The sequence below is a fragment of the Oncorhynchus mykiss genome, chromosome 1 (assembly GCF_057628025.1).
Source record: "Oncorhynchus mykiss isolate SJ-2025 chromosome 1, ASM5762802v1, whole genome shotgun sequence".
NCBI classification, from domain to species: domain Eukaryota; kingdom Metazoa; phylum Chordata; class Actinopteri; order Salmoniformes; family Salmonidae; genus Oncorhynchus; species Oncorhynchus mykiss.
The window spans coordinates 28489291-28607765 of record NC_143022.1 but is presented as its reverse complement, the minus strand read 5'-3'; the positions used below and the strand labels follow the sequence as shown (position 1 = coordinate 28607765).

The following is a 118475-nucleotide window of genomic DNA, read 5'->3' as shown; positions in this document are numbered from 1 at the left end:
GGACCTGCCTAGTTGTAGCAGCGACCAGTGGGTTTGTGTACAATCCACTTAACAAAGTTGGCTTGCTAACCTTAGCTAGCTACAGTAGTCTAACTTAGCTAAAGCTAAATAGTTATGGTTTTGTTTGTAGTCAATGTTGACTAGCTAACTATCGTCAACAGATGACGAAATGCTTTTCTTGCAAATGTGTGTGCAGTATCAACGACGATCATTACTTTGTTGCATTATGAGAGCTGAGGTCTCTAGCCAATTGATACCCTTTCATATAAAAGCTACGTTGCTAGTTATGTTTTAACACTTCCAACAATGCTAAACTTTTTTTGTGTGCAACAATTTACTAATCCTTTCTCCCACAGCTGTGGCCTATTTCACCTGCACCTGAAGGTTGAGAAACAGCCACTGTTTCTGTATAACCTGACCCTGCTTCTGGCGTCACCCACGCAACTTCTCAGGTACATACACATCATATACAAAAGTATGTGGACACCCTTTCGGCTACTTCAGCCGCACCCATTGCTGACAGGTGTATAAAATCGAGCACACAGCCATGCAATTTCCATAGACAAATATTGTCAGTATAATGGTTTTACTTAAGAGCTCAGTGACTTTCAAACCATGGCACCTTTCCAACAAGTCAGTTCTGTTATTGTGAAGTGGAAATGTCTATGAGCAGTGATGGGCTACACAAACTCACAGAATGGGACCGCAGAGTGCTGTAGCACTTAAAAAATCGTCTGTCCTTGGTTGCAACACTCACTACCGAGTTCCAAAACTGCCTCTGGAAGCAACGTCAGCACAATAACTGTTCTTCGAGAGCTTCATGAAATGAATTTCCATTCCCGAGCAGCTGCAACACAAGCCCAAGATCACCATGCCCAGTTTGGGGAAGGCCCTTTCTTATTTCAGCATAACAATGCCACTGTGCACAAAGCAAGGTCCATACAGAAATGGTTTATCGAGATCAGTGTGGAAGAACTTGACTGGCCTGGACATATTCTTGACCTCAACCCCATTAAACTCCTTTGGGATGAATTGGATCACCGACTGCAAGCCAGGCCTAATCGCCCAACATCAGTACCCGACCTCACTAATGCTCTTGTGGCTGACTGGAAGCAAGTCCCTGCAGCAATGTTCCAACATCTAGTGGAAAGCCTTCCCAGAAGAGTGGAGGCTGTTATCGCAGCAAAGGGGGGACCAACTTCATATTAATGGGCAGGTGTCCACATACTTTTGGGCAGTTGGTGTAACATCCCCTCTTGTGCTCGCTCATCCCTGAGTGTTTATATGGGGTGAAAGTAAGCCGAAACAGTAACGGCAGAATAAATAGTGTAGCTACACCATACCGGTTGACCATGAGCCTATCACAATTAAAACATATATGCCAAGAACTGGAAGCTTTCACACTATCATTACTGCATGTCAGTCACATGGAAAATGAGTGAATGGACTTGAACGTGCAGTTTATGCAGCAATTCAGGTTGCAAGTGTATGCTTGATGAAAGGCCATCACTGAATGTCATTCATGAACCTTCTTGGTGTTTTGTAAGATATGTTTTTGTTTGCATTTCTAAAATGGTAGGTGAACAGTGCACTGTATGGATGCTGGAATTTTTTTAGTGTACACAAGTGGGTAGGTAGCCAGGCTTACAGGTGCCTTTTGAAATTATTGTTTGACAATCAGATGAAAACATCACAACTGGTTTTTGGTAATGCCACATTTAAAGGTAATACATGTTTGAATTAAATGACTAATCTTTACTATTAGGCCCACAGAGATCCTATTAAATTCATATGGATTCTATATGTAATGCTATGTTTAGAATGAAACACAGAAAAGTACAAGCGTGTGCACACTGAAGAGTACCAGGAAGAAATCTACTTTCACCCTGAGTATATACTGTATAAAATTGATGTCACCTATGATGATTTTTGGGAATATTTATTGACTTGCCTTGCGGGAACCAAGATTCAGGAGATAGTTGTTTCTGGGGGGGAAGATCATTGAGCTCCTGCGTCCAGATGCCAACACAGGGAAGGTTCATACCCTCCTCACCATGGAGGTGTTTGGCAATATCCGCTCCTTTATGGCCTTCAGGCTGACTGGAGGAACTAAAGGTGTGTGTTATGTATGTATGTGTGTCTGCCTGTACACCTGAGATTGCATTTTGGTATATAGATATGACTCAATCTTGGCGTCAAAAGAGTAGTTGCTGTGTGTAATGTAGATTCATATTTTCTATGTATGTGGTTGAAAAGCTCTGATTTTGAAATCTCTTTTGAGACATTTGTGCTTTTCATCCCTAGACTACATTGTGGTGGGCAGTGACTCGGGCCTCATCGTGATCCTGGAGTACCACCCCTCCAATAACACGTTTGAGAAGATCCATCAGGAGACCTATGGCAAGAGTGGCTGTCGTCGCATCATCCCTGGACAGTTCCTTGCCGTTGACCCCAAGGGCAGGGCAGTCATGATGGGTAAATAAGCTCCGAGAACTGAGAGAGATTGTTTTGGAAAGTGTTGATAACGGTAATTTTTTGTTGTTGACATCTGTGACTTGATGGACGGTTTTCATCTCCGAGTTGTAGTTTACTGATTTACATATTTGTTTCCAGGTGTTGTAGTTTACTGATTACCTCTGTGTTTCCAAGTGCCATTGAGAAGCAGAAGCTGGTATACATCCTGAACAGAGATGCAGCAGCACGTCTCACCATCTCCTCGCCCCTGGAGGCTCACAAGGCCAACCTGCAGGTGTACCACGTGGTAGGAGTGGACGAGTGCTTTGAGAACCCAATGTTTGCCTGTCTAGAGACTGACTATGAGGTGAGAGCCCAGCACTGACCCCTATGATATGTGAATTGGCTCATGCACTCTTGTTACGTTCGACATACCTGGACTTCTTTACACAGACTCAGATGTGCTGCTACTTTATTCGCTCTCTACCCACCCAAGTGTTGTTGAAATGATGAGTCTTCATGTCTCTTCTCTGACAAACCACTGGAGAGAGCTTAGACACCTCTGATCCCCAGCTGCTCTGCTACTACAGCTGTCCTGTAAATCCTCATCCCGTCCTCTTTGTTTCCACTGACCCACAGCATGTGACCTATTACTTCTACCTCTGTCCAGGAAGCTGACAATGACCCCACTGGAGAGGCTGCATCCAATACCCAGCAGACACTGACCTTCTATGAGTTGGACCTCGGTCTGAACCACGTGGTGCGCAAGTACAGCGAGGCCCAGGAGGAGCATGGCAACTTCCTCATCACAGGTAGCTACTTATTATTTCCAGTAGAGGGTGGTCAGAGCCAAGTTATGAGTTGTTTGCAGCCTTTCCTCTTGTGTTCTACTGATGAGTGAGGTCTGCCCTTGCGCATTGCTCCTCACTTCTTCCTGCTGGGGTGAAGATTAGTCCTCATTGTTTGGATGACTGCACACCCACTGGCTGGGAAATGGACACAGTGCCACTATATAGAGAGAATCTGTGCAGAAAATTTGGGTTGACATGTGATTATCATGTCTCTTCCCTGACTATCCACTGGAGAGAGCTTCTGATTTCAACCCAAAAAAGCTCACTGTTGTAGCTGTTCTGTTAGTGTCTTCAAAGCCTGGATTGTTTTTTGTAACACTACAGTGTAAACCAGGTATGTTAATCGGTTAGCTGCCGAAAATACATTTGACTGGTCGTGCTTATCGGTCTCTAGGGTCATTTGCATAATTGTGTGGAATTAAATTGGCGCATGTATTTTTGTTAGTCGTCATGCATCTTATTTATTGCATTTGGAGCCTAGTTTGAGTAGCTGAATAGCGCGAGAGCTCGTCAAAAAGCATGTCATGGAGTGAAACCTGCTTCTGTAAGCCCAGTCATTGAGCAACAAATAACAATTCTAAATGCAATCGCATGTTGAACTTTGATAGCTACAATGTAAATTGTGAGCTTGAGGCAGTAATTGTTTGAAAGCTAAACCTTTTACTTAATGTCAAATAATGAGGCATGTCTTGCTTCAAAGTAGCCTTGCGAAAATCTAGCCATAAATGTTGAGGAAATTATTTTATCAAGACTTCCTCATGCCATTAACCAGCATTTCTCTCCTGTTCTATTTGGTTTCATATAAGAAGCCAAAGGCACAGTCCTAGTCATATTAGCAACTAGGGTTGGGCAGTTTCCAGATTTTCATATCGTCACAAAAACACAAAATAGACCATTAAGCATATGTGACCAGAATGCTAACACATTAGCACAAATAATAGAACATTTCCAAGGAGGCTGCTAGCTAAATATGCTAATGAGCGCAAACGAAAATAAAACAATTGCGACGACGAGCAATCCAGCTCATGAAGTTGTACACATGTGGTGCATTCGGAAAGTATTCAGAGCCCTTGACTTTTTCCACATTTTGTTACGTTATAGCCTTGTAATAAAATATATTAATTAAAACATTTTCCCTCAATCTACACACAATACCCGATAATGACAAAGCAAACAGTTTTTTAATATTTTTTGCACATTTATTAAAAATAAAAACAGATACCGTATTTGCATAAGTATTCAGACCCTTTGCTATGAGACTCGAATTTGAACTCAGGTGCACCCTGCAGCACTCTACCAATCAGACCTTTACGGTAGAATGGCCAGAAGGAAGTCTCTCCTCAGTAAAAGGCACATGACAGCCAACTTGGAGTTTGCCAAAAGGCACCTAAAGGACTCTGACCATGAGAAACAAGATTCCCTGGTCTGATGAAATCCTGCTTGAACTCATTGGCCTGAAGTGTCATGTCTGGAGGAAACCTGCCACCAACTCTAAGGTGAAGCATGGTGGCAGCATGCTATGGGGATGTTTTATAGTGGCAGGGACTGGGAGACTAGTCAGGATCAAAGGAAAGAGATCCTTGATGAAAACCTGCTCCAGAGCGCTCAGGACCTCAGACTGGGGTGAATGTTCACCTTCCAACAGGACAACAACCCTAAGCACACAGCCAAGACAACGCAGGAGTGGCTTCGGGACAAGTCTCTGAAAGTTCTTGAGTAACCCAGCCAGAGCCCACATTTTAACCTGATCGAATTTCTCCGAAGAGACTTGAAAATAACTGTGCATTGACGCTCCCCATCCAACCTGACAGCTTGAGAGGATATGCAGAGAAGAATGGGAGGAGCTCCACCAAATATAGGTGTGCCAAGTTTGTAGCGTCATACCCAAGAAGACTGGTGATTCAGCAAAGTACTGAGTAAAGGGTCTGAATACTTATGTAAATGTAATATTTCCATATACTTTTTAAAAAAAAAACTGTTTTTGCTTTGTCATTATGGGGTATGGCATGTATATTGGCGGGGGACGATTTAATCTATTTTTTGTTACGTTACAGCCGTATTCTAATGTGGGGAAGTCAAGGGGTCTGAATACTTTCCGAATCCTAGTTACTATTAAATTCCCCTCTTTCTAAATTTCTAACTGAGATTTGTTACATGTGCTGTTTAGAACTGTTTTCCCATGAATTGCTTTTTGGTAATGTTTGAAAATGATGTTTTAGTAGCTGCTTCATTACAGCAGTTGCTTCATTACAGCAGTTGCATGTTTAGTAATAGGCTGTAGTCTTTTGACTGGAGGACTATAGGTTTTCTATTGTTGCATGTTTCTGTTAAACTCTTAAATGGATAAAGTTGTATGTGTGCTTGGTATCGGAGAGGAAGAGGCGAAGCGAGAGGTTTCGCTCTCGACCAAAATTGGTCCCAAATAATCCCAATGTTTCTGTGGTCTTTATTTTGGGCCTAAACTTGTCGCCTGCCTCCCCACCTTGGAATAACTCTTATTGTTAGGGCGGAGACAAGCATCTCATCATTATATACAGGTCTCTGATAGTATTTTACTGTTTGGAAAAAAAAGTTTGTTGACCGGTTAATGAGGAGGGTCAGTTAGTCGGCAGCATAATTTACCGAAATTTGCATCCCTAGTGTAAACATTGTGTCATCATGACCCCCTCTTTTGTCCAGTTCCTGGAGGCTCTCATGGTCCCAGTGGAGTTTTCATCTGTTCAGAGCACTACATTACCTACAAAAACTTTGGCAATCAGCCTGACATTCGCTGTCCCATCCCACGCAGGAGGGTGAGTTTCTGTAAAGTTTAGTAAAAAATGTACTAACAAAGGACTTGGCTAACCAGACCAGTCACGTTGAATTTGTGAATGTTTGTATGGATCAGTTTTAAGTTATTAGTACTATCCACACAGTGCCCTCATTCTTTATTTTGCCCTAAACACAGAATGACCTGGATGATTCTGAGAGAGGCATGATCTTCGTCTGCTCAGCCACCTACAAGACCAAGTCCATGTTCTTCTTCCTGGCCCAAACGGAGCAGGGGGACATCTTCAAGGTCACCCTGGAGACGGATGAGGAGATGGTGAGGGCAGCAGTGTGCAGTCTGAGATAGAAACTGGGGGAGGGCAGCAAAGAGTGCTGTTGAAGTGATGAGTCTTCATGTCTCTTCTCTGACAACATGAATATAGCATAAACACCTGATCTCAGCACACACACAGGTCTGTGTTCACATGATGGGATTCCTTCTCATTCAAAAATATTTACAGAGATGAGGATGAAGTACTTTGACACCATCCCTGTAGCCACAGCTGAAGACCGGCTTTTTATTTGTCTCTTCAGAGTTCGGCAACCAGTAAGTCATTCATTTCGCTAGAATCCCCCTCAATACCACACATTACTGAGACATCCATCTTTATCATCTTGCTCTTCTGTGTGAATCGGTGAGTTCATAGTCTCCTCCCTTCTCTCTCTGCTAGTTACCTTTACCAGATAGCCCATCTTGGAGATGATGATGAAGAGCCAGAATTGTCCTCTGCCATGCCCCTGGAGGGAGATTTCTTCTCCCAGCCACGCCCCCTCAAGAACCTGGTGCTGGTGGACGAGCAGGAGAACCTCTCCCCCATCTCCTGCCAGGTGTGTGTATTTAGGATGGAGCTCCGTTGGCAGCAGATAGTCTTCCTGGGGTCCAGTCAAACGAAGGCACTTGTACAATTTTAAAAACATTACAATACATTCACAGCAGAATGCCCTCAGGCTCCTACTCTATTACCACATATCTACAACACAGAATCTATGTCTGAATGGTGTGTATGTTACCGTGTGTATATATACATGTCTGTGCCTATGTTTGAGTTGCTTCACAGTCCCTGCTGTTCCGTAAGGTGTATTTTCATCGTTTTTTTGCATGAGTTACTTGATGTGGAATATAGTTCCATGTATTCATGGCTCTATGTAGTACTGTGCTTCTCCCATAGTCTGCTCTGGACTTGGACTTTTAAGAGACCTCTGGTGGCATGTCTTGTGGGGTCTGCATGGGTGTCTGAGCTGTGTGCCAATAGTTTAAACAGACCGCTCGGTGCATTCAACATGTCAATACCTCTCACAAATACAAGTAGTGATTAAGTCACTCTCTCCTCCACTTTGAGCCATGAGGGATCGACATGCATGTTATTAATGTGTACGTCCAAGGGCTAGCCGTGCTGCCCTGTTTTGAGCCAATTGCAATTTTCCTAAGTCCCTCTTTGTGGCACCTGACCTCACGACTGAACAGTAGTACACGTGCGACAACTAGGGCCTGTAGGACCTGTCTTTTTGATAGTGTTGTTAAGAAGGTAGAGCAGCGCTTTATTATAGACCAACTTCTCCCCATCTTAGCTACTGTTATATCAATATGATTTGACCATGACAGTTTACAATCTAGGGTAACTCACGACTGAACAGTAGTACACGTGCGACAACTAGGGCCTGCAGGACCTGTCTTTTTGATAGTGTTGTTAAGAAGGTAGAGCAGCGCTTTATTATAGACCAACTTCTCCCCATCTTAGCTACTGTTATATCAATATGATTTGACCATGACAGTTTACAATCTAGGGTAACTCCAAGCAGTTTCGTCACCTCAACTTCTATTTCCACATTGTTTAGTTGAGGTTTAGGATTTAGCGAATGATTTGTCCCAAATAACGCTTTTAGTTTTTCAATTATTTAGGAGTAACTTATTCCTTGCCAGCCATTCTGAAACGAACTGCAACTCTTAAGTGTTGCAGTCATTTAAGTCGCTGTAGAAGTTGACATGTATAGTGTTGAGTCGTCCGCATAGGGGCGGCAGGTAACCTAGTGGTTGGGCCAGTAACCGGAAGGTTACCGAATCCCCGCGCTGACAAGGTAAAAATCTGTCGTTCTGCCCCTGAGCCAGACAGTTAACCCACTTCCCCGGGTGCCGACGACGTGATGTCGATTATGGCAGCCCCTCGCACCTCTCTGATTCAGAGGGGTTGGGTTAAATGCGGAAGACACATTTCAGTTGAATATGTTCAGCTGTACAACTGATTAGGTATCCTCCCCTTTCCCTTACATAGACACACTGACTTTATGCTTGTCGTTAGTAAAGATTTTTTTAAAGTAGACAGCTCCCCTGGGGAATTCCTAATTCTACCTGGATTATGTCGAAGAGGCTTCCATTTAATTACACCCTCTGTGCTCTGTTAGACAGGTAACTTTATATCCACAGTATAGAAGGGGTGTAAAGCCATAACATGTACATTTTTCCAGCAGCAGACTATGGTTGATGATGTCAAAAGCCGCACTGAAGTCTAACAAAACAGCCCCCACAATGTTTTTATCATCTCTTTCTCTCAGCCAATCATCAGTCATTTGTGTAAGTGCTGATCTTGTTGAATGTCCTTCACTATAAGTGTGATGAAAGTCTTGTTAATTTGTTTACTGTAAAATAGCATTCCATCTGGTCAAACAATTGTTTCCAAAAGTTGACTAAGGTAATGGGCGGATTGGTTACCTATTTGAGCTAGTAAAGGGGGCTTTACTATTCTTAGGTAGCGGAATGACTTGTTTCCCTCCAAGCCTGGGGGCACACACATTCTAGTAGGCTTAAATTGGAAATATGGCAAATAGGAGTGACAATATCGTCCTCTATTGTCCTCAGTAATTTTCCACCCAAGTAGTCAGACCCCGTGGCTTGTCATTGATGATAAACAATACTTTTCACCTCTTCCACACTATCTTTACAGAATGAAAAATTACAATGCTTGTCTATAATAGTTTGGTCAGATACAGTGCCTTGCGAAAGTATTCGGCCCCCTTGAACTTTGCGACCTTTTGCCACATTTCAGGCTTCAAACATAAAGATATAAAAGTGTATTTTTTTGTGAAGAATCAACAACAAGTGGGACACAATCATGAAGTGGAATGACATTTATTGGATATTTCAAACTTTTTTAACAAATCAAAAACTGAAACATTGGGCGTGCAAAATTATTCAGCCCCCTTAAGTTAATACTTTGTAGCGCCACCTTTTGCTGCGATTACAGCTGTAAGTCGCTTGGGGTATGTCTCTATCAGTTTTGCACATCGAGAGACTGAACATTTTTCCCATTCCTCCTTGCAAAACAGCTCGAGCTCAGTGAGGTTGGATGGAGAGCATTTGTGAACAGCAGTTTTCAGTTCTTTCCACAGATTCACGATTGAATTCAGGTCTGGACTTTGACTTGGCCATTCTAACACCTGGATATGTTTATTTTTGAACCATTCCATTGTAGATTTTGCTTTATGTTTTGGATCATTGTCTTGTTGGAAGACAAATCTCCGTCCCAGTCTCATTCTTCCAGAATGATCCTGTATTTGGCTCCATCCATCTTCCCATCAATTTTAACCATCTTCCCTGTCCCTGCTGAAGAAAAGCAGGCCCAAACCATGATGCTGCCACCACCATGTTTGACAGTGGGGATGGTGTGTTCAGGGTGATGAGATGTGTTGCTTTTACGCCAAACATAACGTTTTGCATTGTTGCCAAAAAGTTCAATTTTGGTTTCATCTGACCAGAGCACCTTCTTCCACATGTTTGGTGTGTCTCCCAGGTGGCTTGTGGCAAACTTTAAACAACACTTTTTATGGATATCTTTAAGAAATGGCTTTCTTCTTGCCACTCTTCCATAAAGGCCAGATTTGTGCAATATACAACTGATTGTTGTCCTATGGACAGAGTCTCCCACCTCAGCTGTAGATCTCTGCAGTTCATCCAGAGTGATCATGGGCCTCTTGGCTGCATCTCTGATCAGTCTTCTCCTTGTATGAGCTGAAAGTTTAGAGGGACGGCCAGGTCTTGGTAGATTTGCAGTGGTCTGATACTCCTTCCATTTCAATATTATTGCTTGCACAGTGCTCCTTGGGATGTTTAAAGCTTGGGAAATCTTTTTGTATCCAAATCCGGCTTTACACTTCTTCACAACAGTATCTCGGACCTGCCTGGTGTGTCCCTTGTTCTTCATGATGCTCTCTGCGCTTTTAACGGACCTCTGAGACTATCACAGTGCAGGTGCATTTATACGGAGACTTGATTACACACAGGTGGATTGTATTTATCATCATTAGTCATTTAGGTCAACATTGGATCATTCAGAGATCCTCACTGAACTTCTGGAGAGAGTTTGCTGCACTGAAAGTAAAGGGGCTGAATAATTTTGCACGCCCAATTTTTCAGTTTTTGATTTGTTAAAAAAGTTTGAAATATCCAATAAATGTCGTTCCACTTCATGATTGTGTCCCACTTGTTGTTGATTCTTCACAAAAAAAATACAGTTTTATATCTTTATGTTTGAAGCCTGAAATGTGGCAAAAGGTCGCAAAGTTCAAGGGGGCCGAATACTTTCGCAAGGCACTGTATAGTTGGATGTATAGTGTCAGTATTTATTACTGGCATGTCATGCCTATGTTTGCTAATCTTGCCAATTAAAAAATAATTGAAGTAGTGGACATTATCAGTTGGTGTTGTGATGAATTGATCCATCTGATTCAATGAATGATGGAGTTTGCCTTTTTTCCCAAAATGTAATTTAAGGTGCTCCAAAGCTTTTTACTATCATTCTTTATTTAATGTCTTTGTTTCATAGTGTAGTTAATTATTTTTATTCAGTTTAACCACATGATTTCTCAATTTGCAATAAGTCTGCCAATCGGTTGTGCCGTCATTTTTGCCTCATCCTTCTCAACCATACCATTTTTCAATTCCTCATCAATCCACAGGGATTTAAGTTTTCAGTCATTTTCTTAATGCTTATTATCAACTGGAATAAGCAATTTCATAATTGTGTCAAGTACAGTATCTGTTTGCTCCTCATTACACACCACAGACCAACAGATATTCTTTACATCAATAACATAAGAATCAATACAAAATACACTTACTTATACACTATATTAGGCCCAGCCTTTGGAACTTAAGTTTTCCTAGATATGGCTACTATATTGTGATCACTATATCTGATGGATCTGGATACTGCTTTCAAGCTCATTTCTGCAGCATTAGTAAAGATGTGATTAATACATGTTGATTTATTTCCTGTATTGTTTGTAACTACCATGGTAGGTTGACTGATAACCTGAACCAGGTTGCAGGCACTGGTTACAGTTTGAAGCTTTTTCTTGATTGACAGGATGGCATTGTCTCCCTCAATCCGTGCAATGGCTACTGCTATAGGTTTCAGGCTGCTTACCACTCTCTCCCAAAATACATCATCCTGGAGGATCCTCTTGATGGGGCTGTCCCTATTGGCAAGTTTCCTCCAGGAAACTGTCAAACATGATGACCACACCACCCTAACGGGTGTTGCTGGGCAGCTTCAATGTGGTGCTCTTGTTCTTCTCACTTTGCTTGGTGAGGTAGCTTGCTGCTATAACTTGATGACCCTGCACATGTGATGGAAGTATGCACTGTGCATGCAGAGGGTTGCAATTCCACTGATTTGGGGATAGTTTAACCAAAATATACCACAAGACCTGTAATTGCCTTGTGTATCCCACAAAAAAGGGTTGCTGTGATAAGCTAACCTTGTTTCTTAATTAAGCTACATTTGTTAACATGGGCTATTTTGAGCACTTTTCTTCTGGGATGCTTACTTGCTTTCATTGCTTTACTGGGAATCTTAGCAGCAGCTGTGCTCATGTTCTTTGTTAGTGCAGGGTGAGCTGCTCAGTGGACTTCCTCCTAGGGCACACAGACTTAATGCTAACAGTATAAATCTGGTTCATAGGTACATGATTACTGCATACAATAGCTGTAGGATCAGTAGAGGCATTCCAGGGCAGTTAAAGGGACAAATTAGGTTACTTATATTGTCTATTGACGGCCCCTGGTGTAATGTATATTTGCTGAAGTGTTATGACAATTCAACGTCACAATGGTAGGGATTAGCTAAGCTAGGCTTACGTCATTGTCTCAACTAGAGGTCGACCCACTATGATTTTACACCGCCGATACCGATTGGAGGACCAAAAAAACAAAGCCTGTGTGCGTGTATACTGTATATACACACACACACGTTTTTATATATGTCTGAGATGACAATTACAACAATACTGAATGAACACTTATTTTAACTTAATATAACACATAAATAAAATCAATTTAGTCTCAAATAAATAATGAAACATGTTCAATTTGGTTTAAATAATCCAAAAATAGTGTTGGAGAAGAAAGTAAAGTGCAATATGTGCCATGTAAAAAAGCTAACGTTTAAGTTCCTTGCTCAGAACATGAGATCATATGAAAGCTGGTGGTTCCTTTTAACATGAGTCTTCAATATTCCCAGGTAAGACGTTTTAGGTTGTAGTTATTATAATACTATTTCTCTCTATACCATTTGTATCTCTCATACCTTTGACTATTGGATGTTCTTATAGGCATTATAGTATTACCAGCCTTATCTTGGGAGTTGATAGGCTTGAAGTCATAAAGCGCTGCGCTTCAAGCATTGCGAAGAGCTGCTGGCAAACACAGGAAAGTGCTGTTTGAATGCTTACGAGCCTGCTGCTGCCTACCACCGCTCAGACTGCTCTATCAAATCATACATTTAATTAGAATATAACACACAGAAATACGAGCCTTAGGTCATTAATATGGTCAAATCCGTAAACTATCATTTTGAAAACAAAACGTTTATTCTTTCAGTGAAATACGGAACTCTTCCATATTTTATCAAACCAGTGGCAACCCTAAGTCTAAATATTGCTGTTACGTTGCACAACCTTCAATGTTATGTCATAATTCTGGCAAATGAATTAGTCATTGTTAGGAAGAAATGGTCTTCACACAGTTCGCAACGAGCCAGGTGGCCCAAACTGTTGCATATACCCTGACTCTGCTTGCACTGAACGCAAGAGGTGACAATTCCCCTAGTTAATATTGCCTGCTAACATGAATTTCTTTTAACTAAAAAATATATATATTTGTGTATTGATTTTAAGAAAGGCATTGATGTTTGTGGTTAGGTTCATTGGTGCAACAATTATGCTTTTCGCAAATGCGCTTTTGTGAAATTCTCACCCGTTTGTCAAAGTAGACTGTGATTCGCTGATAAATTAACAGGCACCGCATTGACTATATGCAACCCAGGTAGTTAAACCATGTGCAGTTAACTAGTGATAAGATAAGTTTAATGCTAGCTAGCAACGTACCTTGGCTCCTTGCTGCACAGTTTCCTCGTGGATTGCAATGTAATCGGCATCCAAAAATGCAGATTAATCAGTCGACCTCTAGTCTCAATGCAACCTTATAGTGCTGTGAAAGGAAACTGGATCCCATATGATTTTAGTAGATCCCATCCTCCTTATAAAACGTATTTTGTTTCCAAAAAGGTATCGCAATTGTCAACAAAAGTTACACATTGAGCTGCAATTATCACGTAGCCAGTTGTGAAGAGAGAATCCTGCTAAAGCGTACAATGCCGCGATTCAGAGATGGCAGAGGGCCAGATATGATGAGTCTTATTGGTGTTTAACAGAGGAGTCAATCAACTCTTTAAAATCCAGTTTCAACTTTTCAAAATTGCCCTTCATAATGTCATTAAATCTATTTCCATGTCCTGAAGTAGTACATTTGGGAGCAGCTTAGTAAGGTAATTTACTCGAGCTCTGGGATAAGGCATTGTTTTTGTACCAGGAACGGTCACATCTCTTATTATGGAGCTGCCCAGAATCACGGCTGATGAGAAGGACAAGGAAATCCGCCCACTTCCACGCTTCTCATGTTAACGTGGGCCATTTCTTTAGCACTTTTCTGGGATACTTTAAAATTTTTATTGCTTTATTGGGAAGCTTAGCAGAGGTGTGTGTGTGTGTGTGTGTGTGTATATATATTTCTGTGTTGTGTATTTGGTGTGCGTGTAGGATTGCAAAAGGTCGGAAACTTCATGGTAAATATCCAGAATTTTGGGGGAAATTTTCCATGGGAAGTTCATTTAGCTTAAATTCATCAAACATTTTAGCTTTTAACTGAACTTTTTTGTGGCAAATCTAGATCTTGTGGCATATTTTAGTTAAACTTTCCCCAATTCAGTGGATTTGCAACCCTCTGCATGCACAGTGCATTCTTCCATCACATGTACAGCTGATTCTCAAGAGCTTGCACACTGAGTTGCTATTGATCCCACACTACTACACTGTCTGAGCCAAGGACCACATGCTTTCTGGTAAGTTTTGATTACAATACTGGGTGGGGTGAATATTTTACATGATATACATTATATTTTGTTAACTAGTAAATGGTTGCCTACAGCAAAGTGTTTAAATCATTTCTAACTTAACAATTTCTGCTAGTTAGTTTTTGCTACCATGTGGGATTTCGCTTGCTTGAGCCTGCTAACTGAGTGTTAATTCACCTATTTCCATGTTTCATTTTAAACATTTATTTTATGAAGGAGGAGTTTAATCGAACTGCTTAACTATTTATCTGTACATGGAATTGTATTTTTTTTAATTTTTTACATTTTTTTTTACCCCTCATCTTTACAGGAAAATGCCATCTGATGTGTGGAGACATTTCACTGCAGCTAATGTAGAAGGAAAAGCTGTGTACATTTGCAAATACTGTGCCAAATCATATGTGAAGAATGCAACAGATGCAGAATCATCTGGCCAAGTGCATAAAGTTCCTTTAGTGCTCACAACAAGCAACCTCTGACAAAAGTCCCTTTACTTCTATTCGAGGTGAAAATGATGAATCAGATAGCAACAGCTCATATTCCTTCTTGAATCAGAAGTTGTTTTGACTCAATGGAGGAATGTGGTCAGAGAAATGATCAATGTTTTGTTCGAGCTGTGTGTGCAACTGGTTCACCTCTGATACTCACAGGTAATGTGTATTGGAAGAGATTTCTGAATGTTCTTCGCCCAGCATACGCCCCTCCAACCAGACATGCTTTATCTACTCATTTGCTAGATGCAAAGTTCAACAGAGTTCAAGTGAAGGTCAAGCAAATCATAGAGAAAGCAGACTGTATTGCAGTTATCTCTGATGGGTGGTTGAATGTTCGTGGGCAAGGAATAATTAACTACATCTCCACCCCTCAACCAGTAATTCTACAAGAGCACAGACACAAGGGACAACAGACACACCAGTCTCGACATTGTAGATGAGCTGAAGGCAGTCAGCAATGACCTTGGACCACATAAGGTATTTGCACTGGTGACAGACAATGCTGCGTACATGAAGGCTGCTTGGTCTAAAGTGGAGGAGTCCTACCCTCACATCACTCCCATTGGCTGTGCTGCTCATGCATTGAATCTGCTCCTCAAGGACGTCATGGTACTGAAAACAATGGATACACTCTGCAAGAGAGCCAAGGAAATGGTTAGGTATGTAAAGGGTCATCAAGTTATAGCAGAAATCTACCTCACCAAGCAAAGTGAGAAGAATAAGAGCACCACATTGAAGCTGGCCAGCAACAGGGTGGCGGTGTTGTCATCATGTTTGACAGTTTCCTGGAGGGGAAGGAGTCTCTCCAAGAAATGTCCATATCACAGTTTGCTGATATGGACAGCCCCATCAAGAGGAGCCTCCTGGATTATGTATTTTGAGAGAGAGTGGTAAGCGTCCTCAACTCCTGAAACATATAGCAGTAGCCATTGCATGGATTGAAGGAGACAATGCCATCCTGTCTGATGTTCAGACTCTGCTTGCAGATGTAAGGGAAGAAATCCGCCCTGCCCACTTTACTGTTGCTCCAAGCAGAGGAGACTGCAGTTCTGAAATGCATCAAAAAGCATGAAGAATTCTGCCTGAAGCCCATACACGCCGTAGCGTACATGTTGGACCCCAAGTATGCTGGCAAGAGCATCCTGTCTGGTGCAGAGATCAACAAGGCCTATGGTGTCATCACTACCGTGTCTCGCCACCTTGGCCTGGATGAGGGCAAGGTTCTTGGCAGTCTGGCAAAGTACACTTCCAAGCAAGTCCTTTGGGATGGAGATGCAATATGGCAGTCGTGCCAACATATCATCAGCCACCTGGTGGAAGAGACTTTGTGGATTTGAGGCTCTTTACCCTGTTGCCTCCATTCTCCAAATCCCACCAACATCAGCCGCCTCAGAGCGCAACTGGTTTTGCATTTGTGAATTCAATTCCCTTGTTTGGGAACACACACCAAAGCACGCAACAGGCTACAGACCAATATAAGGGTTGAAAAATTGGTGGCCATCCAGGCAAATTTGAGGCTTTTTGAGCCTGACAACGAGCCATCCTCAAGGTTGGACAGTGACGATGAGGCCTCAGTCTGCTGTTCAAGAAATGGACATTGAGGAGGTCCAGAAGACATGGAAGCCTGAGAGGAAGACAGTTTCTAGGCTAAAGCTTTGGCTATCATTTTACAGATGTACAGAATATCACAAGTACACCCCTCACATGTTTGTAAATATTTGAGTATATCTTTTCATGTGACAACACTAAAGAAATGGCACTTTGCTACAATGTAAAGTAGTGCGTGTACAGCTTGTATAACAGTGTAAATTTGCTGTACCCTCAAAATAACTCAACACACAGCCATTAATGTCTAAAACGCTGGCAACAAAAGTGAGTGAAAATAAGTGAAAATATTGAAAACCTTTTGGGAGATGCGATGGATCATTCAATATTTCCTTTTGTTGTTCAGTGAAATCATCCCATGTGAAGAGTCGACTCATTTAATTAAAGTTCAGATTGTAACTAAATTGTTTTATTTCTATAGGAAGGAGTTAATCATTGCAATTATGTCTACTTATGATAAGGTTTGTTAGTCTCCATATGGTAAATATAAACAATGCAAAAAACATCTACATTTAAATCGTATTAGTATTAATTTGCATATTCCTGTTATTCCTGTTCCATAAAGTTTCCACGACTGAATATTCCCCAAAATGTGCAACCCTATGTGCGTGTCAATAGTTTTCGATTCCCATAGATTTTTGTATTTAAGGTAGGTTATGCACCTTTTCCTCTTGTACTCAACCGAGGTGTTTTCCCATTTTTGGATACGGTGTGGCTCACCACATGCCGGCAGAGGCCAGACAGCCTCACAATGAAACTGATTTTTGCTTGCTTGCCGTGCGGGTTAGTAGGAGGACAAATGGGGCAGGGTTTGAGGAGAGGGATGTTATGCTGTTGCAGTGATGAGTCATGTCTCTTCTCTGACTAAATGGTTTTCAATAAAACTTCACAAGGTTTAGAGTGTTAGATTTGGCTGCTGGGGAGCAAGGAGACCCACAGCTCTGCTAAAACCACTTAACTGTGTGCTGTTTTCAAGGAATTTAACGAAATGCCAACTATTTGGTCTTTAAGAGCGTAGTCAGACCTACACATTCCTGATTATTCCATGCAAAACAATTGTGCCCATTTTAGCTTTGTTATACTGCATGATCATGTCATTTCAGATGCGTAGGGTAGCCTCACGTTATCTCTCAATATTAGGCGCCATTGGATAATTGCGTGATATAAAATTTACCAACTATACCTGACGAGTATGAGTGGTTTAGGTTAATTTCCAATCTTTTGTGGGCACTGCCTATCACGCAGCAGTAGGGCGCATTTGCCGTGGTACTGTTAGATGTTTACTTTGCAAGCACCAGTCTTTGTACAGTTGGCTGAACATACTGTATAGTGAGTGGTAAGTAAAGTAAATTAACATGATCCTCTTTTAAACATTTTTTTAACTACTTTTGCACCTGACAGACATTTGGGCTATTGATTTATGGACCACATCAAATTGACTAGCATCAATATGGCAAGTTAACAAACTTTCAGGGGATAAACTAGATGGCAAACAAATCAAATAATATAGTCATCTATAGTGATGTTGACCGTAGTCCAACTGACAACTTCTCCAGGACGAGGACAATTTGCCCCCCAGCAGCCAAATTGAATGTATTGTGACATTTAATTGTAAACTACCTGTAATAATAGAGAGTTTAAGAACCTCTGATCTCCGCATTATACACAGACACTGTCAGAGACTGTGCCTGTTTTACTTGATATTCTAACTCACACATCTCTCTTACTCTTTGTCCGTCTCTAGATTGCTGACCTGACAGCTGGGGGGTGACCTCATTAGCATGTGGCAGGGGACCCAAATCCGTCCTCAGACATGGACTGGAGGTATGTGTTCTGCTATTCCACCTCCCAGAAAGTGCTCCTACACACACATTCACACTGTGTGTGACATACCACAGTAGTATTTGAGCAATGACTACATTTGAACAAACTTATGCAGATACTCACTCACATGCACACCAGAAACCAGATTTGGACAGAGTTTGGTTTCCATTAGAAGCTGTAAAAGTGATGATATCCAGCCGTACAGCGCGCATCCAACCTGGAAGCCAGCCGCACCAATGTGGAGGCTACACCGTGCACCTGGCAACCTTGGCTAGCGCGCACTGCGCCCGGCCCGCCACAGGAGTCGCTGGTGCGCGATGAGACAAGGAGATCCCTACCGACCTCCCTAACCCAGACGACGCTAGGCCAATTGTGCGTCGCCCCACGGACCTCCCGGTCGCGGCCGGTTACGACAGAGCCTGGGCGCGAACCCAGGGACTCTGATGGTACAGCTGGCGCTGCAGTACAGCGCCCTTAACCACTGCGCCACCCGGGAGGCCCCTAATTGAGACAAACTTAACAAGTTCCACAGACATGTGACTAACAGAAATGGAATAATGTGTCACTGAACAAAGGGGGAGGTCAAAATCAAAAGTATCAAAAGTTTTAAAAAAAATCTAAAGTATTTTGGTATGGCCACCACCAGCTGCATTAAGTATTGCAGTGCATCTCCTCCTCATGGACTGCACCAGATGTTCCAATTCTTGCTGTGAGATGTTATCCCACTCTTCCACCAAGGTTCCCAGACATTTCTGGGGGGAATGGCCCTCACCCTCTGATCCAACAGGTCCCAGACGTGCTCTATGGGATTGAGATCCGGGCCCTTCGCTGGCCATGGCAGAACACGGATTTTCCCGTCTTGCAGGAAATCACGCACAGAACGAGCAGTATGGCTGGTGGCATTGTCATGCTGGAGGGTCATGTCAGGATGATCCTGCAGGAAGGGTACCACATCAGGGAGGAGGATGGCATTGTCATGCTGGAGGGTCATGTCAGGATGAGCCTGCAGGAAGGGTACCACATCAGGGAGGAGGATGTCTTCCCTGTAACGCACAGCCTTGAGATTGCCTGCAATGACAACAAGCTCAGTCTGATCATGCTGTGACACACCGCCCCAGACCATGATGGCCCCTCCACCTCAAATTGATCCCGCTCCAGAGTACAGGCCGTAAAGCTCATTCCTTCGACGAAAAACGCGAATCTGACCATCACCCCTGGTGAGACAAAACCGCGACTCGTCAGTGAAGAGCACTTTTTGCCCGTCCTGTCTGGTCCAGCGACGGTGGGTTTGTGCCCATAAGTGACGTTGTTGCTGGTGATGTTTGGTGAGGACCTGCCTTACAACAGGCCTACAAGCCCTCAGTTCAGCCTCTCTCAGCCTATTGCGGACAGTCTGAGCACTGATAAGAAATCAGTGCCCAAGTAATCCCATGCATAATAGAGAGACACGTGATCATATACAAATGGTAAGCAAGATTTTAAAATTGTTTGTCTTAACATCTGTTTGGGCTTCTTGCGGTCAATTTCCAGTCTACAAATTGTAAGTATGTTCCGGCCCCCCGACCATCCACTCCGAAATCGGCCCGCTGCTGAATCTAGTTGATGATCGCTGGTCTAGGCTAAATGTTAATTAGCGTAATACAGTGGAATTAAATTGCCTTGTGTATTTTCATTAGTCATCATATAGCCGATCTTATTTATCCAACACAACTATCACACACAACATACTGCAGCACCTCAGCTGGTTGCTGCTGAAGTACAATGCTATTTTATAAGCCCATTCATTGCGCAACAATTCTAAATGTGATCACATGTTGGTGCATGATTTTAAAGAGCTACTATTATTATTTCTTAACTGGCAATTGAAGCGCATCTCACATTCAAGTGCAGGCAACAGGCTGTCAGCGCATTATAACCACTTTACAATGTGAGCTAGAGGCAGTATACAATTTGAAAACATACTCAATTATTTTGAAACCTGAATGTTTTACTTCATGAGGCATGTTTTACCTTGCTTCAAAGTAGCCTATAGGCAAATTCCAACCATGGAAACGGAGAGACATTTCTTATGTAAAGACTTCATAGGCGGCGAGTACGTTTCAAGTTTAGGGAAGCTTACAATTCATCTTGACATTTCTACCGATCTGTGTGCCAGTTATAAGTTCCATATGTGCATTTTCAATAAGCTAGGCTTATTGGCACACTCTCTGCTCAAATTGTGGTCTTCCCAAATAGAGGCCTAATCTTATGATTTGAAAGAATCCACAGCTACAGTGCCTTCAAAGTATTCATACCCCTTGACTTATTCCACATTTAGTTGTATTACAGCCTGAATGAAAAATGTATTAAATATTTCTCACCCATCTACACCAATACTGCATAATGACCAAGGGAAAACCATGTTTTTAGTCATTTGCAAATTTATAAAAAATTAAATGCTGAAATATTTCATTTGCCTAAGCCCCTTTGGTAGCGATTACAGCTGTGAGTCTTTCTGGGTACTTCTGTAAGCGCTTTATACACCTAGATTCTGCAACATTTGTACATTTATCTTCATGTCCTGTCAAATTGGTGGTTGACCATTAAACCAAAACTGTAGCTCGGCCACTCAGGAGCATTCTCTGTCTTCTTGATAACCAACTCCAGTGTAGATTTGGCCTTGTGTTCTAGGTTATTGATTTGAATTTGTCTCCCAGTGTCTGGTAGAAAGCAGACTGAACCAGGTTTTCATATAGGATTTTGCCTATGCTTAGCTCCATTCAGTTTATTTTTTATTCAGAAAAATTCCCCGGTCATGCTGTGGGATGTTTTTTTGGGAGCAGGGACTGGGAGACTAGTCAGGATTGAGGGAAATATGAATGACGCAAAGTACAGATCCTTAATGAGAACCTGCTCCAGAACGCTCAGGACCTCAGACTGGGGCAAAAGTTCACCTTCTAACAGGACAACGACCCTAAGCATACAGCCAAGACAACGCAGGAGTGTCTCCTGAATGTCGTTGAGTGGCCCAGCCAGAGTTTTTATTTTTAATACATTTGCTAACATTTCTAAAAACCTGTTTTTAATTTGTCATTATGGGGTTTTGTGTGTAGATTGAGACTGACAATTGAATCCATTTTAGAATAAGGTTCTAATGTAACAACATTTGGAATTTCCGAATGCACTGTAGATGTAGAGGATAGTTCATGTACACTACCTGTCAAAAGTTTTAGAACACCTACTCATTCAAGGGTTTTTCTTTATTTTTACTATTTTCTACATTGTAGAATAATACTGAACTATGAAATAACACACATGGAATCATGTAGTAACCAAATAAGTGTTAAAAATATCAAAATATGAGATTCTTCAAATAGCCACCCTTTGCATTGACTGCTTTGCACACTTGGCATTCTCTGAACCAGCTTCATGAGGTAGTCACCTGGAATGGATTTCTATTAAAAGTAAATTTGTGGAATTTAGTTCCTCAATGTGTTTGAGCCCATCAGTTGTGTTGTGACAAGGTAGTGGTGGTACACAGAAGATAGCCCTATTTGGTAAAAGACCAGGTCCATATTATGGCAAGGACAGATCAAATAAAATAATCGACAGTCCATCATTACTTTAAGACATGAAGGTCAGTCAATACAGAACATTTCAAGAACTTTGAAAGATTCTTCAAGTGCAGTCGCAAAAACCATCAAGCGCTATGAGGAACTGGCTCTCATGAGGAATGCCACAGGAAAGGAAGATCCAGAGTTACCTCTGCTGCAGAGGATACGTTCATTTGAATTACCAGCCTCAGAAATTGCACCCCAAATAAATGATTCAGAGTTCAAGCAAAACAGACACATCTCAACATCAACTGTTCAGAGGAGACTGCGAATCAGGCCTTCATGCTCAAATTGCTGTAAAGAACCCACTACTAGAGGACAGCAAAAAGAAGAAGAAAATTGTTTGGGCCAAGAAACACGAGCAATGGACATGACGGGTGGAAATTTGTCCTTTGGTCTGGATTCCAAATGGGAGATTTTTGGTTCCAACCGCCGTGTCTTTGTGAGACACGGTGTGGGTGAACGGATGATCTCTGAATGTGTATTTCCCACCGTATAGCATGGTGGAAGAGGTGTTATTGTGTGGGGGTGCTTTGCTGGTGACACTGTCTGATTTTTATTTAGAATTCACACTTAACCATTATGGCTACCACAGCATTCTGCAGCGATACTCCATCTGGTTTGGGCTTAGTCCCACTATCATTTTGTTTTTCAACAGGACAATGACCCAACACACCTCCAGGATTTGTAAGGGCTATTTTACCAAGAATGAGTGATGGAGTGCTGCATGAGATGACCTGGCCTCCACAATCCCCAGACCTCAACCAAATTGAGATGGTTTGGGATGAGTCGGACTGCAGAGACAAGGAAAAGCAGCCAACAAGTGCTCAGCATATGTGGGAACTCCTTCAAGACTGTTGGAAAAGCATTCCAGGTGAAGCTGGTTGAGAGAATGACAAGTGTGTAAAGCTGTCGTTGGCTATTTGAAGAATCTCAAATATAACATGTTTTGATTTGTTTAACACTTTCTTGGTTACTACACGATTCCATACGTGTTATTTCACGGTTTTTATGTCTCCACTATTATTCTACAATGTAGAAAATAGTCAAATAAAGAAAAACCCTTGAATGAGTAGGTGTTCTAGAACTTTTGACCAGTAGGAGGTTTGCGGAAGTAAGATTTATCTGGCCATCAATGGTCGAAGAGCGCTCTCAAATTATTTGGATTTATTAGTAATCAAGTTAGAAAAATGAGCCTGTTTGGCGTTTTCTAATTGATCTGAGCAGCATAATGGACCTGCAATATTGACTTTCTCCACTTCCACTCTGCCTGTCTTTTTAAAATGGATTTATTTCCTCATTCGAAAGAGCTCTGTTTTTAAATGTGTTTTTTTTCAACATTAGTGGAGCTGTAGCGTTAATGGTTGCTCTTAATTTGCTATTAAAGTTATCAACTACATCATCACTAATGGAAGGCAATGGATTATGCACCCAATGCATATAGGGCCAGTACATTTACTGGACCCATTTAGTCAAGTTGTCTGTCACCACATTTCCCTAATGGAAACACTGCTCTGCCAGTATATTCCAAGAAATCATGTGATTTCGGAGCTTTAGCCTGTCAGTGTAGTGCAGTGGCCTGGCTCACTTTCACTCTGACTTTCATCCTTGACTTGGCTCATACAGCTGGTTAGCCTGCATAAGTCAGGCATTGTATCTTCTACACACTGGTTTACAGAAGTAGATTTCAAGATTGTTATGCAATGCACTGGGTTAGTAAAGAATACAAATACAGCTATGGGACTGATAGTAATTGCTTCATGTACCAAATTAGGAGAGATTCTGCCGTAGTCTCAGGGCACAGTTTGAGAGGGAATGTTGTGATTAATTTCTCATGTCTCTCTTACAAGTGACATCAGTAAGGGATCATAACTTTCATCTGGTCAGTCTACGTCTGTTTTGTACACTCTGTTGTCACGAACCGGCTCGAAGTTCGTATCAAAAAGGGAGACAACGTGGAGATAAGGAATAGCAAAATATTATTATTGATGTCACTTGTTAAATCCACTTCAATCGGTGTAGATGAAGGGGAGGAGACTGGTTAAACAAGGATTTTTAAGGCTTGAGATGTGGATTGTGTATGCGTGCCATTCAGGGGGTGAATGGGCAAGACAAAAGATTTGAACGGGGTAGGGTAATAACTGCCAGGCACACCGTGTGTATCAACAATGGCCCACCAGGCCTCCCGGGTGGCGCAGTGGTTAAGGGCGCTGTACTGCAGCGCCAGCTGCGCCACCAGAGACTCTGGGTTCGTGCCCAGGCTCTGTCGTAACCGGCCGCGACCGGGAGGTCCGTGGGGCGACGCACAATTGGCCTAGCGTCGCCCGGGTTAGGGAGGGTTTGGCCGGTAGGGAAATCCTTGTCTCATCGCGCACCAGCGACTCCTGTGGCGGGCTGGGCGCAGTGGTGCGGCTGGCTTCCAGGTTGGATGGCGCTGTGTTAAGAAGCAATGCGGCTTGGTTGGGTTGTGTATCGGAGGACGCATGACTTTCAACCTTCGTCTCTCCCGAGCCCGTACGGGAGTTGTAGCGATGAGACAAGAGAGTAGCTACTAAAAACAATGGGATACCATGAAATTGGGGAGAAAAAGGGGTAAAACAAAACAATAAAAACAACAACAATGGCCCACCACCCATAGAACATCCAGCCAACATGATACAACTGTTGGGAAGCATTGGAGTCAACATGGGCCAGAATCCCTGTGGAACGCTTTCAACACCTTGTCCGTACCCTGACAAATTGAGGCTGTTCTGAGAGCGAAAGGGGATGCAACTCAATATTAGGAAGGTGGATATTCTTAATGTTTTGTACACTGTGTACATACAGACACAATTTATAAATAAATACATATAGGATATGATATTATGCTTCATGTATCAGATGAATACTGAACAAATTATTCACTTCATGATACTGTTGAACACTCACTGTCCAGATATTCCCTTGGTGTGAAACTCTTGCTCATTTAAACACCTCTCTTCCAGATGAGTTTGACGCCTACATCATTGTGTCCTTTGTCAACGCCACCCTGGTTCTGTCTTATTGGAGAGACTGTAGAGGAAGTGACAGACTGGTTTCCTGGGGACCACCCTCTCCTGCTCTCTGCTTGGGGAGGATGCTCTGGTGCAGGTCAGTATAACACCCACTCTACATACGCCTATGAAGGGTCCTGAACATGCTCCTTATGTTCTGGAGGGAATACAATGCTGATGGTGAAAGTGGTATAAAGCTGAAGGGAGATTAAGTGCATGGGAGATGTAATATTGCTGTTGAAGTGATGAGTCTTCATGTCTCTTCTCTGACAGAATGATGGAGAGAGCTTAAACACATCTGACCTCAGCATTATGCACAGACATGGACACCCTGGCCAGGCCCCTTCCCCAGCCCTGTGTAAACTATGAATGTTCTTGTACAGGTGTATCCTGATGGTATTCGTCACATCCGTGCTGATAAGCGTGTGACTGAGTGGAAGACTGAGTGGAAGACTCCAGGGAAGAAGACCATTATTCGCCGTGTAGTCAACCAGAGGCAGGTGGTCATTGCTCTGACCGGAGGAGAGCTGGTTTACTTTGAGATGGACACGGAGAGTAGTGAAACCTCCTCCCCTGGGTGTTTTATTTAGTCACCCAGGTACTGTCTTTTAGTTTGACCCTGTTTTTATCATCTTTTTCAGGATATCCAGAAGAATCTCCTGCTCAGTGAAAAGTTAATATTTCATCGGACTGTAGATGTTTGATAACCTTTCTCCTCTCACTCTCTCCCCCTCCCCAGTCTGGCCAGCTGAATGAGTACACAGAAAGGAAGGAGATGTCCGCTGATGTGGTGTGTATGAGCTTGGCCGGCGTCCCGTCTGGCGAGCAGCACTCCTGTTTCCTGGCTGCGGGGCTGGTCGACAACACAGTCCACATCATCTCTTTGGATTCCTCGGTATGACTCTTCTCAGGCTACAGTATTTCTTTCCCTCTCTCTTTAAAAGCCAAACTCATCCAGAGCTCGGTTGCTCTGCTGCGTTTTCCAATCAATTACAATTTAAGTCAAGTGTTGTGGGGGGGGGGGGTTCCAAAATATTTATTGTTGATTTTGCCCACTTTTGTAGGTGTTTGTACCATCTCTCTAAACTGTATGTAGCCCTAACCCTGCTGTGTTTGTCTGGTGCAGAACTGTCTTCAGCCCCTCAGTATGCAGGCCCTGCCAGCCCAGCCTGAGTCTCTGTGTATAGTGGAGAAGGAAGATGAGCTAGGAGCGAAGGGCACTGTTGGTTTCCTCTTCGCTCCATCTCAACATCGGACTGCAGGTAAGCTATCTGTCCTGTGATGTCTTGAGGCAGGGTTTGAAGAGAGGGATGTTATGTATCTCATGAAGTGATGAGTTTCTCTTGTCTCTTCACTGACTAAATAATAATGGAGAATGTTAAAAAGCCTCTGTCAACATACATACATATATATACATACATACATACATACATACATACACTGTGTGATTGACTGCCTGTTTACTTCTGGCACTGTATTACTTGCGTCTGTGCTCTATTAGAAAACATTCTAGAGGTAACATGCGCACTTGTGACTCATAAAGGGGCCATATCTGTAGCATAGTACATCTCCCCCTCCGGGCTAATGTGATGGGCTGTCACTGTTATGGAAGCCCAACACAGGGATCATTGGCCATTTTCATTGAACTCTTTGGTTTGGTTATATAAAACGGGTACTAGCTGTTTGCTGAAATGGGTGCATGAGGGAAGTTCGTAACGTGGCTCGAGCACTGTCACGAGATGCTAAAATCCCCTATTCTCAAACACAGAGAATAGGCAGATATCCACGGTTATAAACCAAAGACTATAAATATAGCCGACCTATCGCTCTTGTTTCTTTGGCCCAGGTAGAATCAGCTGCTTGAATGCAGAGGGGAGACTGTGTTGTTTCTTTGGCCCAGGTAGAATCAGCTGCTTGAATGCAGAGGGGAGACTGTGTTGTATCTTTGCGTTTCCTTGCTCTGGAAGACTGGGGCGATGTCAACATATTTGAGGTGTTGACAGCTGCATAGGCTATTCTTGTTGAGTGTGGTGACATACTGTTAACATTTTATCCACAACTCTGTCTATCGCCGTTGTAATCTACTAGGAAGTCAAACTGTTCCCAAACTGGAGATTTAAACGATGATGGAGGATCCTCCTGGTTTATCCTCCCCACCGCTGCGCCTCACAAAAGGACAGTTTGAAATGTGCCAGTTAGGATTAGAATTTTGATTACAATTGGCACATAGGCTCTAGCCAGCTATGCCTCAACAGGCATAGCCTACAATGCAGTGTTTATTTATGTATTAATTCAGGTTCACAGTGCGGACTACACCGGGATTCCCATACCGTTATGCACGAATACGTGTACAGTTACATCCTTACTCTCCGACCATTGATCTCCTCTGTGTTGGCCATGTCTAGCCACTCCTGGCTGAGCTACTCTTACCAGTCCCGCTGACGCCCCTGTCCTATGAGACTCTGGAGTACGCCTCAGGCTTTGCCTCTGAACAGTGTCCTGAGGGCATTGTGGCCATCTCCACCAACACCCTGAGGTAGACAGACACACCCTTGCACTCATACTCACTAAAAACCTCAATTCCATTTGTATTCATCCATAATGAGGATGTCTTCATTGGCAAGATTTGAAGAAAGGGAAGTTATGCTGTTGAAATTAGTCTTCATGTCCCTTCTGACAAACCAATGGAGAGAGCGTAAACATCTCTGATCTCAGCATTTACGGAGATCACATCTCGTTTTGTCATTCCCCCTGAAGCATAGTAATTCTCAATTATAGCACTGATATTTAACTTATATGTCCCATTACTTTTTCTCAAGTTATTCATGTTCCCGTTAATGCCTTTAATATCTTGTTATACTGCCTTTGTCTCCCTCTTAGGATTCTGGCCTTGGAGAAGCTGGGTGCTGTTTTCAACCAGGTGGCCTTCCCCCTGCAGTACACACCTCCAAGTTTGTCATCCACCCAGAGACCAACAACTTGATCCTCATAGAGACGGATCACAATGCCTACACAGAGGCCACCAAGGCCCAGGGTAAGCAGAGGCAGAGGTATGGTTCTGACCAACAGGGTTTTATGGACTGAGAGGGTGGGAACAGGGTGACTGACTGAGGCTACATGTTGTACACCCAGGCTTTGTAGCTTGTGTAGGCTGATATTATGGAAGTGGTGTTATAAGATACGTAGGGCTGGCACAATTACTGTGTAACCAACAGTTATGGATGAAGACTGTAAAATAACCGTTTTTGTGTGTTTGAGTCCTGTTTCTGCTGTAACATGGACTACAGTAACGTGGACTCTACAACGTGATGAAACTTTGTTGCGCCTTACTGAAACAAGCAAGGTCTTGTAGCAAACAAGTATTTGGTTGCCTAGACCACGCCCCCATGCCTGCAGCATATGCAGTCAAGAGCAGAGTAGAGGAGAAAATGCGCCTTTAAACAAAATATACAGTACCTGTCAAAAGTTTGGACACATCTCCTCTTTCAAGGGTTTTTCTCTATTTTTTTTACTATTTTCTACATTGTAGAATAATAGTAAAAACATCAAAGCACCATCACACCACCTTCATGCGTCACGGTGGGAACCACACATGCGGAGATCATCCGTTCAGCTACTCTGCATCTCACAAAGACATGACGGTTGGAACCAAAAATCTCCCATTTGGATTTCTACCAGTCTAATGTTCATTCCTTGTGTTTCTTGGCCCAAGCAAGTCTCTTCTTCTTATTGGTGTCCTTTAGTAGTGGTTTCTTTGCAGCAATTCGACCATGAAGGCCTGATTCAACCAGTCTCCTCTGAAGTCTGTTTTGCTTGAACTCTGAAGCATTTATTTTGGCTGCAATTTCTGAGGCTAGTAACTCCAATGAACTCTTCCTTTCCTGTGGCGGTCCTCATGAGAGTCAGTTTCATCAAAGCGCTTGACGGTTTTTGCGACTGCACCTGAAGTAACTTTCAAAGTTCTTGAAATGTTCCATATTGACTGACCATGACTTAAAGTAATGATGGACTGTCGTTCTCTTTGCTTATTTGAGCTGTTCTTGCCATAATATGGACATGTTTTTTACCAAATAGGGCTATCTTCTGTATACCACCCCTACCTTGTCACAACACAACTGATTGTCTTAAATGCATTAAGAAGGTAAGAAATTCCACAAATTAACTTTTAATAAGGCACACCTGTTATTTGAAATGCATTCCAGGTGACTACTTCCATGAAGCTGGTTGAGAGTGACAAGTGTGCAAAGTTGTCATCAAGGCAAAGTGTGGCTACAAATATAAAATATATATTTTGATTTGTTTAATACTTTTTTGGGGTTACTACATGATTCCATATGTGTAATTTCATAGTTTCGATGTCTTCACTATTATTCTACAATTTAGAAAATAGTCCTAAATAAATAACCCTTGAATGAGTAGGTGTCCAAACTTTTTGACTGGTGCTGTATATATTTTTTGTTTAATTTTGGGGTTATTACGGTGACTTTAGAAATTTGACTAACCAGTAAACCGTCATTCAAAATTCCATGGCCGTCACAGCCGTAAAGATACGCCAAACTTCAATAGAAATCATTCGTAAATATTTTTTATAGCGCTTTAATAAAACCCAGAGGCTTAGTTCAGGGCAGGGTTTGAGAATAGGGATGTTCTGTTGAAGTGACGGGTCTTCAGGTCTCTGACAGAATAATAATGGAGAGAGTTTAATGACAAGTCTGATCACAGCATATATACAATGTACAATGATATTGACATGGGGAATTAGACTTTCAAATACTTTTCTTACACTTGTGTGGCTCGCACCCCCTCCCTACTTTCTCTCTGTAACTGACATCACTTCTGTGTTGTGATCCCCTCTACTGGAGATGGTTGAGGCAGCAGGTGAGGATGAGAGGGAGCTGGCAGCAGAGATGGCCGCTGCTTTCCTCAACGAGAACCAGCCAGAGGCCATCTTTGGGGCACCCAAGGCTGGGTCAGGCCAGTGGGCCTCTCTGGTGTGTCTTGTCAACCCCATCCAGGGCTACACTCTGGACCTGGTCCAATTGGAACAGAACGAGGCTGCCTTCAGGTGAGGACCGAGGAGAGGATAGATGGAAAAGGGCTACTAGGGCAATGTAATTAATGGCTATGCTGGTTTCAGCTATTCTCAGTGTAATTGCAGTGTATTTGTACTATAGATGGTGAAACGAGGAATCAGAACTGTCATTCAGTGCAGGGTTTGAGAGGGATGTCATGCTGTTGTAATGAGTCCTCATGTCTCTTCTCAGACTAAATATTAATGGAGATAGTTTAAACACCTCTGATCACTGCATTATACACGGAGGCCACAGACATTGACATAGGGAATCAGACTGATGGGAAATACTTTGGTTATACATGCTGATCTGTCTGTTCTGTCCCTGCAGTGTGACTGTGTCGGTTTGCCAGTGGAGGTGATGACTGGTGGGGGTGGCCCGGGGACATGATCCTTAACCCCCGCTCTGTGGGAGGCGGTTTCATCTATACCTATCGGCTGGGAGGGGGAGGGGACAAGCTGGAGTTTATGCACAAGGTGAGTGACAGAAGATATGACTAATCCAGTGGTTTCTGGCTCTGGCTGGTTGACCACAGCTGTGCACAGGAATTCTCCAGCTGTTCTTTCAGAAAGGTCATAATTGTGCTGAGAGAGTCAGAGTACTATCATACTTGCCACCACCCCCTCCCCTTTACCGAACTCCCAGAGGGACAATGGTTACTTTGTTGAACCCTTTTCCAGTCATATCAGTATTCTACACTTTATTAATAGAATCAGAAACTTGAAGCTTTCACATATGACCCTTTCTTTTAAAGATTGTTTAATTCACATGTCAATGACAGATAAACACTGTTGTTGAGATGGTAAATTAATAGGGATATGCATCTTTCCCTTTCAAGACTATTGGATATATGGGCTTCGATACAATATAAGAATAATGTTTTAGTTTGAAACAATTTGGTGCGATACGAGAGATTTGTTGCGTAAACACGTTCATTTTCCATTCTAAATTGAAATCTGCTGCTGATGGAGCTCATTAGCTGTGTGTAAGTGATGTATGTCTATGGTGTATGTACTATGTAGGCACCTTAGCTGAGCCATAAAGGAGACTAGGCCACTTCAGATTAGGGGGGGGGGGGGTTGCCTCCCACTTTGGTTCTGAAATCACCATCATCCGCTAACTAACTTGTGCTAGTAATGTATCAATATTTATCGTTTACAAATTAGCTATGGCATAAGCCCTGTTCGGGTGGGACTAGTATTACTAAAGAACGTATGTGTGTGAGAGAGATACACACTACCATTCAAAAGTTTGGGGTCACTTAGAAATGTCCTTGGTTTTGAAAGAAACACTTTTGTCCATTTTTAAAATGACATCAAATTGATCAGAAATAGTGTAGACATTGTTAATGTTGTAAATTACTATTGTAGCTGGAAACGGCTGCTTTTTAATGGGATATCTACATAGGTGTACAGAGGCCCATTATCAGCAACCATCACTCCTGTGTTCCAATGGCACGTTGTGTTAGCTAATCCAAGTTCATCATTTTAAAAGGCTAATTGATAATTAGAAAACCCTTTTGCAATTGTTAGAACAGCTGAAAACTGTTGTTCTGATTAGAGAAGCAATAAAACTGTCCGCCTTTCGACTAGTTGAGTACCTGGAGTATAACATTTATGGGTTCGATTACAGGCTCAAAATGGCCAGGAACACAGACCTTTCTTTTGAAACTCGTCGGTCTGTACTTGTTCTGAGAAATGAATGCTAATCCATGTGAGAAATGGCCAAGGAACTGAAGGTCTCCTACAACGCTGTGTACTTCATTAAATAATACCCGCAAAACACCAGTCTCAACTCAACAGTGAAGAGGCGACTCCGGGATGCTGGCCTTCCAGGCAGAGTTGAAAAGAAAAAGCCATATCTTAGACTGGCCAATTAAAAATAAAATATTAAGATGGGGAAAAAAGAACAGACACTGGACAGAGGAAGTCCATCCCGGAGTTGCCTCTTCACTGTTGACGTTGAGACTGGTGTTTTGCGGGTACTATTTAATGAAGCTGCCAGTTGAGGACTTGTGAGGAGTCTGGTTCTCAGACTAGACACACTAATGTACTTGTCCTCTTGATCAGTTGTGCACTGGGGCCTCCCACTTTTTTGTTAGTAGCGACGCTACTACTGTGTAACTCCGGTAGGGTAACATCTGAAAAATAGTGCACTTGTTAGTGTGTACTAGTGCTCGACCAGTCGGCGAAAGCCAACATCAACCACGACAGAGAACGGTTGATTGTCAAAGGCAATGAATTCCATTATCTTCGCGTTAATGGATTTCACCTTAGTCGTCTCGCTGAAATGTTCTTATTCTTTCAAATAACTGCTAAACTTGTTGACTGCTCAATCCACACAGCAGACATTGTGTGGTAGGTTAGAAAAGCTGTGTTGCACTTGTAGCGCTACATTTTACGTGGCGTCATTACGCCTACGTTATACACGTATGCACGTCAGCTTGACATCGGTTTTGCACATCGGCGTTAAACTAGACATCGGGCTCATGTAGGCATTTTTAGCTAATATCGTCCGATATCGTGCATCCCCTAATATGAGCACAACTTTGGATTTCACCCCATCTCAAAATCGAATGGTTTTGACCGTTAGGTAGTTTTTATGGAGTGATCTTCTCCTTTCGCTTTGGCCATGCAGTGCTCCTCACAAAAGTGATTGCTGTCCTCGTTATGAAATTATGAGCTTTATCCTGTATATCTAAAAATGACTATATACACTGATTTGGCAAAACTACCAAAAGTATTGCTAATAGTGAAACTAAACCATCCAAATAAAATACAATGCTCAAAAAAATAAAGGGAACACTTAAACAACACAATGTAACTCCAAGTCAATCACACTTCTGTGAAATCAAACTGTCCACTTAGGAATAAACAATGACAATACATTTCACATGCTGTTCTGCAAATGGAATAGACAACAGGTGGAAATTATAGGAAATTAGCAAGACACCCACAATAAAGGAGTGGTTCTGCAGGTGAAAACCACAGACCACTTCTCAGTTCCTATGCTTCCTGGCTGATGTTTTGGTAACTTTTGAATGCTGGCGGTGCTTTCACTCTAGTGGTAGCATGAGACGGAGTCTACAACCCACACAAGTGGCTCAGGTAGTGCAACTCATCCAGGATGGCACATCAATGCGAGCTGTGGCAAGAAGGTTTGCTGTGTCTGTCAGCGTAGTGTCCAGAGCATGGAGGCACTACCAGGAGACAGGCCAGTTCATCAGGAGACGTGGAGGAGGCCGTAGGAGGGCAACAACCCAGCAGCAGGACCGCTACCTCCGCCCTTTGTGCAAGGAGAGGCAGGAGGAGCACTGCCAGAGCCCTGAAAAATGACCTTCAGCAGGCCACAAATGTGCATGTGTCTGCTCAAACGGTCAGAAACAGACTCCATGAGGGTGGTATGAGGGCCCGACGTCCACAGGTGGGGGTTGTGCTTACAGCCCAAGATTGGCAAATTCGCCACTGGCGCCCTGTGCTCTTCACAGATGAAAGCAGGTTCACACTGAGCACGTGACAGACGTGACAGAGTCTGGAGACGCCGTGGAGAACGTTCTGCTGCCTGCAACATCCTCCAGCATGACCGGTTTGGCGGTGGGTCAGTCATGGTGTGGGGTGGCATTTCTTTGGGGGGCCGCACAGCCCTCCATGTGCTCGCCAGAGGTAGCCTGACTGCCATTAGGTACCGAGATGAGATCCTCAGACCCCTTGTGAGACTATATGCTGGTGCGGTTGGCCCTGGGTTCCTCCTAATGCAAAACAATGCTAGACCTCATGTGGCTGGAGTGTGTCAGCAGTTCCTGCAAGAGGAAGGCATTGATGCTATGGACTGGCCCGCCCGTTCCCCAGACCTGAATCCAATTGAGCACATCTGGGACATCATGTCTCGCTCTATCCACCAACGCCACGTTGCACCACACACTGTCCAGGAGTTGGCGGATGCTTTAGTCCAGGTCTGGGAGGAGATCCCTCAGGAGACCATCCGCCACCTCATTAGGAGCATGCCCAGGCGTTGTAGGGAGGTCATACAGGCACCTGGAGGCCACACACACTACTGAGCCTCATTTTGACTTGTTTTAAGGACATTACATCAAAGTTGGATCAGCCTGTAGTGTGGTTTTCCACTTTAATTTTGTGTGACTCCAAATCCAGACTGGGTTGATACATTTGATTTCCATTGAACATTTTTGTGATTTTGTTGTCAGCACATTCCCTTTATTTTTTTGAGCAGTGTATATTAAGCCCCATTCAGCAGGTACAGCAAGAAGTGAGTTGTCTCTGGTAGCTTACTTTTGCATTTGAATTCAGAAGGTGCCGTGCAGATGTTGCAGATCAGGAACAGATCGCCTACCTTGCGTTGGTCAGTGGGCCGGCCGGCTGCGGGGCTAAGTTGGATTAGGCTAATGATATTGCCTGAGGTTGTTCGGCAAGCAAAATTACTTGTAGATCAATAACAAAATGAGGTATTTTCGGAAGTTATAAAGATTGTAATATGAGCTAAAACTAACTTGTGAACCGGCAAGCCGTAACGTTTGAATACATTTTCTGACCGACGCATGCTACGTTTGGATCAGTTTGGGGTCTGTATGCTACGTTTGGATCGGTTTGGGGTCTGTATGCTACGTTTGGATCGGTTTGGGGTCTGTATGCTACGTTTGGATCGGTTTGGGGTCTGTATGCTACGTTTGGATCGGTTTGGGGTCTGTATTCTACGTTTGGATCGGTTTGGGGTCTGTATGCTACGTTTGGATCGGTTTGGGGTCTGCATGCTACGTTTGGATCGGTTTGGGGTCTGCATGCTACGTTTGGATCGGTTTGGGGTCTGTATGCTACGTTTGGATCGGTTTGGGGTCTGTATGCTACGTTTGGATCGGTTTGGGGTCTGTATGCTACGTTTGGATCGGTTTGGGGTCTGCATGCTACGTTTGGATCGGTTTGGGGTCTGTATGCTACGTTTGGATCGGTTTGGGGTTTGCATGCTACGTTTGGATCGGTTTGGGGTTTGCATGCTACGTTTGGATCGGTTTGGGGTCTGCATGCTACGTTTGGATCGGTTTGGGGTCTGTATGTGGACACCCCTTACAATTAGTTGATTCAGCTATTTCAGTCACACCTGTTGCTGACAGGTGTATAAAGTCAAGCACCCAGCCATGTAATCTCCATAGACAAACACTGGTAGTAGAATGGCCCCTACTTAAGAGCTCAGTGACTTTCAAAGTGGCACCGTCATAAGAGGCCACCTTTCCAACAAGTCAGTTTGTCAAGTTTCTGCCCTGATCAATTTTAGGTGCTGTTCTTGTGACGAAGAACCGTCTAGGAGCAACAACGGCTGTGCCGCGAAGTGGTAATCCATTCAAGTTAATAGAATGGGATTGCGGAGTGCTGTAGTGCGTACAAGTTCTATCCTCGGTTACAACACTCAATACTGAGTTCCAAACTGCCTCTGGAAGAAATATCAACACAAGGACTGTTCTTCTGGAGCTTAATGAAATGGGTTTCCATGGCCGAGCAGCCGCACACAAGCCTAAGATCACCATGCGCAATGACAAGCGTCGGCTGGAGTGATAGATAGCTCGCCACCATTGGACTCTGGCGCAGTGGAAATGCGTTCTCTGGAGTGATGAATCACGCTTCAACATTTGGGAGTCCGATGGACGAATCTGGTTTTGGTGGATGCCAGGAGAATGCTACCTGCCCGAATGCATAGTGCCAACTGTAAAGTTTGGTGGAGGAGGGATAATGGTCTGGAGCTGGTTTTTCATGGTTCGGACTAGGCCCCTTACTTCCAGTGAAGGGAAATATTTACGCTACAGCATACATTCTATACGATCCTGTGCTTCCAACTTCGTGGCAACAGTTTGGAAGGCCCGACCTTACTAATGCCCCTGTGGCTGATTGGAAGCAAATCCACGTAGCAATGTTCCAATATCTAGTGGAAAGCCTTCCCAGATGAGTGGAGGCTGTTATGGCAGCAAAGGGGGGGACCAACACCATATTAATGCCCATGATTTTGGAATGAGATGTTTGACAAGCAGGTGTCCATATCCTTTTGGCTATGTAGTGGATCTTGAACATTTATAACAGGGACTGATACGTATTGGTGAGTTGTTACATCCCTGTAAATGAATGCTGTTTTGATTGTCAGACTCCAGGTGAGGACATTTCTCTGGCCATCGCTCCGTTCCAGGGCCGTGTGCTGGTGGGCGTTGGCAAACTGCTACGCATCTACGACCTGGGCAAGAAGAAGCTGCTGCACATGTGTGAGAACAAGGTGAGACGGGGAGACTGTCTCTTTTTCACACACACACACACACACACACCTCAGTCCTGAGTTCTTCACATCCAGTGTTGGCCTAGTTAAAAGTTAGATGCAAAAAAAAAGGGTGTGTGTGTATATATAGGGGGAGGGAGAGAGGGACTCTACTGTTTTGATTTTATCCCTGGTATGTTTTTGGTTTCTCACTCAATTACCAATAGATCCTGAAGTTTGCTATTCTTACATGTTACAATGTTGACACAGAGGAAGTGTCTGCTGGGAAGACTAACCTAAATACTAACTTTAGGTTAAGGTCTCATAGTAATCAAGGTAACCACTTGAATTATTAGTGATTGGGAAGATGATTGCTTTGTAAGAATCTCCTTTCAAAAGCAAGGATAAAAGGCCACCGCCTCATGCATTGTACCAGAGGACATTTTACCACGGTCAACCTCTTAGGTTCCACACCTTTCAAATAAAATCCATATGGCAGTAGGAGGTCAGTTGATGACTGATATTTAGTTGTTTAATGAAGTCATCTGTCTCGTTTCCAGCATGTCCCCAACCTGGTGACTGGCATCCACACCATCTGTCAGCGGGTCATAGTGACTGACGTACAGGAGAGTCTGTTCTGGGTGCGCTACAAGCGTAGCGAGAACCGGATGATCCTCTTTGCCGATGACACCCATCCTCGCTGGGTAACCACCGCCTGCCTGCTGGAGTACGACACCATGGCTTCAGCCGACAAGTTTGGCAACATCAGCATTGTATGTGTTCACTCTTTATTGTTCTTTTCTGACAATGATGTTGGGTGTTATACTGTTGTCTACCTTTTCTGTAGACGCCTCACATTAACAGTTTGATCCAATTGATATTTCAATGATGCCACAAACATATTGAAGGCTTTTATTGCTGGAGATGTTAGTACTTACACTTTGTACCACCTTAGGTGTGTTTGCCCCCCAACTCCAGTGATGATGAGGACCCAACTGGGAACAAGGCGTTGTGGGATAGGGGTCTGCTGAACGGAGCCTCTCAGAAGGTATAGTCTTTCTGCTCCCCTGTCACAGCATCAGCTCTGTAAAGACAGGAGCTCAGGGGAACTTTGCTTCTGTCTAAGGACTCTTTCTGTTTTTCTCTCTGGATCAGAGTTTGTCTTGGTGGTGTTGGGTTTGCCTCATCCCAGACCCGGCCTATAACAGACCTGCTGTCCAGGCCAAATCGCTGTTTAACATGCTGTTTAACATACTGTTTTCCATTTGGCTGGTACTCAGTGGGAAATTCCCTCCACTTTGACTTATTGTGGGCAAGTGGTAAAAAGGGTGCATGTAAGCGGTGTTTTGTGGGTGGGGAGTGTGAAGTGAGTTAGAATGTTTATGTAATGACCCTGTACCATGTCTCTTGTTCTGTGTCAGGCTGAAGTGATCGTGAGCTACCACATCGGGAAGACTGCTGTCACTGCAGAAGACCACACGGATTCCCGGCAGCTTAGAGTCTGGTCTACACAACAGTCTGTCGGCGTCCTGGTGCCCTTCACTTCCCACGAGGTACTTCACACACATTCATTAAAGACCTAGAGTACACCATCTGTATAGAAAACTGTCTTCATTGGCAGGACTTGAAAACAGGGGAGTTGTATTCATAGAATAAGGAATTGGAATACTAGTATGTACATGAACCTTCTTATGATGGGATCTAGGTCAGGGAGTTGGTCAACCATGGTTTGTGAGTGTTGTGATAAGATATTGTCTAAAATAATTAATTTGTTGAATTTATTTCTCTAGCCAGACAGTTTGAGGAATGTTTCCATACATTTTTCTAATTAACTGCCAACACATTCCATTCAAACAATAAATTTAATCCACAGCCGTACACTGGCTGAAATCAGTTGATGATAAGACTTCGACAAGTTGTAATGCAACAAGTACTGATATTGTACCATATAATGGTACCCACAGCTTTCCAAGAAAACAACACTTTTGACATTTGTAGTTTGTTTACATATATTTTAGAGGCTATTTGTATACATTTGTATAAAACCTTTATAAACTGTATTTATAATTATAACAATATTTTAGGTTGACAATTCTATTACACAATTTATGTTATCACATGCATTTTTATTTTCCTTTTAAGTAAAATCAGGTTTTATGCCTCTACTGCCATTAATTCCTATTAGAGTGGTTTGGATTTGTCCCTGACTAATATGGCTGCCATTTTCATCCCATTCTGGAACTTTGAAGGTTGACATCGCCCCTCTAGTAATTTAATAGGCTATGTTGTTGAAGTGATGTCATGTCTCTTTTCTGACAAACCAATGAAGAGAGCGTAAACATCTCTGATCTCAGCATATACACAGATCATCCCTCATCTTTTTCTCATTCCTTCCTGAACCATTTGACTTAATATAATGTATGTCAATGTTTTGATGGCACTTAATAATCTATGGTGTGCCTCTTATCTGTCCTCAGGATCATGACTTCTAACTGCAAACTTATTTAAGATGACTTAATATTTCCATAGGATAATGGGACAAAGAAAGCCACACATTATACTCCCTGCTACTAATTCCTCAGCATGTAAATGGAATGTTTACAGAGGACACCACTATGTTTACAAATGGAGTCTTGTTCCAAATCCACTGGGTGAAATGTTATGCCAAGAACCAACTGTTGTGTGTGTGTGTGGGGGGTGGGGGGGGGGGGGGAGCGCTTTCCAAGTCCAGTATATTTGGCAAGATCATTAGACATGCTGTGAATTAAGTCTGTTGAACATGATAGCAGAAATAAATCAGAAGCCTTGTTCGTTGGACATCCAGACAGTCTGCCTACTGTATCTGATCTTCTTCCTCTGTCCTGTCTATCTGTGTCTGCAGAATGTAACAGACGGAGATCTGTGTGAGCAGTTCAACTCCATGGACCCCCACAAGCAGAAGAGTTGCTGAAGAGCTGGACCGTACACCACCTGAGGTCTCAAAGAAACTGGAGGACATCTGCACACACTATGCCTTCTAGAACCCTCGTGTTCTGTACATGCACAAATACACTCACACATACAAACTGTAATTTACAACACCTGATATGTTGAGACTGACACCTGTTCCGCTGTGTAACATGAAGAGGTGGGAGGTGAACACATTTTTCGAAGTCTTCATCTGTAGCTGCTTTGATTTGTCCTCTAGGCCCTGATTTGTTTGTTAGGCCTATAAATACTATAATACTAATAATAATCTATGGTGAATATTTACCCTGTGGTTTTCACTCATAGGATGCCATTTAAACCTAGCTGGATTCTTTTGAATTTATCATGTGTATATCATCAGTGCTATAGACGCATACAGGAGCATTTTTGGGGTTTTAATGCGTGTGACGCATGGCCTAGTAAACACTTTGATATAATTAGGTCAAATGTTTTTGCATTGTGTGTTTGTTGAAACAATCCATTTTGAGTCTTTGCTGTAATTGAGTGCCACAAATGAAAAGGACTTTTTCTTTTTGATGTCAATTTTAATCCTAAAAAGATTTTGGATTCTCAAACAGCTCTTTTTTTTATGGGCTTAAAAGGTATATTCCTTGCTGGACAAATTGTCCACATCTATTGTACAAGATTACAGGATTGTGTACAATAGCAAGTAATACAGCTGGATGGTGAACCTTTTTCCCCTTAATAGTCCTGTGAACTTCAAACAACAGCCACAATCACCACACTAGATGAGACACCATTCCATATTAGTCATGGGAAAATGGGAGCAGGCTATTTTGTAAATGAAATACTGCCATGTCTGTGTCACTATAGCTATGTTTCCATTAACTAGCCCAGTGTTTAAAAAAAAATGTATTCTGTTTTTTTTTAGAAAGTTTGCATTTAAAAAAATGTGACAATTGCCTGCTAGGGTGTTTCCATTTAACTATCTTGTCCATAAAAACAGCTGGTCGTAATGTCACACACAAAAAAAAATACTTTCACAACCTACAGTAGCTAGATTTCCATCCAATTGGCAAGATTTTTGTGAATATTTTAAAATCCTCCCAAAAAATGTGCAGTTTCCCACCAAAGATGTTTCCATCAAATTGACATTGCAGATAAAAGCCTGTGCGTGATGACATGGTGTACAAAAAAATTCCTTTGCGATTAAATTCCCATGTCCCGAAAAAAACAACATTTTAATGGGATTCTTTGTTTGCGTTATATAGCGAGTGTGCCCACTCTGGTCTATCTGAATGCATGGAACAGCCTTAATTTCTCAGAACAATAGACTGACGAGTTTCAGGTCTCTGTTTCTGGCCATTTTGAGCCTGTAATTGAACCCACAATTGCTGATGCTCCAGATACTCAGCTAGTCTAAAGAAGGCCAGTTTTATTGCTTCTTTAATCAGGACAACTGTTTTTGGCTGTGCTAACATAATTGCAAAAGGGTTTTCTAATGATCAATTAGCCTTTTAAAATACACTTGGATTAGCTAACACAATGTGCAATTGCAACACAGGAGTGATGGTTGCTGATTTGGTAGAATAATCCTTTAATTCATTGCCACTTACTCAGCTGGGCCAGGGGCGCTTTAATTAGGTCAGGTGGAAAAGTGTCAGACAGATCTCAACTCCGTAAAAGGAGGAAATTGCCATCGCCTGATCTCGCTGCTCTCTCTTCCTTAACTCCGTCTGATCCAGAAGTTCTGTGCGTCCATGAATCCACAGACTACTCAGTAAATATACCACTTTATGGTTAAAGGAATTCCTGCCTCTGTTTACCTTCACTGTCAGTCATCCTACCTGTCCAGCTACCCACACAGATTCCACTAATCTTTCACTGATAATGGGCCTCTGAATGCCTATGTAGATATTCCATTAAAAATCAGCCGTTTCCAGCTAGAATAGTCATTTACAACATTAACAATGTCTACACTGTGTTTCTGATCAATTGTATGTTACTTTAATTGACAAATGGTGCTTTTCTTTCAAAAACAAGGACATTTCTAAGTGACCCCAAACTTTTGAGTGTGTGTGTGTATATATATGTAACTGACCCCAAAGTTTTGAACAGTAGTGTAAATACTGTAGGCAGCAGCCTCTAATGCAGGGGTTGGCAAACTTTTTGGTTTGAGGGCCACATCGGGATTTTGTAATTCATGAGGGCCCAATTTTTTGGGAGGGCAAATAGTTTGTTAAAATCAATTTGCAGGGATGATACATTGGTGTGGCTGGCTTCCGAGTTAAGCGGGCATTGTGTTTAGAAGCACTGCGGCTTGGCTGGGTCGTGTTTCGGAGGACACACGGCTCTCGAGCGTTACAGTGCCTTGCGAAAGTATTCGGCCCCATTGAACTTTGCGACCTTTTGCCACATTTCAGGCTTCAAACATAAAGATATAAAACTGTATTTTTTTGTGAAGAATCAACAACAAGTGGGACACAATCATGAAGTGGAACGACATTTATTGGATATTTCAAACTTTTTTTAACAAATCAAAAACTGAAATATTGGGCGTGCAAAATTATTCAGCCCCCTTAAGTTAATACTTTGTAGCACCACCTTTTGCTGCGATTACAGCTGTAAGTCGTTTGGGGTATGTCTATCAGTTTTGCACATCGAGAGACTGACATTTTTTCCCATTCCTCCTTGCAAAACAGCTCGAGCTCGGTGAGGTTGGATGGAGAGCATTTGTGAACAGCAGTTTTCAGTTCTTTCCACAGATTCTCGATTGGATTCAGGTCTGGACTTTGACTTGGCCATTCTAACACCTGGATATGTTTATTTTTGAACCATTCCATTGTAGATTTTGCTTTATGTTTTGGATCATTGTCTTGTTGGAAGACAAATCTCCGTCCCAGTCTCAGGTCTTTTGCAGACTCCATCAGGTTTTCTTCCAGAATGGTCCTGTATTTGGCTCCATCCATCTTCCCATCAATTTTAACCATCTTCCCTGTCCCTGCTGAAGAAAAGCAGGCCCAAACCATGATGCTGCCACCACCATGTTTGACAGTGGGGATGGTGTGTTCAGGGTGATGAGCTGTGTTGCTTTTACGCCAAACATAACGTTTTGCATTGTTGCCAAAAAGTTACATTTTGGTTTCATCTGACCAGAGCACCTTCTTCCACGTTTGGTGTGTCTCCCAGGTGGCTTGTGGCAAACTTTAAACAACACTTTTTATGGATATCTTTAAGAAATGGCTTTCTTCTTGCCACTCTTCCATAAAGGCCAAATTTGTGCAATATAAGACTGATTGTTGTCCTATGGACAGAGTCTCCCACCTCAACTGTAGATCTCTGCAGTTCATCCAGAGTGATCATGGGCCTCTTGGCTGCATCTCTGATCAGTCTTCTCCTTGTATGAGCTGAAAGTTTAGAGGGACGGCCAGGTCTTGGTAGATTTGCAGTGGTCTGATACTCCTTCCATTTCAATATTATCGCTTGCACAGTGCTCCTTGGGATGTTTAAAGCTCGGGAAATATTTTTGTATCCAAATCCGGCTTTAAACTTCTTCACAACAGTATCTCGGACCTGCCTGGTGTGTTCCTTGTTCTTCATGATGCTCTCTGCGCTTTTAACGGACCTCTGAGACTATCACAGTGCAGGTGCATTTATACGGAGACTTGATTACACACAGGTGGATTGTATTTATCATCATTAGTCATTTAGGTCAACATTGGATCATTCAAAGATCCTCACTGAACTTCTGGAGAGAGTTTGCTGCACTGAAAGTAAAGGGGCTGAATAATTTTACACACCCAATTTTTCAGTTTTTGATTTGTTAAAAAAAGTTTGAAATATCCAATAAATGTCGTTCCACTTCATGATTGTGTCCCACTTGTTGTTGATTCTTCACAAAAAAATACAGTTTTATATATTTGTTTGAAGCCTGAAATGTGGCAAAAGGTCGCAAAGTTCAAGGGGGCCGAATACTTTCGCAAGGCACTGCACCTCTGCCGAGTCCGTACGGGAGTTGCAGCGATGGGACAAGACAAAAAAATGTCTCGCGGGCTGGATTGAAGTGCCCGGTGGGCTGGATATGGCCGTACTTTGCCCCCCCTTGCTCTATTGTGCTAGTGATGGCTATTTAACAGTCTGATGGCCTTGATATAGAAGCTGTTTTTCAGTCTCTCAGTCCCAGCTTTGATGTACATGTACTGACCTGGCATTGTGGATGATAGAGGGATGAACAGGCAGTGGCTCAGGTGGTTGTTGTCCTTGATCTTTTTGGCCTTCCTGTGACATTGGATGCTGTGGGTGTCCTGGAGGGCTTGTCGTTTGTCCCCAGTGATGCGTTTGGTCTTGTGGTTGAGGGCGGTGCAGTTGCCGTACCAGGCGGTGATACAGCCCGACAGGATGCTCTCATTTGTGCATTTGTAAAACTTTGACTGTTTTAGGTGCAAAATTTCTTCAGCCTCGTGAGGTTGAAGAGGCGCTGTCTTCACCACACTGTCTGTGTGGGTGAACCATTTCAGTTTGTCAGGGATGTGTACGCTGAGGAACTTGAAGCTTTCCACCTTCTCCACTGCAGTCCCGTCAATGTGGATAGGGGGGTGCTCCCTTTGATGTTTCCTGAAGTCCACGATCATCTCTTTTTGTTGACGTTGAGTGAGAGGTTATATTCTTGGCACCACACTCCGAGCCCTCACCTCCTCCCTGTAGGCTGTCTGGTCATTGTTGGTAATCAAGCCTACTACTGTCTGCAAACTCGATGATTGAGTTTAGACGTGCGTGGCCACGCAGTCATGGGTGAACAGGGAGTACAGAAGGGGGCTGAGCACGAGCCCCAGTATTTTTTATTTATTTTACCTTTCATTTAACTAGGCAAGTCAGTTAAGAACAAATTCTTATTTTCAATGACGGCCTAGGAACAGTGGGTTAACTACCTGTTCAGGGGCAGAACGACAGATTTGTACCGTGTCAGCTTGGGGGTTTGAACTTGCAACCTTCCGGTTACTAGTCCAACGCTTTAACCACTAGGCTAACCTTTAAAATGTTTTTTTTTTTTTTTTAAATACAATCTACACACTATATCCCATAGTGACAAAGCAAAAACAGTTTTTTATACATTTTTGCAAAAGTATAAAAAAATCTGTACTTTGTTGAGGCCCCTTAGGCAGCGATTACAGCCTTGATTCTTGGGTATGACGTTACAAGATGGACACACTTTTGTATTTGGGAAGTTTCTCCCATTCTTCTCTGCAGATCCTCTCAAGCTCTGTCAGGTTGGATGGGGAGCGTAACTGTACAGCTGTTTTCAGGTCTCTCCAGAGATGTTCAAGTCCGGGCTCTGGCTGGGCCATTCACGGACTTTCAGAGACTTGTCCCAAAGCCACTCCTGCGTTGTCCTGGCTGTGTGCTTATGGTTGTTGTCCTGTTGGAAGATGAACCTTCGCCCCAGTCTGAGGTCCTGAGCGCTCCGGAGCAGGTTTTCATGAAGGATCTCTGTATTTTGCTCCGTTTGTCTTTTCCTCTGACTAGTCTCCCTGCCGCTAAAAAACAAAAAAACAAATCTTATTTCTGATGTTCTGAAAGTTCTTTGGGTGCCTTTTGGCAAACTCCAAGCGGGCTGTCTTTGTGCCTTTTACTGAGGAGTGGCTTCAGTCTGGCCACTCTACCATAACGGTCAGATTGGTGGAGTGCTGCAGAGATGGTTGTCCTTCTGGAAGGTTCTCCCAACTCCACAGAGGAACTCTGGAGCTCTGTCAGAGTGACCATCGGATTCTTGGTCACCTCCCTGACCAAAGCCCTTCTCCCCCGATTGCTCAGTTTGGCTGGGCGGCCACCTCTAGGAAGAGTCTTAGTTGTTCCAAACTTCTTCCATATAAGAATGATGGAGCCCACTGTCTTCTTGGGGACTTTCAATGCTGCAGAAATGTTTTTGTACCCTTCCCCAGATCTGTGCCATGTCAATGTGTACTCTCAAGATTAGGTTAAAACATAATTTCTGCTGGCCAGGGAAAGAGTTCCCAAATATGCACAAATGCAAGCATTTTTTTGCATAAAAAGTTGTACTTGGTAAACTGTCTCAGACATTTCTTCAGTTCAATAGGTTGTGTCTTCTTATTTACTTCAATGTGTTCTAAAGTAAATTCAAACATCCTGATGTAACTGCAAGCAATAATTCAAACATTAGAAGACTAACTACTGAGCACCAGGGTCGTTCCACTTAGACCCTGTCCCTATTTTGAGGGTGTAAGGATGTTGAGGATGGACATTTCCATCACTGGAGAGTCATTGGTCTCCATCTTCTGGGACTTCCCCCCCTGATGTCAGTTTGTCTGGACTAGCAGATGATGTAAAGATAATGTCTCTTGGCCCGCTGCCTGAAATCTCAAATGAGGGTGCATCTCAATTGTCTAAAGGGGCTTCCTCTCCTTGATCTTCATTGATCGTGATGTGAAAACATAAAATAAAACAATATTATGTATCAGAGGTGTTTACTTTCACCAGCATGTTTTCACACAGAGCAAATGATGGGAAGGAAACAAGGGGGTGATGATGCTACCCACTCCTACTAGTGTGATGACATTTATTAAATTCTTATTATGCCTAGACTTTGATCTTACAGCTAGCTAACTAATGGATTATAATAATGAATGGACTTGGGTCAGAGGGCAAATTAATTTCAGCCAATACCTGAATATTCCTTAAACTGGAACATTCAGCTGTAGAAATTGTACTAAAAACCAACTAACCACTCCTGAAGCCATTGAGATACTGTATTATTTGCCAGATCTTGTCATTCCTGCCCACCTCACTACCATGGGATAAAGGCCAAAGAATCCATAATGATCCACATGTGGGATAATTTGGTACCCTAACTGTACCATTTATTTCTGTAGTCGTCTGTTAGTGGGGCAAATTACATTGTTTTTAATGTTACTCCTTAATCACTCTGGTAAAATATTTTTTTGTGTACTTTTAACACAGCTGAGATTTACTTCGAAGTGCAAAGTGTAGCAATACAGATAACATCAGTTATTGATACAGACATGGTGGCATAGCAGGAAGATTGGAATGCTGTGAACCAAGAGGTAGTGAGATGAAATCCCAGTTGAAGACATGTTGAATACGAATTACTTTATAAATGAACATGCACAATGTAATCATGTACAGTCGTGGCCAAAAGTTTCCAAAATGAAACAAATATACATTTTCAAAGTCTGCTGCCTCAGTTTGTATGATGGCAATTTGCATATACTCCAGAATGTTATGAAGAGTGATCAGATGAATTGCAATTAATTGAAAAGTCCCTCTTTGCCATGCAAATGAACTGAATCCCCCAAAAACATTTCCACTGCATTTCAGCCCTGACACAAAAGGACCAGCTGACATCCTGTCAGTGATTCTCTCATTAACACAGGTGTGAGTGTTGACGAGGACAAGGCAGGAGATCACTCTGTCATGCTGATTGAGTTCGAATAACAGATTGGAAGCTTAAAAAGGAGGGTGGTGCTTGGAATCATTGTTCTTCCTCTGTCAACCATGGTTACCTGCAAGGAAACACGTGCTGTCATCATTGCTTTGCACAAAAAGGGCTTCACAGGCAAGGATATTGCTGCCAGTAAGATTGCACCTAAATCAACCATTTCTCGGATAATCAAGAACTTCAAGGAGATGGGTTCAATTGTTCCGAAGGCTTCAGGGCGCCCAAGAAAGTCCAGCAAGTGCCAGGACCGTCTCCTAAAGTTGATTCAGCTGCGGGATCGGGGCACCACCAGTACAAAGTTTTCTCAGGAATGGCAGCAGGCAGGTGAGCCGAAGACTTTTGGAGGATGGCCTGGTGTCAAGAAGGGCAGCAAAGAAGCCACTTCTCTCCAGGAAAAACATCAGGGACAGACTGATATTCTGCAAAAGGTACAGGGATTGGACTGCTGAGGACTGGGGTAAAGTAATTTTCTCTGATGAATCCCCTTTCCGATTGTTTGGGGCATTCGGAAAAAAGCTTGTCCGGAGAAGAACGGTGAGTGCTACCATCAGTCCTGTGTCATGCCAACAGTAAAGCATTCTGAGACCATTCATGTGTGGGGTTTCTTCTCAGCCAAGGAGTGGGCTCACTCATAATTTTTCCTAAGAACACAGCCATGAATAAAGAATGGTACCAACACATCCTCAGAGAGCAACTTCTCCCAACCATCCAGGAACAGTTTGATGACAAACAATTCCTTTTCCAGCATGATAGAGCACCTTGCCATAAGGCAAAAGTGATAACTAAGTGGTTCGGGGAATAAAACATCGATATTTTGGCTCAATGGCCAGGATAATCCCCAGACCTTAATCCCATTGAGAACTTGTGGTCAATCCTCAAGAGGTGGGTGGACAAACAAAAACTCACAAATTCTGACAAACTCCAAGCATTGACTATGCAAGAATGGGCTGCCATCAGTCAGGATGTGGCCCAGAAGTTAATTGACAGCATGCCAGGGCAGATTGCAGAGGTCTTGAAAAAGAAGGGTCAACACTGCAAAAATGTACTCTTTGCATCAACTTCATGTAATTGTCAATAAAAGCCTTTGACACTTATGAAATGCTTGTAATTATACTTCAGTATTCCATAGTAACATCTGACATAAATATCTAAAGACACTGAGGCAGCAAACTTTGTGAAAATGAATATATACACTGCTCAAAAAAAATAAAGGGAACACTAAAATAACACATCCTAGATCTGAATGAAATATTCTTATTAAGTACTTTTTTCTTTACGTAGTTGAATGTGCTGAGAACAAAAATTATCAATGGAAATCAAATGTATCAACCCATGGAAGTCTGGATTTGGAGTCACACTCAAAATTAAAGTGGAAAACCACACTACAGGCTGATCCAACTTATATGTAATGTCCTTAAAACAAGTCAAAATGAGGCTCAGTAGTGTGTGTGGCTTCCACGTGCACCTGATGAGGTGGCGGATGGTCCCCTGAGGGATCTCCTCCCAGACCTGGACTAAAGCATCCGCCAACTCCTGGACAGTGTGTGGTGCAACGTGGCGTTGGTGGATGGAGCGAGACATGATGTCCCAGATGTGCTCAATTGGATTCAGGTATGGGGAATGGGTGGGCCAGTCCATAGCATCAATGCCTTCCTCTTTCAGGAACTGCTGACACACTCCAGCCACATGAGGTCTAGCATTGTCTTGCATTAGGAGGAACCCAGGGCCAACCGCACCAGCATATGGTCTCACAAGCGGTCTGAGGATCTCATCTCGGTACCTAATGGCAGTCTGGCTACCTCTGGCAAGCACATGGAGGGCTGTGCGGCCCCCCAAATAAATGCCACCCCACACCATGACTGACCCACCGCCAAACTGGTCATGCTGGAGGATGTTGCAGGCAGCAGAACGTTCTCCACGGCGTCTCCAGACTCTGTCACGTCTGTCATGTGCTCAGTGTGAACCTGCTTTCATCTGTGAAGAGCACAGGGCGCCAGTGGCGAATTTGCCAATCTTGGTGTTCTCTGGCAAATGCCAAACGTCCTGCACGGTGTTGGGCTGTAAGCACAACCCCCACCTGTGGACGTCGGGCCCTCATACCACCCTCATGGAGTCTGTTTCTGACCGTTTGAGCAGACACATGCACATTTGTGGCCTGCTGGAGGTAATTTTGCAGGGCTCTGGCAGTGCTCCTCCTGCCTCTCCTTGCACAAAGGCGGAGGTAGCGGTCCTGCTGCTGGGTTGTTGCCCTCCTACGGCCTCCTCCACGTCTCCTGATGAACTGGCCTGTCTCCTGGTAGCGCCTCCATGCTCTGGACACTACGCTGACAGACACAGCAAACCTTCTTGCCACAGCTCGCATTGATGTTCTATCCTGGATGAGCTGCACTACCTGAGCCACTTGTGTGGGTTGTAGACTCCGTCTCATGCTACCACTAGAGTGAAAGCACCGAGAGCATTCAAAAGTGACCAAAACATCAGCCAGGAAGCATAGGAACTGAGAAGTGGTCTGTGGTCACCACCTGCAGAACCACTCCTTTATTGGGGGTGTCTTGCTAATTGCCTATAATTTCCACCTGTTGTCTATTCCATTTGCACAACAGCTTGGAGTTACATTGTGTTGTTTAAGTGTTCCCTTTGTTCTTTTGAGCAGTGTATATATTAGTTTTTTTGGCCACGACTGTACAGTGCATTCAGAAAGTATAAAGACTTTTTCCACATTCTGTTATGTTACAGCCTTATTCTAAAATGGCTCAATACCCCATAATGACAAAGCAAAAACAGGTTTTTACATTTTTTTGCAAATGTATTTAAAAAAACAACAGATACCTTATTTACATAAGTATTCAGACCCTTTGCTATGAGACTCGAAATTGAGCTCGGGTGCAGCCTGTTTCCATTGATCATCCTTGATGTTTCTACAACTTGATTGAAGTCCACCTGTGGTAAAGTAAATTAATTGGAAATGATTAGAAAAGGAACACACCTGTCTTTATAAGGTCCCACAGTTAACAGTTTATGCTCCGACATACACTGTTAAGGCATGAGGTCGAAGGAATTATCCGTAGAGCTCCGAGACAGATTGTATCGAGGCACAGATCTGGGGAAAGGTACCAAAACGTTTTTGCAGCATTGAAGGTCACGAAGAACACAGTGGCCTCCATCATTCTTAAATTGAATAAGTTTGGAACAACCAAGAATCTTCCTAGAGCTGGCTGCCTGGCCAAACTGAGCAATCGGGGGAGAAGGGCCTTTGTCAAGGAGGTGATCAAGAAGCCAATGGTCACTCTGATGGAGCTCCAGAGTTCCTCTGTGGAGATGGGAGAACCTTCCAGAAGGACAACCATCTCTGTAGCACTCCACCAATCTGGCCTTTATGGTATGGCTAGATGGAAGCCATTCCTCAGTAAAAGGCACATGACAGACTGCTTAAAGTTTGCCAAAAGGCACCTAAAGGACTCCGACCATGAGAAACAAGATTATCTGGTATGATGAAACCAAAATTTAACTCTTTGGCCTGAATACCAAGTGTCATTTTCTGGAGGAAACCTGGCACCATCCCTACGGTGAAGCATGGTGGTGGCAGCATCATGCTTTGGGGATGTTTTTTAGTGGCAGGGCCTGGGAGACTACTCAGGATCGAGAGAAAGATGAACGTAGCAAAGTACAGAGAGATCCTTGACAAAAACCTGTTTCCCAGAGCACTTAGACCACAGACAATGGCCCAGCCAGAGCCCGGATTTGAACCCAATTGAACATCTCTGGAGAGACCTGAAAATAGCTGTGCAGTGACGCTACCCATACAACCTGACAGAGCTTGAGAGGATCTGCAGAGAAGAATGGGAGAAACTCCCCAAATACAAGTGTGCCATGGTTGTAGCGTCATACCCAAGAAGACTCAAGGCTGTAATCGCTGCCAAAGGTGCTTCAACAAAGTACCAAGTAAAGGCTCTGAATACAAATATGTAAATTGACAATTGAAAACATTGTATGTTAAAATCACTGTGTGTGTGTGTGTGCGCGTGTGTGCGTAACTAATGCCAAAATAATAATTTATATTTGAATGAACATGTCAGACAAATTAAGCAAACACATCATTTTAAATTGACTACATTTTTGCCTATGTTTTTTCTTACATTTATTCATGTTGGAGCTAAGTTTGGCATGCTAGTAGATACCCATAGACTTCCAATCACTGCATCAACGCTAGTTAGCATTGACTCGTCAGACAACCTCTAAATTCCTTCCTACTGGACACATAGACATACAAAGTGTATCATCTGACTCTGGGGAAGTAGATGAAGGGCATCATTGCCAAATGGCAAAGTATCCCTTTAAGTTCAGGTAATACTTTGACTGAAAAGTTGAGTAAACAAACAAAGCTGTATAACCAGCTACTTAATAATATTTAGTTGAAACAACTATTTTTTTTAAATGACAGTGTATGCTGGCCACACAGATGACATAGAGTTGTATTTATAAAGCCATTTTACATCAGCAGTTGTCACAAAGTGCTTATACAGAAACCCAGCCTAATAGTCCAAAGAGCAAGCAACGCAGATGTCGAAGCAATGTGGCTAGTAAAAACTCCCTCGAAAGGCGGGAACCTAGGATGACACCTAGAGAGGAACCAGCCTCTGAAGAGTGGCCAGAGAGAGAGAGAGAGAGAGAGAGCAAGACAGTGATGTGTGAATGTCATGCAATGATGTGATTGTGAATACATCGCATACATGCCTGGACCAGTGACTTTTGAGCACATGGGAAAGTTGTAAGCCTATATGGACACTAACGTGGAGTCCTGTCCTCGCCTACAATTATTAAACGCAAAGAATGTTTCAGAGGGCAGTCTGGTCAGGGATGAGAGAGCATTATTTCGGGGAGATTGGAAAGTGAAAGTAAAAACCCGTGACATCTGGGCCTGTAGAAGCATGTTTTTTTAACAGGCTCTGCCCTCATTCGGAGCTGCTGCTGGAGACGGAACAGATTCGCAATTAATTTTTACTCATTTTGAAGAGCTGGGGGCCAAAGAGGGCAAGAAAGAGAGGCTTCGGTTATTTTCCTAAATTCGCTTTGGTCGGAGACTGGGTTTTGTTCTGGGTGTTGCCACACTCAGATAATCTGTTGAAGACGACACATCGTGCCAATGTCACTGTCCGGATTAACGCACGCGTTGTTTCCCAGACTTGTAAATCATTTGTGTGGGGCATGTGTGCTTTTGATCGGTGCTGCTGCGGGTTATTCTGAAGATACTGGATTGTTGAAGTGACGGGTTTCGGTTGTTACAGGTGTGATTGTGCAAGTTTGAATATTGAAATCGAATTTGTTACGCTTGGCGCAAATATTGGAACTGCTGCGTTTCATAGGCTGCTGCGCTGCCCACTTTTGTTATACAGTCATACATATTGTTATTAAAAGATAATAAATAAGACTAACAGGTTATTACGGAATATTAACGCTGATGATGGAAACCCGAAGGTGCTCCTTTGATATTGTAGGCTATATGGATATATAATAAAGACCCCTGGGATCCATCCATCCATTGGATAGAGAATGTAACATTTGCCCTCATTTTTAGAGGCGTGTTGCGTTATTTATTTTATGATGTGTGATTCATTTTCTTGATATCCATTTTATAATTTCCATCATTTTTGGGGGAAAACTGATCATGGAAATTCACATGTGAATGAATAATCACATCATTCACATTCGGTGTACATAGACCCAAATTTGAACTTGATGACGGTCTCTCTAGATTGCAAATTAATTATTAATAGATTGTATCACTGATATATTAATCTTACTTAACAACGTTGTATTTATAAGTCTGTAATAACCGTATTATAGTTATAGATACATTATTCAAATTATTATTTAATTGACAAAGATGGCATTTACAGACATTTATTGTAATAATTCCTGGTTAAGTGAGGGAAAGTCATTACTAGAGTGGAGTTCTTTATGCACTGGTTTTGGCAATGCAGTACTTCAAACTCAGCTAATGACCCATGTCTCCTTTTGACATAAAGTGGTTGGTGCCCTAGATGTACACGTGTGTCTGCCATTAAATATCATCTTAAACTGTACATTGCTTATTTCCTGTCCGTTCAACCTCAAAATCTCTGAGGAAGGCCTTGAGGCTGGTACATAAATCTCTGAGGAAGGCCTTGAGGCTGGTACATAAATCTCTGAGGAAGGCCTTGAGGCTGGTACATAAAGCGTAATAAAGAGCAGTGGTACTAGCAAGAGCAGTGTGGGGTTACTTCTTTTTTCTCTGTTCTTTCAACCTGACAAGGGTACTGTGTTTGTAGCTATTCAGAAAATATCGAATTAATACCAATGAAGAAAGTGAATGTTGAAATGTCTAAAAATGCCTCTCTGTGTTGCAGTTACAGGCTAACACAGAGCGAAAAGGGCCTGGTGGTGCTCTGGAACAGTGTGGGCTCTGAGTCGGAGGCCTCCAGCGTGTTTAGACAGGGACCTCAGTTGGACTATGTGCCGGCCAACAACCTGGCTCCTGGGTGGGCTATTCGGTAAGAGAAGTGCTGTGGTGTATGTTCATGTGTGAAGAATTACGTAACAGGCCAAAGGCTAGAGTCTTCTTGACATATTGTTGGGAAAGAATCTAGCTTCCAAATGTAGTGGGGTCAGAACTGAGATGATGTTTAGTTTGACATCATGGATGTTATTCCTGGTTTCATTAATGAGTTATGCTTTTGTTGCAATGGGCTGGGTGAGACCTCATCACATCAACCACTTATACATTTAAAGCTAAGAGGCCCTTAATAGTGTGAGGAAGTACATCTGTCAGTGGAGACCATTGAGAATTGTTTGTACCATGTGCACGTTCAGCAACTGAGCCCCAGTTTGTCTTTGGAGAGTGAGAGTGCTAAATCTAATAAAGATTTAAGAGATGATAGTGCTCTCTGTAAACTGAACAACTATTACCAGAAATCATCACTGACAAACAATGTATATTGCAAAGAGCTCAAGCTAGAAAGTTTCAAAGGAGAGAGACAGTAGAAAACATCTATGGGTATTTCCTATCTCTGATAGAGAACCCCCCCCCCCCCCCAAAAAAAGTTATTGCGTAGGTCCGGTTTCTGTTACAAAAAAAAAAGATAGCAGTTAAATCTTGGTATCTATGTATCTAACCACGTCCTGTAGCACAGAGAGAGAGAGAGATAGAGAGAGAGAGAGAGAGAGAGACATACAGGAGTAAAAAAGATAGGAAGAAGGTATAATTATTGAAGACAATAGAGGGGAGGTGGGGTGAGTGAGTGAGGTATATGAATATCTGATGTTTGAGCTCCTGACTGTATATGGACTTGTTTGGTGTATACAGATTGTGCGGTGAGGCATATTCCTAGTGCTTTGTGAAGTGTGTTGTGAGGTCTTGGAGACTTTGCTGACTCGGAGTCTCTATACAGCCGTCTGCATCCAAGCCCTGGCCCACAGTATCTAACCACACAGTGATCAACAATAGACTAGCTTTGGATTGCATGCCACCACTCATTCTGCCCCAGGCTATGTACAGCCAGAGCTAGTTACTCCTGAGAAAAAAAATACCCTTTTGTCAAAATAGGCACTTACGGTCTCAATCTGAGTTTAGACCACAGGCCCAAACCGAACAATCCTGTGTTCACAAACATAATAGCAAAAATGTTGTGCTGACCGTGACTGTGTATCCTTCCCTTGACCACATGCAGATTATGGTCCGTGGTATAATGGAGTTTACCAACTTTTTGTTTTGCATTTTTTTTGCAGAAAAATGCATTGAAAATATAGGCAGTGCTGCTTTTTTCCCCACTGCGACCGGTATTTTTTTTACCACTACAAAAGTTTCTATCTAGAACCTAAAAGGGTTCTTTGGCTGTCCCCATAAGATAGCACTTTCTAGATTTTTTTTTGGTACTAGGTAAAAACCCTTTTGGGTTTCATGTCAAAGGGTTATACCTTGAACCCAAAAGGATTCTACCTGTTCTCCTATGGGGACAGCCGAAGAACCCTTTTTGAACCCATTTTTCTTAGCGTGTACATCACTGATTATGGTGAAGCGTTTTAGAGGAGATTATTGTTGTGTGAAAATTAAGGTGTTTACTCAGTATTATAATCTGGCTCAGATGGGGCTCTCCCTTAGATTGGTGGATTCTCAGTGAGATAATGAGTCTGATGGAAAGAAGAGGTCATATTTCAGCATAATTCATTTTAGCACAGTAGCCAGCCAGCCACAGAGGTCTAGCTAGGAGCGATGGTCTGTCTTTGCACTGTGAGAGATGTCTCAATGTCTTTACTCATCTGAGTTCAGTTCTCACACCACTATACCACTTCAATGGTGGTGGTAAAAAATAAATAAGAATTAAAAAACACCAAATTAGTGCACTAGGCCTTTATTACTCAGGGATGAGCAGAGAAAAATACTTGGGTAGCTAAAATACTTGAAGAACCCTGTATTATATGATATGTGTGTTGTGCCCCCTGTAGGTTTGATGTGGGTAATACCGGTTTTGATGACACCCACAACATTGGCCCAGTGCAAGTCGTTGAAGACATTGGAAACAAAACTCACCGACAGAAGACGTAACTTTGTAAGAATGGTTCAGGATATCAAGACAGTGACTTGCAAGTTTGGAATATGAATGAAATTAGACACACATTAGGGAAGACTAGTGCGTGGATCACTGCACAGAATAATTATATTGAAAGTTGATAGATGTGGAAAAGAAAGGTGGTATTTTTTTGTACAAACACAATCTGACACCAAAATCTTTCTTGTCTTTAACAGAAGCACAATTTCCCCATTAATTACACCATCAGAGTTCACTATGAAGAGATCTTCAAACTCTGCAACATCAGCAGGCTGGTGAGTCCCTCCCTTTGTTTCCTTATCATTATCACTCTTCTAACTTGTTCAGTCATATGAAAAATCAACATATCATACCATCCATTCACTCACCCTTCATCTACTTTGCTTCCTTATTCTCCTTCCTTTATCTCCAATCTTCACTCTTATCACTCTATACATCTCTAGCTGTTCCTCCTCCTATCCCGCTCCCCACTACGTCACTTTATCTCTTTTCTGTGTCCCTCCAGAGGGTGAGGGTGGTGGATCTGGAGGAGGGGGACCTGCAGGATGTGTGGCTGTTGGTCAACCAGGAGGTGTTGAAGAGAATCTTGAGGGTCCTGCCAGAGAGACATCCCTCCTACAAGTACACCTCTGATCTGGAAGATCTCTTCAGGAAGATCCAGCAGGTGTTCCCACCACAGAGTGATGAGGTGTGTAAGACTGGCCATCGTGTCACTGTCACTGCTCTGCTCATCTCTCTGTGGACAAACTTAACTCATAATGGTCATGTACTGTATGTTTACCTTTCAGAGAGAGCCCCCAGAGCGAATAGAGGAGATCTACAATAGAGTGAAGGAGCCCAACTCAAAAGGGTGGAGGTTCGTGACCCCCAAATCCCTGTTGGATAACTGCTATAGGACAATGCACTGTCTCTTCAAAAACTGCTTTCCCAGTGAAGATGGAGTGCAAGACTGTGAGTGCACTTCACTCCCTTATTATATTTCCTGTCTTCTATTACCTCTTACCTCTACCCTAACCTCTCTATGTTGGCAATTTCCCAGGAACACAAACCTACTCAACTGGTTTGGCATGTTGTGTCAATTGTATCTCTTCAGTGTTTGTAGACACTAAGTTGTTCTTATTCAACACTGTTTAAAGAGAGATAGTTGTCTGTGCCACAGGTTCCCATGAGGTCTCTGCCTTAAAAGGAGAGTGACTTGGACAGGCCTGTTAATATCTACTGTTAGCCTATTCATTAATCATTTACACATCCTATATACGTTAAGACATGACTGTACCATTCAATTTTAAACCCCCACATGTTATTTGCATCAGCACCTCTTAAGGTACAGTGGGGCAAAAAAGTATTTAGTCAGCCACCAATTGTGCAAGTTCTCCCACTTAAAAAGATGAGAGAGGCCTGTAATTTTCATCATAGGTACACTTCAACTATGACAGACAAAATCACATTGTAGGATTTTTAATGAATTTATTTGCAAATTATGGTGGAAAATAAGTATTTGGTCAATAACAAAAGTTTATCTCAATACTTTGTTATATACCCTTTGTTGGCAATGACAGATGTCAAACGTTTTCTGTAAGTCTTCACAAGGTTTTCACACACTGTTGCTGGTATTTTGGCCCATTCCTCCATGCAGATCTCCTTTAGAGCAGTGATGTTTTGGGGCTGTTACTGGGCAACACTGACTTTCAACTCCCTGCAAAGATTTTCTATGGGGTTGAGATCTGGAGACTGGCAAGGCCACTCCAGGACCTTGAAATGCTTCTCACAAAGCCACTCCTTCATTGCCCGGGCGGTGTGTTTGGGATCATTGTCATGCTGAAAGACCCAGCCACGTTTCATCTTCAATGCCCTTGCTGATGGAAGGAGGTTTTCACTCAAAATCTCACGATACATGGCCCCATTCAATCTTTCCTTTACACGGATCAGTCGTCCTGGTCCCTTTGCAGAGAAACAGCCCCAAAGCATGATGTTTCCACCCCCATGCTTCACAGTAGGTATGGTGTTCTTTGGATGCAACTCAGCATTCCTTGTCCTCCAAACACGACGAGTTGAGTTTTTACCAAAAAATTATATTTTGGTTTCATCTGTCCATATGACATTCTCCCAATCTTGTTCTGGATCATCCAAATGCTCTCTAGCAAACTTCAGACGGGCCTGGACATATACTGGCTTAAGCAGGGGGACACGTCTGGCACTGCAGGATTTGAGTCCCTGGCAGTGTAGTGTGTTACTGATGGTAGGCTTTGTTACTTTGGTCCCACCTCTCTGCAGGTCATTCACTAGGTCCCCCCGTGTGGTTCTGGGATTTTTGCTTACTGTTCTCTTGATCATTTTGACCCCACGGGGTGAGATCTTGCGTGGAGCCCCAGATCAAGGGAGATTATCAGTGGTCTTGTATGTCTTCCATTTCCAATAATTGCTCCCACAGTTGATTTCTTTAAACCAAGCTGCTTACCTATTGCAGATTCAGTCTTCCCAGCCTGGTGCAGGTCTACAATTTTGTTTCTGGTGTCCTTTGACAGCTCTTTGGTCTTGGCCATAGTGGAGTTTGGAGTGTGACTGTTTGAGGTTGTGGACAGGTGTCTTTTAAACTGATAACAAGTTCAAACAGGTGCCATTAATACAGGTAACGAGTGGAGGACAGAGGAGCCTCTTGAAGAAGAAGTTACAGGTCTGTGAGAGCCAGAAATCTTGCTTGTTTGTAGGTGACCAAATACTTATTTTCCACCATAATTTGCAAATAAATTAATAAAAAATCCTACAATGTGATTTTCTGGAATTTTTTTTCTCATTTTGTCTGTCATAGTTGAAGTGTAACTATGATGACAATTACAGGCCTCTCTCATCTTTTTAAGTGGGAGAACTTGCACAATTGGTGGCTGACTAAATACTTTTTTGCCCCACTGTATATTTGTTCCTTGTTTTACAGAGAGATCAGTAGAGTTGTTGAGGCTAGAGCACATCTGTTAACAATTTAATAGAAGGAAAACGTAAGGCATGAAGGAGTATAAAGCACTCATGTGCAGAACATGAGTCATGAATATAAAAAAACATTAGAAGAAAAAACAGCGACAATGTTGTAACCCACATGTTGGAATGGTTTAGTGCTTACTTCATGGCTAGGATGTTCAAAGCAGGCCCATAAACGTTGAATGAAGTGTCACTGATCACTCAAAATAGTTTGTATGCTTTTATCAGAAATATTTAGACATGATTTTAAGATGATTGATCTCAGTCACTTAAACTATTTTCTTACTTCAGATTGTAGCACTCTTCACTGGCGGAAGGGCAGAAAGAGACAACTACAGGAAACCTGAGGAGGACGTTAATTTCCAAACATTGCAAATATACACTGAGTGTAAAAAACATTAAGTACACCTTCTTAATATTTAGTTGCACCCCATCCATTTTTGCTTGTTGACTCCAATGCTTCCCACATTTGTGTCAAGTTGGCTGGATGTCCTTTGGGTGGTGAACCATTCTTGATACACACAAGAAACTGTTGAGCGTGAAAAACCCAGCAGCGTTGTAATTCTTGACTCAAACCGGTGCACCTATCACCATACCCTGTTCAAAGGCACTTAAATATTTTGTCTTGTCCATTCACACTCTGAATGGCACACATACACAATCAATGTCTCAATTGTCTCAAGGCTTAATCATTCTTTAACCTGTCTCCCCCCCTTCATTTACACTAATTGAAGTGGGTTTAGCTAACACGTGACATCGATAAGGGATCATATCTTTCACCTGGATTCACCTGGTCAGTCTATGTCATGGAAAGAGCAGGTGTTCTTAATGTTTGGTACACTCAGTGTATGTCCAATGTTGCAGTTGAGCTGTATGTCATACCCCTCCTGTGTGAAGTTCTGATGTTGTTGCACCAACAATATGCCCTGAAAACTATTACCAACGGTATGCAACCCAAACTTCATCTGTTGCTATGGATGCCACAGTAAATACATTCCCTGTGGACTTTGCAGCTTTATCCACACACTGTTATTGTCACAGCTTGCCTACAGTTTTGTTTACTTATCATTCTTTGCCTCCTATGTTGTATAGTACTTTGAAAGAGATATTTTATAGTTTTCATATGTGTACTTATAATATATTGTCTGCTGATGTTTATGTTCTGTGTTTTGACAGTTGTATGGTATAGCGCAGGTGGCTATGCTCAAGCAGAGAGCTACAGAGTATGGCATTTCTATACCTTTTTTTGCAATCTGGGAACACTTGTTGGTGACAGGTATTAGCAACTGTTGCCAATATATTCAAAAATAATAACAGAACACAATTATAGCTACTTTCAGGACTGTTGTCGTTTTCTTTTGCTCAGTTTTTAAAAAAGCATGGCACTTGCTATGTCAGGATAGTGGGTTTGATTCCCAGGACCACCCATACTTAAAATGTATGCACACATGACTGTAAGTCACTTTGGATGAAAACGTCCGCTAAATGGCATATAGTGAACAAAAATATAAACGCAACATTCAACATGGAAGAACTGGGTCATTTTCAGCTTCCAGGAATTGTGTACAGATCCTTGCGACATGGGGCAGTGCATTATCATGCTGAAACATGAGATGATGGCGGCGGGTGAATAGCACGACAATGGGCCTCAGGGTCTCGTCACGGGATCTCTGTGCATTCAAATTGCCATAGATAAAATGCAATTCTGTTCATTGTCCATATTTTATGCCTGCCCATACCCTAATCCCACTGCCACCATGGGGCACTCTGTTCACAACTTTGACATCAGCTAACCGCTCGCCCACACAACCCCATACACGTGGTCTGCGGTTGTGAGGCCAGTTGGACATACTGCCAAATTCTCTAAAATTACGTTGGAGGTGGCTTATGGTAGAGAAATTAACATTAAATTCTCTGGCCACAGCTCTGGTGCACATTCCTGCAGTCAGTATGTCAATTGCACACTCACCTTTTTTTGTCCCCACCACAAGGTGCACCTGTGTAATGACCATGCTGTTTAATCGGCTTCTTGATATGCCACACCTGTCAGGTGGATGGACTTTCAGGGAAAAGGAGAAATGCTCACTAACAGGGATGTAAACACATTTGTGCACAAAATCTGAGAGAAATAAGCTTTTTGTGCGTATGGAAAATGTATGGGATCTTTTAATTCAGCTCGTGAAACATGGGACCAACACTTTACACTTTGACATTTTAAGCAATTATGATATTTCTTTGTTCTATGTTTTTAAAATTGATTTAAGATATTTTGCTGACTTGCAGGCTTTGTCAGTGAATTCCAACAATGTCCAGCCACTCATGGTTTTGTTACTGTTTATTGATGCTGAAATAAAGCTATTTGTGCAATCTATTCACAGGTTCAACATGTTGAGAGTTGGGACATGCTGCATTTCTTGTATGGTTACATTAAAATAAAGAGTTTTTATATACACAAGACAGTGTCAAGTTATTTATTTGGAAAGCTATTCATATAATATGTGACAGCCATTGTGAAAAATACATGCCATTTACCATCTGGAAATTGTGTTCTCTTTTTTATGTTTAAAAATAAGTTTAATGTCTTCGACATAACTATGATTGGGCCATGTATTTAAAAAAAAACATTGGATACATTTCAGTTAATTAGAAACATTGCAAAACTCCACTGCATAAAGTTATTCCCACTGTCGTGTCTTTGGCTATGCCGGATTAAGTGATATGACATATTCTATAAAATAATTTCACCCTAATTAATATTACCTGATTGAGCTAATCATGTAAATGTAATTAACTAGAGAGTCAGGGCACCATGAAATAATATTTATAGAGCTGTTATCTTCCGAATAAACTCTTAAAGACCTAGTAATATTTTACATCAATAGCAGTCAATATTAATCGTCATCTTAATTCAGTTTCATCTGAAAGTTGTAAATTCTTGGTTATCTGCACGAACCCTGGCTAACAAGTTGAATCAGCGATACAAAATTGAGTTTAATTATTTATTTACTAAATACCTAACTAATCACACAGAATTACACATACACATTAAATCATAACTTGATTACAAATTACGTCATAAAGGAAAACGTCCCTAGCGAGCAGAACAGATATGACAGCTTGTTACACAAAAGAAAAGGGCTGGGTTTGAGTGAAAGAGCGGGAAGACTGAGGAACAAAGGGCGAAGCTGTGCTATCGTAAAAATACAGTATCTTATGCATTCTAAATTACCGCCCATTTGGAAAAGGAAAATGCAATAAATATTTACTCTGTGCTGCGCTTCGGTAGGTTGGTGGTAGATGGAAGGCCGTGTTGCCCAACCGAGTCCTTTGTCCTTTGAAGAATGTCTCTGGTGGTCAGTTGGATACGTTGTAGTAACGTCGTTGTGTGATAGACGGGATACTCTGTCTGTTCCTTCCTAACCCTCGTTTGCAGCGGCTGTTGCTAACTCAGCGGCTAGGAGGTATTACTTCTGTAGTGAATAAGAGTTCAAAGTTCATACCATTCGCAACCAAAGCTCACGCTGATGTTGGCTTCCATGTGAATCCGATAACTCTGATGTGTAGACTTTCCACTGTAGAGTTTGTCACCTTATCATTGATGAGAATATCTCAGATGACAACCGAACTGACATCATATTCATTAAGTACCACCGCATATGTTCAATTGGTCGGATTACCAGAATAGAGTTAATTTCCCCCCACCTTCTGAAGTTCCCATAATCTCTATGTTAACCAAGGGGTTTGCAAATGTAACATCAGTAGGGTAGAGAGAGGAAATATAGGTATTTATGACTGTCATAAACCTACACCCAGGCCAACGTCATGACACCACTGAGCACTTCACATTTTATCTCAATAGTCAGGTTTACATGTCCACCAATATCCTGTTAAAGTATTCTGTTTTTGAGTTGACATATAAACATCAAATCCTGTTTACAATAACCCGAAAAAGTTTGTATCCCAGTTATGAGAAACTCGGATAAGATGCTTGGGATATGCTGATCTTAGACAGGATACTGTGGCATGTGAACATCTAATCCCGTTTGCTGCTGTTTTTAGCGGTGTCTGCACAGGCTCAGTTTTGCATATCATGGGTGTTGTGTGATGTTTTCTTCTGATCGTCAAACAAATCACTTCAAAAGTAGGCTATCTACGCAGTTCAATTCACCATAATTCCATAATCATTTATTTTGCTGATACTCCAAACTGGACCTTATAGCCTACTGGCTACTTTCACCCCTAATTTAGACAACTTTCTGCTAATCATTTCTGATATTTGGTAGGCCATATTATAATTTCTGACGTTTGTTAGGCCATTTGTTTGTCAACTGTAGTTTAGATAATGCAGCTTTTCTTCTGATATTGGCTTTGTAATGGTTTCTTCTTCTTTGTGTTGAGTTTAGTTACATAATTTCTCAATTGGCAAAGTGGGCAAATTTAGGCTAATTTTGTCTAAAGGAACAGTGAGACATTGTATTCATGCATACAAAAATAAACAATGAAAGACAAGCATTTTAAGTTAACATTTTATAATGGTATTGTGGGAGAGGTGGAAAAATTATTGTTATCGATCAATAATGACAAACCTCCTGGCTTTGACAACTTAGATGGATAGCTACTGAGGATGCTAGCTGACTCTATGGCCACTCCTATCTGTCATATATTTAAGGAAGGTGTTTGTCCTCAAGCCTGGAGGGAAGCCAAAGTCATTCTGCTACCCAAGAGTGGTAAAGCGGCCTTTATTGGTTCTAACAGCATCCATATCAGCTTGCTGACAGCTCATAGTAAACTGTTGGAAAAAATGGTGTTTGACCAAATACAATGCTATTTCTCTTCAAACAAATTGACAACAGACTTTCAGCATTCTTATAAAGGCACTCAACATGTACTGCACTGACACAAATGATTGATGATTGGTTGAAATAAATTGATAATAAGAAGATTGTGGGAGCTGTACTGTTAGATTTCAGTGCAACCTTTGATATTATTGACCATTACCTGTTGTTGAGAAAACATATGTTTTATTGCTTTTCAACCTCTGCCATATTGTGGATTCAGAGCTATCTATCTAATAGAACTCAGGCTTCCATTAAAGAAACACCTCTATCTAATGTCAAAAATGTAGTGTGTGGTGTACCACAGGGCAGATCTCTACTTTTTCTATTTTACCTTTATTTAACAATGCAAGTCAGTTAAGAACAAATTCTTATTTTCAATGACAGCCTAGGAACAGTGGGTTAACTGCCTTGTTCAGGAGCAGAAAGACAGATTTGTACCTTGTCAGCTCGGGGAGTTCAAGTTCAACGCTCTTACCACTAGGCTACCCTACCACCACACTAACCTGCCACTGTCATTAAACAAAGCCTGTGTGTCCATGTATGCTGATAACTCAACTATATACACATCAGCAACCACAGCTTATGAAGTCACTGAAACCCTTAACAAGGAGTTGCAGTCAGTTTTGGAATGGTTGGCCAGTAACAAACTGGTCAAACTAAGAGCATTGTATTTGGTACAAATCCATTCCCTAAGCTCTAGACCACAGTTGAATCTGGTAATGAATGGTGTGGCTGTTGAACAAGTTGAGGAGACTAAATTACTTGGTGTTACCTTAGACTGTAAACAGTCATGGTCAAAACATATAGATTCAATGGTTGTAAAGATGGGGAGAGGTATGCACATAATAAAGATAACTGTGCTTTTTTGACACAACATTCCAGAATGCAAGTCCTGCAGGCTCTCTTATCTTGATTACTGTCTAGCCATGTTGTGCTGCAAAGAAATACCTAGTTAAGCTGCAGCTGGCCCAGAACAGAGCGGCACATCTTGCTCTTCATTGTAATCAGAAGGCTAATATTTTTTTTGTTAACCTTTATTTAACTAGGCAAGTCAGTTAAGAACAAATTCTTATTTTCAATGACAGCCTAGTGGGTTAACTGCCTGTTCAGGGCCAGAACGACAGCTCGGGGATTTGAACTTGCAACCTTCCGGTTACTAGTCCAATGCTCTTGCCACTAGGCTACCCTAGGCTACCCTAGGCTACCTTGCCACCCATATGATGTATATTGAACAAGAATGTAAATGCAACATACTAAAATTTCAATGATTTTACTGAGTTACTGAGTTAATAAATAAATTAGGCCGTAATCTATGGATTTCACATGACTGGGCAGGGGTGCAGGGCATAGGCCCACCCAGTTGGGCACCAGGCCCACCCACTGGGGAGCCAGGCCCAGCCAATTATACAGAGATTTTTCTGTTTACAGACAGAAACACTCCCCAGTTTCATCAACTGTCCAGGTGGCTGGTCTCAGACGATTCCGCAGGTAAATATGCCAGATGTGGAGGTCCTGGGTTGGCGTGGTTACACATAGTCTGCGGTTGTAAGGCCAGTTGGACGTACTGCCAAATTCTCAAAAACGATATTGAAGGCGGCTTATGGTAAAGAAATGAACATTCAATTATCTGGCAACAGCGCTGGTGGACATTCCTGCAGTCAGCATGCCAATTGCATGCCCGCTCAAAACTTGAGACATCTGTGCCATTGTGTTGTGTGACAAAACTGTACATTTTAGAGAGGCCTTTTATTGTCCATAGCACAAGGTGCATCTGAGTAATCATCATGCTGTTTAATCAGCTTCTTGATATGCCACACCTGTCAGGTAGGTGGATTATCAGGGCAAAGTATAAATGCTCACTAACAGGGATATAAATAAATTTGTGCAAAAAAATTGAGAGTAATAAGCCTTTTGTGTGTATGTAACATTTCTGGGATCTTTTATTTCACCTTATGAAACATGGGACCAACACTTTGGTTATGGGATTTTGATGAATAATGACTAAATTATGTATCCATTTAACTTAAAACTATAACTAAACAGAATACTACTATGTTACTGTATGGATGTATGAATCTTATTATAATCATAATACTGAATATAATGTGTGTAATTTTAGTCAAGAATTAGAACAAGGACTGTCTGTTCCTTGTTAGAAACGAATGGAGCTATCGTCAGACTGGCTGGAATGCTATGTTCCTTACAGGACATCCTGTCTCTACCCAGGGAGGGGAGAGACCTTGGGCTAGTAGTAGATTGTTTAACAGGTGGTAGACAATGTGGGAAGGCTTGTGAACTATACTGCCATTGTATCTGAGGGGAGGAGAGACATTTGACGAAATATGAGGTATATAAACTAATGTACATGATTTTATAGGTAGTACTTTCGAGAATAAACGCTATTGATTGATTTTGAGACTGGTCTCTGTCCATTTTATGCAAATAAGTATCTTACAAATTCTTAGAAATGGGCAAAGTATTTTAATTGAATTGGTTGATGAACATATAGGAATGAAATTCCTTTAACGATTTGGTCCTTTGAGAGCCGGATCTAAATATCTGTCCCTGTCATCTGAAGGTAATAAGCTGAGAACCGTGCACGGGAGGGGCCGTGGTCCCGTATAACAAAGTCCTGTCCCCTGACATTGGGTGTCAGGATTTGGCCGGGATTGTTCCGGTTTTGGCCACTAGATGCCCCAATTGTGCTTTTTGACCCTTTTGTTTTCCCTTGTTTCCAGTTATTATTTGCACCTGTGCCTCGTTTCCCTTGAATGTATTTAAACCCTTAGTTATCCTCAGTTCTTTGCTCTGTGTTTGAATGTTAGCACCCAGCCCCAGCGATGCTGTGAACATTTGTTACGCCAGTTGGACTCTCTTGTGGTACTCTGTTTTTTTAATTATCTTTTGAGGCTTTTTTCTGCTGTACCTACCACCTTGTGGATTTACCTTTTTCTCTTGGAATTACTTTTGATGTTGTGGATTTATATTTTTGCCTGAACTTTCCTTTTTACTTTATTAAAACACCGTCTCAAGTACTGCTGTGTCTGCCTCATCTTCTGGGTTCTGCCGACTCTTAGTGGCTCAGTTTGCTAAGTGACTGTTTCTCACACCGGAGACCCGAGTTCGTAACCGGGTCTTGACAATTGGGGCTCTATAACAGGCCGGTATACACCCCAGACCGACAGGGACGGTGACTAGATCCAACGAACTTTGCTTTTCCCAGTCGGCGACAAGGTCCGTAGCTTATATTCTCGATTCTGGGGGGAATGATTTAAGTTATCTATGATTTGAGGTTCTAAAGTGTTTTGCTATTCCAAACAGATCCACTGGGTTTTGCATGACCAATATACACTGGCAGGTCTGCGATGACCTGAGGTAAGGTGTGCTACCATAAATAAAACTAAACTTAATCATGAGGCATATTCGCCAGGATACTAAATGGGTGTTGTTAGGTAGGACGGATGTCTTGTACAAATAATAACTAACAGGACAATTTAACCTACTCAACACTTGGATAGTGTCCAAAAAGGAGGAGAGGGAAGCCTAAAGTAGTGAAGTGAGATACGAGATATTGGTGTATCCGATCAACAGTCAATGCTATAGATAAAGTTTCCAGAAAGGAGAAAATAGAAATCCAAAGAGACGCACACATAGTCAGGCAGGAGAGCAACCATAGTGACGAGGTAATGGTAAACGGCACATACCGAAATAGTAGCATTGACTAGTGTCTGTGAAATAGAAAAGGGTTACTGTTTAAATAGACAAATATATATATTTAAATTGCAGTTGGGATTTTATTTTAGGAATAAGGACGGTTTTTCTTTTGAAGCTAGTATCAGCTACATTTATGCCTATACTAGACTATGGGGATATTTTATATATGAATGTTTCCGCTCAGTGTTTGAGATCAATTGACACCCTTTACCATGGAGCATTGAGATTTATTTTAAACTGCAAAAACTTTATGCTCCACTGCACTTTATATTCCAGGGTTGGCTGTCCTTCTAGTTAATCGTAGGCTCAGTCACTGGTATACTTTTCTTTACAAAGCCATTATGGGGTTACTACCATTTTATTTTGGCATTTTTATTGTTCAGAAATGTGGTGGGTAATCTCTTCGTTCGCAATACTTTATCCTGCTAAGTGTTCCAAATGTCAAAACTGAATTTGGTTTAAGGGCTTTTATGTACTCTGCGCCATGGAACGCATTACAAAATACTTTTAAACTGGAAGAACTTGTCCCAACTGATGTTTTTAAATCATCGATGAAGGATTTTGAGGCTGATTCCCTGACCTGTCAATGTTCTTAATTTGCTGTTTTATGATTTTGTTATACTCCTGTGAATTCAGTTTTTTTACTAGATTACCTGTAGTTTTCATGTCTGTCTGTAATTGTCTTGGACAGGATGCGCTTGAAAAAGAGATTTCAAATCTCAATGAGCGCTTCCTGGTTAAATAAATAAATTCTTTAAACATTATCCAGCCTGCATAGCAACCATTTTGTTTAGAATGGATGACCAGTCATTTTGTTTAGCAACAATGCAAAAATAATTAATGATTGGGTGGCATCTGTAGCAACATGACCAAAATAACTAACAACCAGATTTAAAGTATAACTACACTATACCATTCAAAATAGGGAATGTTGTAAAATAATTCGTATTAAACTACCTATTTATAGTATTTTATAAATAAAACAACATTAGAAGAAATGATATTTAGCTAAATAATACATATTCAAAAATAAGGAACTGGAACACAAAAGTACTCAGAATCAACATGGTAGGGATAAAAACAGCAAACCGAGGACATAGAAGGCACAGTATGTGCGGGTGTATTGTGATGGAAGGTGTGTTTTTATGTTTGGAAAAGTGTGGAGTTAAGTGAATGCAAATCCCAGACCCCATGTACTGTATATGTGCGAGCAGGGGTTGTGAGAGAGAGCTTTCAATTTTGTGCAGATATAGGATATAAACATAGCAAAAAAAGAAACGTCCTCTCACTGTCAACTGCGTTTTTTTTTCAGCAAACTTAACATGCGTAAATATTTGTATGAACATAAGATTCAACAACTGAGACATAAACTGAACATGTTCCACAGACATGTGACTAACAGAAATTGAATAATGTGCCCATGAACAAGGGGGGTCAAAATCGAAAGTAACAGTCAGTAACTGGTGTGGCCACCAGCTGCATTAAGTACTGCAGTGCATCTCCTCCTCATGGACTGCACCAGATGTGCCAGTTCTTGCTGTGAGATGTTACCCCACTCTTCCACCAAGGCACCTGCAAGTTCCCGGACATTTTTTGGGGGATTGGCCCTAGACCTCACCCTCCGATCCAACAGGTCCCAGGCGAGCTCAATGGGATTGAGATCCGGGCTCTTTGCTGGCCATGGCAGAATACTGACATTCCTGTCTTGCAGGAAATCACGCACAGAACGAGCAGTATGTCTGATGGCATTGTCATGCTGGAGGGTCATGTCAGGATGAGCCTGCAGGAAGGGTACCACATGAGGGAGGAGGATGTCTTCCCTGTAACGCACAGCGTTGAGATTGAGCTTGTCATTGCAGGCAGTCTGATGATGCTGTGAAACACCGACCCAGATCAAGATGGACCCTCCCCCTACAAATCGAAACCGCTCCAGAGTACAGGCCTCGGTGTAACGCTCATTCCTTCGACGCTAAACGCGAATCCGACCATCACCCCCGGTGAGACAAAACTGCCACTCGTCAGTGAAGAGCACTTTTTGCCAGTCCTGTCTGGTCCAGCGACAGTGGATTTCTGCCCGTAGGTGACGTTGTTACCGGTGATGTAAGGCAGGTCCTGACCAGACAACAGGCCTACAAGCCCTCAGTCCAGCCTCACTCAGCCTATTGCGGACAGTCTGAGCACTGATGGAGGGATTGTGCGTTCCTGGTGTAACTCGGGCAGTTGTTGTTGCCATCCTGTACCTGTTCCGCAGGTGTGATGTTCGGATGTACCCATCCTGTGCAGGTGTTACACGTGGTCTGCCACTGCAAGGATGATCAGCTGTCCGTCTTGTCTCCTTGTAGCACTGTCTTAGGCGTCTCACAGTATGGACATTTCAATTTATTGCCCTGGCCACATCTGCAGTCCTCATGCCTCCTTGCATCATGCCTAAGGCACGTTCACGCAGATGAGCAGGGACCTTTTGGTGTTTTTCAGAGTCAGTAGAAAGGTCTCTTTAGTGTCCTAAGTTTTCATAACTGACCTTAATTGCCTACCGTCTGTAAGTTGTTAGTGTCTTAACGACCGTTCCACAGGTGCATGTTCATTAATTGTTTATGGTTCATTGAACAAGCATGGGAAACATTGTTAAAACCCTTTACAATGAAGGTCTGTGAAGTTATTTGGATTTTTACGAATTATGTTTGAAAGACAGGGTCTTTTTTTTTGCTGAGTTTTCATTTTAAAATAAATTATAAATATAGTTTATTTATGGACCTATCATGATAAAACGGTCCCCAACCCTATACCCTAGACACCTACCTGAGCGACCAATACACTAAAGAGAAGTCCTGTTTTATGGGCATACTGTAAGTTGCATGTAAGCTGCCAAAACAGAAAGATAAATGCGGTCAGAGACCCACTAAAGCAGCACCGCCCGCTCAAGATTTTGAGCCTGCCTGGCAGGGTTGATCCTACAAAGCCCCCCTGATGGGTGAGCATAATATACAAGGAATTTCTCAAAGCTGCTAATGAGAACCTTGAAAACCTTGTAACTAGCCGGTGGAGATTCCAGTGGGGTGCAGTGCTGGCAACACTAGCTGCAGTAACCCATGGGGACGGGGTCACGCTCGGACAATCAGAGAGGGGGCAAATGATTGTGAACCTGGTGGCACAAAATAATCAAAGGTCTGACTGGATAGAGATGCTTGGAAAAATGGTCACAACAGGGGATCAGCATGTGTGTGTTTTAGGGAAAAGGGGTGTATCTGATTTCCATCAGCTGGAACTTGATGTTGTTTAATCAAATCTCTTAACGTTTCTTACATTTTGCATGCCTTCTCAAACAGCTGCACCTGTATATGCATTTACACATAAAGTCCTTTCTTGAGCTGAGCTTGTGGGTGGTTGTGGGGGAAAGAGGTTGAGTGTGTATGTGTATCCCACATCTGTTGCTATGGGGTAATGATGTTAGGGACAATAGTTTTTAATAAACAGTACCAGTCAAAAGTTTGGACACCTACTCATTACAGGGTTGTTCTTTATTTTCTACATTGTAGAAAAATAGTTAAGACATCAAAACTATGAAATAACACATATGGAATCATGTAGTAACCAAAAAAGTGTTAAACAAATCAAAATATATTTGAGATTCTTCAAAGTTGCCACCCTTTGCCTTGACGACAGCTTTGCACACTCTTGGCATTCTCTCAGCCAGCTTTATGTTCCCACATATGCTGATCACTTATTGGACGCTTTTCCTTCACTCTGAGGTCCAACCATCTCTGCAGCACCCCAGCAATTAGGCCTTTATGGCAGAGTGGCTAGACAGAAGCCACTACTCAGTAAAAGGCACATGACAGCCCGCTTGGAGTTTGCCAAAAGGCACCTAAAGACTCTCAGACAATGAGAAACAAGATTCTTGAATGCCAAGCATCACGTCTGGAGGAAACCTGGCACCATCCATATGGAGAAGCATGGTGGTGGCAGCATTATGCTGTAGGGATGTTTTTCAGCGGCAGGTACTGGGAGACTAGTCGGAATCGAGGGAAAGATGAACAGAGCAAAGTACAGAGAGATCCTTAATGAAAACCTGCTCCAGAACTCCCAGGACCTCAGACTGGGCTGAAGGATCACCTTCCAGCAGGACAACGACCCTAAGCACACAGCCAAGACAACACAGGTGTGGCTTTGGGACAAGTCTCTGAATGTCCTTGAGTGGCCCAGCCAGAACCCGGACTTGAACCAGACCGAACATCTCTGGAGAAACCTGAAAATAGCTGTGCAGCGGCATCCAACCTGACAGAGCTCGAGAGGATCTGCAGCGACGAATGGGATAAACTCCCCAAATACAGGTGCCAAGCTTGTAGTGTCATACCCAAGAAGACTCGAGGCTACAATCGCTGCCAAAGGTGCTTCAACAAAGTACCAAGTAAAGGATCTGAATACTTATGTAAATGTGATATTTCAGTTTTATATTTTTATTAAATGATCAAAAATGTCTTTAAAACTTTGTAGATTGATGAGGGGGGGAAAAACTCTCTCATCAATGTTAGAATAAGGCTGTAACGTTACAAAATGTGGAAAAAGTCAAAGGGTCTGAATACTTTCCGAAGGCAATGTATTGACTCAGGTGTGTGAATACTTATGTAAATGAGTGAGTTCTGTATTTAATTTTCAATAATTGTGTAAACATTTCTAAAAACATGTTTTCACTTCATCATTATGGGGTACTGTTTGTACATGGTGAGAATGATCATTTTATTATCCATTTTGAATTCAGACTGTAACAGAACAAAGTGGAATACATCAAGTGGTATGAATACTTTCTTCAGACTCTGTATGTGCATGTCTTTCTGGTTTCTATTATCACTGTAAGTGTATGTGTAAGCGTACGTGAATGTTCTGGATGCAGCGAGTCTGGAGGAACTTTTAAAGAAGACTTTACTCCCTGCTGACCTGACAGATTGAGGGGCTCAAGCTGCTGCAGAACACCAGAAAACCCAGACCAGATGATGACAAGAAGGTAAGGCAAAAGACAATATATACACTACCCAGACAGTCTACTGTTAGCATTTCCCATATGAAAAGGGGTTATGCTTGTAGGCATGCTAAGAGAAGGGGTGCCTATCTACAATTGACAAGCAGAGATTCTCTCTCAATTCAATTCAAGGGCTTTATTGAAATGGGAAACATGTCTTAACATTGCCTTAGCAAGTGAAGTAGATAATAAATACAAGTGAAAAACAATAAAAATGAACAGTAAACATTACACTCACAGAAGTTCCAAAATAAAAAAGACATTTAAAATGTCATATGTCAACAGTGTTGTACTTTAACTATTTGCACATTGTTACAACATGGAAAATAAATACACATAAATATAGGTTGTATTTACAATGGTGTTTGTTCTTCACTGGTTGCCCATTTCTTGTGGCAATAGGTCACACAACTTGCTGCTGTGATGGCACCCAATAGATATGAGTTTATCAAAATTGGGTTTGTTTTCAATTTTTTTTTTTTGTGGATCTATGCAATCTGAAGGAAATATGTGTGTTTAATATGTTCATACATTTGGCAGGAGGTTAGGAAGTGCAGCTCAGTTTCCACCTCATTTTGTGGGCAGTAGCCTTCCCTTGAGAGCCAGGTCTGCCTACAGCGGCCTTTCTCAATAGCAAGGCTATGCTCACTGAGTCTGTAGATAGTCAAAGTTTTCCTTAGGTTTCGGTCAGTCACAGTGGTCAGGTATTCTGCCACTGTGTACTCTCTGTTTAGGGCCAAATAGCATTCTAGTTTGCTCTGTTTTTTTGTTAACTACTTGACACATTGGAAATAATTATCTTTTTGTTTCTCATGATTTGGTTGGGTCTTAATTGTGTTTCTCTCTCTCTCTCTCCCTCAAATGCTTTATTGGTATGAATGGTGGTTGTCATTGTTGCCATAAGCAATGTATATGAAGTATTACAAAAATGAACAATATATCTGAGCAAAAATATTAATACATTAAAGAAATCATACAATACACTAAAAATAAAACAAACTAGCAACATTGAGACATTAAATTTACAGGGCTCATGCGTGTAAAATGGTGGGAACAGTTGTCTCCCTAATAGTATGACAGGCCAGGACATACTCTGCAGCAACTGTCTCTACGTTTTCTCCCAGAAAAGTGGATATTCTTCTCAACAGGTAGTTTAAGAAATCCTGCAATCTACAAATTTCATGAGATAAATACCTCTGAATGAAGCATATTTGGATTAGTGGAGTATGGAGGGCTGTCCATCCTCTACTTCAGCTGTGCAATGATGCTTACAAAGTCTCTCCTGTCTCTTTCCACAGATTGAAGAAGATGCCCCAGTCCATGCCAGAGTACGCTCTCACCCGAAACTACCTGGAGTTTATAGTGGGATTTCTATACGCAGTACACCACTACAATCTCTTAATGTCTTTATTAATATACACTTTATTCATTAAACTCATAGATGTACACATCCATAAATACAGAGAGCACACCATATTCATGTTTCAGGTTATACCTTAACAATCTCTAATGGGATTGAGTATTTTCTGGGGTAAGGGGTAGCCAAAGTGACATTTAATTATGTATTATGTATTAAGTACCACAAGAGGGAGGCCATCACCACAGTTATCTCTTGAACTCTATTCAAAATGGAACAGAAGGCTTCTGCCACTGGAGAGCTCCATATCATATTTCTCCACTGGCTGCTTGGTCTTCTCTACTAAGCAGAACCAGCAGAGGGAGCTAGTAATTAGACACTGGAAATGTGCTTATATAATACAGCATTACTCATGGGGGAGTCCATAACTGTACATCTGCTTATTCATGTACAGTCATGACCTAACCCCTCCGTTAGTCAATTATTCTATGTCCATCTTGGCTAAAACTCTTTTTAATTAAATAGTAAAAAAAGTGATTAATTGAAACACTTGATTTACATTAGATAAAGTTACCATGTTTATGGTGTGAGAATTAAGCCATTCTCCTGTTTGTGCAGACTGTCTTGATATCCTCACTGCTCAGGTGCTGAAGAATGAAAACTATGCCATGGAGAAGCTGGAGAACCTGGCTGTGAGGCAGCTAGAGAGCACCCTGAAGGGGCCCGTTCTGTGCTTCGTGGTTCCACCAGGGGTGGGAAAGACCAGTGTGGGCCCTTGAAATGAAGTGGATACTGTCCACTTTAATTTGAGGGTAGTTTCATCCATATCAGGTGAACCGTTTAGAAATTATAGCACTTTTTGTACATAATCCCCTCATTTTAGGGGACCAAAAGTATTGGGACAAATTCACTTATGTGTATTAAAGTATATAATTAAAAGTTTAGTATTTGGTCCCATATTCCTTGTACTCAATGATTACATCAAGATTGTGACTTTTGTGCCCAATATAAATTAATGATAAATAATGTATTGTATCATTGTGGCATCACTTATTGTAAATAAGAATATAAAATGTTTATAATCACCTCTACATTAATGTGGATGCTACCATGATTACAGATAATCCTGAATGAATCGTGAATAATGATGAGTGAGAAAGTTACAGATGCACAAATATCATACCCCCAAGACATGCTAACCTCTCACCATTACAATAACAGGGGAGGTTAGTATTTTTTTTGGGGGGGGGTATGATATTTATACCTCTGTAACTTTCTCAATCATCATTATTCACGATTCATTCAGGATTATCCATAATCATGGTAGCATCCACATTAATGTAGAGGTGTTTAGAAACATATTATATTCTTATTTACAATAAAAGTGACTCAAATGACACAATACATAATTCCCCAAACCTAACTTTTTACTACTTTAATACACATAAATGTGTCCCAATACTTTTGTACAAAACTATGAATAAATAAAGTGCTGTAATTTCTAAACGGTTCACCCATTACGGATAAAAATACCCTCAACTTAAAGCTGACAGCCTGCACTTTAACCTCATAGTTATTGTATCATTTAAAATCCAAAGTACTGGAGTACATAGCCAAAACAACAACACATGTGTCACTCTCACTTTTGGAGCTCACTGTATATCATAATAACAAAAGGTACTGACATGATTTGTCCAGAAAGCAGTACTTGTCAAGGTACAAGTAGTTCAACATGTGTGAAGCCTTGACTGTAACTCATCAGTGGTCATGGTTGATAGGTGGAGACAGATGTGGGTCAGCAGCAGCAGATAAAAGGTTCTAATGCTGTCTGTCTAGACGGTACATACCACCCTCTGCAAGGTGAGTAAACCTGAGAGTGAAACCTAGGAGTGGGAGCATGATGTCATCTTTCATGTTCCTTTGATCTCCTGGCACTATGGAGACTCGGTGGGGCGATGACGTCATGGCCTACAGGCCCTGGCATGTCCATCCTGTGTCTCTCAGCCAGTCTCTGAGTTCATCCATAACCCCTAGCCTCCAGTCTCATACATTAACCGTGACACCACACAACCCGCCACTGCAGTTTAGGAAGCTGCCTGTTGTGTGTTTTGATGTGGTTTCAGGTGTGTATATATCCTAATAAGTGTGTAAGGGAGGGACCGGGTTCATGCTGGTTCAGGCTCATCTAGTAGGGTGTGTGTGCTGTAGTGTAGCGTTAGTGTCTGAGTGAAGTCTAATGATATCCGTGTTGTGTTGCCCCCTCATGTCTCTAATTAGCTTTAATCTGCTTCCTGCCTTTCTCCATCCTGTCTTTGGAGCCCCAGGGCCAGACATGTGTGGGAGGAGACCTCTATGTTAGTCTTCCTCTTGTGGTTTCTCTTCCAAATATACAGTTGAAGTCGGAAGTTTACATACACTTAGGTTGGAGTCATTCAATTTCGTTTTTCAACCACTCCACAAATTTCTTGTTAACAAACTATAGTTTTGGCAAGTTGGTTAGGACATCTCCTTTATGCATGACACAAGTAATTTTTCCAACAATTGTTTACAGATTATTTCCTTCCAGTGGGTCAGAAGTTCACATACACTAAGTTGACTGTGCCTTTAAACAGCTTGGAAAATTGCAGAAAATTATGTCATGTCTTAAGAAGCTTCTGATAGGCTAATTGACATCATTTGAGGTGTACCTGTGGATGTATTTCAAGGCCTACCTTCAAACTCAGTGCCTCTTTGCAAGACATCATGGGAAAATCAAAATAAATCAGCCAAGACCTCAGAAAAAAAATTGTAGACCTCCAGAAGTCTGGTTTATCCTTGGGAGCAATTTCCAAAAGCCTGAAGGTACCACGTTTATCTGTATAAACAATAGTACTCAAGTATAAACACCATGGGACCACGCAGCCGTCATACCGCTAAGGAAGGAAACGCGTTCTGTCTCCTAGAGATTAACATACTTTGGTGCGAAAAGTGCAAATCAATCCCAGAACAACAGCAAAGAACCTTGTGAAGATGCTGGAGGAAACAGGTACAAAAGTATCTATATCCACAGTAAAACGAGTCCTATATCGACATAACCTGAAAGGCCGCTCAGCAAGGAAGAAGCCACTGCTCCAAAGCCGCCATAAAAAAGCCCGACTACGGTTTGCAACTGCACATGGGGAGAAAGAGTGTACTTTGTGGAGAAATGTCATCTGGTCTGATGAAACAAAAATAGAACTGTTTGGCCTTAATGACTATCGTTATGTTTGGAGGAAAAAGTAGGAGGCTTGCAAGCCGAAGAACACCATCCCAACCGTGAAGCACAGGGGTGGCAGCATCATGTTGTGAGGGTGCTTTGCTGCAGGAGAGACTGGTGCACTTTACAAAATAGATGGCAACATGAGGGTGGAAAATTATGTGAATATATTGAAGCAACATCTCAAGACATCAGTCATGAAGTTAAAGCTTGGTCGCAAATGGGTCTTCCAAATGGACAATGAGCCCAAGCATACTTCCAAAGTTGTGGCAAAATGGCTTAAGGACAACAATGGCAAGGTATTGGAGTGGCCATCACAAAGCCCTGACCTCAGTCCTATAGAAAATGTGTGGACAGAATTTAAAAAGCTTGTGCGAGCAAGGAGGCCTACAAACCTGAATCCGTTACACCAGCTTTGTCAGGAGAAATGGGCCAAAATTCACCCAACTTATTATAGGAAGCTTGTGGAAGGCTACCCGAGTGAAACAATTTAAAGGCAATGCTACCAAATACTAATTGAGTGTGTGTTAACTTCTGACCCACTGGGAATGTGATGAAAGAAATAAAAGCTGAAAGCGGTTTATTTATTTCACCTTTATTTAACCAGGCAGGCCAGTTGAGAACAAGTTCTCATTTACAACTGCGACCTGGCCAAGATAAAGCAAAGCAGTGCGACACAAACAACAGAGTTACACATGGAATAAACAAACTTAGTCAATAACACAAAAGCAAGTCTATATACAGTGTGTGCAAATTAAGTAAGATTAGGGAGGTAAGGCAATAAATAGGCCATAGTGGCAAAATAATTACAATTTAGCAATTAAACACTGGAGTGATAGATGTGCAGAATATGAATGTGTAAGTAGAGATACTGGGGTGAAAAGGAGAAAACAAATAACAATATGGGGTTGAGGTAGTTGGGTGGGCGAATTACAGATGGGCTATGTACAGGTGCGATGATCTGTAAGCTGCCCTGACAGCTGATGCTTAAAGTTAGTGAGGGAGATATGAGGCTTCAGTGATTTTTGCAATTCGTTCCAGTCATTGGCAACAGAGAACTGGAAGGGAAGGCGGAGTTGGCTTTGGGGATGACCAGTGAAATATACCTGCTGGATCGCATGCTTCAGGTGGGTGCTGCTTTGGTGACCAGTGAGTTGAGATAAGGCAAAGCTTTACCTAGCAAAGACTTCTAGATGAATCATTCTCTCTACTATTATTCTGACATTTCACATTCTTAAAATAAAGTGGGGATCCTACCTGACCTAAGACAGATAGTTTTTACTAGGATTAAATGTCAGGAATTGTGAAAAACTGAGTTTAAATGTATTTGGCCAAGTAAACTTCCGACTTCAACTGTACCTTACTGTCGGTCTGTAGGAACTATTCTTGGGTGGTGCTGCTGTGACACTTCAGAACAAATCAAATCAAATCAAATGTATTTATATAGCCCTTCGTACATCAGCTGATATCTCAAAGTGCTGTACAGAAACCCAGCCTAAACCCCCAAACAGCAAGCAATGCAGGTGTAGAAGCACGGTGGCTAGGAAAAACTCCCTAGAAAGGCCAAAACCTAGGAAAAAACCTAGAGAGGAACGAGGCTATGTGGGGTGGCCAGTCCTTTTCTGACTGTGCCGGGTGGAGATTATAACAGAACATGGCCAAGATGTTCAAATGTTCATAAATTACCAGCATGGTCCAATAATAATAAGGCAGAACAGTTGAAACTGGAGCAGCAGCACGGCCAGGTGGACTGGGGACAGCAAGGAGTCATGTCAGGTAGTCCTGAGGCATGGTCCTAGGGCTCAGGTCCTCCGAGAGAGAGAAAGAAAGAGAGAAAGAGAGAATTAGAGAGAGCACACTTATATTCACACAGGACAACGAATAGGACAGGAGAAGTACTCCAGATATAACAAACTGACCCTAGCCCCCCGACACAAACTACTGCAGCATAAATACTGGAGGCTGAGACAGGAGGGGTCAGGAGACACTGTGTTATTAACTTAACGATGAAGAATGAGCTTTTTCACATCTTGTTTTGGCTTTAACTTTCCTTGTTTTGAATCTTTCCACATTATTTTATTATTTCCCTTCCATTGATTTTCTCCTATCTCAAGGCACACCTTTCTCTCTCATTTTGCTTCCTTTCCCTTATCTACACCTCTATTTTTCTCCCTCCTTTCGCCTCTTTGCTCTCCTTTCCTTTCTGTGCCCTATTTTCTCTCCACTCTGCACTGTTCTCTGTGTCCTGACTCCCTCTGGTTGCAGGAGGACTTACGTGGGCAGCATGCCCGGCCACATCATCAATGGGCTGAAGACGGTGGGAGTCAACAACCCTGTCTTCTTGCTGGATGAGGTGGACAAGCTGGGCAATAGTCTGCAGGGAGACCCTGCCTCTGGCCTGCAGGAGGTGAGACACATGGGACTAGGAACCAGACCAGGGGGCAGCCTAGTAGTCTCTCTGATACAAAACATATGGAGAGGACAGGGAGGAGGAGGTTGACTGCTGTTAGGAAAAGAGAGGGATTGAGTGATACAGGGAGGGACAGGAGACACAGCCAGACAAACAGGCAGGCAGAGAGAGATAATACGATTGTAGAGGAGGATGGAGTAAACAAAAAGTTTGCACGTAAGAAGTCAAAATCTGTCTGATCTCTGGAAAGACCAGTAGTCCACTGGAGGTAGGTATGTGACCTGGTCTGGTTCAACTGGACCTGCTCCACTTCCTGCTGGAGTTAACAGCTCCCATGGTGCATCACTGTTCCACTTCACTTCAAATCAAAATGTATTGGTCACATACACATGGTTAGCATATGTTAATGCTAGTGTATCGAAACACAATGGACAAAACACTTCCTGGAAACACAATAGGGGAAGGGGAAGTAAGAATCCCCATCGCAGTGATGGACAAAGAACATGAGCACTGTAGTCTCCACACGGGTGGAAGGTAGCCTAGCGGTTAGGAAAGTTGGGCCAGTAACCGAAAGGTTGCTCATTTGAATCCCTGAGCCGGCAAGGTGGAAAAATCGGCCCTTGAACAAGGCAGTTAACCCCCAACAACTGGTGCCGTGGACGTCGATTAAGGCATCCCCCGGCACCTCCCTGATTCAGAGGGTTTGGGTTAAATGCAGAAGACGCATTTTGGTCGAATGCATTGTTGTGCAACTGACTAGTTATCCCCATTCCCACACACATGCTATACTGTCCACATATACACATCACTGAGTGCCTTCAGAAAGTATTCATACCCCTTGACTTGTTACAGCCTGAATTTGAAATGGATTCAATAGATTTTTTTTTTGAAATGTTTGCACATTTATTGAAGATGAAAAACAGATATCTAATTTACATAAGTATTCACACTTCTGAGTCAATACATGTTCAAATCACCTTTGTCAGCGATTACAGCTGTGAGTCTTTCTGGGTAAGTCTCTAAGAGATTTGCACACCTGGATTGTACAATATTAGCACATTGTTCTTTTTTTAATTCTTCAAACTGTGTCAAGTTGGTTGTTGATCATTGCTAGATAGCCATTTTCAAGTTTTGCCATAGATTTTCAAGCTAATTTAAGTTAACATTCAATATCGTCTTGGTAAGCAACTCCAGTGTATATTTGACTTTGTGTTTTAGGTTATTGTCCTGCTGAAAGGTACATTTGTTTCCCAGTGTTTGTTAGAAAGCAGACCAGGTTTTCCTCTAGGATTTTGCCTGTGCTTAGCTCCATTCCGTCTATTTTCATTTAAAAAAACTCCCTAGTACTTGCTGATGACAAGCATACCCATAACATGATGTAGGTACCACCATGCTTGAAAATATGAAGAGTGGAGAGTAGATTTTCCGACATAAAGTTAAATTTCTTTACCACAGTTTTACTTCAGTGCCCTGTTGCAAACAGGATACATGATTTGCAATATTTTTATTCTGTACAGGCTTCCTTCTTTTCACTCTCTCATTTAGGTTAGTATTGTGGAGTAACTAAAATGTTGTTGATCCATCCTCAGTTTTCTCCTATCACAGCCAATTCTAACTGTTTTAAAGTCACCATTGGCCTCATGGCAAAATCCCTGAGCGGTTTCCTTGCTCTCTGGCAACTGAGTTAGGAAGGGCGCCTGTATCTTTGTAGTGACTTGGTGTATTGATACACCATACAAAGTGTAATTAATAACCATACTCAAAGGGATATGCAATGTCTGCTTTAGGTGCCCTTTGTGAGGCATTGGAAACCCTCCCTAGTCTCGGTGATTGAACATTTCTAAAAAATACTTTGACATTATGGTTTATTCTGTGTAAAAAATATATTAATTTTCATTTTAAATTCAGGCTGTAACACAACAAAATGTGGAAAAAGTCAAGGGATGTGAATACTTTCTGAAGGCACTGTATGTTTTGAGTTACAGATGGTCTGAAGACGATGTATTTAGGTGAGGGATACCTACCTTCCAGCAGTGTGATGGAAGACTCATCTCAGTAAGAATGCTTACAGCTAGTTAAGATAACAGCCCCACTAGCCTCAAGCCTAAGCTTGACCCTCCAGTAGGAATGGTGCTCACTACTCAGAAGTCACACTCACTCTGTCTTTCTTGGTTACACACACACTTGCACATTCCTAGTTCAAACACACTATGGCATGTTTCTACAGGCTCCCTCTGTAGGTCTGTTTGTTTGGTGTTGTTTGGTTTTGCTTTAATCCTCTTATATATTGACGTGTGTGGTTATGTAGTCATGCTTTCTGAGGAGGCAGTGTGTGCAGACCATGGCACAACCAAACCGAAATCTCAGACTCAAGTCGCAGAATTACCCACCAGGTGCACCGTGTTCTGCTGCATTCCACCGTCTTACTCCAAAATTTGATTTGATTTTGATTTGATACTCCCACTTCCCCTCTCTGCCTCTTACTCTCTCCTTCTTCTGCTCTCCCTCACCGCTTGGCTACCCAGAGGGAGAGAGAGAGAGGCATAGCAGGGAGGAACAGAAGGGACATGGCGGAGGAAGCAAGGCAGAATGATTTGTAAATTGCCTCTGGCAGTGTGAAGTCTGACCCAACAACACACATAAACACAGACACACACAGTGTCAGTGTTTCTACAACTGCAGCTGGTAGACATGCAGGTCATTAGTAACAGTTGCTAACCAGTTGCATATATTGAAATATAAGTTACTACTGTGCTAAATAACCGAAAGAAGACTTGCAAGTGTGGCAACGCATGACTAGACAGTCACCAACCAGTTGAGTACATTGATATATGCATTGTTCCTTGTAGACAATTTGTTATTTGTCCTGACTACCACTAGGTCCTGGACCCAGAGCAGAACCACAGCTTCACAGACCACTACCTTAATGTGACATTTCTCAAGTTCTGTTCATCGTTACAGCCAACATCACGGCCACCACCCCTCCGGGCCTGCTGGACCGGAAGGAGGTCCTACAGGTGCAAGGTCAAAAGCCAGGGGTCAATGGTCAAGGTACAGGTTGGTCAGCTAAAGAGGCGTGGAACCTGTCTTGGCTATTGATTTATGTATAATTAATGTAACTGATTATTAACAGACGAATAGCACACTTCATGGCATCTGTAGATCCCCTCTGAGATTGATAGATGTTAACCTGGATAAATATGGTAATGGACTGTCAGGAAGAAGTGTGTATTAGATTATTGTATGGATGTGTATAATGTGTGTGTATAATGTCCTCTCAATGTACATTGAGGAGGAGACGGTGGAGATAGCTGATGGGGAATCAGGTAACGACGAGCTACAACAGCATGGTCTCACCCCCCAATCGTTCCAGACACCTCAGGACATCATTAGCAAGTATGCAGACACAAACATAAACACACACATAGCACACACACACACCATAGGGGAGCGGTAGGCCAAAGACAGGATGAGGGGAGTGATTATCTTTCTAGCAGGACAGAAGGGGGAGATTACCAGAGCCAGACAGTTTAAGACGGGTCACAGAGGGCACCTACTGGTACATACTGACAGACACACAGACAGATAATTAGACCAAAACAAATAGATTGGCAGTACAATATTAAACCTACAGACACCCCAGTAGACCCAGATGGACTCGAGTCATAATGTTAACATAAACAGGGGCTGTCAGTATAGAGTCATACATTCCCGGTTCAGTCCAGACATCTTTACTGAGCCATACGTACCTCCACCATTGCTTAATTAAAGGTGAGTAGTTGGGCATAGAAGAAGAAAAAAGGCCACTGGGGTTGGCTGGCTGAAGAAGAAAGAGAGTGGAGGTCAGAGCATGGTGCAGATGGGGCCAGTACCTATCAGACCAGGCCTGGGGGGGAGACTGTGGTGTTCTGTGGTGTATTAAATACTTTTGTCTCAAACACTCACATCACACTCAGTCATTTTTCCCATCATGATTGATGCTGATGTTAGCTGAACTGTGTGTGTGTGTATGCAGGTACACTTGAGGCCGGTGTCCGCACCCTGGAGAATATCGAAGCGATCTGATCTGCCGAGTGGTGGCAATGAAGGTCGCAGAGGGTCACAAGTTCACCAAATCAGAGGCCTTGCCCCCCCAGGGAGTTGAGGATGAATGTTGGAAGAGCAGCAGGGGGACAACCGTGCCCCTCTGTGGGGCTGGAGATGAGACGTACTGTAGCTAGCTGTGTCAGTCACAGTCCCTACAACACACTACAGTGGTGAGCAGCATCTCAGACTGATGTGGGCTGCATAAAGACCGAGGCAAGCACAACCCACACAATTCAAGCTGTGAAATCACCATATCTGCTCCTTGATGTATTTGAGGCCCTGGAGACTGGAGCTAATTGAGTTGTTAGTATGATATAGCCGTGTTCCTATGTACACTAGCAGGTGCCCCCCCCCACCTCACACACTTTCACACTGCTGGCTGGCTGTGCATTCCCCGGTGCCAAAAGACTGCTGACCACTCACAATGCCCTCACACAAACACACAGGCATGCTCACACAAAGTCACACATACAGTACACACACACACATACACACCATCCGCCCTCTGAATATGGGGCCTTCTGGAGTATGAGTGGTATTAAGGGGAGGGGGCAGGACTTAAGCCTGCTAGCAGACTGCCTCATGACCATATGCCCCCTCTCCCCTCTCCCTCCCCCACCCAGTGTCTCTGTGCAGCTGCTCTTGTGTAACAGGAGAAATCACACTGCCAGTTAACATGGCCAGAGCCAAGGAGGAGGGGGAGAACAGAGGGGTTTTATGACTGTGTTGCATTTGCCCTATTGAAACTGAATTGGACTCTGCCACCCCCTCCCCCCTCTGTGTAACCACTCCCACTGTACAAGGAAAAACATCAGCAGATGAAAAGAGAGGGAGAGGGGGGCAGTCTTCCTCTGCTCTTTGTGCAAATGTCTGTCTGTTGCCAGGTAACGGTGACATTATTGCAGACAGAACAAAGAGTTCTGAGGAGGTGTGTGCGCACTGTGGGGGGTCTGTGTCTTTCTTTCCTCTACCAGCTGCTCCACGACTGGCGGCTCGTGACATCTGTCACATGACCAGTTAGGAGCACACCTGTTGTTCTTTTGCCCACCTCTCTTGGTTGTATCCTCTGTTTCATCCCTCACTTTGTTTTATCTTTCATTGCACTAGACCGCGCAGAGGGAATGAACTGTCAGACCTGTTTCCTGTTATATTACACACTCAGACACTACTCCGTTATCTCGGTCAGTAAAGACTATCCTCAGTTATATTAACAGATAGAGGGAGGTGAGGAAGATATCTATCCCCTCTTCCCCTCTTTAGTGCTTCATTGAGTGTCTGTAGAAGGGTGCTGTGCTACAGTGTAGTTTGTTTTTATTGGCATGTGCACTAGCACAGTGAAATGCCTTTCTTGCTTGCTCTTCCACAAGAATGCAGTAGAATATGGGTAGAGAGTGTGTAGAATGTGCATAGAGACAGTACAAAAATAAAATAGAAGGGTCAATGCAGATCGTTTGTGTAGCTGTTAACTAATTAGCAGTCTTATAGCTTGGGGATAGAAGCTGTGGTATAAGACTTGATGCTCCGGCACCGCTTGCGTGCGGAAGCAGAGAGAACAGTCTATGGCTTGGGTGGCTGGAGTCTAACAATTTTCCCGGGCCTTCGTTTCACACCGCCTGTTATAGAGGTCCTGGATGGCAGGGAGCTCGGCCCCAATGATGTACTGGGCTGTCCACACCACCCTCTGAAGAGCCATGCGAGTGAGGGCGGCGCAGTTGCCATACCAAGCAGTGATGCAGCCAGTCAAGTTGCTCTCAATGGTGCAGCTGTATAACTTTTTTATGATTTGAGGGCCCATGCCAAATCTTTTCAACCTCCTGAGGGATAAGAAGTTCTGTTGTGCCTTCTTCATGACTGTTTGCGTGTGTGTGTGTGTGTGGACCATTTTAAGTCCTTACTGATTTGGACACAGAGGAACTTGAAGCGCTCAACCCGCTCCACTGCAACCCCGTTGATGCGGAAGGGGGCATGCTCTCCCCGCCCGTTTCCTGTAGTTCACGATCAGCTCCTTGGTCTTAATGATATTAAGGGAGAGGTTGTTGTCCTGGCACCACACTGCCAGGTCACTGACGACCTCCCTGTAGGCTGTCTCATCGTCGTCGGTGATCAGACCTACCACTGTCGTGTCGTCAGCTAACTTGATGATGGTGTAGGAGTCATACGTGGCCACACAGTCGTGGGTGAACAGAGAGTACAGGAGGGGACTAAGCACACACCCCTGTGGGGCCCCCGTGTTGAGGATCAGTGTGGCGGAGGTAATATTGTCTACCTTCACCACCTGGGGTCGGGAAGTCAGGAAGTCCGGGATCCAGTTGCAGAGGGAGGTGTTCAAACCCAGGATCCCAAGTTTTGTGACGAGCTTGGAGGGGACACTGAGCTGTAATCAATGAACAGCATTCTTACATAGGTACTGTATTTCTCTTATCTAGGTGGGAGAGGGCAGTGTGGAGTGCAATTTAGATTTAGTCTATGGATCTGTTGGGGCAGTATGCAAATTGGAGAGGGTCGAGGGTGTCTGGGATGATGGAATTGATGTGTGCCATAACCAGCCTCTCGAAGCATTTCATGATTACAGATGTGAGTGCAACAGGGTGGTAGTCATTGTAGCAAGTAGCCTTGGAGTTCTTGGGAACTAGAATGATGGTTGTCAGCTTGAGACGTGGGGATTACAGACTGGGACAAGGAGAGGTTGAATGTGACTGAATATTCCCGACAGCTGTTCTGCGCATGCTCTGAAAACACGCCCTGGAATTCCGTCCGGCCCTGCGGCCTTACAAGTGTTGAACTGATTGAAAACCTTACATCGGCTTCGGAGAGTGAGATCACTCGGTCAACGAGGGCCCTAGTGTATGGCTTGGTGTTGTTTTTGTTGAAGTGTTCATAAAATGAATTGTGTTCGTAGAGGCATCTTTTGGCAGATCCCGGCTGCGTCTTCCTTTATAATCCGTAATGGGCTATAGCCCCTGCCACGTGTCGGGCATTGAAGCCTGTGTAATAGGATTCCACCTTGTTCCTAGATTGTTATTTTGTTTGTTTGATGGCTCTGCGGAGGTCACAGCAGCACTTCTTGTACTTATTAGTTTTCTGAGCCATAGCCTCTGGGTTGGCTGTGCAACAACCTCGGTGTTAATCCAGGGCTTTTTATTGCGGAAACAGCAAACCTTCACTCTGGGGACAGCATTGGCGATGCATTTCCTAATGAAGCCGGTGACGTAAGTGGTTAGCTCGTCAATGCTATTGGCGGAGTCCCGGAACATATTCCACTCAGCTCATACCCACTGAAAAGGAGGACCATTTCTCAACAGAGCGTGTCACGGGTACTTCCTGTTTGAGCTTTTGCTTGTAAATAGGAAGCAGGAGTATAGAGTCATGATCTGATTTGTCAAAGGTGGGGACGATGGAGGGCCTTGTATGCTTGCTTGTGGGACTGAATGGACTAGGTCTGTTGAGGGGAACACTGTGCTCCTTATCCACATGATATTGGTAGTCAGGGCACTTCGTCAGTGGGCAGTGATCGTCATGTGCATAATAAGAGGTCTAGGGAGGCTGGCTCGTGACCGTGCCGGGTTGTGTACTGTGTAAAAGAACAAACCGTATGTGCAGAAATGCTCACCCAGTCATTTTAAATCCTCCTCCAACCTCCCCAATGAACTCTCAAGTGGTAGTGCTAATATTCATATTAATTTCTATAATTTTCTCTGCAGCTTTCTAAGTTCTCGTCCTCTCTCACCTCTGTAATATGTGTGTGTCTTTCAGAGGGGGAGCCCAACTCGAGCAACCGGTTCTGCCACCTCTGGCTCTTGGCCCTCCCACTCCTATACTCGTGCTCAGTCAATTTGGTTGGGGATCATTGATGGACAGAGAGAGCTACACAACCTACGCCACTTAAAATGTGGAGTAGGTTGTGTAGATCTGTAGGGAACTAAAATGAAATCCCTTTTTGGGACAGCAAAATATGAAGGTTCACAGAGGTGTAGACTTTCTACAGGCACTGTAGATGTAAAGAAAAGCCTCGTCATACAGAATTAAAGCCTGCACCCATAACATGGTTCCTCTTGCCAGAACAAGAGCCAACTATAAACATGCACTTATAACCCTACTAGTTTGCAGACTTAAAGGGTGCAACTTAAAAAAAGTACTCTGATTGTTGTGCTGCTCTGCTCACGTTGTTGACTATAGGCTTACAGCAGTGTAGCTGTTCGAGAGAAAGTACACATGCACACTTATGTTAGTAACATAAGCATTCCATTCATACCCATGGGATTTGGGGGGGTGTAGGGGGGAGAGGGGATCGGGGTTAGGGGCTCTTGAGCTCGCACAGGGTACTGGAATGTGTCTGTGTTATGTGTAAAGCAGGGAGAGGAGGGTGGTTATCTGGAGGGGAGGCAGACAGGGGTTGTTGACCACAGTATTCTTCTGTTCTAGTCCTCACCGAGTAGGATACTGAAGCAGGGCGTAACTACATAGGAGTAATATTGTTCAAAAAAATAAAACATACAACCGTTCAAAAGTTTCTGGTCACTTAGAAGTCCTTGTTTTTTAAAGAAAAGCTAAAAGAATGTGTACATTAAAATAACATCAAATTGATCAGAAATACAGTGTAGACCTTGTTAATGTTGTCAATGACTATTGTAGCTGGAAAAGGCTGATTTATAATGGCATATCTACATATGCGTACAGAGGCCCATTATCAGCAACCATCACTCCCGTGTTCCAAAGTCACGTTGTGTTAACTAATCCAAGTTCATCATTTTAAAAAGGCTAATTGATCATTTGAAAACCCTTTTGCAATTATGTTAGCACATCTGAAAACTATTGGGCTGATTAAAGAAGCAATAAAAAATTGGCCTTCTTTAGACTAGTTGCATATCTGGAGCATCAGCATTTGTGGGTTCAATTAGACTCAAAATGTCCAGAAACAAGTCAGTCTATTCTTGTTCTGAGAAATGAAGGCTATTCCATGCGAGAAATTGCCAAGAAACTGAAGATCTTCTACAACGCTGGTTACTACTCCATTTACCAAACAGCCACTAACTGGCTCTAACCAGAATAGAAAGAGGAGTGGGAGGCCCTGGTGCACAACTGAGCAAGAGGACAAGTAGCGTGTCTAGTTTGAGAAACAGACGCCTCACAAGTCCTCAACTGGCAGCTTCATTAAATAGTACCCGTAAAACACCCGTCTTAAAGTCAACAGTGAAGAGGCGACCCCGGGATGCTGGCCTTCTAGGCAGAGTTTCGAAGATAAAGCCATCTCTTTCCTGTGTTCTTTTGCCCATCTTAATATTCTCTTTTTATTGGCCAGTCTGAGATATGACTTTTTCTTTGCAACTCGGCCAGCATCCCGGGGTCGCCACTGCACTGTTGACGTTGAGACTTGTGTTTTGTGGGTACTATTTAGTGACGAGAACCATGTAGCTGTCCTACACGATTTCCTGATTTCACAGACGGACCACTTAGATGTTAAATCATGAAATATTTTTTGTTTACCCACTGATAAAACATAGGCTTTCATCAAATTGAGTTTCATGATTTGTATTTATTTTTCTTTTGGGGTGGATTATCCCTTTAAGCATTTCTTCTTAACATTTCCCTTCCCTAAGTTCATGAGTTTCAACTTTCTCACACAAACAACCGAGGATAGATTGTTGAGATGTAGTGCCCTAACTTGAATCACCGGTTGCCTTTCCTTTATTTTGTGGAGGATTTGGATTGGATCTGATATTCAACATTTATGACCTGACTGGTCTGAACTTGGTGAAATTTCAAAAGGAGTTCAGACCAATCAATCACTGAGCTCTACTGTCTGTCTGCTGCACAGGTTGTTCTGGGAACTGGCTGAATAATCCAGAGGGGGGGGATTTTAGCGGTACTAGCCAGTGATAAAGTTCCTCCAGAGGAACCATATGTTACTCTGGCGTGGAAGTTCTGGCCATGTACATTTAAGGGCGAACCCTAATTTTTGGTGTAAGATAATAACAAGACAGTTGACCTTGAACATGCTGTTCATGTACCTCAGATCTAATATGGTGACGGAATGAATGAGGTTTACAAAGGCTTCTTGATGGGCATCAGCATCAGAGGACTGCTGGTACACTATATACAGTGCCTTGCGAAAGTATTCGGCCCCCTTGAACTTTGCGACCTTTTGCCACATTTCAGGCTTCAAGCATAAAGATATAAAACTGTATTTTTTTGTGAAGAATCAACAACAAGTGGGACATAATTATGAAGTGGAACGACATTTATTGGATATTTCAAACTTTTTTAACAAATCAAAAACTGAAAAATTGGGCGTGCAAAATTATTCAGCCCCTTTACTTTCAGTGCAGCAAACTCTCTCCAGAAGTTCATTGAGGATCTCTGAATGATCCAATGTTGACCTAAATGACTAATGATGATAAATACAATCCACCTGTGTGTAATCAAGTCTCCGTATAAATGCACCTGCACTGTGATAGTCTCAGAGGTCCGTTAAAAGCGCAGAGAGCATCATGAAGAACAAGGAACACACCAGGCAGGTCCGAGATACTGTTGTGAAGAAGTTTAAAGCCGGATTTGGATACAAAAAGATTTCCCAAGCTTTAAACATCCCAAGGAGCACTGTGCAAGCGATAATATTGAAATGGAAGGAGTATCAGACCACTGCAAATCTACCAAGACCTGGCCGTCCCTCTAAACTTTCAGCTCATACAAGGAGAAGACTGATCAGAGATGCAGCCAAGAAGCCCATGATCACTCTGGTTGAACTGCAGAGATCTACAGCTGAGGTGGGAGACTCTGTCCATAGGACAACAATCAGTCGTATATTGCACAAATCTGGCCTTTATGGAAGAGTGGCAAGAAGAAAGCCATTTCTTAAAGATATCCATAAAAAGTGTTGTTTAAAGTTTGCCACAAGCCACCTGGGAGACACACCAAACATGTGGAAGAAGGTGCTCTGGTCAGATGAAACCAAAATTGAACTTTTTGGCAACAATGCAAAACGTTATGTTTGGTGTAAAAGCAACACAGCTGAACACACCATCCCCACTGTCAAACATGGTAGTGGCAGCATCATGGTTTGGGCCTGCTTTTCTTCAGCAGGGACAGGGAAGATGGTTAAAATTGATGGGAAGATGGATGGAGCCAAATACAGGACCATTCTGGAAGAAAACCTGATGGAGTCTGCAAAAGACCTGAGACTGGGACGGAGATTTGTCTTCCAACAAGACAATGATCCAAAACATAAAGCAAAATCTACAATGGAATGCTTCAAAAATAAACATATCCAGGTGTTAGAATGGCCAAGTCAAAGTCCAGACCTGAATCCAATCGAGAATCTGTGGAAAGAACTGAAAACTGCTGTTCACAAATGCTCTCCATCCAACCTCACTGAGCTCGAGCTGTTTTGCAAGGAGGAATGGGAAAAAATGTCAGTCTCTCGATGTGCAAAACTGATAGAGACATACCCCAAGCGACTTACAGCTGTAATCGCAGCAAAAGGTGGCGCTACAAAGTATTAACTGAAGGGGGCTGAATCATTTTGCACGCCCAATTTTTCAGTTTTTGATTTGTTAAAGTTTGAAATATCCAATAAATGTCGTTCCACTTCATGATTGTGTCCCACTTGTTGTTGATTCTTCACAAAAAAATACAATTTTATATCTTTATGTTTGAAGCCTGAAATGTGGCAAAAGGTCGCAAAGTTCAAGGGGGCCGAATACTTTCGCAAGGCACTGTATACACACAAAAGGTATGTGGACACCCCTTCAAATTAGTGGATTTGGCTATTTCAGCCACACCCGTTGCTGACAGGTGTATAAAACCGAGCACACGTCCATGCAATCACCATAGACAAACATTGGCAGTAGAATGGCCTTTTTGAAGAGCTCAGTGACTTTCAACATGGCACCATCATAGGATGCCATCTTTCCAACAAGTCCATTCAACATTTTTGCCTTGCTAGAGCTGCCCCGATCAACTGTAATTGCGGTTATTGTGAAGTGGAAACTTCTAGGAGCAACAACGGCTCAGCCGAAGAGGTAGGCCAAACAAACTCACAGAACGGGACCACTGAGTGCGTAGCATGTAAAAAATAGTCTGTCCTCAGTTGCAACACTCACTGCAGAGTTCCAAATGTCACCACAAGAACTGTTCGTTGGCAGCATCATGAACTGGGTTGCCATGGTCAAGCAGCCGCACACAAGCCTAAGATCACCATGCGCAATGCTAACAGTCGGCTGAAGTGGTGTCAAGTTCGCCATTGGACTCTGGAGCAGTGGAAACGCATTCTCTGGAGTGATGAATCACACTTCAACATCTGGCAGTCCGACAAACGAATCTGGGTTTGGTGGATGCCAGGAGAACGCTACCTGCCCCAATACAAGGTAAAAACGCTACCTGCCCCGAGCTGACAAGGTAAAAGTCTGTCATTCTGCCCTTGAACAAGGCAGTTAACCCTCTGTTCCTAGGCTGTCATTGTAAATAATGTGTTCTTAACGGACTTTCCCAGTTAAATAAAAAATAAAATGCATAGTGCCGACTGTAAAGTTTGGTGGATGAATAATGGTCTGGGGCTGTCTTTCGTGGTTCGGGCTAGGCCCCTTAGTTCCAGTGAAAGGAAATCTTAATGCTACAGCATACAATTACATTCTAGATGATTCCTGGCAACAGTTTGGGGGAGGCCATTTCCTGTTTCAGTATGACAATGGTTTGTCGAGCTCGGTGTGGATGACCTTGACTGGCCTGCACAGAGCCCTGACCTCAACCCCATCAAACACCTTTGGAGTGAATTAGAACGCCGACTGCAAGCGAGGCCTAATCGCCCATCATCAGTGCCCGACCTCACTAAATGTTCTTGTGGCTGAATGGAAGCAAGTCCCTGCAGCTATGTTCCAACATCTAGTGGAATGCCTTCCCAGAAGAATGTAGCAAAGGGGGGGGGGCAACTCCATATTAATGCCCATGATTTTGAAATGAGAAATTCGATGAGCAGGTGTCCACATACACTTCATGACCAGAAGTATCAGAATTTACTAGTGATTTAATTTACAGTGCCTTGAGGAAAAAGTATTCACACCCCTTTTGTGTTCCAGCCTGAATTTAAAATTGATGACATTTAGACGGTGTCACTGGCCTGCACACAATGTCAAAGTGGAATTGTTTTTAGAAATGTTTACAAATTAATAAAAAATGAAAAGCTGAAATGTCTTCAGATGATTTATCAATACACCCAATCACTACAAAGATACAGGCGTCCTTCCTAACTCAATTGCGGGGGAGGAAGGAATAGGCTCAGGGATTTCACCATGAGGCCAATGGTGACTTTAAAACAGTTACAGAGTTTAAAGGCTGTGATGGGAGAACTGAGGATGGATCAACATTGTAGTTACTCCACAATACTAACCAAAAAGATGGAAGCCTGTACAGCAAATCCAACATCAGAGTACCACTCTTCATACAGTAATTTCAAGCATGGTGGTGGCTGCATCATGTTATGGGTATGCTTGTCATCAGCAAGGACTAGGTTCGTTTTTGGGGGGTATAAACAAAACAGAGTAGAGCTAAGCATAGGAAACATCCTAGAGGAAAACCTGGTTCAGTCTGCTTTCCAACAGACAAGTTCTCCTTTCAGCAGGACAATAACTTAAAACACAAGGCCAAATATACACGAGTTTAACAAGATGACAATGTTCCTGAGTGGCCTCGTTACAGTGGACTTATAAACGGCTTGAAAAACTATGGCTGTCTAGCAATGATCGATAAACAACTTGAGAGCTTGAATAATAGTACAATATTTTAACAATCTAGGTGTGCAACGCTTAGACTTACCCAGAAAAACTCACAGCTGTGATCGCTGCCAAAGGTGATTCTAACATGTATTGACTCAGGGGTGTGAACACACTACAGACATCTCATTTACATTTAATAAAATTGGCTACAAATTAAAAAAATATTTTTCACTGTAAATATGGGGCATTGTGTGTAGATTGTTGAGAGAATTTATTTTTATATCCATTTGAATTCAGGCTGTAACACAAATGTGGTATAAAATGGATGAGTGTGATTGTACAATAGCTAATATAGTGTATATTGTTAAGATGCAGTACTGTGTCATACCCTAAGACAAACTCATCTCATTTAGCCATTTTCCTGTCTCAGCCTCCAGTATCTATGCTGCAATAGTGTGTGTTGGGGGGCTAGGGTCAGTCTGTTATATTTGGTGTAATCCTGTCTTATCCGGTGTCCTGTGTGAATTTAAGTATACTTTAATTCTTGCTCCCTCTCCCGGAGGACCTAAGCCCTGGGACCATGCCTCAGGACTACCTGGCCTGATGACTCCTTGCTGTCCCCAATCCACCTGGTCACGCTTCTGCTCCAGTTTCAACTGTTGTCTGTGGCTATGGAACCCTGACCTGTTGACTGGACGTGCTACCTTGTCCCGGACATGCTATTTTGCGACCCTCTCCCTCTACAGCAACTGCTGTCCCGAACTCTGAACGCTCGGCTATGAAAAGCCAACTGACTATTACTCTGGAGGTGCTTACCGGTTGCATTCTCTTTTGCACCCTCTACAACCATTGTGAATGTTTGACCCAGCTGGTCATCTATGAACATTTGAACATCTTGGCCATGTACTGTTATAATCTCAACCCCGGCCCAGCCAGAAGAGAACTGGCCACCCCTCAGACCCTGGTTCCTCTCCAGCCTTTCTAGGGAGTTTTTCCTAGCCATCGTGCTTCTACATCTGCATTGCTTGCTGTTTGGGGTTTTAGGCTTGGTTTCTGTACAGCATTGACATCGGCTGACGTAAAAAGGGCTTTAGAAATACATTTGATTGATTAATTATGCAACTGTTACACAACTAGATAATGACCTGAAACATGGTCACTAACTGCAGAAAATAAGGAATTTCAATTCAAATACGTACTCTGTTGAATGTGGTTGAGAATCAGCAGAAAACTATGCAGCTGCCTCAGTAACAGCAGTGAGGGTGTGGATCATCATTCTGACCACCACCCACTTAGTTCTACGATGAGCCAAGACAAGCGCCACCACAGCCTGCCTGCTACCTCCAACATCTACATGCCTTCCACTGGGTCCAACAGGAGATACTACCAAAATATATGACTAGAAACAAAACTGCAGACAATAGTAACCTACTGTTAATATTAACACAATTGTAAATTTCAGGGATTGGGGTGAAGGAAATTGTGATTAGTGCATCTGGAACAGGTTGTGTTTAAGCTGTGCTCAGATGTAGTAGTCAGCTGGCCCGAGGCCGATTCTACAGACAGATGTGCCATTTAAATCTGAGCAAGGATTAAATAATCCACCCTGAAAGTCTGCATAACAGACCAAACTTCCTCAGGGCAGGGAAAATAAGGCCTCATCTATGACCTCATCACAAGGAAACTACCCTGTGCTGTAAATCACCACGGGAACCACTACTCTGCACCTCACACTAGAATAGCAGATACCAGTTAGTGATCAAAATCCCATGACTGCTTTGCTCCACCACTTATGGACACATCTAATTTCAGATTTGATTGAATGAGGCCTGGGAAGGAAACAGGAGCACTTTCCCCTAAACAGAATGAGCAGTACACATGACTGAACATGGCTGTTACTTTAAGGGCCACTACTGGGGGAGATAATGCATGACGGAAGTGGCGTGAAGACAAAACAGCAGCAGGGTCAGAGAAAGAGTGGTCTGTGTTCCCCAGTGGAGTGTAGCTGGCTGGGTGCCAAAGTCCCCAGGGCGTCCTGGGGGCCTCTGGTAATTATGGTCCTACAGAGCTAACCCTTCATTCACTAGGCCAGAACACAGACGCCCCCAGCCTCCACAGGGCTGGATAGGACTGGGAAACACATGCACACACACAATGTACCATAATCAACAATGCACCCCACAGCACACACACGCAAACCTTTGTGATCAGCAGTGCACTCATGCATGTCTATATGATTAAAGCCATCTGATGAGTATAAAGTGCTTAACTAGAATGATAATTCCGTGGTTGGAGTAAATCCCTGCCAATAAATAATGTTGTTATTCCCTATAGCAAATCACAGGGATGGAGAAATTGCACAAGGTATGAAAAAGAGATTTATTTAATGACAAAATAAAACAAGACAATTAAGAGATGGGGCCCAGCAACAGTACTATGTATCCACAGAGATGTTTGGCATTGCTACGCCCACTCACAAACAGAATTTAGACAAAGACGGACAAACGACGAGCGAAAACTAACTTACAAAATAAAATACATTGAAGTTTTCGAAAGAACGACACAATTGATCTACAAACACTGAAAGATTAGCCACAAGGGTACAGCCTTTTTCATTCATTAAAAGTCATTACAAAAATGATAACAATCTCCATTTAATAATAACGATATTATAACTGTAGAAACTGTCCTCATTCCTGGGGTGTATTCATTACATCTTGCAACGGAAAAACATTTACCGTTTAAGAACCAAACAGAACGAAACTGAGGGACCTACCTGAATTTGTCCAATAGAAACTCTTGTTTTAGTTGTAAAACGCTTTGCAACAGACAAAACGTTTTGCAACAGAATTGGAGTAACAAATACACCCCTGGTCAGATATTCAGTGGTTTAGGCTGAAACCGTTGGACTCCAGAGAGACCAAACTAGCTTTTCAGCCAATGTCCGTGCACACAGTACTAGGACCTTCTCATCCAAGGAGGGGAAAAAAGGACAACATAATTAAAAATCAAAAACATTAATAGTTCATTTCACTTCGACTCAACTGAAATGCAATATATAAAAAATAAAAACATTTGCCATTGTTTTTGATGCCCCACCCTCCCTCAAATTGAGTCCACCCACTCCGTCTCTCACTATCTGTAACACTTCTGCCAGCTTCCCTCTGCAAAGATGGACACAAAACTGAGCTCCCACCTGTTGAAGTGTTCACTCCATAGGTGTGCTCTGGGTTGAAGGGCATTGGTGGATTATCCTCAGAAAAACTTACCTTTAATTATTGAATGAATATTGTATTGAAGCCTAAATGTAATCCCAGGGATAGAGTTCCATTGTTTGCATCAAGCTCTTACCAATCTGTGAAAGTTCTAAACCACAATTTACAATGGCAACAGGTTCCTTGGGACAACACTTACACCCTGCTGCTCTCCAAACCCAGGTTTCCTGTAGTGTGGAGTGTGTATATGTGTGTCTGTATGCGTGTGTGTGTTAGTGGCTGTCCACCTGACAGTCCTCAGCACATGGATATGGTGACATTGATGCCCAGGTTCCCGTTCTCAGCGAACAGCTGCGCGATGGAGGTGTCAAACACCAGGCAGTCGCTGTTCATAATGGCTGTGGCAATGCCCTCGTGGATGGAACGGGGCGTGGCCTCCCAGGTGAGCCGTCGCCGGTGCCCGTTGAGCTCCAGGCGGTAGGCAAAGTTCTCTGCCTGCTTCCGCGTGCCGATTAGCTGCACAATGGCAAAGAACTGCTGGTGGCCGTCGTATTTCTCCTGCTTCTCCAGGACCAGCATGAAGTGGAAACCAAAGCAGGACTGCATCATGACCCAGTCCACTGCTCCAGGCAGGTTAATGTCTGTAGCCAGGAACACGATGTCCTCGCCCTGCAGCGTGGTGATGGATTTGTGCTGGTGCATGAGGTGGGGCATTACCGCGTCCAACGAGCCCTGCCACTTACAGGAGGCCCCTGGGCAAGGGCAGGAGTACGGCCGGAACTCACACAGCTCCTCGTGCTCCGCCTTGTCTGTGTGGGGCAGCGTTACCTCGCAGCCCGACGATGCATACTTGCAGGGGAACAGCACAGAGTTGGCCACCTTCTCCATGGCCAGGTTCCGGATGGAGCCCAGCGGGCCCCGACAGGTGGGGCAGCAGGTGAGCTTGGGACGGCAGTTGCTGCAGACCAGGTGGCCGCTCTGGCACTGCAGGATGGGGGGCAGCACATAGTCGAAGCAGACAGGGCACTCAAACAGGCTGGCCAGGTCGCTGTTAGAGGCTGTAGTGCCGGACAGGGTGGGGATGCGCTGGGAGGGGGCGCACTTGGAGGTTCCTGTTGGCAGCGCTGTGGCGGTCTGGCGACTCATTTCTGTCGAGAAACACAGGGGTTAGAGAGACACACTGGGCGAATAACTGAACTAGACATTTGGTGAGAACACTAAAATAGGTGATAGTAGTGGGGGAATGTGAAGACAAATGTCAAGCCTCTCATGGAGACTGTTACCAGGTCACGTAGGCAATATGGTATAAAAACAGAGAAGGGCACATAAAGTACATAAGGCATATAGATCACGGACTATGATCAATGAATACCAAAGTCATGGAGATCGCTGTAACGGAGAGGCAGACGGAGACATGCTCTAGATTTCATCTTCTCCATGCCGAGACCCCTGCCATGTAAATTAACATAGAGCTAGGCCTCAGGGCCTCTAAGGAGATGTATTCACTGATAGTAATGTTCCTCTCCCAGCACAGCTGCAGTACAGTGGGCCTGGTTGGGGCCTCAGGGCAGGCAGCCCTCTACACTGATGAGTATCTCCCCTCCCTCTCTCTGGGGGTCAGCCTGGAGGCTCTGTGATACACCTATCTGTCCATTTGCTCTGATAAAGTCTGACCAGCGCAGGGCAAGCAGACAGCTTGGAGGAGCTATTATGGTTTGGGAGAGCGACACAGATTTTAAAGGTAAAAAAATTACGGTTCCAGGCGGCAAAGTGGACTGGGATGGCTGTGAGAGCAGAGCAGAGGGCTAGCTTGCTTCCTGTCAGCTGTTCCCATGGCAACAGGCTGTGGTTGAGGGCTTTGTGGATGGGACGGCCCACCGATGGGAACAGGAGGGAGGGATGGATTTTCCCTGGGCCGCCTGGCAGGAGCTGGGTGTGACCCACCCCTGGCCCTGCTGCTACTGCTGTTTCTTTATATAACCCAAAGCCGTAGCACATTGTACAGCTCAGACTGGGAGGCGGGCAGGAAGACCGCTATGATGGGGGCACTGTGGTCCAGCCAAAATGGAGGTAGTTCACTGAAACTGTAGGAAGCATAGAAAGGGAGAGTGGAGGAGAGGAAGAGAGGGGCAGACTGGGCAGCAGGGCTGTGCGTGTAGGTGTCATTGAGCCTGCCTGTAAACACATCTGCTCTGATAAAGCTCTACCTATTTATAGGCCTCGCAGCTAGCAGCTCTGGACACACAAGCAACAACTGTGGACTAAATTAGCACAGAACAACAAGGCCAAGACTAGCAGACCTAAAAATAAATAAAAAAATAACGAGCTTGACGTATAGGAGCTAAGAACACATCTTGTTCAGATGGCAGAGTTGCACTTGGTGGCTATAGTCTGGTCCTTGCTATCTGGGATTGTTGTCACATCCCTGCCCCATTAAGTTGATCTTTAAAACGGTTAAGGTAAGGGTTTGGGCAGGGCGCTACAGTTTCTCTCACCAATGTGCCTAAATATTTTTACTTAGGAGCACCAATGCACCCCAAAAAAACCATAAATGATAATTGTTGCAATGATTACATCACTGTACTGCAGCCCCAGTGCCATGGAGAATACACTGAGCGCGGATTCAAGACCGTCATGCATGCACCATTACTACAAAGAAAACAGCTTGTTACATGAAATATTTTTCATTGTGCTCCTTGTAAAAAAAAAAGGTCAGCATTAACCCAGGGCTTTGAGTTAGGGTTAATAAAGGGAATACTGGACACAGAGACATACAAAAGGCCTCATTGCCAAAATCCTGAAGTATCCCTTTAAGGCTAGGGACGTCCCAAGGATCCCTGATAACTCTAACCCTGGGCGGTTAGTGTCTGTATGAGGTACAATATATATGCTGGTGTGAGCGAGCCCCTTAGCAGGAAGTCTGCAGTGACAGCAACAGAGTGTTTGTGTTGCTTCTGCAGCCTGCATGTGGGCAGTGGTGTGCTCCAATGCAGCAGGGAGGGAGATGCAGACAGCTCTTTCGTTTTGTTTGTCAACTGGAGGCATTGGTACCAGCAACCTACTCTACACCCTCATCCCAGTCTGCCTGCTGCTTGGCCCTCCTGGGTCCCTGCTGGATGCAGGCAGCCATGGGACTGGTGCAATAATGAGCATAATCAACACTGCTCTGAGAGTATGCTCATTGGTGTGCCTGCAGTCAGGATCATAGAAGGAACAGGCGACATGAGTGTTTCTCCTACTGAAGAGAAGAAGTTTATGATTTTGAACCAGGGTGTACAGGCCAGAGTGAGGGAGCAGGTGAGCGGAGGTTACTGTAGAGATCAAATCAAAGCAGTTTCATCATAAATAGTGGAAATTAACCTCCCAATAAACACCCAAAACAGCCAGGTCTTGTGCCATAACAGTGCTTGACTTGAGCAGGAGTTCACCTGAGCCGAATACCAGCACCTCAAAATATTCTACAAGCTCAAGCAGTAAAACCTTTGCGCGAAAGTATTGTGGAGCTCCTGTACCAAAATATAAAAACAGTACCAGAACGTATTTCAGTCCATGTCAAGTACTGCATCACAATCGTACAGTCAATAACACAATAGAAAAATCTATGTACAGTCTGTGCAAATGTAGAAAACTAGGGAGGTAAGGCAATAAATAGGCCATAGAGGAAAAATTATTACAATTTAGAATGGAGTGATAGATGTGCAGATGATGATGTGCAAGTAGAGAAACTGGGGTGCAAAAGAGCAAGAGGATAAATAACAATATGGGGATGAGATAGTTGGGTGTGCTATTTACAGATTTACTGTACCTGTACACAGCCATCGGTAAGCAGCTCTGACAGCTGATGCTTAAATTTAGAGGGGGAGATATGAGTCTCCAGCGATTTTTGCAATTCATTCCAGTCAGTGGCAGCAGAGAACTGGAAGGAAAGGCTGACAAAGTAAGTGTTGGCTTTGGGGATGACCAGTGAAATATACCTGCTGGAGCGCGTGCTATGGGTGGGTGTTGCTATAGTGGCCAGTGAGCTGAGATAAGGCGGGGCTTTACCTAGCAAAGAATTAGATGACTTGGAGCCAGTGGGTTTGGCGACGAATATGTAGTGAGGGCCAGCCAACGAGAGCATACAGGTCGCAGTGGTGGGTAGTATACGGGGCTTTGTTTACAAAATGGATGGCACTGTGATAGACTGCATCCAATTGCTGAGTAGAGTGTTGGAGGCCATTTTGTAAAATGACATCGCCGAAGTCAAGGATCAGTAGGATAGTCAGTTTTACAAGGGTATGTTTGGCAGCACGAGTGAAGGGGGCTTGTTTTGCAAAATAGGAAGTTGATTCTAGATTTATTTTGGATGCTTAATTTGAGTCTGGAAGGATGCCCTGAGGGTGTCTCAGGGGGAGTGGGAATTGCAAATAACACATTTTCATTTCCCACCCCACACCTGTACAGGTTATCCACTTGTACATACAGTGAAACAGAACTATATATGCACCCCTAATTATAATTTTCTTATGGTTAAGAGGGCAGAATTACTTTTACTGGAAAGAGGTGGTATGTAAACTCAGTGGAGTAGGCTACCTCAGGCTCTGGTAGGACTGGGTGAGCAGTTAGAACTGTATGTGTCAACTGTGGTCTGTGTCCTAGGATGGGCTGACTTGTGGTGCAGTACCAGTGGAAACTCGAGGCCATGTCTTCACACTGGAACACAGGCAGTTGTACAGAATCACTTCAAGAGATCTAGTGCTTCCCCCTAGGATTTTTTTTAAAGCACCGTGGAGTGCAATGAGAGGCAGGCGGTTAGAGCGTTAACTCTAGAGACTAGTTAACTGTAAGGTTGCAAGATTGAATCCCCGAGCTGACAAGGTAAAAATCTGTTGTTCTGCCCCTGAACAAGGCAGTTAACCCATCGTTCCTAGGCCGCCATTGAAAATAAGAATGTGATCTTAACTGACTTGCCTGGTTAAAAACCTCTTCAGTCTACCCCCTACCTTTTCGAACATTCTGTTAAAAATCGCGCAACATTTCAGCGTCCTGCTACTCATGCCAGGAAGATAGTATATGCATATGATTAGTATGTGGATAGAAAACACTGAAGTTTCTAAAACTGGTTAAATAATGTCTGTGACTATAACAGAACGTGAACAGCAAGCGAAATCCCAAGAAAAACCTGGTCAAAAACCACAGAAAAGTATTAATCCGCCAGTCTCTGAATTGTTTATTGCAAGCAAAAATATATAGCAGGGAGCTTGCAGTTCCTACAACTTCCACACGATGTCGCCAAAAACGTCATTTTCATTGACAAAAATCCTTTGTGTAATGACAAATAGATCCTTCATTTCGTCTGGCATACAGCAATCGATTTTGGAAGAGAGACAAAGGACATAGTTTTCTTGAGTAGCTGCTATTGAATACAGATCGCCCAGTGATCAATTTGATCGCTTATTAACGTTTACAAATACCTAAAGTTGGGTTACAAAAGTAGGTTGAAGTGTTTTGTCAAAGAATATAGGCAACTTATATCATTTTTAAAAATGACGTTGCGTGTTGGAAGGGAGCTTTTTTCCTGAACCAGACAGGCTATACAAATGGATATTTTGGGCATACATGGACGGATTTAAATCGGGAAAAAGACCCAATTGTGATGTTTATGGAACATATAGGAGTGCCAACAAAGAATATCATCAAAGGTAATGAATGTTTTATATTTTATTTCTGCGTTTTGTGTAGCGCCGGCTACGCTAATTCTTTTGTTTACGTCCCCTTCAGGTATATTGGGGTGTTGCATGCTATCAGATAATAGCTTCTCATGCTTTCGCCGAAAAGCATTTTAAAAATCTGACTTGTTGGCTAGATTCACAACGAGTGTAGCTTTAATTCAATACCCTGCATGTGTGTTTTAATGAACGTTTGAGTTTTAACGAGTACATTTAGCATTTAGCGTAGCGCATTTGCATTTCCAGGTGTCTAGATGAGACATCTGCGTCTCAGGTAGGAGCAAGAAGTTAAATAAAGATTAAATAAAGGTGTAAAAAAGAAAAGAAAAAGAAGATATCGGCCAAACCGATTTCCGATCGTTATGAAAACTTGAAATCGGCCACACGAGAAGGAGTAGCTCAAAATGTCCCTCCACATGGAGAGGAGTTGATTACTAAACCAGCTCAAGGTGGTAGCTCACTGGGCCTTCATTAGATGACCTGTACATTGTGGACCCCAGGAAGAGTAGCTGCTGCTTCGCAACACCTAATGGGGATCCCAATAAAACACCTGTTTTACCAACCAAGTCACTTTCCCTGCGTTAACCCAAAAACACAGCTCTCTCATACAGATCTCACGCACACGGACACACACAAGAAAGAAAATGTTGCTTGCCTTCGTCCATAAGATTCCCAAATAAGGCTTTCTTCTTCTCTTGAAATGTGGGGACCTCTGAAAGGGGAGAGAGAAAATAGAGGTTAACTAGTAGAGTAAAAACAAGACAAGAAATAGAGTCAAACGGAGCTGAGGTCTCCATAGAAACACACCAATCAGCATCACTGAAGTCTCAGTTCTGTGAAGGCCCATAAGCCCACCTTCTGTTCTCTGCTGGGCAACCACTCAGGGCTGGTCATGGTCAACAGTTCTAGCTATAGTATACACTGAAGGTGGACATGTGTTGCGGACTGGGACCTGCTCAAACTTCAGCCAATACAAATGCAGTGTTAACCAGTGAGCTGTGGAAAGAAAACGTCATGGCTATGGCAGTTCTCTCTGAGACAAGTGCTAATACTGAGCTCTCTTGGCCCATCAAAGATTCTGCTGAAAAACCACAGCTTCCATCATGCAATGGGTTAACAACACTAATGCAAAGTATATTACATGAAGCATCGATTTCCCCCTTCAGTCTTTCCCTTAGAACTACCTTTAAATATTTAAGAATGTTCCATCGAAAATTCAGAGGCACTTACGTTTTTACACTGTCCACTAGCATTTAGGCCTGCTATCACATTACAACAACTTGGGCTTGACCTTGCTAAATATCCTCACTACCTGACACGAACATAGAAATTACTTTACAAAATCAGTCAACTGATTGACAAGGATGCAAACTGGTAAGTGCCCACAAAGTGACAAACCAAATGTGCATGGAAACACGTGAAAAACCAGTGTAAAGCTCAATTTAAAAAAATATTTTCTGGAGAACAACAAGTACACAATACACATTTGATTAAAATCGCAATACTCCTAATTTTCTAAACCACAATAACGAGAGAAAAGTGTCCTAGTAGTGGGAGTTGGGTTCTTTGGTCTGGGTTGAAGGTTGATCATGAAATGTCTCCCCAGACAGGAATACATAGCGCACTACGTAGATTATTTGCCGAATTCCACAACCATGCTTAAACCACACAGGGCATAGTTGCCCTTTAAAATCAATTGCACACCAGCAAGATACCATTGTATTAAGATAAAGGTGTTTGTGGCGGTTCTTGTAACAGTGTTTCATGTGACTGGAGAGTTTGCAAATCAAATGCTCAACCGATTGATACAAATCATGATAAAGCTGACATGCTACTTTGCAGTAAACATTTAATTGGGAAAGCCTTTAGAAATGACTGTTTAGGCATGCTAACTGGCTACACAACAACAGATAGGCAGACAGAAATCAGGAGGTACTTCAGAAAAATGCAGGAAATACATTCTATTCATGAATTGAGCAATGAGTGCAATAACTACTTTTCTAATAAGTTCAAGTTAAAGTTAAATGTGCTCAGTCCAGAGCCTCAGCCACTGATTGATATGAGACAACCTCCCCCCATTCACATGGATGCCGGAAAGCGACAAGTTTGCATCCCTGGATCGAGGTCCTGATTGTGGTCTTCTGTAGCTCAGTTGGCAGACTTGGTAGAGAATGGTGCTTGCAACGGCAGGACAGTAGGTTCGATTCCCATGTGTCAAATGTTTGCACGCATGACTGTAATCCGCTTTGGGTAAAAGAGTCTGTCAAATGGCATATATTATTATTGACCCAAATCTCTGCACCAAACTCATGTCAGATTTGTAGTTTAAACATCTGGCTACCCCGGTCTAACCCATTTGTTGAATCATGTTTTTGTGTAAAACCATGAATTCTCATCACTAGCCCGTTAAAATATGACTTATTGAAGATGACAGCCGGTAAGGAGCACCAGAAACTAGCAGATGCAGGCTAAACCCAAAACAAAACACTATCATGTGCATCAACAGCCTCCTGCATGTAGGCATCTGGCTTTCAGTTAGTGTGGACTAGAAGAGTCGGGCGAGTCTCCTCCTGCCCTGCCTCCTTACTGTAAACTCCTGCTGCTGTTTACTACCAAACACACACTGTCTGCCTGTGCTCTGTGCCCTCCACACACACAACCACTTTAAAACAGTCCAATAAAATGACGTAACAGCCAACGTCTGAACACAGAGGGAGACAGAATGAGAGAGTTGGCAACTATGAGTGTTGAAAAAACAAAACCATTTCTTCTCAACACAAACATGCCATTATTTGTTCTCCACTCATGTCGTCTCTCTCACGATCCTGCACACACACAATCAATTAGAATCTGCAGTACCTTGCAGAAAACAAAGCCAAATGTTGGGACAGAAGTGAACACCTGTAGGTATTTATGACGCCACAGTTGCACCCCAGGTATAGGAGGAGCATGGGAAAGGGCAAACATTCCATTCCAACAGACATTTTTTCCCACTGAAAATTAGCAGTGGGGCATATATGAGCCACAGAGTGCAAATAGGACTTCTTACCTTTGGGGTTGTTGGCTGTTCTAGTGGCTATGCATGTGAAGAGCTTGAGCACCCCCTTCCATGAGTTCACAGGCTGCACATTAGCTCTGCCCGACATAGGGAGAGAGTGAGGGAACTCTTCATTGCGGTTTTTCCATAGAAACAAAACAGCCCATAACAGAGGGCCGCTCCTTTCCGGCCCCCCCCCCCCCCTCTCCTTTGGGTCTCTGCCTAAACCCCCATCTGAAAACACAGATGTACTACTTCTTTCAGAGCCTGAGAGTCCATGGACAGACACCTTGGAGGGATGGAAGCCTCATACAGAGCCAGAGAGAGAACACAGAAATACACTGATCCAGGCTCTTCTTTCACCACCACAGCAGAGAGAGCAGGAGGCTAGAATCCAAAAATCCTCTTTAAAGTGCAGCCCAGGAAAAGGCCAAGAAAGGGTGGAGGACCCGAGGGTGGGGGCGAACAGAGACCAAAAAACACGTTGCTGTAATTCAGGAATGTTACACAAGTATATCCAGCTCCCAGAGCCTAGCAGGCAGCTTGGGCAGCAGTCAGCTTTGGCAGCAGGCAGGCAGCCCAACCAGGGAGAGAGGGAAAGAAAGGGAGAACATTGAAGAGGAAGCTAAGGAAACACTGGCCATGTTTTTCTCCTTCTCCTTCTGAAAGCTTAGTTGAGCCCTGGTGTAAGTACCCTCCCTGCATCCTCTGGTTGATCCAGATCTAGTCAAGAAGTCAGCTGCTCCAGGCAGAGAGAGGGAACTCCCAGGCAGGCAGCTGGGTGAAAGAGATCGACAGTCCTGGCTGAGCACCACAGAGCAGTCCCTCTAGAGGGATCTATCTACACAGTCTATGCAACGGATCCGACAGAGGGTCGCTGCTGCTCCCTGTAGGCTAAGGAGACCAACAGACTGGAGAGAGTATGCTCACATTCTCCCTCACTCTCCTGAGGTGTGGGGCCCCTTCTCCTGGGCTCAGCCCTTCTCAGATTACAGTCTGCCTGCTCTGGCAGCTCCACCTCCAGCATGGCTGACACCTTCCTTCCTGCCTCTCTGCTCCCTTCCTTCCTCTGACCACGTGGACTAGACAAAAGAGACTGGAGAGGGTAAGAGTCTGAAAACACAACTACTGTTAAATACACTCTGACCTCCGACCCCATAGCAGCTTCACAGTAGAGTGAACACCCCAAAACACAAAAAAGTCAGACTATACATGAAATGCAAATCACGTTCAGAGTGGATACCAAAAACACTCCATACATACCCTCTTAACAGACACTCCACCATAACTTACATTTCCACTACTTGTGTACTCTAAATGGTAACTGCTGTATCCAATCAAATCCAAAATAGACTTCCCATGAGGCATGGCCTATCTGTGAGAGCAAAGTGAAAGTAAATCATCAAATAAAATAAAAATAATAATAGTCAGCACCATGGCCAAAGTTTTAGCAGCCCACAAAGTCCAGGTAAAAAACAAATATCACTAATCACTATTTGACAGGCTTATGGCTGTATTTGTTTATTATCAGGCCTTTTGTCTCTCAATTTTTCAGACCATCCAACTTATACCATGTCACAAAATATTTTTCAGCAACAGATATGATGGCATGACCTTACAGAATGCTAGAACAGCAACGATCTATTCGATACAGACCTCATTACCAACCTAACGATACTAATAAACTGACAATAGACTAGACAGAAGATCCATTCACTGCCCTTTCCTCTCCTCCCCGATTAACATTTGAAGGCTATTACACAGACAGAGGTATTCCTACTAAAAGCAGCTGGATATTCTTTGGCATCCTGCAACAGACTGGTGAACAAAAGGTTACCCAGGCAGGCACCAGACAGAGCATATAAACAGTAGCAGCAGCATGCAAAAGGGTAGCTCTTATGGTTGCTCTTAAAGTATAATGTCTTAAAGCCACAGCTACAGTAATTTGGATATAGCCTACATCTTGATTTGGTAAGAACATGACTAAAAAACCTTTGTCAAGCGTATTGTTAGAGGAGGGCAGGGGGGGAATGAATTCCCATGAATGACAAGTGTCAACATTTACATCAAATCTAGACAGACACCTGCAAAGGGACAGAATGCATAGAACTCAACCAGCAGGATGCAAAACAGGTTCCCCGGGGGAAATGTACCATCAGTCTAACACAAAGAACACAACTCTGCAACAATAAATAAAGACAGACGTAACACTTTGGCTGATAAAGGAATAGGAGTAAAGTCTGATCAGAAGACAGAGGGGCCTACTTTCACTCTTAAATTAATCCATGGAAACACCTTCCATGAAGGATAAACAGTTGCAGTGACAACCCATTCCTCCACCTCATAAAACAAGCACATGCAATCATCCTACCTTCCCAAAGAAAGACCAACTCTCCTCAAAATGGAAATAAAACAAATAAAACGGGTATACTACAAAGCAGGATCAATGAGTTAGCCTGCTAACTTTGACAAACCAACCATAATGAAAGAAAATAAATGTTAGTTAAGTTAAACGTAGATGTATTTTTGGTTTTTGAGTCAATTGGATCATGCCCATTTCAAGAATACCTCAATCAAATGCTGACCATATTATCTCCCAAGAGAATTCTCTTCGGTTATCTTCTTATGGCTGGGGGGGGGGGGGGGCAGTATTGAGTAGCTTGGATGAATAAGTTGCCCAAAGTAAACGGCCTGCTCCTCAGACTCAGTTGCTAATATATGCATATTATTATTATTAGTATTAGATAGAAAATACTCAAAAGTTTCTAAAACTGTTTGAATGATGTCTGAGTATAACAGAACTCATATGGTAGGCAAAATCCTGAGGAGAAATCAAAACAGGAAGTGAGAAATCTGAGCTTTGTATGTATTCACCAGAGTCCCCAATGAAATCCCCTTGAAATATTCATGATGTTGCACTGCCTAGGGGTTCCACTAGATGTCAACCATCAATAGAAATTTGAATGAAACTTCTACGGTGTTGTGGGAGTGAATGAGAGCAGAATGTATCAGGTGTCTGGCAGTCAGCCATTTTCTGATCACGTGCATTCCTCATGGTATTCACTTGCATTCCATTGCTCTTGAAGACACAAAGGAATACTCCGGTTGGAACTTTATTGAAGCTATATGTTAAAAACATCCTAATGATTGATTCTGTACTTAGAAACATTTCAAACTTCGACCTGTAATAACTTTTTAAAGTTTTTGTCCGATATAATGCTGACCAGAATGAGCGTTTGGATATGTATACCAAACACGCTAACAAAAGAAGGTATTTGGACATAAATAACATATCATTGAACAAAACAAACATTTATTGTGGACCTGGGATTTCTTTCTGATGTAGATCAAAGGTAATGGAATATTTATCATGTAATTTCTTGTTTATGTTGACGCCATCGTTGCGGCTATTGTGACATTTACTTCTGAGCACCGTCTCAGATTATTGCATGGGTTTCTTTTTCAGTAAAGTTTTTTTGAAATCTGACACAGCGGTTGCATTAAGGAGAGGTATATCTATAATTCCATGTGTATAACTTGTATTATCATCTACATTTATGATGAGTATTTCTGTTGAATGATGTGGCTATGCAAAATCACTGGATGTTTTTGGAACTAGTGAAAGTAACACGCCAATATAAACTCATTTTGATAAATATGAACTTTATCAAACAAAACATACATGTATTGTGTAACATGAAGTCCTATGAGTGTCATCTGATGAAGATGATCAAAGGTTAGTGATTAATTTTCTCTCCATTTGTGTTTTTTGTGACTCTAGCGGGAAAATCTTTTGCTGAAAAAATGGCTGTTTTTCTATGGCTATGTGGTGACCTAACATAATCATGTGGTGCTTTTGCTGTAAAGCATATTTGAAATCGGACACTGTGGTGGGATTAACAACAAGATTAGCTTTAAAATGGTATGAGATACATGTTTGAGGAATTTTAATTATGAGATTTGATGTTTTGAAATAGGCGTTCACTGGCTGTTGTCATATCGCTCCCGTTAACGGGATTGCAGCCATAAAAAGATAACGTCACAGCCGTGTATACCCCCCCTCAAGCCGATACCACGACTGCCCTCAAGGAACTTCACTGGACAATGCAAACTGGAAACCATATATCCTGAGGCTGTATTTATTGTAGCTGGGGATTTTAAAGCAAATTTGAGGAAAAGACTACCTAAATTCTATCAGCATATTGACTGTAGCACTCGTGCTGGAAAAACAGCCATTGTTATTCCAACTTCTGGGATACATACAAGGCCCTCCCCTGCCCTCCTTTCAGCAAATCTGATCACGACTCAATTTTGCTCCTCCCTTCCTATAGGCAGAAACTCAAAACAGGAAGTACCCGTGCTAAGGATTATTCAAATCTGGTCTGACCAGTCAGAATCAACGCCTCAAGATTGATCACGCGGACTCGGATATGTTCCGGGTAGCTTCAGAGAATGTGTATATACACACACTGACACAGTTACGGAGTTTATCAAGAAGTGTATAGGAGATGTTGTACCCACTGTGACTATTAAAACCTAGCCTAACCAGAAACCGTGGATAGATGGCAGAATTCGCACAAAACTGAAAGCACGAACCACCACATTTAACCAAGGCAGGGTGACTGGGAATATGGCAGAATAAAAACAGTAGTCATTCCCTCCGCAAGGCAATCAAACAGGCAAAACGTCAGTATAGAAACAAAGTGGAGTTGCAATTCAACGGCTCAGACACAAGACATTTGTGGCAGGGTCTACAGACAATCACGGACTACAAAGGGAAAACCAGCCACGTCGCGGACACAGACGTCTTGTGGGTTCTCCTTCTCTGTGGCCGACTTGTGTCAGACATTTAAAAGTGTTAACCCTCACAAGGCTGCCAGCCCAGATGGCATCCCTAGCCGCGTCCTGAGAGCACGCGCAGACCAGCTGGCGTGTTTACAGACATGTTCAATCTCTCCCTATCCCAGTCTGCTGTCCCCACATATACCCAAGAATGCAAAGGTAACTGAACTAAATGACTATCACCCCGTAGCACTCACTTCTGTCATCATGAAGTGCTTTGTGATATGATCCTTGACTAGTCTCTCCTCCACCTTACCTGCCACCCTAGACCCATTTCAATTTGCTTACCGCCCCAATAGGTCCACAGACGATGCAATCGCCATCACACTGCCCTAACCCATCGGGACAAGAGGCATACCTATGTAAGAATGCTGTTCATTGACTATAGCTCAGCATTCAACACCATAGTACCCTCCAAGCTCATCATCAAGCTCAAGGCCCTGGGTCTGAACCCAGCCCTGTGTAATTGGGTTCTGGACTTCCTGGCGGGCCGCCCCCAGGTGGTGACGGTAGGTAACAACACCTCCATTTTACTGATCCGCAACACTGGGGCCCCACAAGGACGAGTGCTCAGACCCCTCCTGTCTACCCTGTTCACCCATGACTGCGTGGCCATGCACGCCTACAATTCAATCATTGAGGTCTGCAGATGACACAACAGTAGTAGGCTTGATTACCAACAATGGTGGTGAGGGCTCTGGGAGTGTGGTGCCAGGAAAATAACTTCTCACTCAACGTCAATAAAACAAAGGAGATGATCGTGGACTTCAGGAAACAGCAGAGGGAGTATCCCCCTATCCACATCAACAGGAAAAGGTGGAAAGCTTCAAGTTCCTTGGCGTACATATCACTGACAAACTGAAATGGTCCACCCACACAGATAGTGTTGGGAAGACAGCTCAGGAGGTTGAAGAAATTTGTCTTGTCACCTAAAACCCTCAACGTTTTACAGATGCACAATTGAGAGCATCCTGTTGGGCTGCATCACCGCCTGGTACGGCAACTGCACCACCCAAAACCGCAGGGCTCTCCAAAGGGTGGTGCGGTCTGCCAAACGCATCACCGGGGGCAAACTACCGGCCCTCCAGGACACCTACAGCACCCGATGTCACAGAAAGGCCAAAAAGATCATTCACCCCACTATCATCCAGCAGGCGAGGTCAGTACAGATGCATCAAAGCTGGAACTGAGAGACTGAAAAACAGCTTGCATCTCAAGGCCAACAGACCGTTAAACAGCCATCACTAGCATGAGAGGCTGCTGCCTACATAGACTTGAAATCATTGGCCACTTCAATAAATGGAACACTAGTCACTTTTAATAGTGTTTCCATGTCTTGCATTACTCATCTCATATGCATGTACTGTAATCTATACTATTCTACTGCATTTTAGCCTATGCCGCTCTGACATTGCTCATCCATATATTTATATATTCTTAATTCCCTTCCTTAGTTTTATGTGCATTAGGTATTTGTGACATTGCTAGATATTACTTGTTAGATATTGCTACACTGTCGGAACTAGAAGCACAAGCATTTCGCTACATCCACAATAACATATGCTAAACACGTATGTGACCAATAAAATTTGATTTGGCCAAACAGTTTCAGGATGGAGAAATTCACAACAGATAGCATAGCCCTTGCCTAGCTCTCACATTTCAACTGCAAAAAAAAGCATGCTTTGTGACACCTTTCGCAAAAATATAACAGTAGTTTTACTATATATACACACACAAATTTGCTTATAGTGAGTTTACTCCCATAAACAGAGGATTTAGTCACTTAACATCCTGGTAGACAAGAGCAGCCTGGGCAGAGCATCCAAATCGGCCTGAACAGAACAGCATTATCAGCAGTAGCTGATGTGTTGCCATGGAGAAGGTATGTTGAGGGTTAGAATCTGAAGGCAGAAACACCCATCTTCAAACATCCATATACAGCCGTGCTCCTCTGCAAAACACACACACGCCTAGTATCATGTTCAATCTATGCTGCAGGAGAGAGGGATACTGATTAAGATGTAGAGAACTGAAGAGGCAGAGAGAGCTAGTCAAGTGACTAGTCATGCTTTGTAAAGGATAAGAATGACCTCACTGCCTGAGTGTCACCAAACTGGAATTACTGCAGCTAGAGACACAGGGCTGTCACTATGTGGGGTTTACCATGTTTGATTCACTATGCATGTGCTGTTGCCAGCAAGTCAGGCAGTGACAAAGGACAGACTACTACATTCATGAACCAGGCAGCAATTACATTTTATTAAAACCCAGGCCAGCCCTAACACACCAATATTGGAAGTCTGATTAATTGTTTCTGTGCAACCCCACCAACAGAGCTCTGAAATGGTAGTCCTAAAAATAAGGTTATGCTTAGGCGAAGTAAATCACAAACATAAAAGACCATGGTTCTCTGTTGTAGCTGTTAATGGACCTGAGATGGATGCTGTGCACAGTTATGTCCAGTCATGGCGAATCAGTAAAACAACTTGCAGAATTGTGCTAACTAATCACAACAGATACAAGAGCTAGCAGCTCAATTTTCAAATAGCTTATTAGGGAGACCATTTTCCTTGCAAGTAAATTGACATGTATAACTCGATAAAGTAGCCTGTTACATTCTTAATTTTAGATTAAAAGCAGCAGCCATTTAAGGCGCAAACCTGCAAATTGCATTGTTTTGCGAGTGATGGCTACTAAACTAAGCTTTCCAGCAAGACGTAGGAGCGTTACAGAAAGTATTTAAGCAGCTGCTGTTGCACCTCGTTTGTGATATCTTAAGTCTTAATTTGATTATCTTGACATACATTTCAATTGTAAGATAAAATATTTTTAAAGAAAATAACTCTATATGAAATCATGCAGAATATAGCCTAAGTATAACTACATTAAATAATGTTGGAACTACAAAACATTGTCTTACTACTATGAGTTGAAGACTTGTCAACTGAGAAACACGGGATAAGGAATATAACATTTACAGAAATGATAATACCCCTGCCACACCTGATTGCCACTAGCTCAGCTCGTCTACAATCCGACTGGAACGCGCCCATTCATGTTAGAGTTTCTGACAATACCATCGCCAACAGACATTTAAAAACAGTCCATTAGCAAACACGTGGAAGGTTGCAAGGTATATTCAACTAACTAGCTATGGAGGCCCAGATTCTGTAAGCAAAATGCTGGGACGATGTCATCCCCATTGCAAACGCTAGTTAGCGTACAACGTAAACAAATCAATAAAGCATATTTTAATCGTTATAGTAACTAGCAGAAAAATAGATCGCAATACCTCGAAATTCTCACTTGCTGCGTAGATTAACTTACGGTTAGCTGACAAATTCGACAAATGGCATGAGTTGACAGACAATTTTGGTATGGCATGGTCATGATGGGAGTCAGCTAACGTTAGGTGTTTAATAACGTTAGTGGCTCGAGCGCGGCCTATCCGAATGTAGCCAAAGCTTGTTTTTTTATTATTATGTTTTTGCCAAGGCTAGGTAGTAGTCAGCTAGCTAGCTAACGTTAGGTCGGAGAGTTAGTTACTGTAGCGATGTACAAGGCCTACTCTGTGGTGAACGAAATATTCACATAGCCACTGTATGTGGCTGGTTATCTACACAGTAATGTTAGCTAGTTTACCAGCTATATTATCCGGCCAATGACGTCGAGTAATTTAGCTAACCAAGTTAGCTGAACTTGCTAGCTAAATTATTCTAACTACTTCAGCCTAGCAGTGGCGTTAGCAGCGGTGTTGTTTTTCGAGTACAACCCGGTAAAACATCCGCACTCATTTGCAGCCTTTACCTTGGTGTAAATATCCTTTTAATATTGTAGATAGCTAGCCACCGCGACGTAATCCACAAGGGATCCCGCTCCAATTGCACCGTCCTTCGCTCGTTAGCTATAGTGTTTTCCACATTCGGCTGTCCTCGAGAGACGAGACGCCTGTAGTCCTAGTACTCACCGGTCTCGGGCCCGCGCACAGTTGTTGAAATAGTTTCTCACGAGAGCGGCGCACAAGGGCATGAATGCGCTACTGGTTGAATGCGCCAATAGTTGAACAAGGCGTCATGACAAAATCTCTACAGTATCCTAACAGTAGCAGCTAATATAGTATTCTGCTCTATTTGTGGGCTTAATCTACCACACTCTGCATTCACTTGGGCTACTAAACCAGGTATTATTCTGTAATGGAAACACAGTAATTAAAAATTATAAGTATAAATAAAATAAAAATGGCAGTAGGCCTATGATGTATGTGTAGGTCCATGTGATACACTGTGATTAACGCAATTAAGCTTTTCTTTACCATTTCCTAAAATGTATGCTATTTTTCTTGCTGTCTACTTAAAGGTTTGTGAATTATTCATAATCAAGGGACCTGTACAGTATTAATGAAACAGTGATACCTACCTTTACCTGCCATGTGCTCCTGCTTGGATACTCTTACAAAGGATTTGTACAGGCTAAAGTGATTCTCCATTACCCGTTACATGATAGGTACTGTTTGGCGTAGCCCAAAATGTACTATTAGAGAATGTAGACTAGCCGAACGTTACTCTTTAAGGTCCAAGGACTTCAGAGAGTATTGCTACACCTTGACTTATTCCAGATTTTGTTATGTTACAGCCTGAATTCATAATAGATTAAATATATTTTTTTTATCAACCATCTACACACAATACACTTAATCACATTTTTTTTGTGTAGTCAGAAGTTTACATACTGTAACGACCCTGGGTTTATAAGCGCGGAACTCAACCTCGCCGCACGAGCATGCCTTTGCGGTACAGTCGATAGCGCGTCGGACCTCGGGCTAGCAGGTCGAAGGTTCGAGACCTGCTCCCTCCCTGCCTGTTTCATGACATTGGCGTCAGAAGTGATCTGACCTCGCATTCACGACAGTGCGTGGGCTTGGCCGGTGAGCGCGTTCCAGTAAGACGTAGAGTCGCAAGCTAGCGCGAGGACGCGCTCTTTGGAAGGAGGGAGTAGTGTAACGACCATGGGTTTATAAGCAAGGAACTCGATGACCATGCTTTTGCGGCACAGTCGATAGCGCTCCGGACCTCGGGCTCGAAGGTCGAGGGTTCGAGACCTGCTCCCTGCTGTCTCTTTACAATACACTTAGGTTGGAGTCATTAAAACTCGTTTTTCAACCACTCACCAAATTTCTTGTTAACAAACTATAGTTGTGGCAAGTTGGTTAGGACATCTACTTTGTGCATGACACAAGTAATTTTTCCAACAATTGTTTACAGACAGATTATTTCACTTATAATTCACGGTATCACAATTCCAGTGGGTCAGAAGTTTACATACACTAAATTGACTGTGCGTTTAAACAGCTTGTAAAATTCCAGAAAATGTAATGGTTTAAGAAGCTTCTGATCGACTAATTGACATCATTTGAGTCAATTGGAGATGTACCTGTGGATGTATTTTAAGGCCTACCTTCAAACTCAGTGCCTCTTTGCTTGACATCATGGGAAAATCAAAAGAAATCAGCCAAGACCTGAGAAAAAAATTGTAGACCTCCACAAGTCTGGTTCATCCTTGGGAGCAATTTCCAAATGTCTGAACATACCACGGTCATCTGTACAAACAATAATACGCTAGTATAAACACCATGGAACCATGCAGCCGTCATACCGCTCAGGAAGGAGACGTGTTCTGTCTCAGAGATGAACGTACTTTGGTGCGGAAAGTTCAAATCAACCTTGTGAAGATGCTGGAGGAAACAGGTACAAAAGTATCTATATCCACAGTAAATCGAGTCCTATATCGACATAACCTGAAAGTCCACTTCGCAAGGAAGAAGCCACTGCTCCAAAACCACCATAAAAAAAAGCCAGACTACGGTTTGCAACTGCACATGGGGACAAAGATCGTACTTTTTGGAGAAATGTCCTCTGGTTTGATGAAACAAAAATAGAACTGTTTGGCCATAATGACCATCGTTATGTTTGGAGGAAAAAGGGGGAGGCTTTCAAGCAGAAGAACAACATCCCAACCCGTGAAGCATGGGGCTGGCAGCATCATGTTGTGGGGGTGCTTTGCTGCAGGAAGGACTGGTGAACTTCACAAAAAAAGATTGCATCATGAGGCAGGAAAATTATGTGGATATATTGAAGAAACCTCTCACGACATCAGTCATGAAGTTAAAGCTAGGTCACAAATGAACAATGACCCCAAGCATACTTCCAAAGTTGTGGCAAAATGGTATAACGACCACAAAGTCAAAGTATTGGAGTGGCCATCACAAAGCCCTGACCTCAGTCCTATAGAAAATGTGTGGGCAGAACTGAAAAAGAGTGTGCGAGCAAGGAGGCCTACAAACATGACTCAGTTACAGTATACCAGCTCTGTCAGGAGGAATGGAGAAATCCACCCAACACCCAACTTATTTTGGGAAGCTACCCAAAACATTTGACCCAAGTTAAACAATTTAAAGGCAGTGCTTCCAAATACTAATTGAGTGTATGTAAACTTCTGACCCACTGGGAATGTGATGAATGAAATAAAAGCTGAAATAGATAATTCTCTCTACTATTATTCTGACATTTCACATTCTTAAAATAAAGTGGTGATCCTAACTGACCTAAGACAGGGAATTGTTACTTGGATTAAATGTCAAGAATTGTGAAAAACTGAGTTTAAATGTATTTGGTTAAGGTGTATGTAAACTTTCGACTTCAACTGTAAGTATTCACACCCATGAGTCAATGCATGTTAGAATCACCTTTGACAGCGATTACAGCTGTGAGTCTTTCTGGATAAGACTCTTAACAGTGTTGCACACAGTGTTGTACAATATTTGCACATTATTATTTGTAAAATTGTTCATGCTCTGTCACGTTGGTTTTTGATCATTCCTAAACATAAATGTTTAAGTCTTGCCATAGATTTTCAAGACATTTTTAGTCAAAACTGTAACTAGGCCACTCACGAAAATTCAATGGCTCTAGGTAAACAACTCCAGTGTAAATTTGTCTTGTGTTTTAGGTTATTGTCCTGCTGAAAGTGTCTGTTGGAAAGCAGACTGAACCAGATTTTCCTTCTTTTTTTAACCCAAACAATTCTTTTATCCTTGCCGATGACAAGCATACCCATAACATGATGTAGCCACCACCATGCTTGGAAATATGAAGAGTGGTACTCAGTGATGTGTTGTGTTGGATTTGCCCCAAGGACATAAAGTTAATTTCTTTCCCAAATTCTTTGCAGTTTTACTTTATTGCAAACAGGATGCATCTTTTGGAATATTTTAATTCTGTGCAGGCTTCCTTCTTTTCACTCTGTTGTTTAGGTTTGTATTGTGGAGTAACTACAATGTTGTTGATCCATGTTCAGTTTTCTGCTATCACAGCCTTTAAACTCTGTAACTGTTTCAAGGTCACCAATGGCATCATGGGGAAATCCCTGAGCGGTTTCTTTCCTCACTGGCATCTGAGATAGGAAGGACGCTTGTGTCTTTGTAATGACTGGGTGTATTGATACACCATCCAAAGTGTAATGTATAACTTCACAATGCTCAAGGGGATATATTCAAAGTCTGCTTTTTTCCTTTTTTACCAGTCTACCAACAATTGCCCTTAGAAAACTTCCCTGGTCTTTGCAGTTGAATCTGTGTTTGAAATTCACTGCTTGATTGAGGGACCTTACAGATAATTGTATGTGTGGGTACAGAGATGAGGTAGTCATTCAAAACATAACACTATTATTGCACACAGAGTCCATGCAACTTATTTCTGAATTGCTAAGCAAATTTTTACTCCTAAACTGATTTAGCCTTGCCTTAAAAACAGTGTACAGTAAGTGTGCATTTGTGAAAATATTTTGATGTGATATGAAAGCAAAGGGATTTATTTTTTCTAGAACCGTATCGCAATTGAGAGTCAATTTGTGTTTAGATGGAGTATTTGGCTGTTTTGGCTGCCAGAGCCAGTCTACCTCTGAAAATAACACATATAGTGCCTTCAGAAAGTATTCACACCCCTTGACTGTTGTATTACAGCCTGAATCTAAAATTGATTAAATTTTGATTTTGTGTGACTGACCTACCTACAATGCCCCATCATGTCAAAGTGGATTTATGTTTGTAGAGATTTTAGAAATTAAACTGAACAAAAAAATAAAGGCAACATTTAAAGTGTTGGTCCCATGTTCAATCAAAACATTTTAAGAATGAGTTGAAATTAAAGATCCCAGAAAGATTTTACACACATAAAAAGCTTATTTCTGTCAAATTTTGTGCACAAATTTGTTTACATCCCTGTTAGGGAGCATTTCTCCTATGCCAAAATAATCCATTCACCTGACAGGTGTGGCATATCAAGAAGCTGGGGACAAAATAAGGGCACTCTAAAATGTGCAGTTTTGTCACAAAACACATTGCCACAGATGTCTTATTAAGTTTTGAGGGAGCGTGCAATTGGCATTCTGACTACAGGAATGTCCACCAGAACTGTTGCCAGAGAATTTCATGTTAATTTCTCTACCATAAGTCGCCTCTAACGTTGTTTTAGAGAATTTCACATAATGTTCAACCAGCCTCACAACCACAGACCACGTGTATGGCATTGTGTTGGCGAGCTGTTTTCTGAAGTCAGTGTTGTGAACAGAATGAATTATCCAAGAGAGTATAAAGATTTTTTTTTAGTTGGCAGTGGGGTTATGGTATGGGCAGGCATAAGCTACGGACAACGAACACAATTGCATTTTATCTATGGCCATTTGAATGCACAGCGATACCGTGACAAGATCCTGTGGTCCATTGTTGTGCCATTCATCCGCTGCCATTACCTCATGTTTCAGCATAATAATGCACGACCTCATGTTGCAAGGATCTGTACACAATTACAGGACACTGAAAATGTCCCAGTTTGTCCATGGCCTGCATACTCACCAGCCATGTCACCCATTGAGCATGTTTGGGATGCTCTGGATTGACGTGTAT

At 42.8% G+C, this 118475-nt stretch overlaps 2 protein-coding genes and 1 pseudogene across 7 annotated transcripts; 2 read left to right on the top strand and 1 right to left on the bottom strand.

Moving 5' to 3' along the window:
* The first annotated feature begins 2647 nt into the window (after positions 1–2647).
* On the top strand, positions 2648–39337 carry LOC110532124 (splicing factor 3B subunit 3-like; annotated as a pseudogene). The gene is made up of 19 exons (XR_016483271.1): positions 2648–2821; positions 3125–3266; positions 5985–6097; positions 6253–6419; positions 6785–6941; positions 18378–18441; positions 25019–25163; positions 25450–25645; positions 25741–25961; positions 26193–26328; positions 27363–27602; positions 27947–28118; positions 29924–30128; positions 30464–30614; positions 36283–36408; positions 36948–37160; positions 37343–37435; positions 37809–37940; positions 39269–39337. The product of XR_016483271.1 is annotated as a splicing factor 3B subunit 3-like (transcript).
* Positions 39338–51308: 11971 nt separating this feature from the next.
* On the top strand, positions 51309–60802 carry LOC110520098 (interleukin-34). Of its 4 annotated transcripts, none has more exons than XM_021597149.3 (7): positions 51309–52074; positions 53176–53319; positions 55271–55374; positions 55572–55649; positions 55880–56062; positions 56163–56325; positions 58639–60802. In XM_021597149.3, exons 2-7 carry the CDS (start codon positions 53280–53282, stop codon positions 58692–58694), a joined length of 624 nt encoding a protein of 207 aa, XP_021452824.1. In that variant the 5' UTR covers positions 51309–52074; positions 53176–53279; the 3' UTR covers positions 58695–60802. The 4 variants fall into 4 exon arrangements, with proteins under 4 accessions (XP_021452824.1, XP_090074551.1, XP_090074533.1 ...); XM_090218425.1 differs by having other exon boundaries at positions 51314–52074; positions 56163–56230; XM_090218407.1 differs by having other exon boundaries at positions 51404–51557.
* A 34269-nt stretch (positions 60803–95071) lies between these two features.
* LOC110520078 (E3 ubiquitin-protein ligase Siah1) lies at positions 95072–113648 on the bottom strand. Of its 2 annotated transcripts, none has more exons than XM_021597126.3 (3): positions 113324–113648; positions 102290–102346; positions 95072–97074 (listed from the first exon to the last, which is right to left on the bottom strand). In XM_021597126.3, exons 2-3 carry the CDS (start codon positions 102297–102299, stop codon positions 96224–96226), a joined length of 861 nt encoding a protein of 286 aa, XP_021452801.1. In that variant the 5' UTR covers positions 102300–102346; positions 113324–113648; the 3' UTR covers positions 95072–96223. The 2 variants fall into 2 exon arrangements, with proteins under 2 accessions (XP_021452801.1, XP_021452787.1); XM_021597112.3 differs by lacking the exon at positions 113324–113648 and adding an exon at positions 104684–105698.
* Between the last annotated feature and the right edge of the window lie 4827 nt (positions 113649–118475).

Excerpts from the sequence above, each read along its gene's own strand:
- LOC110520078 (XM_021597112.3), bottom strand. The coding sequence starts at position 104,780 with ATGTCGGGCAGAGCTAATGTGCAGCCTGTGAACTCATGGAAGGGGGTG. Across the intron at positions 102,347-104,683 it reads AACAGCCAACAACCCCAAAG|AGGTCCCCACATTTCAAGAG; the intron begins GTAAGAAGTCCT and ends CTCCCCTTTCAG. Across the intron at positions 97,075-102,289 it reads TGGGAATCTTATGGACGAAG|AAATGAGTCGCCAGACCGCC; the intron begins GCAAGCAACATT and ends GTTTCTCGACAG.
- LOC110520098 (XM_021597149.3), top strand. The coding sequence starts at position 53,280 with ATGTGCCGGCCAACAACCTGGCTCCTGGGTGGGCTATTCG. Across the intron at positions 55,650-55,879 it reads TCTGCAACATCAGCAGGCTG|AGGGTGAGGGTGGTGGATCT; the intron begins GTGAGTCCCTCC and ends GTGTCCCTCCAG. Across the intron at positions 56,063-56,162 it reads TCCCACCACAGAGTGATGAG|AGAGAGCCCCCAGAGCGAAT; the intron begins GTGTGTAAGACT and ends TTTACCTTTCAG.